This window comes from Danio rerio, chromosome 18 (assembly GCF_049306965.1).
Source record: "Danio rerio strain Tuebingen ecotype United States chromosome 18, GRCz12tu, whole genome shotgun sequence".
NCBI classification, from domain to species: Eukaryota; Metazoa; Chordata; class Actinopteri; order Cypriniformes; family Danionidae; genus Danio; species Danio rerio.
This window is the reverse complement of record NC_133193.1, coordinates 49,139,683-49,283,861: the sequence shown is the minus strand read 5'-3', so window position 1 is coordinate 49,283,861 and position 144,179 is coordinate 49,139,683. Positions and strand designations below refer to the sequence as shown.

The window sequence follows — 144,179 nt, the reverse complement described above, 5'->3', positions numbered from 1 at the left end:
GAATGAACCACCAACTTATCCAGCATATGTTTTATGCAGCGGATGGCCTTCCAGCTGCAACCCAGTATTGGGAAACACACATACACGCATGTCTTTGGACAGTGTGGAAAAAACCCATGCCAACCTGGGGAGAACATGCAAACTCCACACAGAAACGGCAACTGAAAAAAAAAAACATTGACTGCATCACTCAGCGATGCAATGTCAGACACAATGCACTCAAATGGAGCTAGTGACGTCACTGTGACGGGTAGGGTTAGGTGAGCCCATTAAAAAGCATTGGATGCAGCAGATTGCACTGCACCAGGTCTGCAGCCAGACCCCTCTCTGTTTTTCTGGTATGACCATTCGGCTTAGTGGATTGATTTAATTTTTATGGTCCAAAAATCAGGCGACGCAGTGGCGCAGTAGGTAGTCGCCTCACTGCAAGAAGGTCGCTGGTTCGAGTCTCGGCTGGGTCAGTTGGTGTTTCTGTGTGGAGTTTGCATCTTCTCTTGCGTTTGCGTGGGTTTCCTCCGGGTGCTCCGGTTTCCCCCACAGTCCACAGACATGCGGTACAGGTGAATTGGGCAGGCTAGATTGTCCGTAGTGAATGAGTGTGTATGGATGTTTCCCAGAGATGGGTTGCAGCTGGAAGGGCATCCGCTGCGTAAAAACATCTGCTGGATAAGTTCATTCCGCTGTGGCGACTCCAGATTAATAAAGGGACTAAGCCGAAAAGAAAATGAATGAATGAATGAAAATCAGGCGACACTGTGGCTCAGTGGTTAGCACTTTTACCTCACAGCAAGAAGGTCACTTGTTCGAACTGGGTCAGTTGTCATTTCTGTGTGGAGTTTGGAAGGACTAAGCCGATGGAAAATGAATGAATGAATGGTCTAAAATTAACGTTTTGTGCAAGAAATTTACCTTTAAAAAACGAGTATTTTCAAAACTTTTTAGCTTCTTACATAAACTTTACATGAACAATTATATGTGATAATTCAACTTATCTTTACAAAAACTAAAAAATAAATAGTACTATAATTTATATTAGGTCTAACGTTAGTTAACATTGAAATGAAATAGCCGAATAGCCTAAATAAAAAGTTATATAACATAATTAGCTCCTAATTGTAAAATTAGTTAGCTATTCTAGTTTTAGTAGCCTGTTACTGTTAGTAGACCTAGCCTATTTTAAAAATGTATATATTTAGCAGCGTAGTTTAGCTTAAGCAGTGCTGCTAATGTCATATTATGTGCTTCGAACTTAAATGTACTGAATCAGAAGGTAATATTAATCAAAAAAGCTGCTAATAATACGAGAATTATACATATTCAGCAACGTAAACAAACCGTGATCACACTGAAGTGAATTCCTACCACCTACGTCACGGTCATGGAGTTCCCTCATAGGTTAGTTGAAACGCGGTCACGTGATCTTACAGTCGGTCGGTGCACTCGCTAGTAACTGAAGTAGGACAGTAGTTTACTCTGCAAACAGTGAAGTACTCAGTGTTTACGAACATACACCTCGTTGTTTTCAACAGAGAGTCCTTGTTCTCGTGTGTAAATAGAGCTCATTGACAGCAGAGATACCGCAGTGCCTCAGACGGGATGGTTTGCTTTGTTACATATTAGAAGCGGATTGATCACAGGTAACGTTAACGTTGTTGTTGCTTTTCTACACATTTGCCTTCTTTACGTTTGTGTTATGTTGACAAAAGAGTTGTGCTTGGACATTCAGTATGTGTCAAGTATGAACGTGTGTTTTGTTAGATGTACAGTACACTAACGATAACAAAAATAGACTGGGGTTGCGTGTCAAACTCTAACGAGCATTACCTAACGTTACATAGGCGCGTCCCAAAGACGCTAACGTTATTTTATCTGGGTTACCAGCTCACAGGGTTAAATATTCAGTTTATCAGTCAATTTACATACGATACTACAGTGTGACAGGGTTTAAGAAGTGCGTTTGTAATGTTTGAGTACAAATGTTAAAGAATTAAACCGAAACACGTCAGGTTCAGATCAGAACTATTCATTCAATAAAGTTGCAATGATATTCTGGTTATTGCATATTCACTTTTATCCAAAGACTCATGTTAACAATTTATTTAACAAGTTTCAAACTTCTTTGTCCTTATTAACCCTTATATTATTGCATAAAGGGTTATAAAACATTTCTTTTAAAACGTGAAAGCTTATTTAGACAGATTAATTTTAAAAAGATTTATTTGTTTAAAATCATATTTAATATATAATTTATGACTTGTTTTGTATAGGCTGATTCAGAAACCGTCTGTAGCTTGCAATTATTTATATGTTCCCCAAAAGGAGAGTTTTCGAGGTAAATAATACACACAATACAATAATAAATAATACAAAGACTTGATCGTGTTTTATATGAAAACAAGGAACAATGTTTTAAGGAATAGGCATGTCAATAAAGGCTTTTAAATATTTTTTCCACATTTTTTGAGTGCCTTGGACTTATTTTTGTTGTTTATTCTGATGAATTCCTTACCCAAAGAGCACTGACACATTAATTAAGCTACCCCTGACCACTTTTTGTTTGATTTTGTATTTTTATCCTACTTTCTCTTTTCTACTTCAAAATTTCATGCAAATCACAAATTTTATGACTTTAACAGACCTGAATATATCTACACTACAGATTCCATTAGTATGTCTTAAATTAATTTTAAAAATCTGAACTGCGATGCAATAAAATGAATATTATTTTTGCTACAAAAAGTAAACACCAGTTGCTTCATATTATTAAATATTAAAATATGAAACTTAATTCTTACATTTACAAAAGATTTCACTAATTTAATTCGAACTAAGTTACTCTTTCCATGTTACAATGATATTTTTGTGATAGCATCTTCAATTATATTAAAAGCCACAAGTTTTTAACTTTTTAAAAGAATTTCAAATGCATTTGTCCTTAAAAAATTGTCAGTTTAAAAATGTTTTTTAAACCTGTCCTGAAAGCTTATTTGGACAAAATAATTTAAAAAGTCATTTTTTAGAATCATCTTTGATATATAATTTTTGAATTATATAATATAGAATGGTGCAGAAAGACACTCACATTATTTATACGTTGACTGAAAATTTATTTGATTGAGGTTTCGAGGTAAATATTACACAGGATCGTATGATATATGAAAATGCTACTTTTACCTTTCTACTCATTTCTACTCTGACATTTCATGCAAATCATAGACCATTTTGAGGCATTTAATCAATAACAATGGCCCTAATGTATTTCCTGTTTTACTTTTTTAATTTCCATAGCTTCAGAAATTTAAAAAAAGATCTGCATATTGATAAATGATGTTAGGATAGCTGTTTTAATGTTAGGTTATCGTTAAATTGTCTCTTATTACAGGTATGAAATAGTTTGATACCAAGCAGGAAATGTTCATGGGCCAATGGCACCACCACATTAAAAGGGTCTAGATTTATGACTGTAGCAGACCTGCATACACCTATAGATTCCAGTAATATAGTAAATATTGTAATAAAATAATATAGTAATATAATATAATATAAAAATTTTTTTATCAAAACTCAATGCAATAAAGTAAAGATATTTATTTTTATTACAAAAAGTAAACACAAGTTGCTTCATACTAGTAAATCATGAAATATTAGTAATATGAACTCAATTCTTATGTTTCCTTGATTAAAAAACAGTAAAAGTAATTATTCACATTAGAAAAAACCTATTTGTGATTTGTGAAAGAATATTTAGATGATAAAATATAGTGTGTATTTTTGATCAATGGATTATTATTTAGTATTATTAACTAATTAATTATATATATATATATATATTGAATTGTTTTATCATTATTGTTATCATATTTTCTTTCCGTATTTGTTTGTGTACTTGATGTTAAGCTGTTTATTTTTATTAAGTGTGTCATTCTTGTTATACGTGATGCACCACCGTGTCAGATTGAATTGCCCCAAGGGGATTATTAAAACTTTAAACTCAAATGACATAAGCGAACATTTTTATTCAGGAAATATTTTAAAGGAACTGTTTAAAAAGGATGGATTTCTGTTATATATTGTATACTTGATATAGGTTTTGCTATGAAGATAGCCAGTGCTGCTGATATGGCATTAAAACATAAATAAATACATTTCACATCAGAAAAACACACAACTAAACTGTCAGTCAGACGACCGAAGGAATGCAGTAGATTGTGTGCATGCAACAGGTTTGTTCAGTAAAGATTTGATCATGTTGATATGCATGCCGTGTCTTGTTTTTCCATCATGTTTCCTTTAAAATTCATGCATTAAATATGAATGATACAGTAGCGTAACCCATCCTAAAATGGGTTGAACACAGCGCAGCCATTCACACATGATAAATGAAAGTTCAATTTCTTGCATTTCCTCCAGAAAGCACCATCACGTTACTGTCAGGAAGCCTGTCATGTGACTCTCTCAACCTGCTCAGCATCTGCATTTCTTCATTCTCCTTCCATCTTCAAAAGCACTTCCACTTTTAAGTCAGATGACTTGCCAGAATGCATGTGAGAGATTTGCCAAGCTCATCAAGACCCGCGGCTCAGTCACCAGGTTGTTAGCCACTAATGCTGACGTCTGGCTCTTTTTGGATAATGAGCTGGCAAAAAGGGCCTGTGTCTATACAAATGCTGGACACATGAGGGAACAATGAGCGGCGGCATACATGAATGTGCACAAATGTTCACCACACAGTCTACATGCTACATGAACACAGCTAAACGGACTCTTCTTGTGTTTTTTTAGGATTGCCTTTTTTATTTCTTCCGAATGTGCTGCTGACTTTTGACAGAATGAAGTCTGATATACCATACGAAAAGGTAGGTTATACACTATTAGTCAAAAGTTTGGATTTATTATGATTTATTTATGCTTTAAAAAGCAATTCTGCTCACCAAGGCTGCATTTATTTGATTAAAAATACAGAAAAATGCTGTCAAATTGTGAAATATTATTGTGAATTTAAAAAGCTGTTTTGTTGTTGAATGTAGTTTCAAGTTTAATTTATTCCTGTGATTCAAAGCTGAATTTGCTTCATCATTACTTCAGTCTTCAGTGTCACATGATCCTCCAGAAATCAGTGTAGTGTGAGGATTTGCTGTTCTGTTATGATCCATTATTATTGGTATAATAGCAATAATTATGATTTGTAAATTGATCAGTGCTGAAAATGTTTTATGTCTTGCTTCATACTATCCTGGAAACTGGGATCTGTTGTACTTTTTTATTTTATTTTTTACTTTTTTACCAAATGTATTTATAAAAAATTTGTGTAGATATCATATACATAAAAAGATAAGTAACATACTGATCTGCTTTTTCACAACCAAGAAATAATGACTGATAAAAACTATGTAATTAAATAAGACAGTAAATGTAAAAAATAAATAAATGATAATATTGGCATTATTCTTTTTATGCTTTAAGATCAATAGTGTTGATGTAGTTCAACAAAGTTTTCCATCTGTTGTAAAGTGATTTTAAAGACCTTCCTAATGAAAACCTAATTTTTCCAGTTTTAAACACTAATTTTTTATTTTATTTTATCCATCTGTGATATCAGGGGTGTCCAAACTCGGTCCTGGGGGGCCGGTGTCCTGGAGAGTTTAGCTCCAGCCCTATTCAAACACACCTGAACCACCTAATCAAGCTTGTTCTAGGTATACTACAAACCTCCTGGCAGGTGTGTTGAAGCAAGTTGGAGCTAAACTCAGCAGGACAACGGCCCTCCAGGACAGAGTTTGGACACCACTGTGTTATTTGAAGGTGGAGATGTTTGTTTCCACTTAAGGAGAATAAGCCTCCTAGTCAATAATGTGGTGAAAGGATTACTTTTTTTAGGATTCTTTGATAAAAAGGAAGTTTAAAACATTTTTGTGATGCCATAAATGTATTTACTTTGACGCTTTAACAATATATTGTGATGAATAAAAGTAAATACATTTTTACTATTATTTACTATTACTATTTTTACTATTTACTATTTTTACTATTATTTTAGTACTGAGAATGATATTTGAATGATAATGTATTGATAATGTAATATAATGTAATGATAATAAATGATATTGTATAATTTTCCTAAACTGACAACAACAATATTAATAATAACATAGTTACTGGAGCAGATCATGATACTACCATATTTGAAGGATTATGTGACACTGAAGACCAATTATGCTTAAAATACAGTCTTAAACCATAAGAATTAATAATACAGTTTTAAGCTACATTCAAGAAAATAATAATAAAAAGTTATTTAATATTGCAATAAATAAATTAAGAAAAAAATGCAGCCATTGTGAGCAATATATATATATATATATATATATATATATATTTTTTTTTTTTTTTTTTATTTAATCTTAGGAATCACATCATTCAGTTCAGTGACCTCTAACGGACATTTCATGAGTTATCAGATCTTATCAGATACATTTGGCCAAGACAAGCCGGATTTTTACAGATACTTGAAAGTTAGAGATTTTTTAATAAATAACAAAAAAATGATAATAAATTTAAGGATGATTTTTAATTTGATCACAGTTTTTTTGGACGCACACATAAAAGAAGAAAACAAAAAACTGGTCTCTAAATGATATGAATGCATACAAAACAATAAGACTCATTCATCAAATTCCATAAAACAAAAATGGTAGAGAGTCAAACCAACAAATAACAGAGGAAGACTGGACAGATATGTGTGTCGCACATGCAAAAAACACAAACTCGAGAGCTTGGAGAGAGTTTGGATGGAAAAATCTGATGAGGTTCTTCTTAACTCTTAAACTGTCTTCATTGCGTACAGGTGTTGAAAGTTTGGGCCCTTGTTGGAGACAATGTGGAACCTTAATGGCTAAACATTTTCACATTTATTTGGTTCAAAAATACATGTCTGGTATGAAATAATGACTGAAATAAAAAGATAACTGGAGAAGAATTAAACTATTAATTTATTACATTATACCTTGGGAAAATACCAGAAATTATTCCAACTGTTAACAAATACTTAATTCAAATCCTTTTGGTAAGTAGCAGAAAAGCCATAACTCAAAAATGGCTTCAGGCTGATCCTCCAACAAGGGCTCATTGGATAGGAATTGTAAAGGAAATACACTATATGGAGAGACTGACTTTCAACCTAAGATTTGATTAAAAAAGTGCAACAAGTACTGGCAAAAATGGACTGATTATGTCATTATAAACAATTTGTGATAATGTACTTCAAATGTATTAGCAGGGCTCAACAATAAGGACTGCCCGATGGCCCGGGGCCAGTATGTAAGATGCTCGGGACAGTAGACAGAATTGCTACTGGCCCGATTGGGCCACTGATGCCCTGTCGCTAAAGTTTAATTTGCCTGTGACTACTTGTCCATGTTTTGTACAGTTTGACGTCAGTTTGGCAGTCAAGCCATCTTTGGTTTGCAATAAAATGCCTGCACATTTTGCTGCTTTTGTTTGCAAAACACTTTGAATCTTGCTCATTGTACATTTATTAACATTTTTTAAAATTTTAAATTCTATATTTACAAACATTTTGACACATTTTTCTGTTTTTAAATTTGTGGCTAAGAAATAGCTATTAACATTTTTTTGGTAGGGACAGTGGAAATATTGGCTGGGCAAGTAAAAGTCTTAACCACTGGTCCGATCGGGCCAGTAGAAAAAATCCTTAGCGTTGAACCCTGATTAGGACTTGATTTTGTAACTCATATGACAACCGCTCAGTTCTTTCCCCCCCTTCTGTCATTATTTTCTCTTCTAAATAAAAAAAAGGGGTAAATATCTTGCTGAATTCAATTTTTTTGACTGATATGTATCTTCAACAAGTATTTATTTCTTCATTTAAATGAGTTGTGATTCTTTCTGTGATATATTTATGTTTGCAGTTTTGTATTTAAAACAATGGGGACTCCGTAGTACGAATGTATGTTGAGATGGTTCTGGCAGTTTTGACGAAAGCAGAAAAGTAAAGCTTTTGCTTAATACGAATGCTCCGACTCAAGTGTATCTTTTCCAGTCAGACATACTACACTGTCATGCTGTTTAAATGTATGCATTGTTTGAGAATCGCATACGCAGTAATTCACAAATGTAAATATATCTGTTTGATTATCCATGATTGTTTTTTCTTGGACATTTTGCTTAAGATGGTTGATGTGGAGCTGAGCAGAGGAGAAGGACATCACGGCTCACAGAAGGTATTGAAGGGCACCTATTTTACCCATTTTACCAGATGTAAGATAAGCCTTTACTGTCTCCAGAATGTGTCTGTAAAGTTTCAGCTTTCAGCAAAATACCTCCTGTATCTCCTCTGTGTTTAGTATTACAGGTGTCTGATCGTCCTCACCTGTATAACCACAGTCTTGTTGATCCTCCTGTCACTCCAAACGCTGCTTGTTCCAATGGCCAAATCCTCCTCCACCAAATCATCTGTACAGCAGGAGCGCGTGCTAATCAGAGAAACCTGCACGGACCCCTGCAGGTACAGTACAGTTGCCCACCTGACCATTAATTACACTAGCCTGTGTCATATTTACTCAAATCCAGCACTTGTTTTTTTACAAACCATGGATTTCTGAGTCTAATAATAGTGGTCTGTAGGATTGTCTTAGTGGAGAGCATCCCCGAGGGTATGGTGTTTAACTCCTCTGTCCATCAGTCCATTTACGATGCCTGGCTGAACCTCATTTCTGCTACCCAGTCCAGTCTGGACATCGCCTCCTTCTACTGGACTCTCACCAACTCTGACACACACACACAAGAGCCCACCGCTAATCAGGTCTGATGGGAAGTTCTCTGAATTATTATTGAATAATGCATGGCATTAGTGACTTACCCAAGTGATGCGTTCGTCCAATAGGGGCAGCAGATTCTGAAGAAATTAGGGCAGCTCTCAAGCAAAGCGTATGTTCGAATTGCTGTCGATAAACCAGCAGATAAAAAACCTATGGAGGACATCAACTTCCTCAGCTCCTACGGTAAGCTGCGTTCCAAATGCACACTATACACTATGCACTCATGCACTATGTACTTATGCACTTAAACAGTCAACAGGATAGTGTATGTATGTAGTGTCGTCCCAAATGGCACACTAATGTTTTTTTACTAAGCGGAAATTCAAACCGTTTCCCTAATGACGTTTGACGGTTGCCAAATCAGTGAAATAAACGACCGAATTATCAAATAATACCTGCCGTGAGTATAACCGCATTCACCATCGGGAGGCGCTATAATCACTCTCGCAGGAGAATTTTGCTTTCACCATCCAAAATAAATAGTTATCCAACTTGTGTGTCAGATAGCTCCGCCCCTTCCGCTACGTAAGCAAACCTGCGGTCGTTGAGTGCGTGAAGTGTCCATCATTACACACTTCATTTTATCGCCTGAATGAGTGCATCACCCGAGTAATTAAAGTGCACTTATTATTTTTAGAGTTTTCAGTGTGAACACACTACTTACACTATTTATACTACAAAATGGCGTAGAATAGTGCATAAGTATGCGATTTGGAACGCAGCTTATGTATGAAGTTGTGGTATTTAATGTCACGTTAAAATAACGTTCACACTTTTAAATAAGGTTTCGTTAGGTAATGTTTACTAACATCAACTAATTATGAACAATGCATGTACAGGATTTATTATTCATAGCTCAACGTTTGCTAATGCATTAGTAACATCCGAATTCACGTTAGTGCACTGAGTTAACATAACCTAACAATAAATAATTGTATTTTCATTAACTTGCATAAACAAATACTGTAATAAATGTATTTTTCATTGGTTGTTAATGCTTGTAAATGTATTAAATAATAATAACTAATACAACGTTATTGTAAAGTGCTACCAAAATAATAGTACATTGCTATAAATGATAGTACTTAACATTAACATTGCATTAATTAATGTATTAACTAACATGAACAAACAATGAAGAATTATTTTTGTTTGTATTTCATATTATTTAAATTAATATAAATTCATATTATTAATAGGTTTATTACAGTATTGGTTCATCTTTGGTAATATTAATGGTTATATATTTTATTTTAAGGTACACTTTTTTTCTTTTAACAAATGTTTAACTAAGACTTTTTGCTTATTTAAATCCTAATTTGCTGCTTGTTAATAGTTATTAAGGTAGTAGTTGGGGTTTGGGTATTGTGTGGGATTAGTGATGTAGAATAAGATCATACTTTATAAGTACTTTTTTATAATTTTTTATTAATAAACAGGTAATAACAAGGCCCACGTGGAATCTGCATGTGCCAAAATCTGCAGATGTTTATGTTCATTGAGTTTATTTATTTAGTTGTGTGTAAATGTGTGTAAATTTACATTTATTTAGTTTATAAATAAATTTCAGTAATATTACTGACTAAATGTTTCCCAGAGATGGGTTGCAGCTGGAAGGGCATCCGCTGCATAAAAATGTGCTGGAAAAGTTGGTGGTTCATTCCGCTGTGGCGACCCCGGATTTATAAAGGGACTAAGCCGACAAGAAAATGAATGAATGAATTACTGACTAAATGTTCATATGACTTACAATACAGTTTGTGAAGTAATAATGTCTGTCTTTTTAGTAGATATTTGGTAGATATATTATATGAGAGCCTTGCTTTGTTTACTTAATGGATCTATAGGATTTGCATTGTTGTTTTTAATTTTATTTAACATATTAAGTTTTTAGTTATGATCCACCCAAAATCATTCCACATAAATTCACAGATTTTTTACAATATTCTGCGCAGAAATAGCAAAAAATGTCTGCAGATTCTCTCTGGTCCTTGTAATAACCCAGTAGTTAATAGTGGGTACTGTTACTTAAAGTAGAGAGTTACACAATAAACCATTAACTATGACTTTTGCCTCAAACTACGCCACCTATTTTGATGCTTATTCATAATAATACATTTATTAAGTAATAATAAACCGCCAATATTTTAATAATAGGGAGGTAAAAAACCACTGGTTAATAGTGAGAATTAACACTTAAACCAAAGTGTTACAAATAGTTCATGTTAATTCACAGTGCATTAACTAAAGTTAACAAGCACAACTATAGTTTTTAATAATGCATTAAATTACATGCATAAATGTTGAACTATGATTAATAAATACTGTACAACAAGTATTGTTCATGTTAGTATTGTTCATGTTCATGTAAATACATGAATTGAACATTAATGTAAAGTGTCACTGTGTACTTATGCATATACACACTCAACAGCCTAGTATATGTATACCTTTGAGTGCACAAAGTGTCCAACATTACACACTTATTTTTAACCATTGAATAGGTGCGTCATTTTAACATTTGAAGTGCAATTATTCTTTTATAATAAAAATAATATTTCAGTATAAATGCACTTCTTATGCACTATTCTATGCCATTTTGTAGTATAATTAATACAAGTATGCGATTTGGGATGCACCTTATCATTTAAAAAAAAAACACTTTCAGAATGGCATATGGATGATGTTTTGCTTCCTGCAGGAGCTGATGTGCGGATGGTGAACATGCGAGAGTTGACAACAGGTGTGCTGCATACCAAGTTCTGGATCGTGGATAAGAAGCACATTTACATCGGAAGCGCAAATATGGACTGGAGGTCACTAACACAGGTCAGTCATGTAACCTTTAAATGCCGCATGGTTAGGTAGATGTTAGTGTTGTATTTAATCAATACCTTTAAATACAATTAGCTTCTTTTTCCTTTAAAATAAAGAAAAAACAACCTTGTCATCAGAATAATTGTTAAATATATTAAAACAAAAGCAATTATGTGAAATTGTAAAAGTTTCACTGTATTACTGTATCTGCAATCAAAGACACTTGAGTGTACTTTAGCACTGTAGTAAACATTCTCCACGTTATAGTGCTGTTGTGTCCGTTTCATGTGCACAGGTGAAGGAGTTGGGCGCAGTTGTGTATGACTGCAGCTGTCTTGCTGAGGATCTTGGGAAGATCTTTGAGGCTTACTGGTACCTGAATCAGACCAAGACCGTTCCTGCACACTGGCCTAACAAATACTCCACCCTGTATAATAAGGACACACCAATGCAGCTGTCGCTCAACGGGACCAGTGCTAGCGTCTATCTATCAGTAAGACCATCCAGCCTATTAGGATTTACTGTAACACTGTCTGTATTCCTGTCAGTGCCTTTGGAGTTTTTTGTGGTTTATGTTGTTCCTTAATGCGGTGTCGTTTACACTAGCAGTTGCAGTTTTCTTTGGTGTTTTGGGGAAGTTAACCCTTGTGTGCAGTCGGGGATGTTTTCATCCACTCCGGGTGATTTTCAGTCTATATTTGGCCACAATTTTCTCTGTGTTTCAGAAAATGAAATGATTTTTGGTGATAAATCTTATTTTGACATATTTTGGGGAAAAAAAGCTTTGATAATTTTTAAAAACTGAACAATAATGATGTTTTTTGTTTGCAAAGCCAGTTTTGCCTGTTGGGAAGAGGTCAAATTTGTAATTTTTAACATCAGTTGCAATGCAAAATAGTGTAGTTTCTGGCTTTTATATGGAGTATAGAAAGTGTGTGTGTGTGTGTGTGTGTGTGTGTGTGTGTGTGTGTGTGTGTGTGTGTGTGTGTGTGTGTGTGTGTGTGTGTGTGTGTGTGTGTGTGTGTGTGTGTGTGTGTGTGTGTGTGTGTGTGTGTGTGTGTGTGTGTGTGTGCGTGTGTGTGTGTGTGTGTGTCCTATCCAAAAGATTAATGGTGCCAATTAATGATCAACGTAGAGCTGCACGATTCTAGCTAAAATGAGAATCGCGAATTTTTATTTATTTTTTTGCTTAAAATAAAGTTTACGATCTTTATTTTACATCTCACAATTCTGTATATGTAAAATAAAGCATTATATGAGATTATTGTTTTTTTTTTCAAACATATGGTAAAACAACGATATTAATATTATGTGTAGGTCTCCTGGTTTCTATAAATAATTCTATTCTACTTATAATTATTCTGATGTTGAGTTATGTTTGAGATATATGCTGGCAATCTTTCATTGATCACATTATTAGACCATTTGTTTCACTGGTAAAATCAACATTATATAGGCTAGAGTAGTTAAACTGACACTGTAAACATTTATTTTCGTGCACAACTATGTGTTCGCTATGAAAGAAAAAACATATCAAATGCTTGTCGCAATCATAACTGTAAAATTCGATATGATTATTTAAATGACGTGCACGCTTTCGGTTTCATTTTCACTGCTAAGTGCTGTTCTTACTTCGCGCGCGGCTCTTAAACGATCACTCTGTGCCACAAACTGAATATTATTTACAACTTTATTACCTGTTACTTACAGCATATGCAGGTTCTGTTCACTAAAGTAGATGCGCCCGCAGTCAGCAGCTCACGTCACGTGTGATTTCCCGGCTGTGAATACAGCATTATATGAAGTCAAAAAAGAGATTTTAAGGTGAATTATACCTTATAAGTACAGTATGTGACTCTTTTAACATCATTTGGAGGTGTCCATGTCACTGGGCAATGTATGTGAAACAATGAAAAGACTCGTGCAGCCGCCTTTGCTTCTCTCCTGAACTTGAAAATATGATTGGCAGAATGGTAGAAATGCTGGATTAAGATCGTCTAGGGGGTGGAATCGAGAACGCAATCTTTTTTATGATTAATTGTGCAGCTCTTATCAACGGTGAAGATTACTAATTTTAACTCTTCCCAACCAGGAAAACCACCGACATTAGTTATGTTTCCATCCAAAAATGCAAATTTAAATTTATGCGCAAAACTGGAATATTGCATGTAACTGAACGTTAACACCGAAAGCAGTGAGAGCATCAAAGTAGCCAGAAGTCATTCATTTTTAATAGGAGCCGGTGACGAGGAGGAGCGGGGTGCGATTTTTGCCAGTGTGAGCGTCAAGGAGAGTTGAAATCAAGTTAACTTTAAGGTAATGAGCTTTGATGCAGTTCGGCGGCAACCAATCGGAATGTAGAAGAACTTTGGTTCCGACCACAGTTGTTCCCAAGGGTTTAATTATTGTGGCCGGATTTCCAATTATTTGCAATATTTTCTTATAGGAACTTACCTTAAATAAAAATTACTGGCGAGTTACTGATGTGCTTTAATGTCATACATATTTATCTTTAAAGAAGCGAGAATCTCATGCGACAGTACAAAACAGTATTGCTGCTTCAGGATATTTCAGACATATGTACACATTGGATAAGTGGAGCAAAGCCAGACAGCATGCAACTTGATTATCCATATTAAAAGAATTGTTAAAAGTGAGTGATATTTTCATGCAGAAAGCATGTTTTATTTGGGAATGTAACTGATATGATATGATATGCTGCAACGGCCCCTTTAAATATCAATGTATCAATTTAGAGATCAATGTAGCGAATTTTGATGCTCTCGTTGCCGCAGCTGAAGGCAGACAGCATTGTCGTCAGGGCAGCCAGAGCGACCTTTGATGCTCTCGCCGCCTTCAGTGTGAACACACAGTAAGACGTGCGAATAAAGCAGCGTTGCCATCCAACGAGTCAAAGAGAACAAAATCGTCACTTCCTGATAAACTGGTCAAAAGTAAATCAAATCAAAAGTAAAACGTAATTCGCTGTGGTCGGAGAAGCTGCATGAATCTTTTCTTTATTTAATAAATGACTTGCGCCTCACAAGACAAATGCACACATGCAATGACCTGGTGGTGTTTGAAGGTGTGGGACGCAGAGTACAGATGCTCTCGACAGTTCTGCAGGTCATTAACAGTATAATAACAGTAACACTGAAACAGTTGAGGCGTTTTAGAATGGCCGAAACAACATTTCAGATGATTTACAGTGTCCTATCATCACATGATCTCTTATCACAAAATCACATGACCTTTTTTTTAATGCGCATACTGGAATTTGCTTAGTAAAAGTGTTTCCATCGTAGTTTATGCGAATCTTTTCTTATCGATTAAGAAGTTAATCCTACTCAGGTGTGCGCATATGTTTTTTCAGCATTTTTTCAAAATTGATGCGCATCTTGGCATTTCCTTCAACCGGTTTTTGATGCGCATATCCAAAATGCACATAAAAATTAGTGGATGAAAACAAAGCGACTGAAGAATGCATGATTATATGGTGTTAAGGCTTTGGCATCAAAATATGTGTTATAATGGAAGTCAATGGGGCAGAAACAGACACTAACATAAGGAAAGTGTAGTTGATTTGAGCAACACACAAGGGTTAAAGAGCTGTGTGTTTCTCCTTCACAGAGCTCTCCTCCTTCACTCTGTGCTGAAGGCCGGACTCCAGATCTTCAGTCTATCCTCGATGTGATCGCTAATGCTCAGCAGTTTGTCTACATCGCTGTGATGAACTATCTGCCCACTATGGAGTTCTCCAGAAGCAAGAGGTCTGTGATTCAGCATTAAAGCACATATCTGAGCACAGTTGAAGTCAGAATCATTAGCCCTCTTGCTCATTTTAAATTCTTTTACATTTTTTTCTCCCAAGTTCTGTTTAATGGGGAGAATTTTTGGGGAGTTTAATGGAGGAAACTTTTATCTTTGCCATTATCACAGTACATAATCTCTTACTAGATGTTTTTCAAGATACTAGTATTCAGCTTAAAGTGACATTTAAAGGCTTAACTAGATTAATTAGGCAAGTTAGGATAATTAGGCAAGTCATGGACCCTTTTCACAAGCCTGTTACGACGCATATAATGGTAGTCAGCATCTTAAATCCTTGAAGGTTTTTTAATATTTAGATTAGCTTTTTTAATGTATGAACATTTATATGTATTTATGTGTTTATTATATAATCTTTGCTTCAAATCACAAAAAAAAAACGAATTACAGCTTGTGCTAGGTGTTTCTAATGCAGTGTCTATAAGGGGCAGGACATTATTTGACATTATTCTCTCCTTTGGCTGCCGTTTTCAGACTTTCTCCAGGAAAAAAAATATTATAGGAAATAATGTGAAAAATTGCTTGCTCATCATTGCATAATAAATTATAAACATAATTTTAAAATATTAACATAATTTATAATATTCATTCATGTTCATGTCGGCTTAGTCCCTTTATTAATCTGGGGTCGCCACAGCGGAATGAACCGCCAACTTATCCAGCGGATGCCTTTCCAGCCACAACCCATCTCTGGGAAACATCCACAAACACTCACACACACACACACTCATACATAATGGACAATTTAGCCTACCCAGTTCACCTGTACCGCATGTCTTTGGACTGTGTGGGAAACTAGAGCACCCGGAGGACACCCACACAAAGGCATGAGAACATGCAAACTCCACACAGAAACGCCAATTGAGCCGAGGATCGAACCAGCGACCTTCTTGCTGTGAGGCAACAGCACTACCTACTGCACCCAGGTCACATGACTAAAGCGATTCAAAGGATCGGAGTATTTCCCAAGCCCTGGCAAATCTGTGTTTGATTCACTGTGTTTGGAAATGAAATCTCAAGCACTCATAACCTAGTGGACAGTGCGCCAACATATAGTGCAACTGTGCTGCAGGTGACCCAAGTTTAAGGATTTGAGTACATTATTATTTTTGGCTGGACTAACCCTGCTTCGCTCTTATTTCCATCAGGTACTGGATGGATATTGACACTGAGCTGCGGCGTGTGGCTTATGAGCGCAGGATTCGTGTGCGTCTGCTGATCAGCTGCTGGAACAGCACCAAACCAATCATGTTCCCTTTCCTGCGCTCCCTTGCTTCCTTACAGGACACAAACCAGCTGGACATTCAAGTGGTGAGTGCAGTCACATTTGTAGTAATGTGTGAAAGGTGTCATGATAGATGCCATACACACCACCATACAGATATTTAGGGTTGATAAGTTTATCTTATGTGTTATGTGGCCTGATGGAACTAAGATTGAACTGTTTGGTCATAATGACTTGTGTTACATTTGGAAGACAAAGGGGAAAGCTTATGTAACCTCACCGGTCCTACGCCACCCAACCCGCTCCGAGCTGGTATCGAACCGGCGACCTTCCGCATGGGAGTCGGTTGCTCTAACAAGGAGGCTAAAGACCATTGCCTTTAGCGACTGTCGCTAGAGCACCTTTAGAGGTCAGAGGAGTGAGGTTTACCTGCACAGCAGCTACTAGCTGGCCTCCGTTACACTCACCCCCTAAACCTCACTCCCATCCGGGTCACGGCACCAATGTACCTGCACAGCACCTACTAGCTGGCCTCCGTTACACTTACAAGCCTATACACCATCCCAACTGTAAAGTATGGGGGCAGCAGCATCCTGTTGTGGGGCTGTTTTGCTGCAGGAGGGACTGGTCCACTTCACAGCATAAAGAAAGAACGTTATGTAGAAATATTGAAGCAACATCTAAAGACATCAGCAAGGAAATTAAAACTTGGCCACAAATGGGTCTACCAAACAGACCATGACCCTCAGCATACTGCCAAATTAGTTAAAATGTGCTTAAAGGTCAACACAGTGAATGTTTTGGAGTGGCATCACAAAGCCCTGATCTCAATCCTATAGAAAATTTGTGGGCAGAGTTGTAAAAGCTTGCCCTAGCAAGACAGCCTACAAATCTGACACAGTTACACCAATTCTTTCAGGAGGAATGGGCCAAAATTCCTGCAAACTGTGAGAAGCTTGTGGAAGGATCTTCAAAATATTTGACCAAAGTTATACAGTTTAATAGCAAAGCTAAAATAACACCAAGGAAATGTGTGTAACTTTTGACTTTCTAGAAATTAATAAAAAATTCTCAAAAAAAACAAAATTCTCTTATTTTTCTGGCATTTAGCAATTGTAAATAATTTAGGTAATCCTAACGGACCTAAAATAGTCATCTTTTTGTATGATTCACCATCAGACATTTTTTAAAAAATGGTTTATGTTCCTTTTTTTTTTGGAGTGTATGTAAACTTCTGGTTTCAACTGTATATGGCTATTGCACAACTATAATACACTGTGATATAGCCTAGTTTGTTGGATCGTTTTGCTTTCTCACTACAATCGATCCGCTCCAGAGTTTGTTTCAATTGAGCCGAGGCCACCTCATTTAGACCTATTGATTTGGCGCGGATCCGAATTCAGTTGCAGGATTCACATATGCCAAACGAACCGCACTAACTGGGAAAACGAGACCGGTTCTGAAACAAACGTCTAGGCGTGGAAGCATTTGCACTCAATTGACACACAGTCACAGACAAATTAAACAAGTGACAAGGCAGCACTGACCTGGTCCTCATTGTCGAGTCCTGTTATTCAGTTATAACAGTTGTCATTTTTCTGAAACAGTTCTACATTTTTTCAATGATTTGTAACAGAATTATTTTGGTTAAGTTAATAAATGCTCTTCCTCTCACTTTTGATTATTTCATGAATCTCCTTTTCCCCACACAGAGAATTTTCACAGTGCCTTCAGACGCTCAGCAGAAAAAAATCCCCTTCGCCAGAGTGAACCATAACAAGTACATGGTCACAGATCAAGTTGCTTACATAGGTATACCTCATTCTTACTATGACTTTCTGTCTTCAAATTGTAATCTTTTTAATTGCACTTAAAGAAACACCGTTGGTATTGTGGTACTCACATGCCTATCCATTCTTTGCAGGCACCTCTAACTGGTCCGGGGACTACTTTGTGAACACGGCCGGCTCTGCATTAGTGGTGAACCAGACTTCAGCTTCAGCAAGTTCGACAGTGCAGGAGCAGCTACAGGCCGTGTTTGAGAGAGACTGGGAGTCTGCATACAGCACAGACATCAACCACAGATCCAACCGTAAAGACATCTGCTAGACCAGACGCAGCCTGCAGGAGGAGCTGGAGGCACTGACACAGAGACTGTAAACCTTCTGCTCCATTTTTAGGACACTAAAATACTTCATATGTTGCCATGAACTACTTTTACACTCCAAAAAAAGGAGTTTTATTTGCATTAAGCATGAGGTGAGAGTTAAAAGGGATCGTTCACACACAAAAAATGTAAATTACTTCACCATTTACTCGTTTTAAAACCTGAACACAAAAAAAAAAGAAATTTTGAAAAATGATGAAAACTGGTAACCATTGACTTCCATAATAGGTAAGACAAATACTATGGAAGTCAATGGTTACAGGTTTTCAACATTCTTCAAATTATCTTCTTTTGTGTTCAAGGGTGTGTTAATAGTCAGTAAATGTTCATTTTGTATCCCTCTGCAGAACTTTTTCCCCCGATAATAGTCTCTCGCCTCAAAGCAGAAATACTTTTGCATACATTTTGCACAGAACGTCTTTATAGCTGACCTGCAATACCTCTGCCTTCCTGTTGATTCTTTTTAACATCTGTTGAACTTAAAGTCTCAGGATGAATCATTTTATTATTGATTCACAGCAGTGGTCTCAAACTCAATTCCTGGCTCTGCTCAGTTTAGCTCCAACCACCTCCAACTCACACCTGCTTAATAGTCTCTAGTAGTCTTGAACACCTTGACTGGTTGGATCAGCTGTGTTTGATCAGGCATGGAGCAGAACTGTGCAGAGCTGCGGCCCTCCAGAAATCCAGTTTGAGACCTGTGATCTACAATATTGTTCACAACTTTCTACAGTGATTTATTAATTACCTTCATGTTCAGTTGAAGGCAAAATCATTAGCTCTTCTGTGAAAACAACGATGCCAAGGACATTAGTATTGTACTATGACTATTTCTTCTAAAGAACATTCGATTACGTTTCGATTTCGTAAGCTGTTTATATTTCTTTCAATTCATTTAAGGTCAATATTATTCGCCCCCTTAAGAGAAAGTTTTATTTTTAGATAGAGGAGTGTTTCTCAACCACGTTCCTGGAGGACCACCAGCTCTGCATAGCCAAACACACCTGATTCAGATCATCAGCTCATTAGCAGAGACTGAGGCTGCGTCCGAAACCGCATACTTCCATACTATATAGTACGCCAAAATCAGTATGCGAGCCGAGTAGTATGTCCGGATTCATAGAATTCGAAAATCAGTATCCGAGAAGTACCCGGATGACTTACTACTTCCGGCGAGATTCCGGAGTGCGCATCCCATTCATGTTGTATCCCATGATGCCCCGCGAGAGAATTCATGAATGGAAGTAAAGCGACGCAACTGACGCAGGTAGGTCACGTGACCATGACAAAATGGCGGATGTAGTACGTCCGAATTCCATTCAAACTTTTCACATTCATACTGTATAGAACGTCGTTTTCTAACGGCCGAGTAGTACGTTTAAATTCAAATGCAGTACCTACTGAGTAGTAGGCGGTTTCGGACGCAGCCTGAAAGACCTGTAATAGATGTGTGGGGGAGATCTTCTCATCCATCTTGAAGATGTGATGGCAGCCATTTTGCGCCAGATCGCACACCAGCTGATTTAACCACAATGCCAGAGTTAAACTCCTACTCTTTTTTTTTTTTTTTTTTTTTTTTTTTTTTTTCTCGAAGGACATCCTGGGATTTTTAACGACCACAGAGAACCAGGACCTCAGTTTAACATCCCATCTGAAGGACCACACTCACTAAGCAATATAGAGTCCCCATCAAAATACTGGGGCATTAGGACTCTAACAGACTGCAGGTTGAGCGCCCCCTGCTGGTCTCACTAACACCACTGCCGGCAGCAACCTAGCTTTTCCATGTGGACAAAAGAGACATCCAAACCATGCAGTGCTGGTGGTCCTCCAGGAATAAGGTTGAGAAACAAGAACTGAGTTAGAGAATAAAATCACCATTGCCCAATGGCCTGCTTAATTAGTCTAACTTCCTTAGTTAACAGTAATCTAGTTAAGTCTTTAAACTGCACTTAAAGCTGAATATTAATATCTTGCAAAATAATGCACTGTCAATGCGAAGACCAGGAAATTCATTCATTTTCTTGTCGGCTTAGTCCCTTTATTAATCCGGGGTCGCCACAACGGAATGAACCACCAACTTATCCAGCAAGTTTTTAGTCAGCTGATGCCCTTCCAGCCGCAACCCATCTCTGGGAAACATCCACAGACACATTCACACACACACTCATACACTACGGACAATTTAGCCTACCCAATTTACCTGTACCGCATGTCTTTGGACTGTGGGGGAAACCGGAGCACCCGGAGGAAACCCACGCGAAGGCAGGGAGAACATGCAAACTACACACAGAAACGCCAACTGAGCCGAGGTTCGAACCAGCGACCTTCTTGCTGTGAGGCGACATCACTACCTACTGCGCCACTGCATCGCCTAACCAGGAAATTAGTTTTGTTAAACCTAGAATGTGATGTTAGACCTAGAAAAGTATCATGTTACAAAATCTTGAGGGGAAAAAAATCTTCGTTTAACAGTACTTATAAATATTTGACAAATAATAAAAATGATTTTGTCTTCAGCTGTACATTTGCCTATATTTTAAAAATCGTAACAGTATTTGATTGTAAATCAAATCAATCGCTTACTTTCTGCCTCAGCGGAATGAACCGTCAATTGTAAATCATTCATTCATTCATTTTCTTTTCTGTTTAGTTCCTTTATTAATCAGGGGTCACCACAGTGGAATGAACCACCAACTTATCAAGCATATGTTTTACGCAACGGATGCCCTTCCAGCCACAACCCAACACTGGGAAACACCCACACACTCTTGCATACACTAGGGCCAATTTAGTTCATCCAATTAACCTGTACCGCATGTCTTTGGATTGTGGGGGAAACCGGAGCACCCGGAGGAAACCCACGCCAGCACAGGGAGAACATGCAAACTCCACTCAGAAATGCCAACTGAGCTTGAACCAGCGACCTTCTTGCGGTGACGATCATGCTACGCACTGAGCCACTGTGACTACCCTGATTGTAAATCATTCATTTAATTCACTTTCTTGTCGGCTTAGTCCCTTTGTTAATCCGAGGTCGCCACAGCAGAATGAACTGCCAACTTATCCAGCAAGTTTTTACGCAGTGGATTCCCTTCCAGCTGCAACCCATCTCTGGGAAACATCCACACACACTCATTCACACATACATGCATACACTACAGACAATTTAGTCTACTCAATTCACCTGTACCGCATGTCTTTGGACTGTGGGGGAAATCGGAGCACTCCGTGGAAACCCACGCGAACGCAGGGAGAACATGCAAACTCCACACAGAAATGCCAACAGAGCCGAGACTCAAACCAGCGACCTTCTTGCTGTGAGGCGACAGCACTACCTACTGCGCCACTACGTCGCCCCTGATTGTAAATCAAACGTGCATTATTAGATTAACCACAGATGCCACTAAAGACATCCTAATGTTGATCACTGAATCACTATTTTTATTGCACACGTCAGTTTTTACTTTTATTTTCAGGACCTACAGGGTGAGAAACTGAAGTATGTGCTTTTATTATGTCTGTAAAACTGGAAGTGAAACTGACACATCGTTCATGTAGAGTCATTATCAGATAAGTTCACCATTATAAAGAGGAACAGTGAGTGGATGTGCGAGCTTTTATAAGCATAGTTTGGAAAATACGCTCAATTGGATCTGAATTCTACATTTGATCTTTGGAGGGGTCATTTTAGGTTGTAAAATTGGGTATCGGTTAATAAAAATTACTCTTGAAATCAAAGATAAATGTACTTTTAGAGCTGTTATCTAGTTTCATGTGTATTTTATGCTTAATTTTCTTACTTGAATTTGGTTATTTTGTGTATATTGTAGTAAATGCATTGCTTCAGAAATATGTAAGGGATTATTTTGTCTAATGTTGAAAGTAATTATGGAGGCTCCTAGAGACAGAGATTTGAGAAGTGGACTATCTGAACAATTAATCAATAAAAATGCAGGTTATTTAAACTTCTTTTTTTAATTAAACACATTCATGCCATGAAAATGTAGTCATATCATCAAAACACAAGTAGAGAACCAAACCTAATTAATGTCAATTTGCTAAATACATTTTCAATAGTAATTCTAATAAAATTCATCATAAATATGTGGTAACACTTTACAAAAAAGTTCATTAGTTAATGCATTTACTAACATGAACTAATCATGAATAACACTTGTACAGCATTTATTAATCCTAATTGAACATTTACTAATGCATTATTAACATCCATCCAAGTCCATGCTTGTTAACATTAGTTAATGCACCATGAGTTAACATGAACTAACACTTAACTACTGTATTTTATTAACTAACGTTAACTAACATGAACAAATACAGTAGTAAATGTATTGTTCATTGTTTGTTCCCGTTAGTAAATGCATTAATTAACATTAACTAAGGAACCTTATTGTAAAGTGTGACCAAATATTATACTCTATTAGCTACTGGAAAACTCATCATTATCCACTCGATTCAATTAGGCTATGTTTTAAAATTATGCTTCAATCTATATTTGTTCTTAAATCTAATTATCAAAGTATGTAATTATCATATCTATTTTCAAACCTGGCTGCATTCCCATAAATGGGCATTTCTCATGAACACTGTCCGTGTTCTCCGCGTTATTTTTACACCAGGCCACACCTCCTTGTGAACAATTGGCTGGTATGAGTAATGTGTAGTCTGTGATTGGAGAGTTAAAATGTCGTTCACGTTGTTTAACCAATAACTTGAAAGAGTAGTGAATGAAGGGCGTGGCTTGTGGGAACACTGTTGGAAGAATTGGATTCCTGGCGCAACAAGGAGCTGAAGATGGCGGTGAGTGAGGCTTTTCTCCTTTTACAATTACAGATTTCACCAGAAAACGTTTTTTTCTGAATTTAATATGGACGCCTATAAAGTTCATCACACAAAATATGTCCACTTGGTCGAACACAGCCGATAAACGAGAAACTTTGGATTTTTCCAAAGAAAAAACGTTACAAATTTAAAACATTGTAAATCACAAGATGGCTCATAACTTATATTTCTTTTCGAATAAACTGAGTTTATAGCTCATCTCCTTTAATCTAAAAGCAATGGACGAGTATTGGTCAGGATTTGTACAATCTACAATGAAATATGAAAATACATCGTCGCTTTTTCATTTTAAATATTTCAAGTGAATCAAGTGTTCGAGTCTAATAAATGAATACATTAAATTAATACAATGAGAAAGAGAGAGAGAGAAATGGTAACGTTACACTGTCACGGAAATGTTAACGTTAACCTCCTGGATTTTAGCCATTAGACACTTGTTGGTTTTCACTGAACTTGAACGATAAATAACGCGTAATTCATTTTAAGCAGTCCATTTTTAATGTCAGAATAAAATTAGTAAGTTAAGTGATTTGTTTTCTACAGGTATTTCTAATGTTTCGGAGGGAAACGGTTTATTCATGACCATTGTTCTTTTGTCCGACGTATAGGCCTATACATTTACAGCAGGGGGCAGTATGTAAACCTCAAATCTGACCTTCAGACCTGCTTCATAAAGTTAAAAGTAACGCATTGACATTTTTGTTAGGATGTAACCTTTGAATGTACACTTGGTTAAATGTGCCTTCATCAACACTTCGTATCAATGTCACATTAGTGCAGTTTACACCAATTTAGGCCAAATCGGTCCATTTATTATCAGACTACATTTTATTAATACGTTGTTGCGCCTTAACGTACACTTATTTTTGAGCAGACTGATGAACCATTTCATAAAATATTTAGTTAATATATTTTGAGTGGATTATTAAACATTTAAATGCATTTGTTATCATTATATCAATTTATTACCAATATATTAATAAACAAGGATTATTAAACTTATGAATACATTTTCATGTTTGGTCAAAGTCTACTTTATATCTAAATTGTCTAAACGTCTAAATTGTACTTTGATACTTTTACAGTATATACAGTTGAAGTCGGAATTATTAGCCTCCCTTTTATTTGTTTTCCGCTTTTTTTTAAGATATTTCCTAAATGATGTTTAACAGAGCAAGGAAATGTTCACAGTATGTCTGATAATATTTTTTCTCCTGGAGAAAGTCATTTGTTTTATTTCGGCTTCAATAAAAGCATTTTTAATTTTTTTACACAATTTAAACACCATTTTAAGGTCAAATTAAATATATATATATATATATATATATATATATATATATATATATATATATATGAAATTTTCACAGCATGTCTGATTCTTATTCTCTTATTTGTTTTATTTCGGCTAGAATAAAAAAAATGTAAAAAAAAGCTAAATTTTTTAAGCTTTTTTTTTTCCGATAGTCTACAAAACAAACCATCGTTATATAATAACTTGCCTAATTACCCTAACCTGCCCAGTTAACCTAATTAACCTAGTTAAGCCTTTAAATGTCACTTTAAGCTGTACAGAAGTGTCTTGTAAAATATCTAGTCAAATATTATTTACTGTCATCATGGCAAAGATAAAATAAATCTTATAAATGTTATACAACGATGGTTTGTTCTGTAGATTATCGAAAAAATATATAGCTTAAAGGGGCTAATAATTTTGACCTTAAAATGATGTTAAAAAATTAATAACTGCTTTTATTCTAGCCGAAATAAAACAAATAAGACTTTCTCCAGAAGAAAAAATATTATCAGACATACTGTGAAAATTTCCTTGCTCTGTTAAACATAATTTGGGAAATATTTAAAAAATCAATCAATCAATCAAACGGGGCTAATAATTCTGACTTCAACTGTGTGTGTGTGTGTATATATATAATTAGCTCGGCTGTGACAAGAATTTACCTTTGGTAATAATATATAGAGAGATTAATAGATTTGAGATTAATATATACACACACACAAACACACAAATTACACAACCAGCAATTCCGAAATGATGTATAAAAGTGTTTACACGTTAAAGATAAAACATCCCCTTTTGATGTCCACATTAAATTAAATTACTGTAAATTTAATTACACCCTTTTTTCCCCTTTGCTCCACGTGATACTCAATATTATCACTGCAGTTAATCTGCAGTTAACTTACTTAAATAGTCATTTCAAATCCCAGCTTGTACGGCATTAATTATATGCGAGCATAAGGCGTAATGTACATTGAAGGTTTGTGTTTGTGCTGATGTACGTGGTCAGTCGGGGTGTGTCTTTGACGGGGCACCGCTGCGAACGCTTGGGGTCACTGGCAGGATGTCCTGTGTTTAGACACATTACCCTGCTCTCTAATTGGCCTGTATGATCTCAGCTGTGGGTCTGTGAGGGTCTGCACTGCACGGCATCGTTCATACCTCTGGACTTCCACAGCCTCAAAACAGAAGCACCAAGCTTCAGTTCCTTCAATAAAGCAACAAGCCACTTGTAAAAGACTCGGGAATAGATTCTCACTCCAGGTTCAAGACCTTTGTGAATCTGGGTAGAGTCGGCATCAAATATCAGAGCTATAATGAACAGAAAAACAGGCTGCCGTTGTGCTTTAAAATGGTTTTAGCTTGGAAATCATTTTAAACACTTAAAATCACAATTATTCCAAGCTAAATGACTTTCTAGGGGTTATTAAACTTTTGGTCTTCAATCATATCACACCTTCAGTATGTGTGTTGTATGTGTGTACGTGCACTTTAATTACCAGCCGGTCGTGTCTGTGGCCTGGTCTGGTGACGAGGGTGCAAACAGTAATTGGGATCAGCTCCTGGACTCAGCAGAGCTCTTAATCAGCCCTGCTTTTGCGACGGGGCGTCCCGACAGAACACGCCTGCCTGTTGTTGTGTTTTCTGGAGAGACTGGGTGTGTGTGCCCCCAATGGGATGATGGGTGGAGGTGTGATCTGGTTGAACACCCTCAAAATAATGCCACAGGGGATTCCAGTCTAAACTGGCAACACAACTGATGTGACGACTTCTGATAAATTGACTACCGCTCTAGAGTTTGGGAGTAATTATGACTTTCAAAGGCCTTTGAGTTAATCCTGAGAAATACTGTAGAAATAGTCAAATATAACACTTTAAATTGAAGTTTTAGCATCATTACTCCACTCTTCTGAGTTACATGAGCCTTCAGAAATCATTTTAATATGAAAACTTGGTGTAAACTTGCAATAATAAACACTTATTATAAAAAACACACACACACACACACACACATATATATATATATATATATATATATATATATATATATATATATATATATATATATATGGAAACGGCAAAGCTTTGTGTATATGTTTTGCAATACTAAACACTAATTAAATTAAAAAGTATATATATATAAATATATATGGAAACGGCAAAGCTTTATTTATGTTTTGCAATATAAAACACGTATTACATTAAAAATATGTTTATAATTTATTAATAACATGGAGACGGCAAAGCTTTGTTTATATGTTTTGCAATAAAAACACTTTTAATAATTAAAATATATCTATGATTTATTAATAACATTAACCATTATATTCCAATTAACCAAAACAACCAGCTAAATATAACATAACAATCCCATGCAATAATGTTTTATTTAAATATAACTGTAACAGACTAATGAACATTTTTTAATTAACAAATAAAAGATGCTTGAGACCAAATGTTGCCATTATTTACCCAAAATTATAACAATTTAATTTGGTGCCAACAACTATAGACACACACACACACACAGTTTTTAATGTGCTTGTGATTTTGTGCAAAACTTATAAAATGTTCCTGAAAACTGGAATAATGATGCTGAATATGCGGCTTTTTGTTACAGATTATGATTATAATAAAGTAAATCACATTTGTATGAAGTGTCAATCTTATTTAATGTTGTTATATGGTACCATTGGTAAGCACAAGAGACTTATTTGATCAGAATCATTGCAAAGTGATTTAATTATATTTGACTTGTTTAGCATTCATAATTAATAATTAATTTGCTAATAATTTAACCATTTCTTCTGCCTTAATTATAATCCTTTTCTGTTTCAGGTCATCCACTGAGAATGGACAGGAAGACTGGAATTATGAGGACATGGAGATGTTTATATAAAGATCTGTTTGAAAACAATATTTTATCATAACTTAAAAGAATGGGTTATAATATATACAGTATACAAACTATCAGACTTATTCTGATTTTTTAAAAGTAAAAACATACTGCAAGAACATGATATATAAGAACAATCTCATATGATAGCAACTATTGTGCATATATAGAGTTTGGTAAATAAAATTGTACTTGTTGTAATCACTTCTTGCTATTTTAAATAAATTATTGTGCTAAATAAATGATTCGCAAATCCTTCACTTCGCAAAACGTTATTTACATAAAAACAATGAAAGGTGGATGAATGACTTGCTTTTATCGAGGTGGAGCAGTGCTATGAATGACCTTTTGGGTTCAGGTTGACTTCACAAATATCTAAAGTTTCACACTTGCTAATTAGAGCCAATGGATTAAGTTTTTAGGTTTCATTAGTATTTATTTGTTTGTGTTAATTATGCTAACCTATTTGTAAAATGGATTACTTTTACTCCAAATATGTATTTGTGTTATTTGGATGAGTTGATCATACATTTTAAAGGCAATATTACTCTGACTGAACATGAATTATGAATGTTTACAGAGACTCTGTCAAAAGAAATGCCACAAGCCTCAATTCTGCGATTCTCATGTGTGAAAATGAAGATTATTCAAGGCTTTAAGCAGGAGGCTGTTGCTTCATAATCTGCCATGTTTTCGACTGTTACAAAATGGCTTTAGTTTTGCTTTAGATGAGGAAGCCACTATATGTCGTTATATTTTTTGTTTAGAAAACATATTATTAGTTATAACTGGGCACTAAAATACACGGTTGTGCCTAATTAAAATGTCTAGGCAATTTACTGAGGTAAAGTTGTTCTACATTCTGACTTACTCCTTAAAATAATTCCTGAAAAGTATTGTTTGCAAATTCTAAATAGAAGAATCATATTAGCAGCCAATGACTATCAAAAGCACAACATTGTTCACAGTCAATTAAACAGTGCTAATGTTGTTTTCAAGTCATGCATGCCATTTCAGGCCGAATATTCAAAGTAGGCTAAACAATATAGACCGTGTCACAGCGAATATGCGAATATAAACCAACTTTAATTATATGCTACAAGTAGAATATTGAGGTAATCTTAAGTTTAGCCTATTATAGTAAAGTATTGCATATAACTATGAAATATTAGTGACATAAGTGCACTTGAAGGGAGTGAAATTTTCATGACTTGTGTCAAGATATTATTTTTATTTGATGGTCTTCGTTCACTTGCTAACACTAAATTCTGTCATGAAAACTATGACTATATCATTAGCCTAGATTGCCATAATACTCTGTAATTCCGTTCAAAGTGTAAGGAATGGTCGTTTGCACCCACTAAGTGAAAATCCCGAGAGAACACGAACTAATCAGCGCGACGAGAATCGTAAACATTCATAATGACTCGTTCAAAGGAACCGAGATGGGTGAACGGATCCTGAATTCTGACTCACTTAAAAAACAATCCGCCTTGGCTGCGGGAAGAAAAGAAAACTTAAGCAGCCGAGTATATCACAGCTGAATGTTAATGTGTTAACATTTTATAGGGCAGTGTGAATTTAATAACCCTGCTGAAAAAATCCAGCTTAGGCTGGTTTTATTAGTGTTTTGGCCATTTCCATGCTGGTTTCCAGACATTTCCAGGCTGACCAGCTACAACCAGCTTGACCTGGTTTAAGCTGGACATAGCTGGTTTTGGCTGGGCTCCCAGCTTAGCTAGGCTGGTCGAGCTGGTTTTAGCTGGTCATCTCCCAGCCTGACCAGCTAAGACCAGGCTGGAAATGGCCTAAACCAGGCTGGTCAACCAGCTAAAACCAGCCTAGGCTGGTTTAAGCATTTTGTTTCAGTAGGGAAAGTCATTCTAAATGTGTATTTACAAATTTTTAATTAACAACAACGTGTTTTTACTTATATATTTATATTAAAAAGTAGTTAATAACTCACAATTAAGAATTGAAAATGTACTCTTTCACCCTTAAACAGAAACAAAATTTACTTATTTAGTCTTAATCTTAAAGAATTAAACCTACATTTTGAAGAATGTTGGTAACTTGTACCCATTTACATCCATAGTAAGAAAAAGGAACTATGAAAGTGTCTACTGGTGAATGAAGTGATGGCCTGTCCCTTTAAGTAGATTTGTACTTGTTCTAATAATATTTTCACACATAATGCAGAACAACTGTTCTGACACAATTACTAAACGTGTATTAAGTGTCAAACGTCCAGATTTAGTCTCTGACATCTAAATATATGTTGGTGTTTGGTGTCAAAGCTGTTACTATATCGCATGTTTGGAATGTTATTTTGACCCATCAGTATTCAGGACTGGAACTGCACATGGGTAAGATGACAAATAGGACAATTATTTGCACTATTTTTTTACTGAACTGTGAAAATGTCAAATGGTTTGAGATAGCAAAAATAAAGAGAAAATAATATACAAATAGCACGAGAGTGCTTGATCTTCATTTTTGGACACATCTTCATACACTACCAGACAAAAGTCTTGTCGCCTATCTGAGTTTTAGGAACAACAAGTAATAACTTGACTTCCTGTTGATAATTTGGTATAAATGGCTTATATGAAAGGCAAAGGCCTCTAGAATATGCTTATTTTAGCAAAATAAATAATGATCATGGCTTGATTTTTAATCATTCCATTAGGACAGTGAGGTCTGACTTTGCTTAAAAACGGAAGAGAAATAATGTCCAGTATAGAATATAAAGTCATGCTGCAGTGGAGAAAGAGTTAATATTGTGTCTGACTCCATCATGAGCTTGGAGGACTGCATCCATACATCTCTGCAATGACTCAAATCACTGATTAATAAAGTCATCTGGAATGGCAAAGAAAGCGTTCTTGCAGGACTCCCAGAGTTCATCAGGATTCTTTGGAATCATCTTCAATGCCTCCTCCTTCATTTTACCCGGACATGCTCAATAATGTTCATGTCTGGTGACTGGGCTGGCCAATCCTGAAGAACCTTCACTTTCTCTGCTTTCAGGAGCTTTGATGTGGAGGCTGAAGTATGAGAAGGAGCGCTATCCTGCTGGAGAATTTGCCCTCTCCTGTGGTTTGTAATGTAACGGGCAGCACAAATGTCTTGATGCCTCAGGCTGTTGATGTTGCCATCCACTCTGCAGATCTCTCGCACACCCCCATACTGAATATAACCCCAAACCATGATTTTTCTTTCACCAAACTTGGGTCTTCTGCAGTATTTGTGATGATTGGGATGCAGCTCAACAGATGATTCATCAGAAAAATCACCTTCTGCCACTTTTCCAAATGATCAACTAGAAGTCATGTTATTCATTGTTGCTCTTTCAACTGAGATTGACGACTTTTGTCAGGTAGTGTATAGCTATTTATTTGAAATTATGAATACTATTTTTTTTTTCTCCATGTCTTGTTGGACTTGTTAGACATTTTCAATAAACAGGGGTGTTTTGGGCTTGACTGTAAAACAACATCCATAAATCAGCAGTTTTCTGTTTATTGTGATTTTAGCTTCTCTTTCCCTGTGTTTATTTATGCCTTTGAATTGTATTATGTGATCTTGATCTTTCTTCCAACATTTTTTAACCTTGGAAAGTTGGCAAAAGTGACTTTTAAGAACATTTTTAACAGTTTAGAGTGATATATTGTCTGGGTTGGTGTTGTATATTACACTACAAAAAGCTTGTAATAAAGTCCCAGTACATTTTATTTTATTTTACAGACGCATTTCTCTCTAAATTATACATTATATTATTTCAATGTCAATAAAAGTCACTGTGTTAAACTGTAAAGTTGAATTTTCAATATCAAAAGTGGACAGAGATTAACCATCATCTCATTTAGCCGCAGACCTTAGTGCCCCACCAGTGCCAATGTACAGCCATATTGCACTGCTACGAGTGTGATATTGCGTTTAAACAACAGTTCAATGACACAATTGTGTATATAAAAAGAAAATCAAATACCAAGAGCCTAAAAATCCTTTAGTACGAGGACCTACTTTCTTCCACCGCTTAATTCACATCTGCAGCTGACGTCAGAACAGCAGAGGCTGTTGCAACTTCACCAACGTCACTTTACAGCTAGTGTTTGAATGATTCTCTAGCGTAATGTCTAAAGTGATGATAAAACAGCTGATTTTGCTCACATTTTAAGATTATAAGGCTGAACGGCATGAAATATCACAGGGAGATCTCAATAATTAACCCTAAAAAAACCAAAACAAAGCAAACACAACCAGATTACTATGCTGTAAATACAGCACTACAACATACAAAAGAGAGAGATCGAATAAGAAAGTCACTCACCGGTTTTATAATGATTTGATAAGCTGTAGCTTAAAAATACGCTGAGTTTTTCTCTTCTAAGGGCTCATCTTGTGTTTTCTGTCGCCATCTTGTGGGGAAACGTCAACCGTCTTTGCTCTGCTCAGTATGACTGCTCAATGAGTTGAATTCATGAAATTATAAATATAATAGGCACTATCCTTATAAATAAACTGCATAGTTGCAATCTAGGCAACTACATACTCACCTAAAAAGCTTCAAAAGTACATGATGTTGTCCAACAGCTGCAAGATTAGTCAAACTGTAGTGAGTCTATTGATCTGCTGTCACTCTATGTGGGCGGAGTAATACAGAAGGGTGAAGTGGCTGTACGAGTGCTGTTACTATAGGAATATCTTACAGCTATCAGCCAATCAGATTCGAGAACCAGACAGAACTGTTGTAGAAAGATATATTAAAGTCTGGTGTTGTATAATGTCAGTACGTTGTACTTTGACTTATTTCTCAATATATTATTTAAAACTGCTGTACTAAAATGTCAATAAAAGTCACTTTGTTCAACTGTAGAGTTGAATTTACAACATCAAAAGTGGACAAAGCGGAGATCAACATCCCATAATGCAATTCACAACCGCAAATAAACAACGAACTGTTAATTAGCGGATATTTTTCACAGTGTGTCCTACATCATCCCGTACGGCTCCTGTTGGCCCTTTAGCTGCGTCTGTTTGTGACTGAGGGAATGTGTTTTTCTTTTAATTATATTGTGGGATGGGTTGAGCTCTGTCTGACAGAAGGCCTGATCGCTGCTTCTCACTAAGCCCAATAACAAGGCTACGTCGGGTCCCAACTAAAGCCGGCGCGCTGACGAACAAAAGCCAGGAGCTTTAGTCCGGGGGCCGCAAACTGCTGACTCTCACCGCCAGCTAATGCAGCATTCAGTGCTGTCTCCCTGCTGTCGGCCATCCCTCGCTCTCTCTCATCGCCCTCCACACCAGGATGCCCCCCAACAAAGACCGCTGAATTCAGGCAGTGTGTGTCCCCGGAGCCCCTCCTGTCGGCGTTTGGCCCCTGGTCAGTGAGCGTCTGTGCTTCAGGATCTCTCTGTGTGTGTAAGCGCCCGGCTCTGTGATGCTCCAGTGTGTGTGAACGCTGTGATCTGCTCTTCTTCTGCCATGTGTGAGTGTCTGCGAGGGATCTTCCGGGTCAGCTGGACACCCTCTTCAGATGCAGGTGCGTCCGCTCACAGTATACAGACATGTAACAAACACTGTTAGCTGTTTATGTAAATTACACAGCATTCAGCTCAGGGTTCATACACATTTTACTACCTTCTCCAGGACAAACTTTTCATGACCTAATGTTTCATGTGATGTCTACATGTATGTAGTAAATAATAAGAAAAACAATGCATGTTCAACACTGTACAAAAGGCAGTGTTCCACACAATTCCTTCATGTTGTTTCAACACAAATCGATTAATTTAAATGAATTGTTTTTAAAAATGTGGGTTGATTTAAGTTGAACATAAAACAATCCAGTTATCCCACAAAAACCTCAAGAACACTGAAGAAAGTGTTGCATGCTGATCTGTTGCAAACTATTTTTTTGTGTTGAATTTAAACAAACAAATTAAGTTTAATAATGTTCAACTTAATTTGTTTGTTTAAATTCAACACAAATAAATTGTTAACAACCACTTAACGTAAAAAAAAGAGTAAATCCAAGGAATAATCTCTGAATAATTTGTTTCAGTGAATTGTGGTTGACTCAGCTCATAATAAATAAGTAGTTTGAACAAGCATCAAAAAATGCCGGGTTCCACACAATCTATTTGTGTTGGGACAACATGAAGGAATTAAGTTAACTTATTAGTTTTTACAAATGTAAGTGGACTGAACATAAAACAATTTGTCCAAAGTAAAACTCAATAATTGTGTTGCTTCAGCTCATTTTAAATAAGTAGCTTAAACAAATAGCAAACATAATGTTTTAAGTGAAGGAATTACGTTATTTCAGCGTTATGGATGTGACATTTGCAGTGAAATATCCAAACATAAATTCACAGAGAAGGTATATGTTAACATTATATTGAAACATTTATATTTTCCAAAACCACTCACCACAGAGTTATGGGATCAGAAAAATCTCAATCTGTAAACTTTTTTTAGATTTTAAATGAGGAAAATAAATGAATGTGGCGTTATGGATGTGACCAAACTATTCTTTTTAAGAGTTTACAGTAAATTCTTTGGATTAAACTGCACAACCCCAAAAATAATGCTAATCAAAATGATAAGAGTCGGCTCACTATAAAACAAAAATAAATGATTATGTTTTATTTAACATTGTTTGCATTTATGAGGAAAAATATTTGTTATGGATGTGACATTGGCACTTGTGTAACTTTAGTAAATCAAGTATAATTATTTGAAAACATTGACAGACTTATTTTTGAGAATTTTTGCAGTGCTGTAAAATATTTGCTTATTCAAAAAACTTAGAAACAGTAATACTGTAAACATTGCCAGTAATACTGTAAAAATTTACAATAATACTATGAAATTGCTAGTAATACTATAAAAAATTTAATAATACTATAAAAATTGCCAGAAATACTATACAATTGCCAATAGTAGTTTTTAGTTTTTAAAAAATGTAGGTTGATTGAAGTTGAACATAAAACAATCCCGTTATCCCACAAAAACCTCAAGAACTGTGGTGACTCAGCTCATAATAAATAAGTAGTTTAAACAAGCAGCAAAAAATGCCAGGTTCCACACAATCTATTTGTGTTGGCACAACATGAAGGAATTAAGTTAACTTATTAGTTTATACAAATGTAAGTGGACTGAACATAAAACAATTTGTCCAAAGTAAAACTCAATAATTGTGTTGCTTCAGCTCATTTTAAATAAGTAGCTTGAACAAACAGCAAACATAATGTTTTAAGTAAAGGAATTACGTTATTTCAGCGTTATGGATGTGACATTTGCAGTGAAATATCCAAACATAAATTCACAGAGAAGGTATATGTTAACATTATATTGAAACATTTATATTTTCCAAAACCACAAACCACAGAGTTATGGGATCAGAAAAATAGCAATCTGTAAACATTTTTTCGATTTTAAATGAGGAAAATAAATGGATGTGGCGTTATGGATGTGACCAAACTATTCTTTTTAAGAGTTTACAGTAAATTCTGTGGATTAAACTGCACAACCCCCAAAAATAATGCTAATCAAAATGATAAGAGTCGGCTCACTATAAAACAAAAATAAATGATTATATTTTATTTAACATTGTTTGCATTTATGAGGAAAATATTCGTTATGGATGTGACACCTCTGTTATGGATGTGACATTGGCACTTGTGTAACTTTAGTAAATCAAGTATAATTGTTTGAAAACATTGACAGACACATTTTTGGGAATTTTTGCAGTGCTGTAAAATATTTGCTTACACAAAAAGCTTAGAAACAGTTTATCTATATTGCTGAAAACCTCATTTTTGTCATGGCAAGGTTGACATTTGCATGGAATTGCTAAAAGACAACTAACTGATATTCAAGTATGCAGATATCTGTTAAACTAACTTTCATAACTTTTCCAAAACCTTGTGGGTCCTGTTTTTCAAAAATTTTCCAAACCTGGAAATTGCATGTCAAAATTCCATGACTTTTCCTTTTTTTCCATGAGCGTATAAACCCTGTTAATTGTAATATGAACTGTACTTTACTGTAGGGCAGTTATGCAGTGTGTTACTGTATTTTAAAGTTGCACTGTGAAAATGACTGCATATTTTACAGTAAAGATATACAGTACTGTAAATACATATACAGCACATTAACTGGTATTGAAAATGCAGGATGTTTGCTGTAAATGATTTACAGGTAATTGGAAACCGCTGCCACTTACTTAATTAACCTGATTAAACCTTTAAATTGCACTTTAAGCTGAATATTAGTGTCCTGCAAAATAACTAGAATAGTACTGTCATCATGGAATTAAAGAATTAATATTTCATCGAAGAGCTAATAATTTGGTTCGGTGTATGTCACAAGTGCATTTTGTAAATTTAAGAAATTTTAGGAAGCTTTTCATTCAGAAATTACTTTTTTTAAATGTTCTTCAGACTGAAAAAAAAAACATTTTAAAACATTTGAAAGTTTAAAAGCTTACGTCAAATCCAATAAACATAAAATGAGCACTAAACAAAATATATTTAAAATAAACTGTAAAAATTACCTGTAAAATTTACAGTTTTACTGTCAATTTTGGTTGTGAATTTGGCCAATAATACTATAAAAAGTGCCAGTAATACTATAAAATTGCCAGTAATACTATATAATTGCCAGTGGTACTATAAAAATTGTTAATAATACTGTAAAAATTACCAGTAATACTATAAAAATTGCCAATAATACTGTAAAAATTACCAGTAATACTATATAATTGCCAGTAATACTATAAAAATTGCCAATAATACTGTAAAAATTGCCAGTAATACTATATAATTGCCAGTAGTAATATAAAAATTGTTAATAATACTGTAAAAATTGATAGTATAAAAATTGCCAATAATACTGTAAAAATTGCCAGTAATACTATATAATTGCCAGTAGTAATATAAAAATTGTTAATAATACTGTAAAAATTGCCAGTAATAGTATAAAAATTGCCAATAATACTGTAAAAATTACCAGTAATACTATAAAAATTGCCAATAATACTGTAAAAATTGCCAGTAATACTATATAATTGCCAGTAGTAATATAAAAATTGTTAATACTGTAAAAATTGCCAGTAATAGTATAAAAATTGCCAATAATACTGTAAAAATTAACAGTAATACTATAAAAATTGCCAATAATACTGTAAAAATTGCCAGTAATACTATATAATTGCCAGTAATACTATAAAAATTGTTAATAATACTGTAAAAATTACCAGTAATACTGTAAAAATTTCCAATAATACTATAAAATTGCCAGTAATACTACACAATTGCCAGTAGTACTATAAAAATTGTTAATAATACTTTAAAAATTGCCAGTAATACTGTAAACATTGCCAGTAATACTGTACAATTTGCCAATAATACTATGAAATTGCCAGTAATACTATAAAAATGGCCAGTAATACGATAAACATTGCAAATAATACTGTAAAAATTGCCAATAATACTACAAACATTGCAAGTAATACTACACAATTGCCAGTAATACTATAGAAATTGCAGCGAAGCAGTGGCGCAGTAGGTAGTGCTGTCGCCTCATAGCAAGAAGATCGCTGGGTCACAGGTTCGAGCCTCGGCTCAGTTGGCGTTTCTGTGTGGAGTTTGCATGTTCTCCCTGCATTTGATTGGGTTTCCTCCGGGTGCTCCGGTTTCCACCACAGTCCAAAGACATGCGGTACAGGTGAATTGGGTAGGCTAAATTGTCCATTGTGTATGTGTGGATGTTTCCCAGAGATGGGTTGCGGCTAAAAGGGCATCCACTGCGTAAAAACGTGCTGAATAAGTTGGTGGTTCATTCCACTGTGGCGACCCTGGATTAATAAAGGGACTAAGTATGTTTTACTAGTCTAAAAATGCTTCTTGGTTCATTATTGTTATTATTTTTAGGGATATTTGTACTAGAAACAAGTCAAAACCTCTTCTTAAATAAGTTGTAATTAAGGAATTTTGAAGTTATTATCTTGAGCAGGATTTCAGTGGTAAATATAGACAAGATACAACACTGTGACAGTACACACAAACACGCATTACTCTGCTTTGTCATGTGATCACATTAGTCACATGACACTGAGGGCAGCTGTTTGCTTCAGATTGTTGGCAGTGTGTTCTGCTGATTGGTGAATTCGCCAGTAAACTGGACACCTCACCTTGTGCAGCAGCTCCAGCGCATTCAAACACACATCGAGCCACTAATCCTACTGTTTTGTATTGAAACAATGGCAGCATTAGGAACCGAAGCCCTCTGAATGCTGCCCGGCTACAGGATTCAGTGCTATTCTGACCCCGCGGATCCACCTGCATGTCACGCTGTAGGGATAATGAATTTTGGCAGCGTCTTGTGACCTGTTTGAGCTGTTTAGGCATCACCCGGATCACTTTGCACATGGGCACAAGGCCCAAACAACAAGCAGACACACCTCAGTGTTGGACAGAAATCAGCCGTGCTCGAGACAACAGACACAGACAACAGCTGCCAGACCACAAAAAGACAAACTGCAGTTTTTCCTAAAAATTAAAATTAAACATGTCGTCTCTTTGGCTTTAGAGGTCATCTAAAGTGCTATTAATTTATACTTTTCATTTTAAAAATATCAGAAAGATACCACTTGTGATTAAAAAGAACTCTACTTAAGCTTTACAAAATAGCCTGTATTTATAGATAAGGTTGTTTTCTTGTTTAAAACCAACACAAGCTTTCTTTTGGATCATCATGTTAAGGACTTGGCATTTTAAAATGTATTTATTTAATTTTAGAATAAAGGAACCAAGTTTAAAAGTCATTCATTCATTCATTTTCTTGTCAGCTTAGTCCCTTTATTAATCCGGGGTCGCCACAGCGGAATGAACTGCCAACTTATCCAGCAAGTTTTTACGCAGCGGATGCCCTTCAAGCCGCAACCCATTTCTGGGAAACATCCACACACACATTCATACACTACGGACAATTTAGCCTACTCAATTCACCTGTACCGCATGTCTTTGGACTGTGGGGGAAACCGGAGCACCCGGAGGAAACCCACGCGAACGCAGGGAGAACATGCAAACTCCACACAAAAACGCCAACTGAGCCAAGGCTCGAACCAGCGACTTTCTTGCTGTGAGGCGACAGCACTACCTACTGCGCCACTGCTTTACCCTTTAAAAGGATTTTTTTTTTATTACTGTATTTTAAGGTCATATACAGTTGAAGTCAGAATTATTAGCCCCCCTGAATTATTTTTTCTCCAATTTCTGTTTAATGGAGAGAAGATTTTTTTAGCACATTTCTAAACATAATAGTTTTAATAACTCATCTCTAATAACTGATTTATTTTATCTTTGCCATGATGACAGTAAATAATATTTTAATAGATATTTTTCAAGACACTTCTACACAGCTTAAAGAGACATTTAAAGGCTTAATTAGGTTAATTAGTTAATTAATAATATATATATATATATATATATATATATATATATATATATATATATATATATATATATATATATATATATATATATATATATATTTATATATAATTATTGTACATTGTAAAAATGTATATCATCATAAAGTCATGACATCATTCTTTAAAGTTAATCATATTGAATTACTTTAATCAGGTTTCTAATAAAATTTTCAAAGATTACTATAACAAGCTGTTTTAAAGAGTTGACCCAAAAAATAGATTTTTTTGTAATCATTTACTCCCTCTTTACTCGTTTTAAACCTTTATGACTTTTTCTTCTGTTAACAAAAAAGAAGACATTTTAAAATTTGCTAAAAAAAAACTTCCATTTTTGTTTTTCCTACTGTGGAAGTCAATGGTTACTTTTCAGCATTCTTCAAAATATCTTCTTTTGTGTTTAATAGAAGAAAGAAATAATTAAGGTTTGAAACCGATTGAAGGTGAGTAAATAGTGAGTAAATTAAAAATTTTGGGTGAACTATCCTTTAAATACTTAACTTATAACTTTAAATCTGTTGAATGTCATTAAAGTTAATGACTTGGAAGTTTAATTTGAATACTTAAAATTGCTATGCAACCATGTTTGTCTAAGTAGCAGAAACAACGTAAAAACAACAGTTTCACTTCTTGAAATGACAAAATGCACAACAAAACAAACATTTAAAGGAAAGCATAAATAAGCTAATATAAGGCTGAAAAACTGATACTAAAACTCGTCCTCGTCGCAACTTTTGTCTCATCCAGATGTTCAGATAACATTTGAGTAGTTTTTTTCCCACAATAAATCTCATTCCGAAGTTATTCAATCTGTAGTAAACAGTTGCGTCTGTATGAATCTGGTAATACAGCCACTCCTCGGCTGCCCTGTCACCTCCCGTTCCCTCCCTCTGTATATGGAGCATCCCACTGGCCTCATCCCATTGGCCTGCTGACCGCCTCCCCTAACACAGCCCAGAATAATACTGCAAATGTCCCGCTCAGAGCGCCTCAGTCAGAGAGCAGGGGGGAGAAACTGACTTCATCACTGAGGGAATAACTGATTCTGCATGAGGAAACACTCAATAACGGTAGGTGACGGATGGGTTATGTTGAGTGATATTGCAATGACAGCATGAGTTTAGAACAGATACATACATGTAGGACTGATTCAGCTCTTAAAAACAGAAAGGTTCTATACTGGCGTCAATGATTACATGAAGAATCTTTAACATTCGAGGAATCTCTCCATTTCACAAAGGTTCTTTATTGTGGAAATAAAGTTGTTTTGATTCTTAGACTGTTCTTTACACTTAGACGAAATGGATCTTTTAAGAACTGAAAGGTTCTTGGGGAACTAAAATGGTTCCTGTAATATGAACCATCATTTTTAACATTAGAAATGAAGCATTTGCAGATATTACTTGCTAGTTTTGTTAATATTTCATACAATTAGCATGCTCATTTTTTAATTATTATTATTGGTGAAGTTTTAGCTGAGCGTCTAAGTGCTCCTGCTTGTACTGAAAAACTGAGTCGCACTGAGCTGTGTGTGTGGGTGTGTACCTTGTATGCATTACATTGAGGAACAAATGTCCCCAAAAGTATAGCAATACCAGTACATTTTAACATTAGTGTGGTCACCTTAAGGCAAATGGCTCATTAATCAAATTGAGTTGGGACAACATTGTTGAATTAAGTTAATTTAATAGATTTTAGATATATAAGTGGATTTAACATAAAACAATTAAGTTGTCCAAAAAACACTCAAGAATCGTTTTGATTAAGCTGATTTTAAATAAATAGTTTGAACAAACATTTGAACCTTTATTTGTAACATTTGTGTATATTACTTGCCACTTCTGTTAACCTTTTGTTTGCGATTAGCATGCTCATATTTGATTATTGGTGAAGTTTTTGCTGTGTCTTCGTGCTCCTGCTTGTACTGACATATTGAGTCGCACTGAGCTGTGTGTGTGGGTGTACCTTGTATTCATTACACTGTGAGGACCAAATGTTTACAAAAGTATAGCAATACCAGTAAAATTAACATTATTTTGGTCCCCGTGAGGAAAATGGCTCATTAATCAAATTGAGTTGGGACAACATGATTGAATTAGGTTAACTTATTAGATTTTACAAATATAAGTGCATAGAACATAAAACAATTAAGTTTTCAAAAAACAAACTCAAAAATTGAGTTGATTCAGTTCATTTTAAATAAATAGTTTGAACAAACACATGGACCTTTATTTGTAACATATGTGATTATTACTGGCATCTTTTAACCTTTTGTACGATCAGCGTGCTCATATTTTACTGTTGAAGTTTTAGCGTCTTCGTTCTCCTGTTTGTTCTGAAATATTGAGTAACACTGAGCTGTGTGTATACCTTGTATTCATTACATTGTGAGGACCAAATTTCCCCAAAGTATAGCAATACCAGTAAAATTGACATTGGACATTATTTTGGTCCCCATAAGGAAAATGGCTCATTAGTCACTCAGATTTATTCCTATGAAGCATGTGTTTATGGGTGGAGGGATAGAATATATGGTTTGTAGAGTATGAAATAATTATGGGAAGTCCCCGAGTGTACAGGTTTATGTGGTTTACAGGGACACAAATTTTTATAATGGGTTTCACACAATCAATTTGAGTAGGGACAACATGAAGGAATAAAGTTAACTTATTACTTTTTTTGGACAAATATAAGCGTATTGAACATAAAACAATTAAGTTGTCCCAAAAAACACTCAAGAATTGTGCTGTTTCAGCTCATTTTAAAGAAGCAGCTTGAACTAACACATGAATCTTTATTTTTTAACATTTGTGATTATTATTTGCTACTTTCAACATTTTGTTCAGTCAGCATGTTCATATTTGTTTTACTGCTGGTGAAGTTTTAGCGTCTTCGTGCTCCTGCTTGTACTTAAATATTGAGTCACACTGAGCTGAATGTGTGTCTAACTTGCATTCATTACACTGTGAGGACCAAATGTCCCAAAAAGTATAGCAATACCAGTACATTTTGACGTTGGACATTATTTTGGTCCACCAAAGGAAAATGTCTTATTAATCAAAGTGAATGAAGTATTTTGAAAATGTAAAAATTCAGATGGTTTGCTGTTTAGGTTGAGTTTATGGGTAGAGGAATAGAATATATGGTTTGTAAAGTATATAAATCCTTGCATTTATGGAAAGTCCCATAAAAATAGCTGTACTTTACTTTATTTAGGTTTTAATGCCATATCAGCAGCATAGGCTATTGACCTTATTCTAAAAAGCGGGAAGTGCGCCTGTTTTCGTGATTGTCTTAGAACTTCCGATTCAGTCGCCTATGGAATGGACTAGGAATAATAAATGGCAGAAAACAGTCAAACTACTTGCTCAACAAAAAAATGTTTGCATGACTATACAGACCAAGTAGAATAATATACTAAGAAAATATCAAATTGCAACATCAAGCAGCGTAACGAGCAGTTTTCAACGTCAAAAAATGAATGGAAGTGAATGAGACCGGAAGTCTCATGCCAAAAAGATTTAAATGGCAGCGCCCGCTCGTCAGCGGAGAATAAGGTGTATATTCATGGCAAAAACATATACCAAATATACAATATATAATCATACAATCATATCAGTTTCCTAACAAACATACATTGTAAAAGAAACAACAAAAAACATACAAGTAGCAACAACACTGAAAACAGTCATATACAATCTAAAAATAGCTGTATGAGTGTGTGTGTGTACAGGTTTATATGGTTTACAGGGACACAACATGTTATAATGACACGGTTTTGACTTAGTTGTACTCTACACTATAAAAAATGCTGGGTTCCACACAATCGATTTGAGTTGGGACAACATGAAGGAATTAACTTAACTTGTTGTTTTTTACAAATATAAGTGGATTGAACATGAAACAATTAAGTTGTCACAAAAACAGTCAAGAATTGTGCTGCTTCATCTCATATTAAATAAGTAGCTTGAACAAACATATTTTTAACATTAGTAATTATTATCTTGCTACTTTTACCTTTTGTATGATCAGCATGCTCATATTTTTTAACTGCTGGTGAAGTTTTAGCGTCTTCGTTCTCCTGCTTGTACTGAAATATTGAGTCGCACTGAGCTGTGTGTGTGTGTGTAGCTTGTATCCATGACGTTGTGAGGACCAAATGTCTCCAAAAGTATAGCAATATTTAATTTTGACATTGGAAATTTTTTTGGTCCCCATGAGGAAAATGTCTCATTAATCAAAGTAAACAAAGTATTCTGAAAATGTAAAAATTCCGATTGTTTCCTGTGAAGCGTGCGTTTACGGGTAGTGGAAGAGAATATGCGGTTTGTAGAGGATAAAAATTATTACGTGTATGGGATGCCTACATAAAAATAACTGTATGAGTGTGTGTGTGCAGGTTTATGTGGTTTACAGGGACACAAATTTGTATAATGACATGGGTATGACATAGTTGTACTCTACACCAGGGGTTCCCAAACTTTTCAGCCAATGACCCCCAAAATAACAATGCCTGTGACTCGCGACCCCCAATATCCCCTGAGGTGGTTATAAATACAGGAAACTTGCATGCAAATGCGCACACACACCAATAGACCAAGTCTATTCTTCATTTATTTATGTATGTAAGTGCTGTAAATATGCCGGAACGTTTAACCTGGTATTATAAAATCAATCTGCTGCATCTGACGCTATTGCTAAGTCTTTAATATAATGATTACCCCAGGGGTCGCAATCCAATAGAACTAGTAACTATGAGATACTATAGTAACTATATAGTAACTATAAACAACTATTTTTTTTTTCTTTTCAGTAGGTTATGGATAAAATATGGTAATTCTTATGGTTTAATAAAAATAAATAGATATTTGGAAATCACCAGGCGACCCCCCTTCATTGTCCCGCGACCCATTGGGGGGTCCCGACCCCCACTTTGAGAACCACTGCTCTACACTGTAGAAAATGCTAGGTTCCACACAATCAATTTGTAAAGAAATTAAGTTAACTTATTAGTTTTTTTGGTTCCACTTTATATTAAGTGTCCTTAACTACTATGTACTTACATCAAAAAATAAATACAATGTACTTACTGTGTTTATAATGTATTTGAGAACACTTGTGGTGCTTTTGAGTTGGGATAGGGGTTGGGTTATGGACAGGTTTGGTGGTATGGGTAGGTTTAAGGGTGGGTTAAGGTGTAAGGGGTGGTCAACAGTGTATTTACAAATGTAATTACAAAAGTTAATTACAGATGTAATTACATACATGTATTTAATCAAGCATAAGTACACAGTAAATACATGTATTTACACAATAAGTACATTGTAACAAATTATTAATTCCTGTGTAAGTACATATTAGTTAAGGCCACTTAATATAAAGTGGGACCGTTTTTTTTATATAAATTTAAGTGGATTGAACATAAGGCTAACCCCAAAACATCATTATAAAAGTAGTTTGAACAAACAGCAAATGAAATGTATTTTAGTGTATTAGGGTGCTTTACAGGGACACAAAATTATACTTAGATTTTTTGACATTAAGATTTGCCATAGGTTTCCTGTGAGGGTTGGATTTAGGGGTAGGGGTGAAGTAAGGCCATATACTAACCGTTTTGTACTGTATAAAATACATTGAGCCTATGGAGAGTCCCTGTAAACCATGTATACAGGTATGTGTGGGTGTGTGTGAGAGCCTCCTGTATTAGTCTTACACAGTCGCAACAGCTGCGTCTGGTCATAAGATCAGTCTCACGGTACTGTGTGGAGTTCATGGCTCAACATGCCATAGTTAAGATAGCAGCATGAGATGAAATACGGGACGAGAGCCTTCATTAAAACCCAAAACTGTGCATGCAGCCAGTTCAATTTATGCTTTATTGTTTGTCTCTAAACATGTCAGAAAGATACCTCTAGTGAATAAAAAGTACTGTTGAGCATATATTTAAAGAGAGGAGTTATTATGCATATCCTTTAGTAGGATTTGAATGCATTTATTTGTAATTTATTTTTGTCTGTGCGTATTTTCAGCCTTTTTAAAAATTATATTTCCCATAACTTTGTCTATTTTACCTATTTATTACTGTTAAACTATAAACTAACCAGCTACAAGGTGAATCACAACATTACAAACAAATAAGCTTATAAAATAGCTACACTTACTGGCCACTTTATTAGGTACTAGCACCGGATTGGACCCCCTCTTGCCTTCAGAACTGCCTTAATCCTTTGTGGCGTAGATTCAACAAAATACTGGAAATATTCCTCAGAGATTTTGGTCCATATTGACATGATAGCGTCACGCAGTTGCTGCAGATTTGTCGGCTGCACATCGATTATGTGAATCTCCCATTCCACCATATCCCAAAGGTGCTCTATTGGATTGAGCTCTGGTGACTGTGGAGGCCATTTGAGTACAGTGAACTCATTGTCATGTTCAAGAAACCAGTCTGAGATCATTCACACTTTGTTATCCTGCTGGAAGTAGGCATCAGAAGACGAGTACACTGTGGTCAGAAAGGGATGGACATGATCAGCAACAATACTCAGGTAGGCTGTGGCACTGACACGATGCTCAATTGGTACTAATGGACCCAAAGTTTGCCAAGAAAATATCCCCACACCATTACACCACCACCAGCAGCCTGAATTGTTCCAATCTTCTATTGTCCAACTTTTGGTGAGTCTGTGTGAATTGTTGTCTTAGTTTCCTGTTCTCATTCTCCTCTGACATCAACAAGGCATTTGCGCCCACAGAACTGCCGCTCACTGGATATTTTCTCTTTTTCAGACCATTCTCTGTAAACTCTAGAGATGGTTGTGCGTGAAAATCCCAGTGGATCAGCAGTTTCTGAAATACTCAGACCAGCCTGTCTAGCATCAACAGCCATGCCACGCTCATAGCCACCTAAATCCTCTTTCTTTCCCATTCTGATGCTCAGTTTGAACTGCAGTAGATCATCTTGATCATGTCTACATGACTAAATGCATTGAGTTGCTGCCATGTGATTGGCTGATTAGAAATTTGCATTAACGAGCAATTGGACAGGTGTACCTAATAAAATGGCCGGTGAGTGTAGGAACTTAATGGGTTTAATGACTGAAAGAGCTACAATTGAAGCAACTGCATGAAAATTCACAGCAAAATCTAAACCGATTAAAGTTGTTGTTTGTATAAATAAAAACAATGCGATTGTATATTAAAATGAATATTTGAAAAACTTGGGGAGACTTTTTTGTCATGCCTAATGTAATGTACTTTACATACACTACTAAAAGTTAAAATAGTAATAATAAGTGGAAATAGCACAAACAGAGGGCAGCACGGGGGCGCAGTGGGTAGCACAATTGCCTCACAGCAAGATGGTCGCTGGTTCGAGCCCCAGCTGATACAGTTGGCATTTCTGTGTGGAGTTTGTAGGTTCTCCCCGTGTTCGCGTGCATGGGTTTGCTCTGGTTTTACCCACCAAAAACTTGCTATAGGTGAATTGAAAAAGCTAAATTGTCCGTGGTGTATGTGTGTGAATGAGTGGATGTTTCCCAGTGATGGGTCCCATCCGCTGCGTAAAACATAAACTGGATAAGTTGGCGGTTCATTCCGCTGTGGCGACCCCAGATTAATAAAGGGACTAAACCAAAAAGAAAACGAATAAATGAATGAACACAAACAGATGAGTTTTGCAAGGAATCTATCAACAACCTGGTCTGTCTTCCTCAAAGAAGAAAAGGTTTTTACCTTCAAAACACAAATGTTCCTCCTAGATGTCTTAGAAACAAATGTACTGACAAGCATTTATAGAAAACTAAACACAGCTCTATTCCACATGGGGATTTATGCTTTAACGCAGCGCTGGATGTTTTGCAGGCCCCGTCAGCAATGTTTGATATGTTTTGAAACTTCATGTGCTCTTCCTTTGGCCAGATCCTCCCAGCATGAGTATGGGAATAATGTGTGTGTGTGTGTGTGTGTGTGAGAGAGAGAGAGAGAGAGAGAGAGAGAGAGATACTGGTGTCATTCCTGACACAGTTCAGAAGTCAGATGAGTTAATGCGACACTGGTGCGCTGAGGAGCCGGTTGGGGTATGGAGGTTTTGAATCTAGACTTGTGGAAGTCACTAAAGGTAGTGTGTAATGCTGCTGAAATATGCAATGATTTACACGCCAGTCAGATGACCTGTACTCAGACTGATGCTGCTCTTGTGCTGGGGATTACAATAGTATCTAACTAACTAATAGATTTTAGTTTGCTGCAGGCCAAGCACGTTATTGCATTAAAATGGAAAGAGACTCAAAGGCCTTCTTGTAATCAATAGATCAAGGAAATGTCCTGCCTCAAAGTTGGACGTGTTGTGCGTTCAGAGATGCTCTTCTGCAGACCTCGGTTGTAGTGAGTGCTTATTTGAGTTACTGTTGTCTTTCTATCAGCTGGAACCAGTCTGGCCATTCTCCTCTGACCTCTGGCATCAACAAGGCATTTGCGCCCACAGAACTGCCACGCACTGGATATTTTCTCTTTTTCAGACCATTCTCTTTAAACCCTAGAGATGGTTGTGCGTGAAAATCCCAGTAGATCAGCAGTTTCTGAAATACTCAGACCAGCCAATCTGGCATCAACAACCATGCCACGATCAAAGTCTCTTAAATCACCTTTCTTTCCCATTCTGATGCTCGGTTTGAACTGCAGCAGATCGTCTTGACCATGTCCACATGAATTGAGTTGCTGCCACATGAATGGCTCATTAGAAATTTGTGTTAACGAGCAGTTGGACAGGTGTACCTAATAAAGCTGGTCATTTCCTTGAGTAGGATTTTTCAGTACTCTTTCCACCTCTGGTGTTAATACAAACAATACACTGAAATACAATAACAAAAAAAGTGCAAATATTGCATCACTGCAGGTCTCAGTTAACCTAAATCATGCTACACTAACAGTAGCTGTTGTCAGAAAATCATTACAAATGTAAAGACTTTCCAGAGAGGACTTCAGATCTGGGTGTGTTGAAGGTTTACCAACTAATCTACAAAGTGAAATGCTCAACAAAAGAATAATACACCACCCTGATGTCAAACATTGCAAAATAATTGAGGTACTCTGAGATTACACATACTGATGACTGATACACAGTGTAAAGAGTGGGAAATTGTTATTTTTATTATCATTTGGCCGGATATTGAAGCCCAAAGGAAATGGGTAATCATGCATTCCTGTAATAGTGCTGACGCAAGCGACATCGCTCTGGTTCACTGGACAGACTAACTATTAAATAACTTGTTTTCAATCTCAGATTTGGTGTTGGGTGCTATTTTATCTGAAGAAATATCCTAGTTTCCTGTTTAAAGGGAGGCATTTCCTCCTTGGCTTTGCACACCCTCAGGAGAGGCCGATCCATCATGTGTTTCTCCCCTGAGGACAGACGTACGTGCGGAGTAAAAATACTCTCAATTCTGACAAACTGAAAATGCCATTTGTTTCATTTAGAAGCTACTTTTACCTACAAAGGACTGCTGTATTTTACAAGTGTTTCTGTACCAAGATGGTCTACTTCTAATGAAATTCACAGTGCAGGTGTAACCATATCCATTATACTTTACACTCGCCGCCACTAGACAGGGATGAGGATGCTCAATGCTTATTTTATGGTTCAGACATGTACATACACACAAGTACAAGTAAAACAATACACTTAAGAGTTTTAAAACACACAAGGAAGTCTAACAATCCATTCAAATATAATTTGCAGATGTGTTCAATTCATATCAGATGTACACAGTGAAAGTAACTATAAAGTTGAAGCTATACTTTAAGAAAAATGGCATGGAAAAATTAAATGATGCTTAAAACTTCTGTTTGAGATTATATCTCATCAAGATATTTTTTCTTAACCTATAGATAAACAATTTTGCTTGCTTTAAACAATCAATCACTTAATTTTGAGTTTTTTTTTTTTAGAAAACAAAACATTTTCTAATGCTATTTCATATGTCTAGTATGGATTTTAAAATGTTTAAATATTTGGATTGAAAACAATACAAAACTACTTTGTTTATTATTATTATTATTATTGTTATATTTATTATTATTATAACAGATGAGCTTTTTTGAATAAATGATTGGAAATAATGTTTATCTTGTTTTTCATTATCCTTTTCATCGATTAATCAAAAAGTATCGACAGATTAATCGATTATTAAAATAATCGTTAGTTGCAGCCATACAATTATGTTCACCTAGCATGTTTCTTAAATATCTGCAAACATATTTAGAAGAGTCCAAAACTTACATACAGCACCTTTAAACCAACACTGGGATTTGTCCATATTCGGTCCAACGTTGGGTTAAAAAGTGTAATTTAAAATTAATTAAAAATGGCCAAATCTTGTCTAACATGCATGGGAATGTTGCATATAGCTTTTAGCATAGTTAGCACAATATTGGCATGAATGAAAATGTGTGCGATTTAGGATGCAACTGTATCACACTTGTTTTAGACCGGCCTTTCTGTTTGCAAGAGACAGGCTTTTAGTCAAAGTAAGCATGTATCAAATGATCAGATAAAACACTTCACTTCAATGTCCTCTTCTAAACAAAAATGCCAGCAATCATTCGTGTCATTCACTGAACATCTGGCTATAACGTGATTTTCTGAGACAATGCAATTTAGAAAATTAAGGAAACTTTGGTAAGCCTTTACAGACTTTGATTGTCTAATGACGCACACAAATTTGTGTATCTTTAAATTAATAAATCTTTAAATTTAAATTGAGGATGAATACCCATGTGGGGAAGTGTTAGGCTTATGGCACTGGCCCATTTGCAGCTCATGTCATTATCAAGTGCCTATTCTCATACAAAAAGATCTTGTGACTGTATTGAATCAGCAGCAATAGAATTACGGCTCTATCCTCGGCTGTCCTTGTAAGTGGTTGGCTTATGTCTTCAATAGGACACAATTAAACAGTGGAGTTCAACTCAGTTTGAATTTATTACATCTACATCAATTTAGCATTTAAGTAAAGTGTGTAAGATTTGATAATATACAATATCAGTTCAAATTTTGGACACACTTCATTATTATAGTAGACTATTCTACATTTCTAAACACAAACCAAAAAGTCTCTTCCACAGTTCTTAGGGTTTCTTAGCCATAACTTTGCCATCAATAAGCCTTGGATCAGAACTTTTGTCAGGCCTTTTTATTATTTAAATGTTTTCTCAGTTTCAAAAAAATGCTTTGCACATTTTACTGTGTTCCTGAGTGAAAAATGTGCATTCAGAGATACTCTTCTGCAGACCTCGGTTGTAACTAGCGGTTATTTGAGTTACTGTTGTCTTCTGGCATCAACAAGGCATTTGCGCCCACAGAACTGCCGCTCACTGGATATTTTCTCTTTTTCAGACCATTCTCTGTAAACCCTAGAGAGAGTTGTGCGTGAAAATCCCAGTAGATCAGCAGTTTCTGAAATGCTTTGACCGGCAAGTCTGGCAACAACAATTATGCCATGCTCAAAGTCACTTAAATCCCCTTTCTTCCCCATTCTGATGCTCAGTTTGCTGCAGCAGATCGTCTTGACCATGTCTTCATGCCTAAATGCATTGAGTTGCTGCCATGTGATTGGCTGATTAGAAATTTGCAGTAACAAGCAGTTGGACAGGTGTACCTAATAAAGTGATACCGCTGAGTGTATATAGACTAGCGGACATTTTAAGTGGAGCAAAGGTTTTTCAAAATTATCCTAAGACAAGAATGGGTGTTGTTTAATAGTTTGATACTTTAATACTTTGATGAAAGATTTTGATCCACTTCAAATGTTGACTACTATATATACATATATATTAGTGCTGTCAAAATAAGTGCTTTAACGCATGCGATTAATTTGAAATAATTAACGCATTAAAAAAATTGAACGCAGTTGCAGGGTTTTTTATTTCCTGTTGTGGTGGACGTGTGTTTAACATGCAAGAAATATGGATAAGACAAAGGAAGCACTTTTTGAAGGCAAGTTTCAGTATAAAACAATTAATGTCGCATCACCAGGCTCTCCAGAGTTTCATGCAATTTCAGGTGTTTTATTTTTAACTTTCGACTTCTGTTTTAATGGAATTTGATACCGCATGGCGAACAGAAAGAAAATCCTCTGCATTTCGTGACTCTGTGGTCCTTTAAGACAGGGGTTTCCCAACTTTTCAGCTCGCGACCCCCAAAATAACAATGCCAGTAACTTGCGACCCCCAATATCCTCTGAGGTGGTTATAAATACAGAAACCTTGCATGCAATGGGGCGCACACACACCAATAAACCCAAGTCTATTCTTCGTTATATTTTTTTTATGTATGTCAGTGCTGTAAATGTGCCAGACAGTTTAACCTGGTATTATAAAATCAATCTGCTGCATCTGACGCTATTGCTGAGTCTTTAATATAATGTAATTACCTGAGGGGGTCGCAATCCAATAGAACTAGTAACTATAAGCTACTAACTATATACAGTAGTGTATATAGTAACTGTAAACGACAATTTTTTTAGTAGGTTATGGATTAAAATGGTAATTATTATGGTTTAATAAAAATAAATAGATTTTTGGAAATCACCAGGCGACCCCCCCCTTCATTGTCCCGCGACCCCTCGGGGGGTCCCGACCCCCACTTTGAGAACCACTGCTTTAAGATAATCAAATCACTGCTTAGGCTACACGGTAGACTTTTAATAAGAGTATTATCTTAATCATATTAAAATCAGAGAATTGGTGTCTTATGTAAATGTTCTCAGAAATTTTCTGTTGAAGTCGCGAGCTGTCAAAGACAGTCCATTACTCTGCCTTTCAGCATGAGCCCTCCAAGTTTAGCGTGTTTCCTCATTAAACGCAATGAAAGTGTATGCTTTTATATATATATATATATATATATATATATATATATATATATATATATATATATATATATATATATATATATATATATATATATATATATAATAGTCTCCTGCATCTGACGCTATTGCTGAGTCTTTAATATAATGTAATTACCTGAGGGGTCGCAATCCAATAGAACTAGTAACTATAAGCTACTATAGTACCTATATACAGTAGTGTATATAGTAACTGTAATTGACAATTTTTTTAGTAGGTTATGGATTAAAATGGTAATTCTTATGGTTTAATAAAAATAAATAGATTTTTGGAAATCACCAAAATATTAAAACACACACACACACACATATATATATATATATATATATATATATATATATATATATATATATATATATATATATATATATATATATATATATATATTAAAACAATGCAAAAATGATAAGAAGTTACCAAATGATTAGAAACAAATTCAATTTGATGTGCTCTGAATTGGAAAATAGAATTTTCATATTCTATGCTATGCATTTGTGCAAATATTGGTGCTGTTAACCTCCTGATCTTTAGTTCAAAGTATAAACAAGCTTTTTAAACTCAAGCCAAACCTTTCAGTTTTTCGACTATTTCCTCCATGGGGTGTGAATTATAATATAGGAGCATTCAGAGGCAGAACATAAGTGTTGTTAAGATGCATGCCCAGCTTGCCTATTAACTTGTATGGCAGCATTTGCACAAGCTCTAGCGTTAACAGCTCTGTCATTACAGAGGCACATGCAGGTCAGGGCAGCTCGCGTTTATATAAAGATCAGATATATGCAGCACCATTCCAGTCTTCTGGACACATAGCATAACTAGAGAACAGCTGCGTCTTTCACTCACAAACAGAAATGCGCACACAAATACACACACAGAGATCCATCTATATTTTCCAAATTGCATGCATGTATATGAGATGGACGCATGGCCAGGCACACAAACATGCACAAATATGATTTTATATGTTTTTTCTAGGTTTTGGGACTGTAATTGCTTAATATTGTTGTTTTTTTAATATATGCATGAGTTCATTGTCTTAATTGCAGAGGTTTAACAAACACAGCCCACAAAGCTGGCACAGCACAACAGCAGAACACCTGCGAGATATATGTGCCCGTCTTGTGTAACAGGTTATTCAGTGTGGGTGTCTGCGCCCATTGGAAATTACTCACTTGCTAGTCTACAGATCTCTGAATGTTGGTTATGCGCTCTTACGACAGTGACAGATACCAGACACCGCTGCCAAATGAGGAATGAGAACCATGCAGATTGAGAGAGGACACCGTTTGCAGGCCTACAGCACTAACCTGATGGCAACTTGATCTATGTTGAGACATGGCTATTTTTTAGTCTCGTATAGATACTAACAGCGCTGTTCATATAGTGATGTGGGCTTTATGATTGCCAAATCACTGGAAAGCACTAAGTTATATCACAAAATAAGTTTGATCATGTGAAGCACATTTGAGACATGTTCCTGCTTATCACAGCCATGCAGCAATGCAAGTGATGTATTCGGTAACACTTTATAATAACTACACACTGTAAATCATTTATTAAGCATTAGCAAATAGTGAATTCCTTATCTATTAAGCATTAACTCTACATTAATAAGCGTTAGTAAGCAGTTTATAACTTCAGCTACATATGCTCTATTCTTGACTTATTTATACATTATATTTATAATGTGCTTAATAATTGTACTTTCATACTTTGCTAATGATTTATTTTTCTTGACTAAATTAAGTATCGCATTATTTACAAACCATTTGTATGTAAGAGTTGAGGGTTTTTAGAATAATTCAGAACGAGTTAGTAAATGATTAATAAACTATTAAAATCAACGTTTATATATCTTATTATTCAGGCATATATTAATGGTTACTATGTATGTTAATAAATGCTATATTAACTCAACTTCATCTAGTTTTGTGACCTAATCTAAAGTGAGGACTATTCATGCTTTATAAATCCCTTATAAATGACAAATAAAGGCTCAGTTAAATTCTAAACAGGAAAAATGACATTATTCATTCATATTCATTTAAAGATATACAAATAAAACTGTACTTCAAATCAAAAATAAATCTTTGCAACCCTATCTAAAATAACATCACTATAGAGTTTAAACATTGCATCTTATTATATTGTTAAATTATTATATTGTTGTTGTTTTATCCAGTTTTATGTCGTATTTTGACACTCCTGTTATTTTGCAATGTTTAAACTTTACAGTAATTTTACTTTTTAGAAAGATTATAGTTCATTTGATTCTGAGCCTTTCATTGTCATTTATAAAGGATTTATAAAGCATGAATAGTCCTCACTTTAGATTAGGTCACAAAACTGCATGAAGTTGAGTTAATAAAGCATTTATTAACAAATTAGCTAACTATTAGTATATGCCTGAAAAATAAGATATATAAACGTTGATTTCAATAGTTTATTAATCATTTACTAATTCAATCTGAATTATTCTAAAAACCCTCAACTACTCTCAAGTACAACTAGTTTGTAAATAATGCAATACTTAATTTAGTAATGAAAAATAAATTAACTAAGTATGAAAATACAATTATTAAGCACATTATATAGGTGCTTATAAGTCAAGAATAGAGCATTTGTAGCTGCAGTTATAAACTGCTTACTAACGCTTATTAATGTCGAGTTATTGCTTAACAGATAATGAATTCACTAGATGCTAATGCTTAATAAATGAATCATATTGTGGAGTTATTATAAAGTGTTACCATGTATTCAGTTGTGAAATTAGAAATCATTTCCTTTCAAATTCAAGCATGCAGATATACGAGCAGGTGTAATCTGCAATGTGCGACACCACATCAACTGTGATTGTATCTCACGAAACGCTTGTAGTCTTTCAGAAATATTAATGACATTTCTAGCAACCAGTAAGAAAACTGTAACTCGAATGCAGCTACAACTCGAACCCCCTTCAAAATCTGAATGGTTGGATATTGTATCTGAGTGTGGATACCATAGACTGTAAGATATATGGAAGCAGAATCCGTGACGTCACCCATAGGTTTCTGAAGAGCGCAAAACAAGCCACAAGTGCCCTTTAAAGGTTAAAGAAGTGCACTTTAAAATACTTCAAAAAATTTACCCTTGCAAAGCAACTTTATCTAAATTCATGGATATTGAGAATACTTGCACATTTTGTAATATACATGAGGAAGACTTATCTCATCTTTTCTATAACTGTGATGTCTCTCTTAAATTTTGGAATGATCTTAGTGACATGTTATTTGGGCAAAGAAATGTTAATTACAAACTATCTTTAAAAGATGTCATTTGCACTTTTTCGCACACAAAAAGAACATTCGAGTATGTTGTTAACTTCTACAGTTAACTTTTTTAGATGTACAAATACCAACCCAAATGTCTTATTTTAGATGATTAGCTTTAACGGATGGCTGCTGACATTAAAAACCTGCTCCAATTTCAGACTCTGACAGAGAGGACAGTCATGGGAATCCAGAAGCCAGAGTTTCACCTGTAGGTAGCCACTTGACAAACATTGATGTCTCCACAGCTAATAAGTGTTGGCTTTTATTTGACTAAATGTATCTCTGTTTTGTTTGCAACTTCACACATAGATAAACAACAAAAGACGGTCTCCCCCCTCAGACAAGCCTCCCTTTGGTCCTCATCCAAGTACACACCACAGCATTTCCACTGACGAACAGGACAGCCCAGAACGGATTGTAAGTACTATGAAGTCGAAGCTCAGTGTGAGATGTGGACACATCTCTTCATCTTAATTCCACATTTGCTTCCCAGGTTCAGAAGGAAAAACTCCATGCAGAACTAAAACAAGTTTTGAGTCAGAAGAGAAACCAGCTTAGAGACACCCAATCCACTTCCACAGACATGGATGAACCATCCAGGACAGACAGTAAAAACGAGGTAAGAATTAAAACATCACAACCTGAACTGCTCTTGAAATGACAACACAGAGCTAAGACACTGAGTCCATGTAAAATATGAAGGGATACCACTCAGAGCATAAGGCCACAACATACTCATGGGATGTGGTGTCATTCCTCTCTTAAGGCAAACATTTCAAAAGTTGTCCCTTGAGGCCCACTGTCCAGCAGAATGTAGATCCAATCCTAATTAAACACACTGGTTAACCTGCGGTTGTCTATTGAACTAAAGAGAAGAAATGGACTGGATATGTTTTTCACAACAAAAATGTTGTGCATAGAGATGGTCAACCTCTGTCCTAAAGGACCGCTGTCCTACAGAGTTTAGCTCCAATCCCAATCAAACAAACCTCCCTGTAGGTATCTAGTGATCTTCAAAGTTTGGAAGACTATGATTAGCTTGTTCAGGTGTGTTTGATTAAGGTTAGAGCAAAACTCTGGAGTTAGGTAAAAATGAAGTTAAGAGCCAGCTCCAAATGGGTAGAACTAAGACGGTACTCACACTATGTACAGTTGCCTCAAACCGAGCCAAAGCACACTTGTCCCCCCTCCCGTCTCCGTTTCGCCGAACAGATCCGCCACTTTTGGCGCTTATAAACAATCATAAAGCCCTCGTGCTGCAGGAATGAGGAGGATTGCTGAAGGTGCGGAGATGTCGTGCAGTGAGGGATTTGCATCTTTAATAAACTACAGCAGTTTGCATTCACTGAACAGTAAGATTGATTAATAATCCATATAAAACAGCCCCTTAAAAGTCACGTCTCTCTTTTAGTTTTGGGCTTTGGTGCGTTTTGCACTCACACACAAGCGTACCGCTACCGCGCCAAAGCCCAAGTGAACCACGCTCAAGCCCACCTCTTCCAACCGGGCCAGGGCCGGCCAAGTGAACCGTGCCTGAGCCCGAATCAGCGCACTCACACTTCTCAAACGATCCGGGAAACGGGCCTGGGCACGGTACGGATAGCATAGTGCGAGTAAGCCCTAAAGCTCCAAGTGGTCTGTACAAACCTCCTAGTGCATTTGATTTATTAAATTAATGTCTTTTAAGTGACAAGACTTACTGTGTTTTATAAAAGTCTACACCTACCCAAAGCCTAAACCTACTCCTTACAGCAATGAAAAACTGTAATTATTATAGAAAAGTGTCACAAAATTAACGTTGTAATTAATGTTGTAATAATAATATGTATTTATGTGCAGTGATTTATACTTCAAACTCTGCAGGGCAATGGTCCTACAGGACAGAAGTGGCCTGTCCCTTCCTTCCTTAGAGCCACACCTACCCATTATATAATCATGGAACAATGGTAGTTCAAAGCAGCTTTTCACCTAGAGAAACCTTTTCCAAACTTGTTTCAAACAAAACCGGGTTTGGGGGGGGGGGGGGGGTTGTTTTTGTTTAGTTTTGATGGTTTTAAAAAGAAGTCACACCAGTTACTTTAAACTGAATTACATTAGGGCCTTTAGTGTTATGCAAAATTACTTGGAACTTAGAAATCTTTAGGATATAGCCCAAATCTGGTTAGCACCTGGATTGGAGGCCACCTAGGAAAACAAAGTTGCTGTTGGTAGTGGTGTTGGTGAGGCAAGAAAGGGTGCTCACTCAGGGGTCTTCATGGATCAAAATGTCACAGTATATGAGATGTTAAACCAAGTCCTGACTCTCTGTGGACAATAAAAAATCCCATGGTTCATCCAGTAGGGATGTGATCCAGTGACCTGGCCAAAATTTCTCCATCGGCCCTTACCCATCCAGTGATTTGCTATAGTTGGGGTGTACTGAGCGCACTGGGGTGGATGCTGCACACTAGTGAAAATCTGTTTTTGTAAATGAAATATCTTAACTCTAAACCTTTACTAATCTACTTCAGGCAGAGAAGGATATGCAGTTGTCCGAGCTTGTGGAAGTGGTTGTTGAAACCGAGGCTGAAGTTGGAGCCAGTGGTTACAGTGTGGTTGGTGGAGGGGAGCGAGGCATCTTCATCAAAGATGTCTTAAAAGACTCCCCAGCAGCGAAGCACCTCAGCCTACAGAAAGGTACCAAGGGACTGTATTTTACATTACAAAGAGCAATGTCAAATACACTTTAAAGACTTGAGCCACTGTCCTTGAAAAGACAAGTAGGAGTAACCCCTTTGACCTCAGAATTCTCAAATGAACATCATCTTCATGTAAATACAGGTGTACTGAATGTGTTGCGTGATGTAGTAAGAATGCTAAGACAAATCATGTAAATTCTGAATAATTTTTGGTGATGTGTTATTGCAGGAGATCAACTTCTAAGTGCCAGGGTGTATTTTGATAACGTGAAATATGAGGACGCATTAAAAATTCTTCAGTGTGCAGAACCCTACAAAGTGTCCTTCTTTTTGAAGAGGACTGTGCCAGAAAGTGAAGTCAGCATACGTCCAGGTGCACAAACTCTTGATCTCAGAGGACCTAAGGCCAAGATGCAAAGAATGGTACATGCTGAAATATTGATATACAATAGAAAGACCTTTTAACCATCATCAGTATTGCATTTATTTAATGATTAAACAGTAGAAACTAGAAGGAATGATAACCTTTTTCTTGCAGAGCGTCAAAAGTGTGAAACCATTCAAAACCAAGAAAAGGAGAGGAGGAAGATTTGGATTGAAAAGACTGAAAGAGAATAAAAAAGCAAGAGAACGGGCAGAGCTGGACATTGAGGGCTTACATGGTAGATCAGACCTCAGTCCTGTTGATGTTGAGTTTGTTTTCCCAAAGTTCAAATTGAGGAAAGGTGGGAAATCCACTGCAGGTGAATCCGGACATCTGGAAGGCATGATCACTGGTGGCAAGAAGAAGAGGAAGATCCGATTTCCAAAATTGAAAGGCACAGATGCTGCTGTCAGTGAAGGGAATGTTAATGTAGATGTTTCAACACATGAGAAAGAGGGCTCTGGGGCAAAGCTGAAGGGCAGGGCAAAGGGTGCAAAATTTGGAATGAATTTCCCCAGATTGAAAAAATCTAAATTAGATGTAAAATCTTCAAATGATAATGTTGAGGTGAAAGAACAAGAGGCCAAATTAAAACCTCCCTCAGTAGACTGTGATTTCAACATAACTCAGGGCAAAGCTGAAGCTAATGCTCCTAATCTTGAGGTTGGTGGGAAAGGAAAAGGAGAGGGTCCTGAGATAAAGATGACAAAGATTAATCTGGATGTCTCAGATCCAAAGATGACAATCCCAACATTCAAACTGCCAAAGGTAAGACTTTCTTGTCATTCAGATGAAATTGATGGAGAGGCAAGTAAACAAATTGGCACAACTGAAAGTAAACCTAAAATGACAAATATTGACATCAAAACACCAACAGTAGATATGGACGTGAATATCCCAAAGTTTAAAATGGAAGATGTTGAAGGAACAAAAATCAACACACACAAATTTGACCCATCATTACCAAAGCTAAACCTTGATGCAAAGCAAATATTTGGAGATGAGATTGATGGATCCATGGTCAAAAAGCATGAGATTTCTCTTCCCAAACTTGACATTGAAGTCCCCGAGATAAACACATCAGATGTGGACATAGTTCTTCCTAGATTAGACGTGAGTGCAAAGAGCATTGATTCTGGGGGGCGTGTAAGTACAGGGGCAAGTTTTAAAATGACAAAATTAGACATCTCTCTTCCAAAAGTAAAATCTCCTGAGGGTGAGGTCACACTTGAAGGCCCTGGAGCAAAAGGTGGAAAATTTCACAAGCCAAATATCAGTATTTCATTACCAAAAGAGAGAACAGCAGAAGCAAATATAGGTCATTCTGAGAAAAAAGCAAATGTAAAAATGCCCCAAATAGATATTTCCCACCCCGAAATTTATTTACCACAAGGGCAAATTGATATTGAAGGGCCTAAAGGTGAAGCAAAGGTTGATATTTCGAATGAAATGACAGAGAGGGGTGCAGATATTAAGGGTCACTTTGATAAAGGGGGAAAGTTTAAAATGCCCGCAATAGATGTGTCCCTACCTAATGTGAAATTACCTGAGCATACCATTGCTGAGGGGCCAGCAATAAAAGAAGGAAAATTTAATATGCCATCATATGACACAGAAGGAAATGTTGAGGTTGGAGATCTGTCTGCAAAAGGGGGCAAATTCAAGATGCCACATCTAGATGTTTCACTTCCAAAGATGAATTTATCGACAGGTGAAATAAAAATTGAGGATTCGGGGGTCAAAGGTGAGAAAAAATCTTTACCAAAAGGAAAAGTAGAGGCTGGTGTTGAGGTTCAAGGTTATTCTGGAAAAGCAGAGATGCCTCAAATTGATGTTAAAGTGTCACTGCCAGAGGGTAAGGATATTAATGTTAAAACCTCTGGTAAACGTGAAAAGGCTGAAATGCCAAAGGTTGATATATCTCTCCCTGCGGTGAATTCTCCTGGTGTTGAGATTTTCTTGCCAAAAATGTCACCAGAAAGTGACATCAGTATTGAAGTGCCCGATAGTCATATCAAAAAAGGAGGAAAGTTTCAAATGCCCAAAATAGACCTTGCATTCCCAAAGATTAAATCAAGACCCGTGGAAGTAAATTTGGAAGGACCTGAGGTAAAAGGAGGTAAAGTTTACAAACCTTCCATAGACATTTCTTTGCCTAAAGATAAAACCAAGACACACTTTGAAACAGAAGGAAATTCTAAAAGTGGTATGAAACTTAAAATGCCAAAAATGGATAATTCACTACCAAGAGCAAAAGCTCCTGAAGGTGAAATGAAAGTTGAAGCAAAAGAAGAAACAATTGATATTAAGAGTGGAAAGTTTCACATGCCCTCTACATACATCACTCTGCCAGAAGCAGGAACTGGAGGTCATCTAGATGTTGAAGGACATGGAAAAAAAGGTGGGAAATTTGAAATTCCTAAAAATGATGTTTCCTTGCCTAAATTAAAACCATCAGAGGCTGAAGTCATAGTTGAATGTCCCGATATTCAGGGTGGAAAGGTTCACATGCCTTCTATAGACATCACTCTACCAGTTGGAGGAGTAGGAAGTGATCTAGATGTCAAAGGAAACAAAAGTAAAGGAAGAAGGTTTGAAATGCCCAAATTTGATGTTTCCTTGCCTAAACTAAAAACATTAGGGGCTGAAATCCATGTTGAAGGTCCTGATCTCAAAGGTGGAAAGTTTCACATGCCCTCTGTGGATATCTCTCCATCAAAAGGAGGGGCAGGAGCTGATGTAGATGTTAAAGGACGTGGAGGAAAAGGAGGACAATTTGAAATGCCCAAATTTGATGTTTCATTGCCCAAATTAAAACCATCTGAGGCTGAAGTTAACATTGAAGGTCCCGATATCAAAAGTGGAAAGTTTCACATGCCCTCTCTAGATATCTCTCCACAAAGAGAGGGAGCAGAAGGTGATGTAGATGTTAAAGCTCATGGAAGAAAAGGAGGAAAATTGGAAATGCCAAAATTGGACGTTTCCCTGCCTAAATTTAAAGCTTTTGGAGCAGAAATCAACACTGAAGATCCCAATATCAAAGGTGAAAAGCTTCACATGCCCTCTTTAGATATCTCTCTACCAGGAGGTGATGTAGATGTTGAAGAGTATGGAGGAAAAGGAGGAAATTTTGAAATGCCAAAGTTGGATGTTTCCTTGCCTAAGTTTAAACCATCTGGGGCTAAAATTAATGTTGAAGGTCCCGATATCAAAGGTGGAAAGTTTAACATGCCCTCTGTAGATATCTCTCTACCAGGAGGTAAAGCTGGAGGTAATGTAGATGTCAAAGCTCATGGAGGACAAGGAGAAAAATTTGAAATGCCAAAATTGGATGTCTCCTTGCCCAAATTAAAAACATCAGGAGGTGAAATCAACATTGAAGGTCCCGATATCAAAGGTGAAAAGTTTCACATGCCCTCTGTAGATATCTCTCTACCAGGGGGTAGAGCAGAAGGTGATGTAGTTGTCGAAACTCATGGAGGACAAGGAGGAAAATTTGAAATGCCAAAATTGGATATTTCCTTGCCCAAATTTAAACCATCTGGAGCTAAAGTCAATGTTGAAGGTCCCGATTTCAAAGGTGGCAAGTTTCACATGCCCTCTCTAGATATCTCTTTACCAAGAGGTGGAGCAGAAAGTGATGTAGATGTTGCTGGACATGGAGGAAAAGGAGGAAAATTTGAAATTCCAAAATTGGATGTCTCCTTGCCCAAATTAAAACCATCAGGAGGTGAAATCAACATTGAAGGTCCCGATATCAAAGGTGGAAAGTTTCACATGCCCTCTGTAGATATCTCTCTACCAAGAGGTGGAGCAGAAGGTGATGTAGATGTTGAAGGACATGGTGGAAAATTTGAAATGCCCAAATTTGATATTTCCATGCCTAAATTTAAACCATCTGGGGCTGACGTCAATGTTGAAGGTCCCGATATCAAAGGTGGCAAGTTTCACATGCCCTCTTTAGATATCTCTCTACCTGGAGGTAAAGCTGAAGAAGGTGTAGATGTCAAAGCTCATGGAGGAAAAGGAGGAAAATTTGAAATGCCAAATTTGGACGTTTCCTTGCCCAAATTTAAACCATCTGGAGCTAAAGTCAATGTTGAAGGTCCCGATATCAAAGGTGGAAAGTTTCACATGCCCTCTGTAGATATCTCTTTACCAAGAGGTGGAGCAGAAGGTGATGTAGATGTTGAAGGACATGGAGGAAAAGGAGGAAAATTTGAAATGCCCAAACTTGATGTTTCCATGCCTAAATTTAAACCATCTGGGGCTGACGTCAATGTTAAAGGTCCCGATATCAAAGGTGGAAAGTTTCACATGCCCTCTGTAGATATCTCTCTACCAGGAGGTAGAGCTGAAGGTGATGTAGATGTCAAAGGACATGGAGGAAAAGGAGGAAAATTTGAAATGCCCAAATTGGATGTCTCCTTGCCCAAATTAAAACCATCAGGAGGTGAAATTAACATTGAAGGTCCCGATATCGAAGGTAGAAAGTTTCACATGCCCTCTGTAGATATCTCTCTACCAAAAGGTGGAGCAGGAGGTGATGTAGATGTTGAAGGACATGGTGGAAAATTTAAAATGCCCAAATTTGATGTTTCCATGCCCAAATTTAAACGATCTGGTGCTGACGTCAATGTTGAAGGTCCAGATATCGAAGGTGGAAAGTTTCACATGCCCTCTGTAGATATCTCTCTACCAGGAGGTGGAGCTGAAGGAAATGTAGATGTCAAAGGATATGGAGTAAAAGGAGGACAATTTGAAATGCCAAAATTGGATGTCTCCTTGCCCAAATTAAAACCAGCAGGAGGTGAAATTAACATTGAAGGTCCCGATATTGAAAGTGGAAAGTTTCACATGCCCTCTGTAGATATCTCTCTACCAAAAGGTGGAGCAGGAGGTGATGTAGGTGTCAAAGCTCATGGAGGAAAAGGAGGAAAATTTGAAATGCCCAAATTGGATGTTTCCTTGCCCAAATTTAAACCATCTGGAGCTAAAGTCAATGTTGAAGGTCCCGACATCGAAGGTGGTAAGTTTCACATGCCCTCTATAGATATCTCTTTACCAAAAGGTGGAGCAGAAGGTGATGTAGATGTTGAAGGATATGGAGGAAAATTTGAAATGCCCAAATTTGATATTTCCATGCCTAAATTTAAACCATCTGGGGCTGACGTCAATGTTGAAGGTCCCGATATCAAAGGTGGAAAGTTTCACATGCCCTCTTTAGATATCTCTCTACCTGGAGGTAAAGCTGAAGGAGGTGTAGATGTCAAAGCTCATGGAGGAAAAGGAGGAAAATTTGAAATGCCCAAATTGGACGTTTCCTTGCCCAAATTAAAAACATCTGGAGGTGAAATCAACATTGAAGGTCCCGATATCAAAGGTGAAAAGTTTCACATGCCCTCTGTAGATATCTCTCTACCAGGGGGTAGAGCAGAAGGAGATGTAGTTGTCGAAACTCATGGAGGACAAGGAGGAAAATTTGAAATGCCAAAATTGGATGTCTCCTTGCCTAAATTAAAACCATCAGGAGGTGAAATCAACATGAAAGGTCCAGACATCGAAAGTGGAAAGTTTCACATGCCCTCTGTAGATATCTCTCTACCAGGGGGTAGAGCAGAAGGTGATGTAGGTGTCAAAGCTCATGGAGGAAAAGGAGGAAAATTTGAAATGCCAAAATTGGATATTTCCTTGCCCAAATTTAAACCATCTGGAGCTAAAGTCAATGTTGAAGGTCCCGATTTCAAAGGTGGCAAGTTTCACATGCCCTCTCTAGATATCTCTCTACCAGGAGGTGGAGCAGAAAGTGATGTAGATGTTGCTGGACATGGAGGAAAAGGAGGAAAATTTGAAATTCCAAAATTGGATGTCTCCTTGCCCAAATTAAAACCATCAGGAGGTGAAATCAACATTGAAGGTCCCGATATCAAAGGTGGAAAGTTTCACATGCCCTCTGTAGATATCTCTCTACCAAGAGGTGGAGCAGAAGGTGATGTAGATGTTGAAGGACATGGTGGAAAATTTGAAATGCCCAAATTTGATATTTCCATGCCTAAATTTAAACCATCTGGGGCTGACGTCAATCTTGAAGGTCCCGATATCAAAGGTGGAAAGTTTCACATGCCCTCTTTAGATATCTCTCTACCTGGAGGTAAAGCTGAAGGAGGTGTAGATGTCAAAGCTCATGGAGGAAAAGGAGGAAAATTTGAAATGCCAAAATTGGACGTTTCCTTGCCCAAATTTAAACCATCTGGAGCTAAAGTCAATGTTGAAGGTCCGGATATAAAAGGTGGAAAGTTTCACATGCCCTCTCTAGATATCTCTTTACCAAGAGGTGGAGCAGAAGGTGATGTAGATGTTGAAGGACATGGAGGAAAAGGAGGAAAATTTGAAATGCCCAAATTTGATGTTTCCATGCCTAAATTTAAACCGTCTGGGGCTGATGTCAATGTTGAAGGTCCCGATATCAAAGGTGGAAAGTTTCACATGCCCTCTTTAGATATCTCTCTACCTGGAGGTAAAGCTGAAGGAGGTGTAGATGTCAAAGCTCATGGAGGAAAAGGAGGAAAATTTGAAATGCCCAAATTGGACGTTTCCTTGCCCAAATTAAAAACATCTGGAGGTGAAATCAACATTGAAGGTCCCGATATCAAAGGTGAAAAGTTTCACATGCCCTCTGTAGATATCTCTCTACCAGGGGGTAGAGCAGAAGGAGATGTAGTTGTCGAAACTCATGGAGGACAAGGAGGAAAATTTGAAATGCCAAAATTGGATGTCTCCTTGCCTAAATTAAAACCATCAGGAGGTGAAATCAACATGAAAGGTCCAGACATCGAAAGTGGAAAGTTTCACATGCCCTCTGTAGATATCTCTTTACCAAAAGGAGGCGCAGAAGGTGATGTAGGTGTCAAAGCTCATGGAGGAAAAGGAGGAAAATTTGAAATGCCAAAATTGGATATTTCCTTGCCCAAATTTAAACCATCTGGAGCTAAAGTCAATGTTGAAGGTCCCGATTTCAAAGGTGGCAAGTTTCACATGCCCTCTCTAGATATCTCTCTACCAGGAGGTGGAGCAGAAAGTGATGTAGATGTTGCTGGACATGGAGGAAAAGGAGGAAAATTTGAAATTCCAAAATTGGATGTCTCCTTGCCCAAATTAAAACCATCAGGAGGTGAAATCAACATTGAAGGTCCCGATATCAAAGGTGGAAAGTTTCACATGCCCTCTGTAGATATCTCTCTACCAAGAGGTGGAGCAGAAGGTGATGTAGATGTTGAAGGACATGGTGGAAAATTTGAAATGCCCAAATTTGATATTTCCATGCCTAAATTTAAACCATCTGGGGCTGACGTCAATCTTGAAGGTCCCGATATCAAAGGTGGAAAGTTTCACATGCCCTCTTTAGATATCTCTCTACCTGGAGGTAAAGCTGAAGGAGGTGTAGATGTCAAAGCTCATGGAGGAAAAGGAGGAAAATTTGAAATGCCAAAATTGGACGTTTCCTTGCCCAAATTTAAACCATCTGGAGCTAAAGTCAATGTTGAAGGTCCGGATATAAAAGGTGGAAAGTTTCACATGCCCTCTCTAGATATCTCTTTACCAAGAGGTGGAGCAGAAGGTGATGTAGATGTTGAAGGACATGGAGGAAAAGGAGGAAAATTTGAAATGCCCAAATTTGATGTTTCCATGCCTAAATTTAAACCGTCTGGGGCTGATGTCAATGTTGAAGGTCCCGATATCAAAGGTGGAAAGTTTCACATGCCCTCTGTAGATATCTCTCTACCAGGAGGTAGAGCTGAAGGTGATGTAGATGTCAAAGGCCATGGAGGAAAAGGAGGAAAATTTGAAATGCCAAAATTGGATGTCTCCTTGCCCAAATTAAAACCATCAGGAGGTGAAATCAACATTGAAGGTCCCGATATCGAAAGTGGAAAGTTTAACATGCCCTCTATAGATATCTCTCTACCAAGAGGTGGAGCAGGAGGTGATGTAGATGTTGAAGGACATGGTGGAAAATTTAAAATGCCCAAATTTGATGTTTCCTTGCCCAAATTTAAACGATCTGGGGCTGACGTCAATGTTGAAGGTCCAGATATCGAAGGTGGAAAGTTTCACATGCCCTCTGTAGATATCTCTCTACCAGGAGGTAAAGCTGAAGGAGGTGTAGATGTCAAAGGACATAAAGTAAAAGGAGGAAAATTTGAAATGCCCAAATTAGATGTTTCCTTGCCCAAATTAAAAACATCTGGAGGTGAAATAAACATTGAAGGTCCTGATATCGAAGGTGGAAAGTTTCACATGCCCTCTGTAGATATCTCTTTACCAAAAGGTGGAGCAGGAGGTGATGTAGGTGTCAAAGCTCGTGGAGAAAAAGGAGGAAAATTTGAAATGCCCAAATTTGATGTTTCCTTGCCCAAATTTAAACGATCTGGAGCTGACGTCAATGTTGAAGGTCCAGATATCGAAGGTGGAAAGTTTCACATGCCCTCTGTAGATATCTCTCAACCAGGAGGTGGAGCTAAAGGAAATGTAGATGTCAAAGGGCATGGAGTAAAAGGAGGACAATTTGAAATGCCAAAATTGGATGTTTCCTTGCCCAAATTAAAACCATCAGGAGGTGAAATCAACATTGAAGGTCCCGATATCGAAAGTGGAAAGTTTAACATTCCCTCTGTAGACATATCTTTACCAAAAGGAGGAGCAGAAGGTGATGTAGATGTCAAAGCTCATGGAGGAAAAGGAGGAAAATTTGAAATGCCCAAATTGGACGTTTCCTTGCCCAAATTTAAACCATCTGGAGCTAAAGTCAATGTTGAAGGTCCCAACATCGAAGGTGGAAAGTTTCACATGCCCTCTATAGATATCTCTCTACCAGGAGGTAGAGCTGAAGGAGGTGTAGATGTCAAAGGGCTAGGAGGAAAAGGGGGAAAATTGCCAAAATTGGATGTTTCCTTGCCTAAATTTAAACAATCACGGGCTGAAGTCAATGTTGAAGGTGCTAATATTGAAGGTGGATGTTTTCAAATGCCTTTAATAGATATTTCTCTTCCAAGAGAAGGAGCAGAAGGTGATGTAGATGCCAAAGGACATCCAGGAAAAGGAGGAAAATTTAAAATGCCTAAATTGGACGTTTCTTTGCCTAAATTTAAATCACCAGGGGCTGAAATCAATGTTGAAAGTCCTGATATCAAGGGCGAAAATTCTCACATGCCCACTATTGATATCTCTCTCCCAAAAATTAAATTAGAATGTGAAACCGATGTTGGGCTAGAGAAAGAAGACATCTCAGTACCTAAAATAATCCATGGTGCCAGAATGAGTGATATAAATGTCCCTGAGGTAACTTTAGGTGGCAACATTAAACTACCCACTGTGAAATTACCAACTGTTGACATATCTGCTCCTAAGGTTGATCTGGACTTTTCTCTTCCAAAGGCAAAGAGCACTGACAGAGAAAATGTTGAACTTCTAAAGGCAGAGGATGGAAGGCCGTCATCTGGATCAAGTTTTGATGTTCCAGAGGTCTCTTTAAAATTGCCCAAGATTTCCCTCCCAAAATTTGGCAGAAAATTAAAAAGTGGAGACAAATTGGAATTAGAAAGTCCAGGTTTATCTATAGATTTGGACACGCAACTAACATCGCCCTCAATAGAAGCCGATGGCAAAATGAAGGAGGACAAAATCAAAATGCCATCAAGTGGAACGGCTAAAAAGGATATTGAAATAATTGGTCCTAATGCTGAAATCATGATACAGGGAAGTACTGGGGAAATTACAAAACCAGAAATAAAAATGGAGAGTCCTGATGACAAGGCCAAATACAAGCTCAAGTTCCCCAAATTTAAGACAACCATTCCAAAACCAAAGCTCAAAGATGTAGAAATGGACATGCCTGCAGTGGATGGCAAAGGAAAGGTCAAAATACCAGCAGTTGAGATATCACTGCCAACAGCAAATATCCCAGATTGTGAGGTATTGCTTCCAAAAACTGAAGTTGATGTGTCTGAAGCAGATATCAGAGGTTATGAGGGCAGTTTAAAAATCCCTAAGATGCCAACTATTGACATATCAGTTCCAAAAGTGGATGTTTCCTTACCTAGAATAAAACTGCATGAACCAATGGACTCAAGCTCGTCTGACCTAAACATTGAATGTAGTAAGGGTACATCACATTTTCCACATGTAACAATCCCAAAAGTAGACCTTTCACTTCCTCATGGAAAAACAGGCGATGCAGATAACCATGAGGTGGAAATAAGAAAGAGGGGTAAATTAAGAATGCCAGAAGTAGAAATATCATTACCTCATGGAAAACATAACACATCTAACAATGACATGGAAATTAAAGGTGAAAAACTACAAATTTCAGTGCCCACTGTTGATCCCGATTTAGACATTTCAGTTAAAGAGAGCAGATTGAAAATGCCTACGATAGATTCATCGCTACCTCATGGAATCAAAAGAGAAAGTCAAGTGCCATATTCAGAACAAGAAGGTGCAAAAATAAAAATGCCAATAGTTGATATATCGCTTCCTAATGTTAAACATAAAGATGGAATAAAACTACCAACAGTAGAGATCTCATTACCTCAAGGCCAAGTAGAAGATACTGATATTCCTGAACCTAGAGAGTGTGGAAAAGAAGGGAAATTCAAAATACCTAATATCGATAAACCAAAAGTTGATATATCATTACAAGGACAACAAGAGGCAACAGAAAAAACTGAGGTCAGAAGACAAAGTGGACACATTCAATTACCAAAAATAACAATGCCTAAAGTGGATATATCATTACCGCATCATTACCCCAAAACAGTTGACCCTGAGGCTTCAGGATCTGTGGGAGTAGACACTGATAAAATCCCCAAAGTACATATAGGAATGTCTAAAGATGCAGAGTTGTCTGATGAGGATAAAACGTTGACAATGCAAACTACAGATATAGAGATCCCTGGTGCAGACCTAGGGCTGGATCTTGACTTGTCGAAAAAAGGAAAAAGGAACAAAAAGAATAAAAAGAAGAATGAACCGCAAGATCCAAAGGGGCCAAAAGTTAAAGGGTCTAAATTTAATATCGGAATGCCAAAAGTAAAGGTATCTGCATCAGGAACTGACATAAACAAGACTGAGAAAGGAGCTGATGCGAACTTAAAAGCTGATTTACAAGCACCAAAAATTCCTGAAATTGATTTTGACATTGGCACAGCCCAAGTTGAAACTAACTTTTCTGAAGGAGACAAAAAGCAGAAAATCAAAATTCCAAAGTTTGGGATACCTCTCCCTTCTTTAACGTCACCTGAAGCCAACATCACGCCACTTCAGATAAAAGGTCACTCAATACCTGTAGACTCTGAAGTAGAATACGAGGGCCCACGTTTGCCAAAGGTAACGAAAGCAGTCTTTGTCATGGTGAATCCACAAACGGAGAGCTCTGCAAGTGCAGCTGGTGAAACAAGTGCCGAAATCGAAAAAGAAAAGCTCAAGCAGACAAAGATCACAATGAAGCAGAGTTTTGGCAAGTCAACAGAAAAGGGGAAAGCAATACATTACGGAGAGGAGGTTGAATTTGAAGGAAAGTCAAAAACTGGAAAGCTTAAGTTGCCCAAAGTCACATTTTCATCAGGCCAAAAAGGATCGTTTGATGTAACACCAAGTGGGTCTGATGATGGAGCAAGTCCAAGTCTAAATGGCGGCGACAAAGATGAAAGAGCAAAGTTTGGGAAGCTTAAATTGCCCAAGTTGGAGTTTTTCTCACCATATTCAAAAGACACAGAAGAGGAACTGGAAATAAGCATGAGGAAAGAGACCTCATGGGAACTCAAAGAGACCAAGGAGACAAAGACGACATCAAGCACAATGTCTTTCCCAGGTCTTAAGAAGAAACCAGGGAAGGATGAGGAGGTACAGGAGATTGGCACTTTAGTGTCCTCAAAAGCACGGACTGAAATGTTGGCAGAACGGGAGGGATCAGAGTCGCCAGCACACATTGAATCAGCTGGATTTGTCTCTTTAAAGAAAAGTGAAGAAAGAGAGGAGACGACATGGTTCAAAGTACCCAAAGTAACCCTCAGTCCCCATTCTACCGGCATCCTTCACATCACTCCAGAAAGCTCTCCGAAAGCAAGCAAGTCCTCTATTCCTGGCTCTAGTGAGCAAGCCTCTGGAGGTTTCTATGTGAAGATGCCAAGCGTTGAATATTTGACCCAGGAAATGTCCTCGGAGCATACGACAAGCAAAACAGAGGGAACTCGTACTGTAGTGACTAAGATGACAAAGTATACAGAAACAAAAACTAGCAGCTCCAAACAATAAGCATCTCAGTTACTGAATAGGTAGGGAAATATATTGGCTCAAATATATTTTTGCAAAAATGATTTGTTCTATTAGGCCAGGGGTGTCCAAACTTGGTCCTGGGGGGCCGGTGTCCTGCAAAGTTTAGTTTCAACCTCAATTAGACACCTGAATCAGCTAATCAAGCTCTTAGTAGGTATACTAGAAACTCCCAGGCAGGTGTGTTGAAGCAAGTTGGAACTAAACTATGCAGGACACCCGCCCTCCAGGACCCTGATTTAGGCAAACACAGCAAATATGTAGTTACAAACAGTATTATTTATTTATTGTAGACCTTATTTTCATGTTTTGCCACTCTGTATGACACTTCGAACTGATATATTTGTAAAGATCTGTCTCAGATCACACATGTACACATGCATTACACATGCCCAGACCCAAAGATATTTAAAGACATTGAATTTATTTTGGTTTTTGCGTTTCTTGTGCAATCCTGGCACCGTATGCCATTTATATTGAAGAGTTTTAAAGCATTTTGAAAATATTATATTGCTTTTTTTTGATGCCTGGTTTGTTTCTGTGGTTTTTGGGTGTTGTTATGGAATTGTGTTTATTTTAGATATTATTACAAATATATGTACTATTTTTACATATTTATATGCACGATCTGTACAGAAAAGACACACAAAAAAGCTTGTGATGTTGAGTACTTTTGTGATGCACATTTTTGTGACTTTTAAATACATTAAAAAAAATACAACGATTTCTCCCTTTACATTTCTTGTGAAAAGCTGTACCAGACAGCATTTCTATTCACAGGGAAGGCTCTGAATTGAAAACTTTGAGTGTGATTTTTTTTTCTTGTATTTTATTTTTTAAACTTAAACCTATTTGTTGTTTTGGTTGTAGAAGTAGCCTAAACGTCAGCTGTTTTATATGTATATTTAAGGTTTCAGTACTGAACTGCATGTTTGTAATGTGTTGCTTTTCTGAAACCGTCATTTTGAGGATGCTTATCTCTATCTAATGCAAAAATAGAACACTTAAATAAAACGTTAACATTATAATCAGTTGTAGCTTATTTTTCCTGATCCTTTTCCTTATTCATTTGCACATAATTCCACTAGTGTGGCATCGCTAACGATAAACAGTCCATTCCAGGGATACAGCAGGCATAACAATGAACACTACTCAACATTGCAACATACAGTAATACTGAACACACACAAAATGTTTTGTGACTAATAAAAATAACATCCAGATGAAAAAACAGTGGAAATTCTGACTTCAAAAATAGTGCAGCTTAGTGCGGCTTAGTCCCTTTACTCATCAGGGGTCGCCATAGCGGGATGAACCACCAACTTATCCAGCATTTGTTTTACACAGCGGACGCCCTTCCAGTTGCCCTGTCCACTCATTGACACCCATACACCACTGCCAGTTTGGTACATTTAATTCATCTATAGCACATCTCTTTGGATTGTGGGGGAAACGAGAGCACCTGTTTTCATTATTATACCTTTAAAAATAAAACTCTTGTTGTAGCAACACAATGTACTGTGATATAGGTGACATATCAAAGATTATCATTTGTAGTGATAATTTGGGTGACACAGTGGTTAACACTGTCGCCTCACAGCAACAACATCACTGGTTCAAGCCCCGGCTTGGCCATGTGGTGTTTCTGTGTGGAGTTTGCATGTTCTCACGTTTTGACGTGGGTTTTCTTCGGGTGCTCCAGTTTCCCCCACAAATCCAAAGTTATAACTGACACATGAACAAATAGTCATAATATTTAGACTTTTTTGGAACTGAAATGTTTATTATCCTTCTATCAAGATCCATTTTCATGCCATATAGATGTTTTTATGAATGTATTATGTGTTATATTGATATATCAGGCCTTTTGGTAACTTTTATTTGCTCAAATTAGTTTTAGTTACAAAAAAAAATGTTTTACCCATAACGTTTTGATAAAATAGAACATTTTAGGATGATTGTCTTGGTTTATTTTTTACCCTAAAGATTTTAAAATCTTTTTTATTTCAGATTGAGAGGTGTAATAGCAGTTTCAGACAATTGTTAATGCAAAGACAGACCTTACACCTCGCATATGAGAAGTGATTGCATTTTTATTTTCTTTTGCGCTTTAGGACTTCCATATCTATCTATCAAATGTACAAAAAATACAAAAGCAAGGGACGTCAAGGTGCTATAATCATTTAGTGAGGAAATTAAAATTGAGAAGAAATTTGGGTTGGGATGAGATGTAATTCTTTGTGATTTAACAGGCTTAGTGTAATTATACTTTTACTACTTCATATTATTTCAGTTGTGTTCAGAATTGTGAATGTATTTGTCTGAATCATGTTGACGAGGAAAAAATATCTTTAATATATTGATGCAAAATTTTAGCACTATCACTTTGTTGTTATAACATAGCCTAGTTGGATTGGCGGTGGTGGTGGTGGTGGAACCTGCATACCCCTCAGTAAATGTGTAGTTGTGCTCCTGGGTGTTTCCCAATGTTGAGTTGCGGCTGGAAGGGCATCCACTGCGTAAAACATATGCTGGATTAGTTGGCAGTTCATTCCGCTGTGGTGACCCCTGATTAATAAAGGGACTGAGCTGAAATGAAAATGAATGAATGGATAAATGAATGAAAATAAACATGTTCACCTAAATTTTGACATTTTCCTCTCAAAAAGTGACTTAAAACCTCACCACAAAGTCTGTCAATTGGAAGCAGACAACAAAACGGGACGTCTCGTTTCAAAACTTTCATTTTAAGTTGCCATTACGCGCGTAAAAGAAAGAAGTCTACCAAAAGAGACGGTGCACAAGGGATTCAAAAGGGTGAAGACACAAGGTGACCTACTGTACCCACCAGAACTGACTGAAGATGTAAATGAAGATGCTATAATGAGGTAATGTTGGCGCGTGTGCGTGTCGTGCTCGTGCGTAAACGTGGACGCACCGGCAGCGTGCGCGCTATTGGTCAGCTGAGCGCACGCGCGGGATTGCGGAGGATCTGCGTTGCATCGCCAGTAAAAGCAGCCTGCGCTATGGGGAGACACGGAGGTGTAGCGTGACGTTCAGCACACAGGATGAACATGGGATTTAATAGGCTTCACTAAAATTCGTAGGTCTGTATTCGGATATGCTGCCTTAAACGTAGCGGTGTAATGGATATCTTAATTTCCGCGCAGTCTAAAATCCTCATGAAGGTTAAAGGCAAAATCCTTCAGCCCAGAAGCATCTTCACAACGTACGACAGCTGGAATTGTGTGATTCGTGACATCGCTTTCGGCACGAGGAAAATGACTGGCACACTGTAAAGGTAAGCGGGCACAAAGAAAGACAGACCCCGGGTATTTGTTATTTAAAATGTAGGGGTATAATCTGGTATTAAAACGCGAAAAGGAGCGATGCGGATAATTCCCCCTCCTCGAGGATGCTTCATGTAAGGATTCATCTGTGTGGGCAAGTGTTAGTTAATGATAGACTCCCCCGATTTGGTGCAAGTGATGCGATCACGTATTGTGTGTGTGTAGACTACGTAATACAGCATCCTCTGTATGATCATCATGACATAGTTTGTGACAGGCGAACAAAATCTGAGGGAAATATAGATTATATCGTATACAATGTATGATTGCTTAAAGTAATAATTGTTCTAATATTGAATATAATCCATTTTAAACAAAGAATTTGTGTAGATGTGTACTAAACATTTTAAATTAAACTGTTACAAAATAAAATATAAAAATTATTTTATTAAATTAAATGGATATTTTATGACATGACAATATCATTTAATTATAGCTGCAATAACTAAAAATAAAATATACTATATATATATATATATATATATATATATATACACACACACACACAGAGTTGAAGTTAGGATTATTAGCCCCCCTGAAAAAATATTATCAGACATACTGTGAAAATGTCCTTGCTCTGTTAAACATCATTTGGGAAATATTAGAAAGACAAAAAAATCAAAGGGGCTAATAATTCTGACTTCAACTGTATATACAGTTGAATTATAGCCCTCCTTTATTTTTATTTAAATTATTTCAAGTATTTCCTAAATGATGTTTAACAAAGCTAGGACATTTTCAAAGTATGTCTAATAAGATTTTTTCTTCTGGAGAAAGTCTAATTTGTTTTTTTTCGGCTTGAATAAAATCAGTTTTTGATTTTTTTTTGATCTATTTTAGGGACAAAATTATTAGCCCCTTTAAGCTTTTTTTTTTTTTTTTTGACCATCATTATACAATAACTTGCCTAATTACCCTATCCTGCCTAGTTAACCTAATTAACCGAGTTGAGCCTTTAAATGTCACTTTAAGCTGTATAGAAGTGTCTTGAAAAATATCTAGTAGTCATTAGAGATGAGTTATTAAAACTATTATTTTTAGAAATGTGCTGAAAAAATCTCTCCGTTAAACAGAAATTGGGGAAAAAATAAACGTGTGTGTGTGTGTGTGTGTGTGTGTGTGTGTGTGTGTAATAAAAAAAAATATACATCAATAGTTTAGGATCAGTTTTTCTTTCTTCATGGTTTTTATTTTAAGAAAACTTATCTGTTCATCAAGGCGGCATTTATTAAATGTAAAAAAAATGTAACTGTTAAATATTTAATAAAATTTTAAATAACTGCTTTCTTATTGTTTGTAGTTTTAAATGAAATTAGTACTCCATTATTTTCTTATTACTATCATTAATAATAATAATAATAATAATTAATATTAGAGTGATTTCTGAAGGATCATGTGACTGACAGTACCTGGTAGTGTATGTGTACATACCATACCATTAGTTAATTTATTAATCCACTATTTACCATAGATGCATAATGAGCTATATATTTTACAGCATTAATTATTAACTAATTAATTAATTAATTAATCATTACAAGTTAATAAAAAATCATTTTAGTAAAAGCAACTTTTGCTCTTTAATAATGCATTAATAGCAATTGATATTAAGTAAGATTGATGCATCTAGTCGAAATTATTTGCTATAACCATAACCAATACTGTCAAATTGAAGCAATACAGAAACAGTTTGTTACATATTTCATATATATATATATATATATATATATATATAATATATACAGTTGAAGTCAGAATTATTAGCCCCCTTTAGATTTTTATTTTCTTTTTTAAATATTTCCCAAACAATTTTTTAACAGAGCAATGAAATTTTCACAGTATGTCTGATAATATGTTTTCTTCTGGAGAAAGTCTTATTTGTTTTATTTCGGCTTGAATAAAAGCAGTTATTAATTTTTTTAAAAACATTTTTGGGACAAAATTATTAGCCCTTTAAGCAAATTTTTTTTTTAGATAATCTACAGAACAAACCATCATTATACAATAACTTGACTAATTAACCTAACTTGCCTAGTTCACCTAATTAACCCAGTTAAGCCTTTAAATGTCACTTTAATCTGTGTAGAAGTGTCTTGAAAAATATCTAATAAAACATTATTTACTGTCATCATGGAAAAGATAAAATAAATGAGTTATTAGAAATAAGTTTTTAAAACTATTATGCTTAGAAATGTGCTGAAAAAAATCTGCTCTCCATTAAACAGAAATTGGGGGAAAAAATTAACAGGGGAGCTAATAATTTAGGGGGGCTAATAATTCTGACTTCAACTGTATTTCAATACAGTATATCATGTCCTCTTGCCATTCCAAACAGTTCATCTTTGGAACGCAAATGAACATAATTTTAATCCTGTCTCTTCACTTCTATAGTCTTTGGAACAATTGGAAATATCAGAGTTTTGAACACACACTTGTCCCTTGTGTAGTTTTAAATGAGGAAAAGTGTAACGATCAATATGGCGAATGAAGCCCCGTCTTCTGCTACAGGAGCCAATAAGTGATCATTGTAGACTGATGATTCTCCGGGGAAGAGTTTGGAATAGATAGGACACTATACTGTCAGTGAGCACCATCTTTCGGATAAGTAATTTATTAACCGATTTTCGGTTAAATCGAGGTCCTGAATCTCTGTGGTCATTAAAAATCCTGTGGCACTTCCCAAAACAGAAAAGAAATTGGGGGAAAAAATAAGCAGGGGCGCTAATAATTCAGGGGGGCTAATAATTCTGACTTCAACTGTGTGTGTGTGTGTGTGTGTGCGTGTGTGTGTGTGTGTGTGTGTGTGTATGTATGTATATATATATATATATATATATATATATATATATATATATATATATATATATATATATATATATATATATTTATTTATTTATTTATTTATTTATAGTGTAATTTAAAAATGTTTTGCTTCTCTTGATTTTTCCTAGTTTTTAAATTTCTATTTAACTTTTTCCTATAACATATAAATGTGGTCGTACTAGTTTTTAGACCGTTATCGTAAGTTATTTTGTTAGATAAGCTCCAGATTTGGCTTCAGGACTGTCTAATCTAATGTATATGCACACATATATAGTTATAATATATCCTATTAAAAATATGAATTTAAAAGATAGATTTGTGAGGCGTGTACCCGTACGCTGCGCACTGTATGTTCTCGATTGGCGTTGATGACTTCGCATGTGCAATGAAATCCTATGAATTCCAAACGTTTCTCAATTCTTCCTTATTCATTTAATGACGATTTAACTTGAACTGTAATGTTTAATCGGACACTTAATCTCTACTTATCTTTAATCACCAGACATTACACCTATTTTATACAAATTCTGTCTGCATTCTGTGGCTGAATGATAAAGCTGTGCTGTAACAGATCCCGAATGCTGTTTTTACCCATCACAGCCTCCGATATTAATCCCCCGAGAAGAATGCTGCAGCAGAACAACAACAATAACTGCTTGGACATGACCCACAGGGATCTACTGAATGAGTGCCGAAGAACCAATGTTTCATTCACCAGTGCCCTTGAGTTTGGAGCCATTCCCCTGATTAAAGGCCTGAGAGCATGGGCTGTGAGTGGCGGCTACTCTAAAGCCAGGAGAAAGGCTAATATTGGACCACGGGCACAGGGCACATGCCAACAGCCCCATGAAAACAGGGTGGGGCAGAGAAGCTGGTCGGCTCCGGTCAGCAGTGGTTATGGGCACGCATTGGAAAGCACAAGTAATGCAACGAGAGCTCCAGGGGTACGGCAAGGCGGACTTGGTGCACTTGTGACTGTGGCCACTTTGAAAGGCACAGAAGCGGGAGGCAGACAGACTCAGACTCGCTGCCTTTTTCTCAAAGCCCAGGGACGAGGCAGCTATATCTGTGCTGTAGGAAACCGAGGGGCAGGGACGAGACTTGTCAGTCCAAGGACTCACACTGTCATCCTCGAAGGGCCGAAGGAGGAGCTTAGACGTTCCTCTAGGGGACCGAGAGCGAGCCAGGATGGGACGGATGAAGGCGGGATGTTCAAGGCCAAGCCGAGGGCTATAAGAAAATGGAGGAAGTGCAGTAAAGCAACAGGCTCAGTGGAGAAAAGAACAGCAGCTCACGGCAGTGGGGAGATTAGTAATCAGTGCATTGAGCTGGAACATGGTGATCAAAAAAGTGCAGAGATTTCAGACACACCAGATAACACCATCACACAATGTCAAGAAGCAACCAGTGCAAATCAGAAAGACCTCAATGATGCAGTTAAAGCTGAAGAGGGTCGACCTGTTGCACCTGAAAACTCTTCTGCAGAAGCATGTGCCAAACTAGATGAGCAGGTTGAACCTGGGATGAGTGATTATCAATTTAATAATGAATTCAAAACAGACTCAAATCGTGCCAATGGTGATGCGCAGGAGATTAGTCCCGATGATCGCCATAACATTAACAACTCACTTGATGACGTGCCAAACCTAGGATCATCTGTAGCACTTGAGAGTACTTCACATACAAAACTCTCCACAACAAACACTGAGCCCAGCGTAGATCATCCTCCCTCTGAAATCGCTGTTCAGAAGGATCAAGAATCCAGGCCAGATGAGCGCCTGCTAGAGCGTGAGAATCTACATTCGGTGGAGACGACCGAGCTCACAGCACTGAGCGATGACACTCCAGACACAAAGGCTACAGCCGTGCCCGAGGGCCGCTGCACAGCGGTGGGTGTTGAATGTAGCACTACAGAGAAGAAGAGGAGGCCGTCAGTGTGCTCGCCTCAGCAATTAATCACGGAGCAACTTGAAGTTCAGCAGTCTGACAAATCCTCTTCACGAGGTTTTACCGCACCAGCGGCTAATGTAACTGTAACCACCATTCACTCCCAGCCTAATCCTGCCCCAACCACCACTGCAGCCATAGCAACAGCCGTCCCAGCATTAGGCACAGGCGAGGAGGGGGCTGGAGGTGGAGACGTGCTGCTTGTGCTGAACTCAGAGTTGCTAACAGAGCCGGTGAGAGTTGACCACGGGGACACGGTGGCCGCTGACGAGGGATCTCTGGATGTGGGCGAGGAGGATGAGTTCGGGGCGTTCATGCAGGCGGGTGCGGAGCAACTGTGGACGGACGAGTCCAAGCAGGTCCAACAGTTGGCTCCAGGAGAAGATGACAACTGTGGTAAGTACACAACAGTCTTGAAAGTACATCACATTGCCACATTAGAAGTAGGCATATGGTCACCTTAGAATTATCAGGTTCTCTGACATTTTTGTCAAAATTGAGTTTTCACATATTCTTATTAAATGACAACTTATTTATGTTATGTGATGTTTTTGTATAAGTTGTTTACATTTGAACACTTTTATATAAAAACAAAAAAAAGGTTTCATCTGCAAAGTTGAGCTCTATAAGGTTCTTTCTGTGAACCAATCAGCATTTTTATGGCACGCATGATGAGAACTGTATTTAGAAATAGTTTTAAAACAAATCTTTGTGCTTAACAAACGAAATTAAATATGTAGGCTAATAAATGCCTTCAATGGAGTGCGTACAACACCGTTTCCTTATCCACGAAAGTAAAGAGGCTGAATGGAGGAGGCTCATTCTTTATCCTCTTGCTGCAGATGCTCTGTTTAACTGTTAAAAGCTAGTGAAGCGTTCAGTTTTTCCACTTACAGAGTCCACCATGTAAATAGCCAATGTGCCATGGTGCGACACAACTGACTTCTAAAGGGAGTGGAAGATGAGAAATTGCCGTTTTACTTTTAATTCAGTATCGTGACAAGCCTAATATAGTGAAAGAATCAGTTTATTAACTCGAGTTTGATGAATGGCATCTAAAACGTGTGTTTGGGAAAGAAAATGTTAGCTAACTAGTGCCATTTCCCTTAACTTAGCTGAAAATGAGCTCTAATGTCCCTTTTTACATTCACCATTCATTAAGAACGGACCTCCGGGTCACCCGGAAGGCGGAGAAATGATAAATTTGTGCCACTTTCTCTTCGCTGATAAGATATAGCCAGCTACACAACATTCCTATGTAACTCCCAATGATACTTCCGGCTTTCTTCCCACCGCAGCCTCGACTTCGCTTTTGAAAATGGCGGCCGCGTGAAGTCAGTCTATGTAATGGCAACTACAAAAGCATTTATTAATCTCAAGTGACGTGAATTCATTAGTTAATATCTATTAACACCTTAAAATCAAAAGTCATAATTCTTTTAATAAATTGAGTTATAACTCATAAAATTCTGTTGTATTTTACTTTATTAACTTTAATATAAGTATAATGTTTCTCAATGTTCATTTTAATGATGAGACTTTTTGTTAAAGTGTTACGCCCGGGGCGTCAGCGTCAACGCTTCCCATTCACTTTGAATGGGTGATGTCAGGCGTTGCCGAACTGCATTGTGGATCCTTTCAACACCGCTTCAGAGGCGTTGCTCGCTGCAGAAGTTGGGACTAGCTCAACTTTTCAAGCGCCGACGGAAGCGTCAGCCAATTAGATCGCTGTATGCAAATACACCAGCTCAGATAGTGGTCTAATGCTGACTGTATTTCATTGGCCGACGCTTCCATGACGATCACTTCAGCCCCAACTTCAGACACGCCTTCAGTCAAGCGTTGTCGCTGAAGCCCCCTGTGAATGGGGTGTTACCTATTGTGCTTAATCATCCTTTCCTTTCAATGTCATTTGTTCAAAACTTTTATTTACTCTGAACATCTATACAAAACAAAGCAGCATACTGAGTATTCGTTGGTTATTAAACCTGTTAAACTAACCTTTTTTTGCAGTTTAGGTGAGTATCTTGATAATAATCACAACAGGAAAATGTGATATATAGAAGCCCAATTAAAGGAAGGCACAGTAAGTTCTCTTTGGGAGCAGGATCCTGTCTTTGTTTGGGTGTCAGTGGCCAGATACACATGCCGTCCCAGTACTAAATAGTCTGTTTAGATTGACCTGGATTCCTGCAGACCCCCTCGCTTTCCCGACCTCATGTGAAGATATTAATTATTTAAAGCACTACTTGGAATTCCTATCCCCCCAACCTCTCACTCCCCCTGTTGCTGTGTACCAGCCTAAGGCAGGAGGCAGCATTAAAAAGACATGCAAACACAAGGCCACTGGGAGCAGAGGGGAGGCCAACCAGCGTGTCTAAAAGCAATGGCTTGATCACAAAATAAGGACAAACTCTGCATTATTTATTCATCCGCTGTATTCTGCTGATAATTTTCAATCAAAAGCAAAGGCTTTCCCCTTTAATAATATCATTACATTTCTGGCAGTCACTGTGTGATCTCAATCCACAGGATTAATCCTGTTCTGTAAAAAGGTGAAAAGCAGGTAGTCTGCGTAAACAAGGTTTGACCTACTTTCTGTAGTTTTTAGTTCCGAAATAAGGTCACCCAAGTGAATCTTATAAACGACAAATAAGTTATTTCTGGAATCAATTTAACATGCCTTTCCATTCCAGGCTTATTGGGAAAAACATGGCCAAGGCAATATTTCTGCTAAATTATATTCTGTTGCTTCTGACACATTCAAAGTGAAATGTGCAGTGTGTGATTGTTTGTTGTGTTGCAGCATGTGGAAATTATATTTTGGGGAATGGGTACAAAATCATAAGTTCCCTTTTAACTTACTACCCTAAAGTAAACAACAACTTAAACTTGACCAGGGGTCTCTGTTCTTCGTATCTTGCTTAAATGATCTAAGATGATTTGACAGATCCTGGATTTTTTTTAATCTTGTTAACTGATCTCTGACTAATTTGGTTCTTCAAACAAGTTTGCGAATCAGATTAAACTGATCTGAGATCGCTGCGTGTGTTGAGAGGGACTGATCTATCGATTCTCGAAACAATGATCAGCAATGCAATGACTGGCTGACGTCACAACAGCATAATGACATTAATGTTCAATTATCCATTTGAGCAAAACGACATCAAATTTGTAGTAAATGTTTTGTTAGATGCGATACGCAATCACTTTCCACATTTATTTCCTCTTTCAGAGCGGATTTTCTTTAGTAGGTGTAACAGAGTTACAATTGCACTCTGTTAAAATTATAACATTTTTCAAATTATTTTGTGAGTTTTTATTTATTTAAATATTTTATTTCATATTTTATCATTTTAAGAATGATTTTGGAGTCATTTTCATTTATTTACCGTGGCAGTGTTTAACCTGCACACCGCCCCTTTTTGTACCTCTTGTGTTGCCGTAGTTGTTTTTTTTCCCCTCCCACCCTCACAATGCTGCTGTGTATTGATGAGGGGGTCGGATGTGCAGTGCAGGCAGAAGACAACATAATTGTGTTTAATTGTCTTCTCCAGGACTATATAAAGTGAAGGAATGCAGCTCTTGGTGTCGTCTCAATGTCATTGAGTGAAAGTAGATCCGTTACATAGGCTTATTCAAGTTTCTTAATAACTGGCGGTTCAAACTAATTTTGCATCAAAAAAGCATTTTGATATCAGTAAAGGTATATCTGCGACTTTTGTGAAGCGTCAAATCATCGTCATATTAGCTGTCAAATCGTGTGCATGACTACATAAATTCTTTAAAAAAAGAAAACAAACGAGAATATTGTTGGCACTTCTTGTAAAGAGTAGTGGTGTTACCTTGGTGTCCTGGCCAAACTCCCTTCATCAGCCCTTACCCAGACATCCCAAGTTGAGAATAGTCATTCCCGGACTAGATGTTGCGGTAATGTGTATTTTTGTGGGAGTTCTGTTACGTGAAACATTTGAGGGGGTGCTAGATGAATGTGAAGAGTGTCTGAGAGCGAGGAGGGATCCGGTGAGGGGTGAGAAAGGTGCACGACTTATTTGAGGGCCGGGCGGGAGACGCACAATGTTCGGGAGATTATCACTCGTTTGCGGGCATTCCGGTCTCCCGGAACTTCCAGATGACTTGGGATGTCTGCTTACCCATCATGGCCTCCCATTCATCCTCATAAACCGAATTAACTCTAACACTGTCTCTCCACTAAACCTATAGCTGGTGTGTGTGAAGAGCGCACTGGCGCTGTTATCCCATGGCTGCTGTCGCATCATCCAAGTGGATGCAGCACACTGGTGGTGGTGTGGAGAGACACACCCATCCACCCCCCCCCCCCAACCCCCCCCCGCTCCTCATGCTTTGGGTCTATGGCCATACATGATAAATGCACTATATACATAACATAACATTACTTACTTATTTATTTACTTACTTCAATCCAGCTGGAAACTGCAGAGATTAGTATGTACAGATGTGCTTTTGGGGTAGCAAAAAATACGTATGTGGATGTTTTACAAAGAGCCCATGTTATTCATTTCTACAAATGTCTATAAAACTCAATAGACATTTAGTTTACAGAGTATACAAAATCAGACAACTGAAGTATGGTTCAACACTTGTCGGTTATTGCACTTAGCATTTGGTACTACAGTTTGTGAAACCTTTTGACCACAGAAAGCAGAACATCTTCCAACTTTTAAAGAGATTTAGATATTTTAGACTTACATGAGTCTTTATCTTCTCCTAGAACAACACACCAGTTCTGCTGAAGCAAATGAACCTGCATCCTGGGCATCTGATTGGACGGTGGTTCAGTCATGCCAGCAGTCAGAGAGCACATGGGTGGCCTTCAGCCAGGAGACTGCTGAGCAGAAGATAGTGCCTGGTGAACAGTGGTGGCCTTCTACCGAAAACCCAAAACTTTCCCTCTCTCCTCTTCATAATGTGGTAAAGTGGTTATAATAACTATTCTTATAGATTAATGACAAGAATTTCAAAGAGAAGGTTCGCCCAAAAATGAAATATTTTACCCAACCATTTCTGCTGTTGAGCACAAGTAAGATATTTTAAAAAAAGCTGGTTTCTGGCAACCATTAAGCTCCATAGTACTCTTTTTCCTACTATAGAGGTTGGTGGGTGCCAGCATTCTTCAAAATATCTTCTTTTGTGTTCAACAGAAGAAAAACAACTAAATGTTTAAAACCACACAAGAGAGAATAAACAATGAGGTGATTTTCATTTTAGGGTAAACTATACGTGAAGATACTGTATTTAAATCCTAGCTGAGATATGATATGAAAATTGGTAACACAGTTAAAGGGATAGTTCACAAAATGAAACTGTACTCAGTATTTTCTCAGCCCTCAAGTGGTTTCAACCCATTATGAGTTTCTTCATTCTGTTAAACAAACAGTTGAAAATGTTACAAACCTGTAACCATTGACTTCCATAGAAAAAACAATACTATGGAAGTCGATGGTTTCAGCATTCTTCAAAATGTCTTCTTTTGTGTTTAACAGAAGAAAAAATGTAAATGTTTAAAAGCATGTGAGGGTGAATAAACAATGAGGGGATTTTCATTTTAGGGTGAACTATACTTGAAGATACTGTATTTAAATCCAAGATGAGATGTAAAGATATGATATGAGAAGGAAATTGGTCACCCAGTTAATGGGATAGTTCACTCAAAAATGAAAACCATGCCATCATTCACTCACAAAATTTTGGAAAATGCTTGCACCCATTGATTTCCATATGATTTTTTTCCTGCTATGGAATTTGATGGATGCCAACATTCTTCAAAATATCTTCTTTTGTGTTCAACTGAAAAAACTCAGGAAAGTTTAAAACAACATAAGGTTATTTCCATTTGAGGTTTTTCTAGGTCTTTACAGACACAGAAAATAATACATTAAAAACCCTATCTGAAAAGTAAACATATGTCATGAGAAGGAAATCAGTTGCACATTTAAAGGGATAGTTCACCGAAAAATGAAAATTTTCACTCAACCATCACTATTTCTGCTGTTAGACAAAAAAAGATACTTTGAAAAATGCTGGTATCTGGCACCCATTAACTTCTATAGACATTTTTTCCTCACTCAAGAAGTTGATGGGTCCCAGCATTCTTTAAAATATCTTCTTTTGTGTTCAACAGAAGAAATTAACTTGTAAAGGTTAAAAAAAAAACACATATGGGAAAATAAACAATAATGTCATTTTCATTTAAGGTTGAAATATCCTCGAAGATACTGTATTTAAATCCCTAGCTGAGATACGATATGAGATGGAAATTGGTAACACAATTAAAGGTATAGTTCACCCCAAAATAAAACTGTATTCAGTATTTACCCATTATACGTTTCTTTATCCTGTTAAACAAACAGTTGAAAATGTGACAAACCTGTAACCATTGACTTCAATAGTAAGAAAAACAAATACTATGGAAGTAAATGGTTTTAGCAGTTTTCGACAGGTTTATTATGACAAGTGACTGAATCTAAATTTTCAGTTTTGGGTATCCTATCCCGTTAAGCAGTCCTTATTAGACTAAAAAGTTGACCTAAATAAAGCCATGTGATAGTTATTGACCCACTCACTGCCCTCATCACTGTCAATTCCCTAATGACTTTTATTTGCTTGCATGTGCGTTTGTGTGTGTGTGTAGTCAAATGTGTTTCTAGAGGCCTTTCCCTCAGAAGAATCCCCCTGTGAAGATCCTGGATACATTCCCACACTAAAGCAACTTCTGCAAGGACCAGCTGAAAACAGCAATACAGGAGAGCGCAGGTATGTTGCATTATTCACAGCTAATCTTGTATGTCCAATATGACATCTGGTAAAAATCTGACAAGCGTGAAAAATGAAAAAAATGTTCAGTTTAGGGTGATATATCCTTTCAATTTTTACACCACGATTACAACATTTTTTATGAACATAAAAATTACCCAATAGTTCCCCCTAAACTGAAAACTGGGTCATCGTTTACTCAACTTTTACAAGCCTGTTTGAGATTCTTATTTCTGTTGAACACAAAATGTATTATTTTGTTTATGTTGGAAACCTGTAACCATTGACTTCCACAGTGTTTGTTTTTCATTCTATGGAAGTCAATGGTTACAGGTTTCCAACATTCTTCAAAACATCTTAATTTGTGTTTAACAACAAAAATAAACTCTTTAAAAGTTGAAAACAAGTAAATGATGACAGAATTTTAATTTTAATTCTTAAAGGCATAGTTCACCCTAAAATTTAATTCTGTCATCATTTATTTGTTTGGAATCTTTAAAAGATTATTTTTTGTTAAGCACAAAACAAGATATTTTGAAAAATGTTGAAGACCTGTAACTATTGACTTACATAGTATTTGTTTTTCCTACTTTAGAAGTCAATAGTTACAGGTTTCCAACATTCTTCAAAATATCTTCTTTTAGTGTTTAACAGAAAAAAAGAAAGAAAAATACAATTAAAAACAGCAAACAAATAAAAACATTAATTAAATAAAACATTTAGTGTTAATACATGGGCCATAATGTAAGAGCAATTGTGCAGTACGAACCCTGAGTGGGGTCTTCACCTTTAAGCAAAAAAAAAAACATGGGTTTTCAGTTTTGGGTCAACCAAAATTGAAAACTGGGTCATCATTTACTCAACTTTCACAAACCTGTTTGAGTTTCTTATTTCTGTTGAACACAGAAATTAATTATTATGTTTATGTTGGAATGAAACCTGTAACCATTGACTTCCACAGTATTTGTTTTTCCTACTATGGAAGTCAATAGTTACAGATTTCCGACATTCTTCAAAACATCTTCGTGTTTAACAGAAAAAGGAAATTCATAAAGATTTAGAACCATTTGAGGCAAAGTTAATACACTGAAATAAATGATGCTCTGTATTTACTGACAATTATTAAGGCAAATGGTTGCAAACAATTTTATGGGCTGAATTTAAAGTTGAACATTACTAAATTTAATGTTTGTTTAAATTCAACCCTCAAAACATTTTAGTAAATCAAATGAATCAGTTTTGTGAGTAAATTTACATTTTTGAGTGGTCTATCCCTTTAAAAGGGACAAAAACTGAATGTTCAGTACTGTGGAGGCTACAGGAAATGTTGACAAATCCCTGACATAAATTACGTTTCTACTGCCACCTTGTGGCAACACAAGATACATCCGCATTTCATCACAACACAAAGACCTTATTGTTTTGCATGAAATTCCGGTTTTTATCCTCTTGAATTGACCAAAAGTGTAAAACCAATGTTTCTCTGGTGATTTCACATTCAATAAAAGTATCTGTTTTTCTTGTTACATGCTATTAAGTTCCAAGTTAATCATTTTGCTTTGGCTCAAAGGGAACAGAGCTTACTTGATGGCCTGCAGGATCTGGACCGGATGATTGGTGTGAAATATAAGAGGGCGGAGTCTCTGTCTTGTAAGCTTCTCCTTCAGTCACTGCATTTGGAACAATCCAGTTCTGTAAGTATAATGAAACGTGAAACCGCTGCATTAAACTATTCTGAAGAATTTCCTTGGTATCAAAACAGCATCAAATATTATGTTTGCACACAGATTGTTTTATTTTAATACAGCTAAGTGTATGTTTTCAACATTTAAACCACACCATCCTCCTTTTCTGCTTCAGGAATGCGTGACGGTTCGACTGAAGTCCACCGCCAGGTTTTCTCCCAATCTCCCATCATCCAACCAACAGTTAGCTGCAAATGCTAAGAGAAGACTGTCATATGACTTTAACAGAAACATCATGACCTAGTCTCACGTTTGACCTATGCTTCCTTGAAACCAGGAGATTCAGGGAAGAGGAATAATGCATCCAGAATAACCGATTCACCCCTGGATTGACTTCTGTTCACCATTTGCTTCAAGTGTATTCCTTCTTTTAATGTCTGTTCTCACTCTGTGTCTGGTAGATTCTGTTTTTCATTCAGCTGTATATCAGCAAATATACACTACTTGACAAAAGTCTTGTCGACTATTCAAGTTTTAGGAACAACAAGTACTTCTAGTTGATCATTTGGTATCAGAAGTGGCTTATATGAAAGGTAAAGGCCACTGATTACGCTTATTTTACCAAAATAAAATATGATCATGCCTTGATTTTTCATTATTTAATTAGGACAGTAAGGTCTGACTTTGCTTAGACAAAAGTGTTTTCAATTAACAGAAATAATGTGCAGTATAGAATATAAAGTCATGAATGAATATCGTGTATGACTCCCATAATCTTGGAGGACTGCATCCATACATCTCTGCAATGACTTAAATCACTGATTATTAAAGTCATCTGGAATGGCAAAGAAAGCGTTCCTGCAGGACTCCCAGAGTTCATCAGGATTCTTTGGATTCATCTTCAATGCCTCCACCTTCATCTTACCCCAGACATGCTCAATAATGTTTATATCTGCTGACTGGGCTGGCCAATCCTGATGCACCTTGACCTTAATAGCTTTCAGGAGCTTTGATGTGGAGGCTGGAGTATGAGGAGGAGCGCAATCCTGCTGAAGAATTTCCCCTCTCCTGTGGTTTGTAATGTAATGGGCAGCACAAATGTCTTGATACCAGGCACGTGCACACATAGGGCTCAACCTGTGCCGTGCACATGCCCTTTTTAGTCTTGGATAGAAAGTGCCCTTCTAAAATGATCAAAAGTGCCCCCGCGACACCCCCCCTCCCCCTACCGCCCTTCAGTAAGCGCGCGACAACACCGCTTTTGAGTATGCCCCCATCCCCCCCACTGCTTTACATTACGCGTGTGACAACACCGCTGATCAGAACGCGCGCAACAACAACAACAACATCCCACCCCCTTTTCAGTACGCGCGCAACAGTCGTCCCCCCCCCCCCCCCCCCCCCCCCCCCCTTGGACAGTCTCTGAACGAGCCTGCTTGATACCTCAGGCTGTTGATGTTGCCTGTGGTATCTGCAGATCTCTCACACGCCCACATACTTACATTTACATTACATTTAGTCATTTAGCAGACGCTTTTATCCAAAGCGACTTACAAATGAGGACAAGGAAGCAATTTACACAACTATTAGAGCAACAATGAATAAGTGCTGTAGACAAGATTCAGGTCTGTAAAGTCTAAGAAGGAAAATATTAGTATTTTTTTTTTTTGAGTGCAGTTAGTGGTATACATACTAAATGTAACCCCAAACCATGATTTTTCCTTCACCAAACTTGACTGATTTCTAAGAATCTTGGGTTCATGCTGGTTTCAGTAGGTCTTCTGCAGTATTTGTGATGATTGGGATGCAGCTCAACAGATGATTAACCAGAAAATCAACCTTCTGCCACTTTTCCAAACGATCAACTAGAAGTCAAGTTATTATTTGTTCCTCTTACAACTACGATCGACGACGAGACTTTTGTCAGGTAGTGTTTGTTTATCCAGTATGTAACCCCAGAATAGCGGAGTTCAATTAGGACAAAGTAAAAGAAAAAAGGAATTGCCAAATTGTCTAATTATTGAACTCATTTTGATATAACTGATATTGTATTAATCAGATATATAAAAAAAAACAAATAGGTCACTATGGATTTGTGCATTGCTTTCAATCAATGCTTTGGATTATATTTGTTAGACTTTTTGTGGAAATTGTTTGTGCAAATTCTCACAGCGGTATAGATTCGATCTGGCCTGTCACGCTCCAACCCCACATCCCAACTTTCCTTTCTATTGACTTGATATGATAAACGCAAGAGATGTAAGATAACAAAAAAAATCTCTCCTTTACCTAAAAACTGTCAAAAGCAAGCAAATATCCACAAAATGTATTTTCATACACCACCATGTCCCCGTGTCTTTGATCCCTGTGCTTGGAGTACTAAATATGACACTAGTGTAACATTTTTAACTCCCGAAGAATAGAGACCATATTTTCAGAAGTGTTTTGAAGTGAATGTTAACATTTTAAATTGAACCTGTAAGCTTGTTTGTTGATTGATGTAATTAAAACCTCTTTAAAGGACCGAATGAAGCCGATAACTCTGAGGTTTCAGCCATTCAATGTATCTTAAGTGTCCCAACAAGGTTATTATAGTGACATTTTTCCATTCATTCATTCATTTAATTTGGCTTAGTCCTTTATATATCAGGGGGCACCACAGGGGAATGAACCGCCAACTATTCCAGCATATGTTTTACGCAATGGATGCCCTTCTAGCCACAACCCAGTACTGGGAAGCACCCATACACTCACATTCATACACTACAGAAAATTTACAAGCCTATTAATTTTATTCACCTATAGTGCATGTCTCTGGACTGTGGGGCAAATCGGAGCACCCAGAGGAAAACCACGCCAACCCAGGGAGAACATGCAAACTCCAGACAGATATGCCAACTGGTTCATTCAGGACTTGAACCAGCGACCTTCTTGCTGTGAGGCCACTAAAACTTCAGTTTAGTTTGCTTGATTAATGGTTTTGTTAGTTTAATTTTTTTGTCAACACATTTCTATTTAGCTTGTTATATATTTAGTTTTAGTGATTGTAGTTTATCAGCGGTAACAAAGCATCCAGTGTCGACCAGAGCAAAGTTTAGTGTTTGCACAAGTAACAATTAACTTTTGTGCTATTAAAATAATTGCTAGAACAAAAATACTGAATCAAAATGCAACTTAAATAAAACAAAAAATATATGAAGAGTTCAGATGCAAAAACCTCTAAATGCCATCTGAGATTTCCCTCAAAAACATTTATCACAGCCTTCTTTGTTTATGTTGAGATATTTCACTTTTAAAACCAGGAAAAGGACTTACTCTTCGCCATAAAAGTGATATTACTGAACATACACACAAGAGCCTGATGAAAATCCTAATTTTAGTGGAAAATTTTAGGTGACATTTAGAGGTTTTTGCATCTAAACTCTTCATATAGATATATACTTCAGTTTGATTCTGTCTTTCAGGGAAAATATTGCCAGCTACATAGTATTATAGCTACTATTAACTCTTTAACTTCTAATAATCAATTGATTTAACACAACAATCGTCATGTCACAAAATTCCACAGCGACAAAATAAAAGTTTTTAGCCTTGTATATCTTGAAGACATTTTGCAAGAAATAAATTACTATACAAAACCTTCAATAACATTAATAATAACTTAATACTAATTTATAATTATTTATTTATATTACTTATTTTAACCGTTAAATTATAAATAGATGAATGAACAAATGAAGCTGGAAAAAGGCAAGGCAAGGCAAGTTTATTTATGTAGCACATTTCATACACAATGGCAATTCAAAGTGCTTTACATAAACAAGAATAAAAGAAACAAGTAAAATAAAAATAAAAACAAATAATAAAAATGCATAAAAACAAAACAAAACATAAAAACAGGTAAAATGTGATATAAAAGAATGAAGAAGAAGAGAAAAACATGATAGTGCAATCTGTCGGACGCAGCACAGTGCTCATTCAGTAAAGGCACAGCTAAACAGATGTGTTTTCAGTCTTGATTTGAATGTGCCTAATGTTGGAGCACATCTGATCATTTCTGGAAGCTGATTCCAGCAGCGAGGGGCATAGTGGCTAAAAGCCGATTCACCCTGCTTTGACTGAACTCTTGGAACTTCTAGTTTATATGATCCTAAAGATCTGAGTGATCTGTTAGGTTTGTATTCAGTGAGCATATCTGTGATGTATTTAGGTCCTAGGCCATTTAGTGATTTATAGACCAGTAATAATACTTTAAAATCTATTCTGAATGTAACTGGCAGCCAGTGTAAAGACCTGAGGACAGGTGTGATGTGCTCTGATTTTCTGGTTCTGGTTAGAATTCTGGCTGCAGCGTTCTGGATGAGCTGCAACTGTCTGACTGTCTTTTTAGGAAGGCCAGTGAGGAGTCCATTACAGTAATCCACCCTGCTGCTGATAAAAGCATGAACAAGTTTTTCTAAATCTTCACTAGAAACAAAGCATCTGATTCTTGCTATGTTTTTGAGATGATAGTATGCTGATTTACTGACTGCTTTGACATGACTGTTGAAACTCAGATCTGACTCCAGAGTCACACCAAGATTCTTGACCTTATTTTTTGTCGTTTGACCTTTAGTGCCAAGGTACGCATTTACCTTGAGAACCTCATCTTTGTTTCCAAACACAATAATTTCAGTTTTCTCTTTGTTTAACTGAAGAAAGTTTTGGCACATCCAATTGCTCATTTCATCAATGCATTGGCAGAGGGTGTCAATGGGGCTGTAGTCATTAGGCTGTAAGGCTAGGTAGATCTGAGTGTCATCAGCATAGCTGTGGTAGGAGATTTGGTTCTTTCTCATTATTTGGCTTAGAGGGAGCATGTAAAGGTTGAACAGGAGAGGTGCCAGAATCGAGCCTTGTGGGACTCCACACGTCATGGGTGTCCACCTCGACCTATGGTCACCTATACTGACATGGTAACCTCTACCTTCTAGGTAAGATCTAAACCATTTGAGGACCGTGCCAGATAGCCCGACCCAGTTTTCCAGCCTATCCAGAAGTATGCTGTGATCGACAGTGTCAAATGCAGCACTGAGATCCAACAATACCAGCACTGTTATTTTACCTGAATCTGTATTTAGGCGTATATCATTGATTATCTTTATAAGAGCGCTCTCTGTACTGTGATGTGCTCTGAACCCCGATTGAAAATTGTCTAAACACCCCCTGAAGTTTAAGAACTTGTTGACCTGGTTAAAAACAACTTTTTCAATGATTTTGCCAATGAAAGGGAGATTTGAGATTGGCCTGTAATTGCTCAATAGGGTGTTATCCAGGTTGCTCTTCTTCAAGAGGGGTTTAACAACTGCAGTTTTAAGTGAGGTTGGAAAAATCCCTGAGAGAAGTGAAGCATTTACCACTTTTAGAAGATCCATTTCTAAACAGGTAAACACCGTTTTGAAGAATGATGTGGGGAGCGTGTCAAGACTGCAGGTTGATGTTTTCATAACTTGCACAGTCTCTTCTAAGATTTTGCTGTTAATTGCCATGAAATCAGACATAGTGTCTGATTTCTTAAGTTGTGGTTGAGCTTGTTTGATATCGACACAACTTGGCTGATTGGATGAGCTGATTGCCTTTCTGATATTATTAATCTTATCAGTGAAGAAATGAGCAAACTTATTACATTTGCTTTCAGAGAGGAGCTCACTGGGAATCTGACTGGGGGGGTTTGTGAGTCTCTCTATCGTTGCAAAGAGTGTACGAGCATTATTTAAGTTGCTGTTTATAAGGCTTGAAAAGAAAGTCTGTCTAGCAGTGTTTAGTTCCATATTAAAGGCATGAAGACTGTCTTTATAGATATTATAATGGACTACTAGTTTCGTTTTTCTCCACATACGCTCAGCTTTTCTGCACTGTCTTTTCATCATTTGTACTCTCGGTGACCTTGTCCAAGATCCCTTTTGCCTGCCAGTCATCTTCTTGACTTTAACAGGAGCGATGTCATTTATGACATTCTCAATTTTAGAATTGAACAAATCAAGGAGAGAATCAACAGAATCTGCAGATATACTTGATGCTAGTGATATGGCCTTCATAAACTGCTCACTAGTGTTCTCATTTATGCATCTCTTTCTGACAGAGACAGATCTGTCTTTAATAGCTGGAGTGATCAATATATCAAAAAAGATACAGAAATGATCAGATAGTGCCACATCCTTAACAACAGTTGATGAAATGTGTAAACCCTTAGTTATAAGTAGATCAAGAGTGTGTCCACGATTGTGTGTGGGTCCTTGAACATGCTGAGTCAGATCAAAAGTGTTAAAAACAGTCATCAGTTCTTTTACAGCATTGATTTCTGGATTATCAATGTGAATATTAAAATCCCCAGCAATACTAAAATAATCAAATTCAGAGGTTACTATTGATAACAGCTCTGTAAAATCCTCAATAAAAGCTGGAGAATATTTTGGAGGTCTGTAGATAATGATTAGTAAGATGCGTGGAGCACCTTTTAGTGCTATACTCAGATATTCAAAAGACAGATAGTCACCAAATGACACTTGTTTACACTCATACACATCTTTAAACAGGGCAGCGATGCCTCCACCTCTCCTATTAGCTCTGCAAACAAAAAAAATGACAAAGTAATCGGAAATTGAAAGAAATTTTATATATATATATATATATATATATATATATATATATATATATATATATATATATATATATATATATATACATATATATATATAAAGAATTCAGACAAACTTCTTTATATTAAAGATCATGTATACAGTGCTTAGCATATATGAGTTCACCTCTCACGAATCTCTTATTTAAATTAATATTTTCTATAGATAGGAAGCTTAACAATATTAGATTTGTGCATATACAGTAGTTTAATCAGTACTGAAGCTAAATCTGGTACTAATCTAACAAAATAACTTACAATAACGGTACAAATATTAGTAGTATGTTAGGGGAAAATATTAAATAAACTTTTTAAAAAAGCAAAAATTAAGTTTTTTTTTAAATACATAAAATTTTGTTGAATTTTTGTAGTTTGTATTGATTTTTTTCCAATATTTCGCATGAATTTAAATGTAGTCTTTCTATTTCTAATGATGTTTGGTGGCTTAAATACTATTTTAATAAATATATCTGTTTAATAAATCAGTTTTGTTCAAATGCACCGATATATATTACCTATATTCACTGAGAAATGGATAAAAATATTCATTTTCAAAATGGGGTGAACTCATGTATGCTGAGCGCTGTAGTTAAACATGCCTAGTTTAGATTTGTATTTTATTTTTTGCAAATTAAGAATTAGTTTCTTCTGTTTGGGTCTAAACGTGCAATTTACAAGTACTTCTCATAGCATCTAGATCAGATTTTCCACCACAAAATGAGTGCTTTTTTAATTCAGAAAAGTACTATTTTTTTACTAATTATAATTTTATCTCAGTTCGTTTAATTCAGTGACTGTTATTAATTTTAGCTTTTAATATATTGTGATTTTTCTAAATTTATTTCATTCATTCATTTATTCATTTTCCTTTGACTTAGGCCCTAAGGGGTCACCACAGAGGAATTAACCGCCAACTTATCCAGCATATGTTTTACGCAGTGGATGCCCTTCCAGCTGTAACCCAGTACTGGGAAACATCCATACACTCTCATTCACACACTTCGGACAATTTAGTTTATTCAATTCACCTATGGCACATGTCTTTGGACTGTGGGGGAAACCAGAACAACCAGAGGAAACCCACGCCAACATGGAGTCAACATGCAAACTCCACACAGAAATGCTAACTGACCCAGCTGGGGACTCGAACCAGCGACCTTCTTGCTGTGAGGTAATAAAGCTAACCACTGAGCCACCGTGTTGCCTACATTTTATTCATACATTCATTTTCTTTTCGGCTTAGTCCCTTTATTTATCTGGGGTCACCACAGCGGAATGAACCGCCAACTTATCCAGCATATGTTTTACACAGTGGATGGCCCTTTCAACTACAACCTATCACTGGGAAACATCCACACACTCACACACACACACTACGGACAATTAAACTTACCCAATTCACATGTACCACACTTCTTTGAACTGTGGGGGAAACCGGAGCACCCGGAGGTAACCCATGCCAACACGGAGAGAACATGCAAACTCCACACAGAAATGCTAACTGACCCAGCCGGGGCTCGAACCAGTGACCTTCTTGCTGTGAGGTTAACTTGCTACCCGCTGCGCCACCATGCAGCCCGTTGCCTAAATTTATTACACATAATCAAAAAAAAAAAAATGGACCAATAGTTTCATTTCACTCAGATAACCCTGCGTCCCAAGCAGATGTGCTAATAGCAATCGATTATCTGCTCTCATCTGGCAGGCTAGCTATTTATAGACACTATGACAAATGCACATTTCATGAGCTCCAATTTTAACATGAAACACTCAAGAACATCTCCTTCATGATGAGATGTAACGCATAAACGGTTTGACTTTGCCTAATCAGAGAGTACGTTGTGGCTTGTTTACCAAGATAGCAGTTCCCTGTGTGCAGCTGTTCTCACTGCTGTCCTCACACACCCTCGTCATGAGTGCATACGAGGTCTGTTTACTCCCATATGAACAGAAAAGCACTAAACTGTTTTGACAGAGACTGCAGCTATTTCTATCCTCTCGGCAACATGTGACTTTCTCCCTCTTCTTCTTCTTCATATCAGACTCCATCACGAGTTTGTTTTTCATTCCTACCGGACAAGAAAAGCACAAAGGCATATAATCAATGGACATATGGGACACAATCAAGACATAACGCTGACTAAAGTCTTTGTGCAATTGGGGGGTCATTTATTAATTCATTTATTTTCTTTTGCGCTTAGACTATTTATTTATAAGGGGTCGCCACAGTGGAATGAACTGCCAACTTATCCAGCATATGTTTTTACGCAGCAGAAATCCTTCAACCCAGTACTGGGAAACATCCATATACACTCATTCACACACATACACTACCAATTCACCTGTAGGGGTGTCATTTAATGATTTGAAATAAGTCATTGTGCAAAAATTCTTATTACTGTAAAACACTCCATGCAAATTAATATTCGCCATCGTCAGTGCATGCTGTACACATATGCATCATAAAAGTATCAGTACATTAGAAGAGTAAAATGCAAGCTTTAAAAGATTTGTTTTGAAGTGCTTTTTATGATACCTCTATGATCTCTGTGAAGTGGTGATGTCATCCAGATGCATATTACATGTTCATGCTACGCTCAACGGCCACTTTATTAGGTACACCAGTCCAACTGCTCATTAAAGCAAATTTCCAATCAGCCAATCACATTTCAACTCAATGCATTTACGCATGTAGACATGGTCAAGACGATCTACTGCAGTTCAAACCGAGCATCAGAATGGGGAAGAAAGGTTATTTAAGTGACTTTGAATGTGGCATAGTTGTTGGTGCCAGACAGGCTGGTCTAAGTGTTTCAGAAACTGCTGATCTACTGGGATTTTCACAATCATCTTTTTACAGAGAATGGTCTTAAAAAGATCAAATATCTAGTGAGCGGCAGTTCTGTGCGCACAAATGCCTTGATGCCAGAGGAGATTGGCCAGACTGGTTGGAGCTGATAGAAAGGCAACAGTATCTCAATTAAGCACTCGTTACAACCGAGGTCTGCAGACAAGCATCTCTGAACGCACAACATGTCCAACCTTGAGGCAGATGGGCTACAGCAGCAGAAAACCACACCGGGTGCCACTCCTGTCAGCTAAGAACAGGAAACTGAGGCTACAATTCACACAGGCCAAAACTGGACAACAGAAGATTGGAGAAACGTTGCCTGGTCTGATGAATCTCCATTTCTGCTGCAACATTCGGATGGTTGGTTCAGAATTTGGAATCAATAACATTAAAGCATGGATCCATCCTGCCTTTTATCAACGCTTCAGGCAGGTTATGGTGGTATAATGGTGTGGGGGATATTTTCTTGGCATAAATTGGGCTCATTAGTACAAGTCAAGCATCGTGTCAACACCACTGCCCACCTAAGTATTATTGCTGACCATGTCCATCCCTTTATGACCACAGTGAACCCATCTTCTGATGCCTACTTCCAACACGATAACGCACCATGTCAAAAAGCGTAAATCATCTCAGACTGGTTTCTTGAACATGACAAAGAGTTCACTGTACTCAAATGGCCTCCACAGACACCATATCTCAATCCAATAGAGCACCTTTGTAATGTGGGGCAACGGGAGATTCACATTATGGATGTGCAGCTGAAAAACTGCAGTAACAGAGTGATGCTATCATGTCAATATGGAGACAGTTCCGAAGGCAAAAGAGGGTCCAACCCGGTACTAGTAAGGTGTACCTAATAAAGTGGCCAGTGATTGTATATAATATATTGCGATATTGAGTTAAAAACCAGCCCATATTAATTTCACGCAAATGTATATTTAAAAGGAACTCAGTAAATTGTTGTTTTTTTGTTGATTTCAACATGATGCCAACCACAAAGGAGTGTAGAACAAAATAGCCTGTCTTTTTGGTAACCTGTAACCACTGATTTCCATACTAGCCTGGCCTATTTGTTTATTCGGCAGAGAAAGTCAATGGTTACAGGTTTCCAACATTCTTTAATAGATCTTAGTTTGTAATTAACAGAACAAAAAACTCAAATTAGTTTAAAAACAAATGAAGGGCGAGTAAATGATGACAATTTTCATTTTTGAGTGATCTGTCCCTTTTAGTAGTAGGCTATTCATTTCACCTGAGTGTTCCCAAAACACTATTTATTTTTCTTTAAGAGTAAAATAGTATAGAATTACCTCAGTACACGTTTAAGACTCTTTTGGCGCGGAGATGAGAGCTCTGGCTAGTGATCTCACTACAGGTATAATGCGTTTTCACGGTTAGGTGTAAATGAAAGCGCTCGTATGAGGAACTAAACTTATGTTGCACCTCACCGTTACAGACTCAATAAACTAACAGTTTCACCCATGTGACTTTTTAGGAGGCTACACGGGTTATTTCCTGGCCAACTTTTCTCAGAGAGGGTGGAGTTCAATCAGACGAGCACATCACTGCCACAAATTAACAATCCCTGTCATCGTGTTTCTCACTCACACACACGTATCTCACCATGTCAACGGCGTTCAGGTCCTGCTTTATGCTCATCGGCTTCATTTTGGCGTACTTCACATATCTGTTATTGGGAGCGCTTGTTTTCTCAGCCATCGAGCGGCCCATCGAGGAGTCTCTGAAAGCGGACCTGAGCTCTCTGAAAGCCGAGTTCCTCAACCTGAGCTGCGTTAACAGCACGGCTCTGGAAACCTTCTTAGAAAGAGTTTTAAAAGCTAATAAATATGGCGTGTCGGTGCTTGAAAATGCTTCTCTTCGTACAAACTGGGATTTGGCGTCTTCTCTGTTCTTTGCCAACACGATGGTGACGACAGTGGGTGAGTTTTCTTCCTCTGAAGTAAAGTTTTGCGGATGATGCGCGCTGTTTGTTTATTGCTGCTTAAAGTGAGTGCAGATTAATGAAGTTAGTTCCTCTTAAGAGAAACTTTAGAAATGGTTACAAAAGAAGTTTCAAAGTTCAGAACTGAACAAACTGTATGTTTATGCGAGTGTAAACAGCAGAGAGTCCATGTCATGCAGTGCTTTGAGTTGTTTACTTTTTTCTCTAAACTTAATCACTTAAACTTAAACTTAAATAGACTCTTAATCACTTTATGTACACAATGGCGAGATTTACAGGATGTTTAACAGGATGAAGATGTTCATAATAGTCCTTTTGTGTGGAAAGTCTTACAAAACAAACGCTTTTTTTCATCCAGCAGACCCTCTGGGATTTTGCTGGGTATTTTGAATATTTCTGTGGCCTAAATGACTGATTTTATGACGACTTTTCTCAAAATCTATAACATTATTTAACTTATTCCTTGTTTGGTGTAAAATAAACAATTTTGTAAAAGAAAAAAAAAATCTAGTTTTGATCTTACCATTGATTTGGACTTGTAAAATAGCCTACTGTATAGTATAGTATAGTTTTACTTGAAACTCATTAAAAAATGTGATTAACGCACGTCACAATAATCAAATCGATTCATTACTCAAAACCTAGTTGTAACCTCAGTCGTTTTTTTGTGATGCAATAAATGTAATCACCCATCATGTTTACAAAAGACTGATGTCATCATCATTTTCTCTAAAGCAGAAACATATAGGCTCTTGATCTCTTTATGTTCACAATGGTGAGATTTACATGATGTTTAACAGGATGGAGAGGTTCATAATATTCCTTTTGTGTGAAAAGTCTTGCAGAACAAATGCTTTTTTCATCAAACAGACCCTCTGGGAGTTTGCAGGGTATTTTGAACTATTTCAGTGGCCTAAATGACTACATTTCTCAAAACCTATAAAATTATCAGCTTCATTCTTTGTTTTGCTGTAAAAACAAACAATCTTCTTAGAAATATCTAATTTTAATCTTACCATTGATTGAACTTGTAAAATAGCCTACTGTATCTTACTTAAAACTCATTCAAAAAAGTGATTAACGCACGTCACAATAATCTAATCAATGCATCACTCAAATCCTGGATGTAACCTCAGTCGTTTGTGTGATGCAATTAATGTATATCATCCATCATGTTTACAAAAGACTGATGTCATCATCATTTTTTTCTAAAACAGAACTATATAGGCCCCTAATCTCTTTAAGTTCACAATGGCGAGATTTACATGATGTTTAACAGGATGGAGAGGTTCATAACACTTCTTTTGTGTGGAAAGTTTTAGAAACAAATGCTTTTTTTCATCAAGCAGATCCTCTGGGAGTTTGCAGGGTATTTAAAAATATTTTCATGGCCTGAATGACAGAATTTTGTGACTGCATTTCTCAAAATCTATAACATTATTTACTTAAATCCTTGTTTTTGCTGTAAAAATACACTATCTTGTAAAAACAAATATGAACTTTTGATCTTACCATGGATTGGACTTATAAATTAGCCTGTTGTATAGTCTAACTTGAAACTCATCTAAATAAAAATTTGATTTAGGCACATCACAATAATCAATACATCAACTCATCAGTCAAAACCTGGATGTAACCTCAGTCGTTTTGTGTGATGCAATGTATATCGCCTATCATGTTTACAAGAGACTAATATCATCAACTTTTTATCTAAATAGTCTTAATCTCTTTATGTTTACAATGACAATATTTACAGGATGTTTAATATTCATAATACTGTGTTTATAATGCTCCATTTGTGTGCAAGTCTTCAAAACAAACGCCGTTTTTCATTAAACAGTCCCTCAGGGGTTTTGCAGGGTATTTTTAAATATTTCTGCGGCCTAAATGACTGATAAATGACTCAAAATCTTTAACATTATCAACTTCAATCCTTGTTTTGCTGTAAAAAGAAACAATTCTGTAAAAAATATATCCATTTTTGATCTTACCATTGATTAAATTTGTAAAGTATTGTAGTCTTACTTTAAAGCCATCCAAATAAAAATGATTCACGCACGTCACAATAATCAATACACCAATTCATCACTCAGAACATGAATGTAACCTCAGTCGTTTAATGTGATGCACTTAATGTATATCACCCACCATGTTTACAAAAGACTGATCTCATCAACATTTTCTCTAAAGCAGAAACATATAGGCTCTTAATCGCTTTATGTACACACTGGCGAGATTTACAGGATGGAGATATTCATAAAACTCCTTTTGTGTGTAAAACAAATGCTTTTTTTTCATTAAACAGTCCCTCAGGGAATTTGCAGGGTATTTTTTTATATTTCTGTGGCCTAAATGACTAATAAGTGACTCAAAATCGATAACATTATCAGCTTCAATTCTTGCTTTGCTGTAAAAAATAAACAATTCTGTAAAAAAAACATCTACTTTTGATCACACCATTGATTGAATTTGTAAAATACTGCATAGTCTTACTTAAAACTCAGAACTAAAGCATTTCAGAATAATGAATACATCAATTTATCACTCAACACATGAATGTAACCTCAGTCGTTTTGTGTGATGCAATATATATCGCACATCATGTTCACAAAAGACTAATGTCATCATCATCATCATCATCATCATCATCATTTTAGCTGATTGCGCAGCCTCTGTCATGTAATCTAATCTTTTCTGATGGTGTCAGCGAGCTCAGTGGAGTCCAAACAATGCAAAGAACGAGGACACGGTGGTTTTTCACATTTTAGCTTCAAGACGGTTGTTTTGTTAAAAATGTTCAGTAAAGCTGCACTTCCAGAAAAGTGACACACATTTACAAATCATGTTAAATGAACATTTCATCACCACACATCATGATTTTGCTAAGTACGACGGGATCCTGGATTAACATCTATGTTGATCCTGGAACATAATTTTTGTTCCATACCTATTCCCTACCCCTAAGCCCAACCATAATTAAATTATTCACCAATCAGAGGTGAGTAATAGTTGCATAATAATCATGTGGAAGTGCATAAAGCTAACCGTAAGCCTAAACTTAGACTCTAAGGGCTCTATTTTGACGGACCATTCGCAAAGCGCAGGACGCAAACGCTTTCAGGGACAGAAAAATCCGCTTTGCGCCGTGGCGCATAGTCTAAAAGGGTTGAGTTTATTATCTTAATGCGTTATAGGTGTGTTTTGAGAATAAACCAATCAGAGTCTCATCTCCCATTCCCTTTAAGAGCCAGTTGCGTCGTGCCATAAGCGCATTTGCTATTTACATGATGTAAAGTAAGTGCAAGAGGTAAAACGGAGCATTTCACTAGCAAGAAAACAGCTAAACAGAGCATCTGCAGCGCGAGAATGAGAGATAAGGCATCTCATAATCTACTTTCACTTTCGCTCTCGTGGATAGGGAAACCTTGTACACACAGACATCAATTAGCCTATAAATAATTAATTTAGTTTAAGCGCAAATATTTGTTCAAAACTATTTCTAAATTCAGTTCTAATTTCCAGCAAACGAATAAATGAACAATAATAGCGAAGTGTGCTCAAACAACTGAGTTTTATCCTCATACACATGCTGTGCCCCATATGGTCTGAAACCTGACAGGTGGGCAAATCTAAGCTTGTTTTTTATAAAACAAATATAAATATGGATATAATAAAAAATACAGCTAATAATAATAACATTATACAAAAGCAAATCGAATGAACTGAAAAAGCCTCCCGAGATGAAGAAAGTATGAAGGCAGTGGGTTTTAAATTCATGTAGGCTAGAAAATAATATGTTTTGTAATATTTTAATCCTTTATATTTATATCCTACATACAGTTGAAGTCAGAATTATTAGCCCCCCCTGAATTATTAGGCCGCTTGTTTATTTTTTCCCCAATTTCTGTTTAACGGAGAAAATATTTTTTCAGCACATTTCTAAACATAATAGTTTTAATAACGAATTTCCAATAACTGATTTATTTTAGCTTTGCCATGATGGCAGTAAATAATATTTGACTGGATATTTTTCAAGACACTTCTATACAGCTTAAAGTGACATTTAAAGGCCTAACTAGGTTAATTAGGGTAACTAGGCAGGTTAGGGTAATTAGACAAGTTATTGTATAATGATGGTTTGTTCTGTAGATTATCGAGAAAAAAATTAGCTTAAAGGGCCTAAAAATTTTGTCCATAAAATGGTGTTTAAAAAATTGAAAACTGCCTTTATTCTAGCCGAAATAAAAAAACTAAGACTCTTTGCAGAAGAAAAAATATTATCAGACAAACTGTGAAAATTTGCCTTGCTCTGTTAAACATAGTTTGAAAAATATTTTAAAAAGAAGAAAAAAATTTGAAGGGGGCTAAAAATTCTGACTTCAACTGTACATACTTATTATATCCAATATATATATATATCCCTAATATTTTATATATTTTTTATATGTAAAGATATTTGCGTTTTGCTCTACATCTTGTGTGTATTAAGCAGTGTGTAAGCGAGGCACACTTTGCGCCAGACAATAGACCGGCTTTGTTCTGGTCTAAAGAACAGACTATTATAGTTTCTCAAAATAGCAATGCGCCAAAACATGCCTGCTTTTTTTAGACCAGAACGCCTGTGGGCGCACATATGAGCGCAAATGCATTTGCTTTAAACAGCTTGGCGCAAAATGTCAAAAAGACTCTTGCGTAGAGCTGGAACTAGCAAACAACAATTGCGTCGCACCTTGCGGCACATTGCGCCGGGTGTATGATAGGGCCCTATTTGTGTCCCTTAATTCTGACTGGCTGATTGGAGTGTTCTTCCAGGATCAACAGATGTTAATCCAGGAACATGTCCTACTTGCTGAAATCAGATTGGCATTACTTGCCTTTAATTGGTTCATCCTTAAACTCATAAACCTTTGAGTTTTTTTTTTTTTTTTTTTAAGCAAAATACTATGGAAGTCAATGGTTACAGGTTTCCAACATTTTTCAAAATATCTTCTTTTGTGTTTAACAGAAAAAAAGAAACTCATAAAGGTTTGAAACAAGTAAAAGGTGTGTATTCTCATTCATTTAGAGATGAATGCATGCTTTTCTTGATGAATGCATGCTTTTTTCTTTTCTTTTTAATCTGATCGAAAAATAATTGACAGATTAATCAATATAACGTTAGTTGCAGCCCTAGTTGTTATCTGAAAGTTACATGCCTTGGAATGTTGTGACTGGCCAATCAGAATCAAGCGCTTCAGAGAGTTATTTTCATGGATTTATTTTTCAAGACCCAGAAATCCCATTTTTTCCACTCTTTCGTGTTTAAGCATATATAGTGCAGGCTTTGTTTGCTTTAACTGGGTTTTAAGTCATGCAAACATGTGAAATCGCTCCTTTGACCTGTTTGTCTGTATAAAGCGCTCCTTTCATTGAGCAGGTTAGCCGGTGTAGTCGACCCCTGCTCTGAATTAGATTATGCTAAAAGCTTTATGAAGTCAGGAAATCACATGCTGTTTATAATTAGACAGATAAAGAGATAATTCTTCCACAAATGAAGATTATGACTTTTTAATCACTCATGCTGCATCTGAAGTTGTTTTGGACTAAACTGACGGTCATTCTGTTGACAAAAACAGTTCAAAATGAGTAAGCCACACATGTTTGTATTGACAGGAGTGAAAGAAAATGAGAAAATGTTCATTGTAGGTTAACTTCATATGCAAATCACGTAAAAAAGGCTAAATCTTTATCACACTGTATCTAAATAAAGACATTAGTAATGTATGTTTGCCGAACTTTAAATTCTTTAACTTTGTTCCTTAAATGGCCGCAAATTAAATTTGGAAAGTGTTAAAGCCACGTCAGAAAGTAAGCACAAGGATAATGACAGTGGGAAGAAAACCGCAGTAAAGAAATCCTCTGATCATACTAGTGATATGGAAATGTTTGCATAAGCTCTGCAAACCACCGTCGTCATGTCGACAGACGCATTATAATGACACTGTTTTAATGGCTTGATAATAAAGCAGATTTAGATTCTGTAGGTCTGCCTGCGTTAAACTATTGTTGCAATAAATCATCCAAACACAATTTTACACCACTTCTGTCAGCCCATGTTGATCCTTTTATTTCTGTTTTTATTATTGCTTATTTATAACTTGTATGTAACAATTGGCGATTACTATTAATATAATATATTATAATATATTATTTTGAATAGTTTAAGATACAAATTTGTTTACAATTACAATTCCAGTCATTTGTCCAACCTTATAGACCCTTTTCACAGGACTGTTATGGCACGTTTAACGGTCATCATAATCTTAAATCCCTGAATTATTGTTTTTTTTTTACGTAAAAACATATGCATTTATGAATTTGTTATATCATCGTTGCGTCAAATTACAAAAAACGATTGACCGCTTATGTGAGGTGTTTCTAATGCAGCGTCTATGGGGCAGCACAACAAATTTGACACGATTCTCTCTTCTTGCTGCCGTTATCAGTCTCACACAATTTCTTTCCTTTTTCTGAAAGACACCATTGTGGAGTTTTTCTTTAATATTTCTGCAAACTTCACTGCGCTCTAAGTTTACCCAGCTATGATGCTGGGTAAACTTAATCTGAATTTGAATGCTGGCCAAAATGACCTGTGAAGGATTGATTTGATATTATTAAATAACATTTAAAACTCATTGAGTCGTCTTTGTGTGTGGTATTCACTATGTTGAGAGAGCAAAATGTCCCCATAAGTATAGTAATACCAGTACCCGTAATTTTTGACCTATTTAGTCAAATATTGGAAACCTGTAACCATTGACTTCCATAGTGTTTGTTTTTCCTAGTTTAAAAGTCAATGGTTACAGGTTTCCAACATTCTTCAAATTATCTTTCTTTAGCGTTTAACAGAAGAAAGAAACTCATCAAGGTTTGAATCAAGTAAATGATGACAGAATAAAAATTTTGGGTGAACTCTCTATTAATTCTCTTTAAGAAATCAAATTAAAATTCTGCCGTCATTTACTTGTTTCAAATCTTTAAGAGTTTCTTTTTTGATTAAACTCCAACGAATATATGCTGGAAACCTGTAACCATTGACTTCCATAGTGTTTGTTTTTCCTAGTTTAAAAGTCAATGGTTACAGGTTTCCAACATTATTCAAAACATCTTCTTTTGTGTTTAACAGAAAAAAATAAATTCTTAAAGGGTTTAAAACAAGTAAATGGTGTCAGAATTTTAGTTCTTAAAGGGACAGTTCACCCAAAAATTTCAATTCTGTCATCATTTACTTGTTTCAACCATTTATTAGTTTCTTTTTTTGATGTTAAACACAAAAGAAGATATTTTGAATAATGTTAGAAACCTGTAACCATTGACTTCCATAGTATTTGTTTTTCCTGCTATAGAAGTCAATGGTTACAGGGTTTCCAACATTCTTCAAAACATCTTCTTTTAGTGTTGAATAGAAGAAAGTCAAGATTTGAAACAAGTAAATGGTGGCAGAATTTTAGTTCTTAAAGGGATAGTACACCCCAAAAAATGTATTCTGTCACCATTTACTTGTTTCTAACCTTTAAGAGTTATTTTCTTTTTTTGTAAACCTGTAACCATTGACTTTCAAAGTAGGAAAAACAAATACTATGAACGTCAGTTGTTACAGTTTTCCAACATTCTTCAAAATATCTTCGTGTTTAAAAAAAAAAGAAACTCAAAGATTTGAAACATGAAAATGATGACAGAATTTAAATTTAAATTCTTAAGATGATAGTAAAGCCAAAAATTAAAATTGTCATAATTTTTATGTTTCAAACTTTCATAAATTTCTTTTTTTTTAAACACAAAAGAAGATGTTTTGAATAATGTTGGAAACCTGTATTCATTTACTTCCATAGTAGGAAAAACAAATACATTAAAAGTCAATGGTTACAGGTTTCCAACATTCTACAAAATATCTTTTTTGTGTGTGTGTTTAACGAGAAAAAAAGAAACTCTTAAAGGTTTAAAACAAGTAAGTTATTTTTTTCTTTAAGCAGAGTGCCTCACAAATAAACTTTCACCTCCATCTTTATTTATTTCTCTCTGTTCTGTCTCTGTCCTGCAGGATATGGCCACACGACGCCACTCTCAGACGCCGGTAAAGCCTTCTCCATCGTGTACGCTCTGATCGGCGTCCCGTTCACCATGCTGGTGCTGACAGCGTGTGTGCAGCGCCTCATGCACCCGCTGACCTACAGGCCGATCTCCGCATGCCAGCGGCGGGCCGGTCTGCAGCAACGGTCAGCCAGCGTGGTGCACTTCATCGTCCTGCTGTTTCTGGTGGTGCTCTGCTTCTTCGTGGTGCCGTCGCTGGTGTTCAGCGCCATTGAAGAGACCTGGTCTTTCCTGGATGCCTTCTACTTCTGCTTCATCTCTCTCTGCACTATAGGACTCGGGGACTTTGTGCCTGCGGAAAAACCAGGACAGAGTCTCAGAGCTTTGTACAAGATATCAGTCATGGGTAAGAGACTTCAGTCTTGGGTTTTCAGTAAACCTGGTGTATTTTCAGAGATTTCTTTTTTCTTTTAGAGCAGGGCTGCCCAGACGTTTTCGTATAAAAGCCCAAAAACCAAATATCATTATGAACTTCTTGTTTTCTTACAGTCTACCTGTTTGTGGGATTGATGGTGATGTTCCTGGTCCTCCGCACATTTCACAAGCTTGCTGATGTTTACGGCTGGACGGCTTTCTTCCACCTGCCGAGCTGCGAGGAAGACGAGGAGGATAAAGAGCCAATAATAGAAGCAGGGCCTGAAGACGATTCGCCGGAGGCTGAGAAGGCCTCAATTAAGCCTCTGGATCCCAGCTCGCAAGTCTCCTACAACTCCATAAATAGATAAAACACCACATCCCTCCACAGTCACATAAGGACAGTGAATTGTAATTTGTGTGGACATGAAACATCAACACATTGCAGGTTAGCAGGGGCTTCAATGTGCAATAAGGCAAACCTTTACTTCACACACTCAGAAAGAAAGGTACAAGATCTGTCACTGGGGTGGTACCTTCTTAAAGGGGCATTTTTGTACCATACAAGTGGACATTAGTACCTTTAAGGTACACATTTGTCCCTTAAGGGTTCACTTTTATACCTCTAAGGTAGTCTTTCCCAACCCTGTTCCTGAAGGCACACAAACAGTACACATTTTAACCTCTTCCTATTTAAAAACACCTTAATCAACTCCTCAGAACATCAGAAGAGCCTTCAAACGGCTCAGATAACACATCCAAAACATGTACTGTTGGTGTGCCTCCAGGAACAGGGTTGCTATAAACCAGTGTTTCCCAACCCTGTTCCTGATTCAGGTGTGTTTGATTAGAGAGAGGTTGAAAATGTGTACTGTTGGTGTGCCTCCAGAAACAAGGTTGGAAAACATTGCTCTAAACCAGTGTTTCCCAACCATGTTCCTAAAGACACACCGACAGTACACATTTTTAACCTCTTCCTATTCAAACACACCTGAATCAACTCATCCGAACATTAAAAGAGACTCCCAAACCTGAAGTTAATGGGTCAGATAAGAAGACATCCAATTTCTGTAGTGTCGGTGTGCCTCCAGGAACAGGGTTGGGAAACACTGCTCTAGGGTACTTTGAGGTACTAGGGTTGTCACAATACTGGGATTCGGTGCCAATCAATACTGATTTTTAAAAGCATTAATTTCCTGCTAACATTTGAGCGCGTTCTTTAATGGCGATGATTGGCCATTGTGTTCACGTGCTCAACAGAAGTGACTCTGATTGGACAATGGATCATTTTAAAACCGCGATTCATCAGCGGACCGCTCGTATGTCGGCTTATAAACAAAGCAGCTGATCGACGTGACTTTAAAACACTCCAGTGTTCCTGTGTCTGTGGCTACAGCTATGAGTTCGGTGAACTGATGACCTTCACAACCAATCACAGTCATTTCTGTTGAGCATGTGAACACAATGGCCAATCAGCACTGTTTAAGAACGTGCTTAACATCGCTCACATTTTTGCGGCAAATGAATGGGCTTTTTTGAATATCGGTGCTGATTGGTGTTAAATTCCAGTACCGTGACAACCCTATGTGGTACACGTTTGTACTTTTCAAGTATTAATGTGTATCTTTTAAGGACCAGAAATGTAGTCTTTGAAAAGGTACTGCTAGGGTTGTCACGATACTGGAATTTGGTACCAATCGGTAATGAAATTTTAAAAACGTCAATTTCCCGCCAACATTTGAACGCTGTTAAGCACGTTCTTAAACAGCACTGATTGGCTATTGTGTTCACATGCTCAACAGAAATGACTGTGATTGGCCGCGAAGGTCATCAGTTCACCAGTTTGTCTATAACCTGACATAAGCTGACATATAAAACGCTCCAGTGTCCCCGTGTCTGTGGTTACACTCAGTAAACAGTGGTGAGTTCGGTGAACCGATGACCTTCACAACCAATCAGTCATTTCAAGTTTAGTGTGAACACAATGGCAAATCAGCGCTGTTTAAGAACGTGCTCAACAGCGCTGAAATCTTAGTGGGGAATGGACATGTTTAAAATTTCAGCATCGATTAGTACTGAATTCCAGTATCGTGACAACCCTATGAAGTACACGTTTCTACTGTTTAGGTGTTTATGTATCTTTAAAGACCAAAAATGTCACTTTTGGGAAGGTACTGCTTGGGTTGTCACGATACTGGAATTGGATACCAATCGATGCTGAAATTTTAAAAACGTTTCCTGCTAACATTTGAGCGCTGTTGAGGGCATTTTTAAACAGTGCTGATTGGCCGTTGTGTTCACATGCTCAACAGAAATGACAGTGATTGGGCGTGAAGGTCATCAATTCACCGAACTCACCGCTGTTTACTGATGATAACCACAGACACAGGGACACTGAAGTGTTTCAAAGTCTCGTCCATCATCTGATTTGTTTATAAGCTGACATAAGAGCGATCCGCCAATCAATCGCAGCTTCAAAACACTCCAGTGTCCCCGTGTCTGTCGTTACATTCAGTAAACAGCGGTGAGTTTGGTGAACTGATGACCTTCACAGCCATTCACAGTCCTTTCTGTTGAGCACCTGAACACAATGTCAAATCAGCGCTGTTTAAGAACACGATCATATGTTAGTGGGAAATGAACATTATTAAAATGTCAGTATCGATCAGTACTGAATTCCAGTATCAGGACAACACTATATGGTACACGTTTGTACTTTTAATGTGTTGATATGCATCTTTAAGGTCTGAAAATGTACTTATTCAAAAGTTACTGCTAGGGATGTCACGATATTGGAATTTGGTTACCGATATTTTAAAAATGTCCATTTCCCGCTAACATTTGAGCGCTGCTGAGCAAGTTCTTAAACAGCGCTGATTTGACATTGTTGTCATGCTCAACAGAAATGACTGTGATTGGCTGTGAAGGTCATCAGTTCACCGGTTTGTCTATAAGCTGACATACGAGCGATCCACTGATAAATCACAGCTTTAAAACACTCCAGTGTCCCTCTATCTGTGTTTACACTCAGTAAACAGCGGTGAGTTCGCTGAACTGATGACCTTCACGGCAAATCAGTCATTTCTGTTGAGCACGTGAACACAATAGCCAATCAACCGTTCAAGAACACGCTCAAATGTTAGCAGGAAATGGATGTTTTTTAAATTTCAGTACTGATCGGTAGCAAATTCCAGTATATTTGTACCTTTATTTCTGAGGGTGCAGATGTATTCTGTTTTTTAGAAAATCCTCTTTGTGGATGAAGTAGTTTCATGAACCAAATATTGTTCAGTTTGAAGTGAGCAATTGTGAACTTCAAGACTTGAAGGGATGTTATATTAAATGTTGTGCCTTTGCTTTAGGAAATGTTGCTCGTTAATTCTTAGCATGACAATTATTTAGGGTATGTAATTTGTAGGTTATTAAATGCATGGACCAACTGATCATTCTTGATAAATGTCTACAACTGTTATTTGTCAGTAAGATTGTCATTAAAGGGATAGTTCACCAAGAAAAATGTATTATTTACTCATCCTTCACTTGTTATGATCCAAGTTTTCTTATTGTGTTGAACACTAAGGAAAATATACTGGACGAAAGCTGATAATGAATTTCATAGTGTTTTATTGCTTTCCAACATTCTTCGAAATATCTTGTTTTGTGTTCAACAGACTAAAGAAATTCAGTTTACAACCACTTTAATTTTTGGTTGCACTATCCCTTTAAATCAGTGTTTCTCAACCATGTTCCTGGAGGACCACCGGCTCTGCTCATTTTCCATGTCTCCATAACCAAACACACTGTATTTAGATTACAGCTCATTAGCAGACACTGAAAGACCTGTAATGGGTGTGACAAAGGAGGCATCCGAAGCATGCCGTGCTGGTGGTCCTCCAGGAATGTGGTTGAGAGACACTGCTTTAATCGACTAGTAGTTTTTCATAGGTAGTGAATGTTGTATTTTGGTGTCCAGATATGTGGAGAGTGTATCATATGCACTTTATAATCTGACCTTTTACCTTGTGGAGTCAGTCATTGTGATTTTGGACGGACACTTTTTGCTTTTGTCTTTTATTGTAGTACTGTATGTTTATCAAATATAACTTTGTATTATTGCGACTGTATAGGAAGTGTTGGACAGCAGGGAACAAAATAATTGTCTGATATTGACTGTCAGAAGAACAAACTGTTTTTAAAGAAATGCATGCACAGAAAATCAAATAAAGCTGTACTTTGTGGATTGACATTTGTTTGGTTAAAAACAAGTGAGTATCTGTACTGTTTTCATTTTCATAAAAGAATAAACAAGTCCCATGTAGTACCTTTTGTAGTTTTTTTTTGTAATTATTTTTTTGTGCGTTAGAAATTTACAATTATAGGAAAAACAGGCATCATTTAAATAAAAAAAAAAAAAAACACAATGAAAGACATTTACAGATGCCAACTACAGCTTCATAATAACTCATGAAAGACCATAGTAAGAATAAATTTAGAAAAGACCTGAGATTTTGAAAGCCTGCATTCGTGAATGAAAGATTTACCGTTTAAAATGATCAAATTCTCAAAATTGTTAATATTTTTTGTCATTTTTTAAATAACGAATCATTCCTTTCCTTCGGCTTAGTCCCTTTATTCCTCAGGGGTCGCCACAGCGAAATGAACCGCAGCATATGTTTTACACAGCAGATGCCCTTCCCACTGCAACCCAGTACTGGGAAACATCCATCCATACACACACACACATCCATAAAGTCAGAATTACAAGTTAAGCCAGAGTTCTGAGTTATAAAGTCAGAATTGCGAGTTTAGTCCGAGTTCTAAAGTCAGAATTACCTGTTATTAAGTCAGAATTGCGATTTAAGCCAGAATTCTAAATTATAAAGTCAGAATTAAGTGCCAAAAAAAAAGTGTTAAAGATTTTGTTTTTCTTAAAACTTGGCTGACTTTTAAGAGCTGTTAAAAAAAGCTGTTATTTCTACACCTGCTTTTATTTCCATAAACTTCCTAACCCTTTCCTAAAAATATGTTTTTTTTTATGTATTTTAATAAAGCAGTTGAATCATTATTTGATTAATTTTTTGTTAATTTAACATTTTGTGTTTTTAGATTTTATGCAACAGTTTTATTTATCCAGTTCTATTTATAGTCTATTATTATTATTAATCATTCTTTCATTTTCTTGTCGGCTTAGTCCCTGTATTAAACCACAGCAGAATGAACCAACTTATCCAGCACGTTTTTACACAGCGGATGCCTTTCCAGCTGCAACCCATCTCTAGGAATATTATTATTATTATTATTATTATTATGAGATAAAACTTATGATTTGGAATAAAAGAAAAAAAGACACTTGGGAGTTTTTTGAAGTGCAAAAAAGTTATAAAAAAGTTTTTTTTGAATGAAAAACACTCTTTAATTTAAAACTGAGTTCCTAAAATGTACAATAAAAACATGAGAACAGTTAAAGGCATGAGTGCAGTTTGCTTCCAGTAATTATAATTTTTTTACTTCATTATTTTTATTTTACCTAGGAAATATTTTCATTCATTCATTTTCCTTCAGCTTAGCCCCTTTATTCATCAGGGGCCGCCACAGCGGAATGAACCGCCTACTTATTCAGCATACGTTTTACACAGCAGATGGCGATCCAGCTGCAACCCAGTAATGGGAAAGACACACACTGTGGCTAATTGAGTTTATTCAGTTTACCTTTTAGCACATGTTTGGGTTTTTTAGGAAACCGAAGCACCCGGAGGAAACCCACACCAACATGGGGAGAACATGCAAACTCCACACCAGCAGCCTTCTTGCTATGAGGCGACAGTGCTAACCACTGAGCCACCGTCACCCCAGTATCAGATTTCATTCATTCATTCACTTTCTTGTCGGCTTAGTCCTTTTATTAATCCGGGGTCGCCACAGCGGAATGAACCCCCAACTTATCCAGGAAGTTTTTACGCAGCGGATGCCCTTCCAGCCGCAACCCATCTCTGGGAAACATCCACACACACACTCATACACTACGGACAATTTAGCCTACCCAATTCACCTGTACCGCATGTCTTTGGACTGTGGGGGAAACCGGAGCACCCGGAGGAAACCCACGCGAAGGCAGGGAGAACATGCAAACTCCACACAGAAACGCCAACTGAGCCGAGGTTCGAACCAGCGACCTTCTTGCTGTGAGGCGACAGCACTACCTACTGCGCCACTGCCTCGCCAGTATTAGATTTTCCACTAGATAAAAAAAAGTTGCTATTTATTTCCACTTTTGTCATTTATAACAGCAAACAACACTTAATATGACCATTTTCTAGACCATTTTACCAAAGAAAACCTTTTTTTTTTTTCCCTTTTTATCAACTAAAAACACAGTAGCACTCCCTCATTTAGCCACTTGATGTCACCAAGTACCTCTTTATTTGAGTACACAAACATACAACAGATCACAACACATCATTATAATTTCATACTGACAATAGTAAATATGTTGCATAGGCATCGACACATCTGAAACAGCACCAGTATATTCATGTTATACATTAACCGGACATTATAATACCTTTACAGTTAAAAATAAACACACATATCTCATATGTTAATAACCTAATCCAGACGGGATACTCTTAAAGGCAACCTGCGAATGAAAGACTCAAGTATGCATTATAAAATGTAAGACTCTGAACGAATGGAAAGTGCATATCTTAGAGAATAATATAGTAAAACGGCACTTTTTTAAAGGACTCGCTTCACAACACTTGTGTACGGGACGCTTCCTGCTGAACTTTGTGTGGAATTCATCTTTAAATTAATGTTTAGACGTCTATTAGACTTATTTTAAAAACAAAAAATGCTTGCTGGGTGACCAGTTACTCCTCAACAAGCCCTTGTGCTTTTAAAAGTCTAATAGATGTCTAATAGACGTCTAAACGTAGATGGTTTGGCTAAAACGAGGCTAAATTTGAGCTGTCTGTGAACATCTAATAGACATCTTATTATAGACCAAAACTAGACCAGTCATCAAAGACAGATTAGACAGACTTCACATATGTAGTCATTATTTTTTTGTATTTGATGATTAGTCTAGATTTGGACTTTTTTTCGATGTCTATTAGATGTTCACTGACAGCCTTATGTTTTACCAAAGCCGTCTATGTTTAGACGTCTATTAGACTTTTTTTTTTTTTTAAACAAAAAATGCTTGCTGGGTGACCAGTTACTCCTCAACAAGCCCTTGTGCTTTTTAAAGAAGCCCTTTTGTTTTCAAAAGACATCTAATAGATGTTTAATAGATGTCTAAATGTAAAGGACTAGCCTAAAACAAAGTAGTCTGTGAACATCTAATAGACATCTAATTATAGACCAAAACTAGACCAGTCATCAAATAGACAGATTAGACAGACTTCACATATGTAGTAGACTAGTCAAGATTTGGGCTTTTCTTGGATGTCTATTAGATGTTCACTGACAGCTCAAATTTAACCTCGTTTTAACGAAACCTTCTGTTTAGACGTCTATTAGACTTCTTTTAAATACAAAAGATGCTTGCTGGGTGACCAATTACTCCTCAACAAGCCCTTGAGCTTTTAAAAGTCTAATAAATGTCTAATAGACAACTAGATGAAGATGGCTTGGCTAAAGCAAGGATAAATTTGAGCTGTCTGTGAACATCTAATAGACATCTAAGAACAGACCAAAACTAGACTAGTCATCAAATACAGATTAGACAGACTTCACATATGTAGTCGTTTATTTTTTTGTATTTGATGACTAGTCTAGATTTGGTCCTTTCTTGGATGTCTATTAGATGTTCACTGACAGCTTTATGTTTTACCAAAGCCGTCTATGTTTAGACGTCTATTAAACTTTTTTTTTTTTTTAAACAAAATTGCTTGCTAGGTGACCAGTTACTCCTCAACAAGCCCTTGTGCTTTTTAAAGAAGCCCTTTTGTTTTCAAAATACATCTAATAGATGTTTAATAGATGTCTAAATGTAAAGGGCTTGCCTAAAACAAGGCTAAATTTAAACCGTCTGTGAACATCTAATAGACATCTAATTATAGACCAAAACTAGACTAGTCATCAAATAGACAGATTAGACGGACTTCACATATGTAGTCTTTTATTTTTTTGTATTTGATGACTAGTCTTGATTTGGTCTTTTCTTGGATGTCTATTAGATGTTCACTGGCAGCTCAAATTTAGCCTTGCTTTAATGAAGCTGTCTATATTTAGACGTCTATTAGACTGTTTTTAAAAACAAAAGGGCTTCTTTTAAAAGCAGAAGGAATTGTTGAGGAGCAACTGGTCACCCAGCAAGCTTTTATAAATGTCTAATAGACAGCTTTGGTAAAACATAAGGCTGTCAGTGAACATCTAATAGACATCGAAGAAAAGCCCAAATCTAGACTAATCATCAAATACAAAAAATGAACGACTACATATGAGTTGTCTGTCTAAAGGCTGATTTATACTTCTGCGTCTAACGCCGGTGTATGCTACGGCGCTGACGCATAGCCCTTCGCCGTGGCCATCGCTGACGTGCACCTCTCAAAAAATGTAACTACACGTCGCAACGACGCGTAGCGTAAGCTCTGTGATTGGTCGGCTTAGTAGCGCTGACGAGTCTGGACGGGACGAGAGCCGCGCGAATGGCGCGACGCCGCGCGAGTGATTGTTTACAAGTGTGGAGTCCCGTGAAGGAGCTCCGGATGGAAAGTTTTGTTTTGTGTTTACCTTATAGTTAAAGTTATTGCACGTCCGCCGGTTCCTGCCTCAAAATGAGCGAGTTTGAGCCACTTGTACATCTCGGAAGTGTTCAGGAAATGCAAAAAAGTAGCGAAGAAACTTGACACAGAGGAACATTTACACCTCACTGCCAACTAGCGTTTCGGAAGTGTTAATGCAGACCAACAGAGACAGCGCGCAGAAGTATAAATGCCCAGCCACGCACGTTGCATGCGCCGTGGGTCACGCCGGTCACCTGACGCAGAAGTATAAATCAGGCTTAATGTGTATTTGATGACTAGTCTAGTTTTGGTCCTTTCTTGGATGTCTATTAGATGTTCACTGGCAGTCCAAATTTAGCATTGCTTTAGCCAAGCCATCTTCATTTACATGTCTAGATGTCCAAGACATCCGTAAAAACCATTTAAATAACTCAACCAATCATTAAAATCATCTTCACGGATACGTCCGCATCAGGAAGTCCATAACATGCTCGATCTCCTGGATTTCCCATGTGGCCTGACCTGGAGAAACCACAGATGGAGAAGCTGATGGGGATTTGGACAAGGATGGTAGATACTTCACTAAATCATCAGAAAAGCCTTGCAGGAGATTCACTTCAGGCTCAAAAACGGATGAATCGATGTCCATAAGTAGTTTATCCAAAGACACGTCTTGACCTGGACACGTGGCCTCTGTTCTGAAGTATGATTTTTCAGCCCTCAAACTTGAACACCCTGGTAGATTCTCTATGGATCCGAGTGGAGAACGTTGAGACGGTCCATCGATGATGGCGTCTAGATCTTTGAGAATGGCAGAGATGGCAGAAGATAATGAGAAATCCTCCTCTGATGTCCAGCCCGTGATATCTTCCTCCACGTTTTCAGCATTCAGCGAGAACAGAGATGCGTTACGGTCAACCGGAGAGAGTATTTGAGGAAAATCTTGAGGCTTGGGCTGTGATTGGTTTAGAGGGGAGAGTGAGTCTACCTGTGCACGGACCTCAGACTGAACCTGCCGCAGGGTGTTGTTGATCAGAACTGACCGTAATAAGCTGGGCTCCACCAGAGCCTGGTCCCGCTGGTATTTGTCCATGGAAATGTCCAGCACAGACTGCAGCTGACTTTCCCAAGCTGAACCTGCTCCCTCGTCGTCTCTGCAGAGCTTTCGTTTCTGACCTCTGGCCACCATTTCCACTCTGCAACACAACAGAGTTTACATCAATACAAGCAGAAAATGTTAAAAGAAATAAAGCAAAAGTTCTTGTTTCAGCTCAAAAAAATTTTCATAGTATTTCTGATAATAATTTTTCTTCCGATGAAAGTTATTTGTTTTATTTTGGCTAGAAGGGCAATATTATTAGCCCTCTTAAGCAATATTTGTTTTCTATTGTCTCCAGAACAAATTATCGTTATACAATGACTTGCATAATTACCCTAACTTGCCTAGTTAACCCAGTTAAAATGTCACTTTAAGCTGAATACTAGTATCTTGAAAAATATCAAGCCAAATATTATTTACTGTCATCATGGCAACAATAAAATAAATTATTAGAAAGTTATTAGACATTAGTTATTATTGTTTAGAAAAACAATTTCTGTTAAACAGAAATTGGGTTTTATATATATATATATATATATATATATATATATATATATATATATATATATATATATATATATATATATATATATATATATATATATACACACACACACACACACACACCAGGGAGGCTAATAATTCAGGAGGGCTAGTAATTCTAACTTCAACTGTACAAGTTCAGCATAGGCAAGAAATTGATGCGTCAGCAAATGTGTCATTAATGGAAATAAACAGAAATAATTAGCATAATAGAGATTTTTAAAGTAGAATTATTTAAAGAAGAAGCTGTTTTAAACCCACTGTTCGAAACTAAGGTAAAGAAGGTTTTATATTCACATGAAAATTTGTTTACTATGTGCTAATTTGAATATTTAGTCTAAAATCACATGACTTCCAAAAAAAAAACATTACCACAAATTTGCTTTAAACAATGCAAAAAAAAAAAAAAAAAAATATATATATATATATATATATATATATATATATATATATATATATATATATATATATATATATATATGTGTGTGTGTGTGTGTGTGTGTGTGTGTGTAACCCAATTTCTGTTCAACAGAAATTGTTTTTCTAAACAATAATAACTAATTTCTAATAACTTTCTAATAATTTCTTTTATCTTTGCCATGATGAAAGTAAATAATATTTGGCTAGATATTTTTCAAGATACTAGTATTCAGCTTAAAGTGACATTTAACGGCTTAACTGGGTTAACTAGGCAAGTTAGGGTAATTATGCAAGTCATTGTATAACGATGATAAATAAATAAATAAATAAATAAAAATAAATAAAATAAACAAAGGAGGCTGAATTTTTTTTTTTAATTTTCGATGGAAATTTCAGACGGCACTTAAGAAGTTTTTGCATCTGACTTCTTCAAATATATACATATACACACACACACACATACATATATATATATATATTAGATCTGTCATCATCTCAAATAATGTGTTTTATGGTTTCATGACACTTTAATTGACTCTGAGCAATGTTGTGCTTTGATAGTCATTGGCTGCTAGTGAATTATCAAAGAATACTTTTCTGAAATAAGATTATTAAGGAGAAAGTCTGAATATGCAAATATAAAACCAACTTTAATTAATCTAATTAATAAACTATTCTAATTTACATTGACAATTCAGTTAAATAACAAAAGACAAAAAAGGGTCCATTTACTATTTTACTTCTGTTAATTTATAATTACGATAGAAATTTGTACATTTTCCATAATGAAGATGGTCATGAAGACATTTCCTTATTGATTGCACAACCGTGAACTATTTCAGTCATTATCATTTAGGTTTTGATTTAACCGTACATCTAATTCATGAAATCACATCAAACATAACTATCATAAAACATAACATCTGTAATATATGTATATAAACGCAACAAATACACAAAAAATACTAAAGATATGGACATAGGTTTACAGACACAAAATACTCATCCAGTTTTAAAAGTGTACAATGTTTAGCGTTACATTCATATATAATTACAAAATAAAGTATATATGAGCATTGTTGAGGCGAGGTTTTGTCATCTTTTAGTCAGAAGGTGAAGAGGTTATGTTACATAATATTTGATATTTAAATTACCTACTGTAAGACAGTAACTTTTGATAGAAAAGACAGAATTTGACATTGTTTTGCGAACTCTAAATGTGTAGGACATCATTTAGTTTACGATTAATAACGTTTGTGAAGTTATATTTGGCTTGTATGTAACTCGATAATCATTTTAAAACAGAGTATCACATTTATGTTAGTGATCACAATTAAGTTTAGGCATTTTCAGCATATCTGTCTTCCAGACGAGCGATCAGCTGCAAAAGTCACACAACAAATTGACAAAAAAATCAAGTTTTTAGAAGGTAACGTTATGCTTAAGCAGAAGGCAGCACTGTAGCTTAGCATCTTGACAAAATGATCCAATCTTCCTGTAACGAAGACATTGCTTACTCACCTGCAAATCACGGGCACTAACTCCACAAAAGGTGCAACTCGTATAAACTTATTTTGTCATAATCATAAAACGCTGCTGAAGTGTCGGTCGACTGGAATCGTTTGCAGAAAATTTTCGTCCCGCCAGCGATTCAATCGGTTCTGACGTCACGCGCGAACAGGAATGCTGGGTATTGTAGTTGTGCTGCTTTCGAACGCTTTAAAGGGACAGCTCATCCAAAAATGACATCATCATCCAGCAACAACCTCCCGCTCTCCGTCGTGAAGCAAATACGGAAGTATAAGCTGCAAGTCATCGAAATTCCGCTAGTCCTGGCTCCATAATAGAGCAAATTTCTATTCAGCCCAGTGTTAAAATGGCCAACTTTACAGCAGAAAAAAAGATGTTTATAGCCTGATACAAAGAACGATTTTGGTTCATATAGCTTATATTACCCTTCATGACAACTGTGTGAGGGAGTGAATTTTTAAAACTCATCCGTTTCATTTATATTAAGTTATATTAAGTCTGCATAATTAAGGAAACTTGAGTGACAGCTGGGTCTCGCTGGTCGCTGCCACTTCACCTTAGCTGATTCCAGCTGATTAGCTGCTGAACTCATCAAATATATCGTATTTTTGTGCTGTTTTATGCCACCTTCCTGCAGATTTTAGCTGCTACCCATATCAAACACACCTGAACCAATTAATTAGGACCTGAACACGACATGATAATTACAGGCAGGTGTGTTTGATATGGGCTTTTTAGAATTATTTCTTACAATTATCAGATATGGCATGCTGTGCACTTTATTGTGCTCACAAACCATTCACATGGAGCCCATCTCCCAGGTGAGTGAAATTATATAATCATATACCATACCTATAACTGTATGTGTTTTGTTTAAGATCCTTTATAATGTTCTTTAGAGCTGTAATGCACTCCAGAATCTGACAGATTGATTAGCTGTAGGCTCTAGAGGAGTCATCTGAAACATTGCCATACAGTGTTATGACAATACAGCGTTCCTACTCTCACAGGACAAGATCTCGGATACAAGCAGCTGAAATGAGTTTCCTTCGCAAGGTGGCAGAGCGCACTTTTATAGATGGGGTGAGGAGCTCTGTCACCTAGGAGGAGCTCGGAGTAAAGCCGCTGCTCCACCACATTGAGAGAAGAGAGCTGGAGGGGCTCGGGCATCTGTTTTGAATGCCTGCCTAGGGATGTGTTCCAGGCCTGTCCCACCAGGAAGAAGCCTCAGGGAAGACCCAGGACACGCTAGAGCAGGGGTGTCCAGACTCAGTTCTGGAGGGCCGGTTTCCTGCTAAGTTAAATTCCAACCCCAAGCAAACACACCTGGGCTAGCTAATCAAGCTCTTACTAGGTTTTCTAGAAACATCCTTGCAGGTGTGTTGAGGCAAGTAGGAGATAAAATCTGCAGGACACCGGCCCTCCTGGATCAAGTTTGGGCACCCCTGCGCTAGAGGGACTATAGCTGCATCTCAAATGGCACACTATACACTATGCACTTATGCACTTAAACACTCAACAGGAAAGTATATGTATGTAGTGTCGTCCCAAATGGCACACTAATGTTATTTTACTAAGCGGAAATTCAAACCGTTTCCCTAATGATGTTTGACAGTTGCCAAATCGGTAAATTAAATGCTCAAACTATCAAATAATACCTGCCGTGAGTGTAACCGCATTCACCATCGGGAGGCGCTATAATCACTCTCGTAGAAGAATTTTGCTTTCACAATCCAAAATAAATAGTTATCCAACATAACCGTCCGATAACTCCGCCCCTTCCGCTATGCGAGCAAACCTGCGGTCGTTGAGTATGTGAAGTGTCCATCATTACACACCTCACTTATTATTTTTAGAGTTTTCAGTGTGAACGCAGTACTTACACTATTTATACTACAAAATGGCGTAGAATAGTGCATAAGTGTACGATTTGGGACGCAGCTTCTGTCTCTCGGCTGGCCTTGGAACACTTGGAATCCCTGCGGAAGAAGTGTCTAGAGTTCTCTCCTAAGACTGCTGCCCCAGCAACCCGGCCCCGGAAAAGCAGATGAAAAGGAAATGAAATGAGAAGAAACTCAAATAGATTTTGAACGAGTGGGTCACACTTTACAAATAGGTTCATTAGTTAATGTTAATTATTGCATTTACCAACATGAAAAAACAGTGAACAGTTTCATTTTTGGGTGAACTGTCTCTTTAAATACATTGTATACAACATTCTAACAAACATAAACAACAACAAAAAAGAGGAATTCTGTAAACTAACATATTTATTTAAAAAACAGAGGGTTAAAATCAGGCAAATGTCAGATTTTCATTGATTGTTTTTAAGGCAAAATCCATTTGATCTAACATCTTTTCTGCAAGTACAAAGTAACATTTAAATTAAGTTCTTAACATTGATCGAATAGGCACATTTATCACTAATTAGCATATGCATTTATGAAATTATAAACTAAAAGGTGCAATCAGTTTCTCTGTTATTCAATAGTTTCATTTCATTGTTTACTTTTAGAAATAATAATGACTGACTGGGAATATTGTATCTCTGCTATACCATCAGTACCAACCTGTTATTTTCGCATTTGTATTGTATGCAGTCATTTTGAGCAGTGCAGAAAAAAGGGCACCTTTATTGACAACATATTTCAAGAAAACCCTGAGTAACTTAACTATACTCTCCACAAATGCCAACTGTCTTTCCATCCCATTCAGAAGTGGACAGGCACTTGACAAAGAAATGGCCCAGATCATATTTGGAGATCACCCTTCCTTTTAGCATGTTCTCAGTCACAATGTATTTCTCCGTCAAAGGCTTGTCACCTGAAAAGACAACAGCAATGACCTTTTCTTGCTTATTGATGAACATAATTCAAGCTTGTGGTTGCAAGAAATATCCATTTTTCACTTTATTTAAGGTATACAGCGGGGAAAATTAGTATTGAACACGTCATGCTTTTACTGGGAATAATATTTCTAAAGGAGCTGTTGACATGAAATTAAGCAGATTTTGGTAAAAACTCAAACAATACAAACATAAAGATAAAACAAAAGAAAAAAATCCGAGAAATGAGTTGTGTGTAATAACACTGAAATGACACAAGGAGAAAGTGCTGAACTACTGAAATGTATTTAATACATTAAATAAAAGCTTAAAGATGCCTCTCATATGGAGAATGAAGTCACATGCATGGCTCAGGTGTGAGTTTCTCACAGAGTTTCTTCAACAGAGTGTAAAATCTTGATGGTTCTGTGGGTCTCGTCTGTCAAATCTGCTCTTCATTTTGTATTCTCTATTGGATTCGAGTCAGGTGATTGGCTGGGCCATTCTACAGCTTGATTTTCTTTCTCTGAAAGCATCTGAGAGTTTCCTTGGCTGTGTTTTGGATCATTGTCTTGCTGAAATGTCCACCCTGGTGGATCTTCATCCTCCTGCTAATGTAGATGTTGTACTAAAGCAACTCGTATTCATTTACACTGAGGAAGGGCAGAGGGTGGATGAAGAACTACTGAGAGATTTCAGCTGCTGTCTGGGCTTTCTCTGCCTTTCTACACCTCCCTATCATCATCATTTCATTTTATTGCGCATAACTTAGTTTGTAAACTAATCAGATTTGTTTTCTTTGCATATATGAATTTCTGTGGTTCTACCAACATCTTGTAAAAATTTCAACTCAACAGCACCTTTAGAAATATGTATTCTGAGAAAAACGGTGACGTGTTCAATACTTATTTCCCCCACTGTGATTCTTTAGCTCAATAAACTCTTAATTAGCTGTTTATTTATAGTTAATATATCTTAGTGAATAGCAAGGTAATTCAGGATTAAGAATAAGATTATGCAGAATATATACTGTACTAATATACAGCTTTTAATAATGGGCAGGTAATGAGTATGCCCACCCGGAATCTGCGCGTGCAGAATTCTGCACATTTTCCGCAGATTTCAGCAGATTTTTACCTCATCATTAATTCTGTTTATTTACTTGAGTAAATGTGTGTAAATCTATATTTATTCAGTTTTTTAATTAATTTCAGTAATATTATTGACTAATGTGAAAATGTTCATCTGATTTATGTACAATGCAGTTTGTACAGTATTATTTTCTCTCTTTTACTAGATATATTATATGACAAAATTTATTTATTTACCAGATAAACTGAATCTAATTGGATTTGCATTTTAAACAGTAAATAAAAGTTAAAAAAATATATTATTTTTCATTTCATATATTAAGGTTTTAGTTATGATACTCCCAAAATAATTACGCAGAAATCCGCAGACTTTTAGCAAAATTCTCAGCAGAAATAGCAAATAAACGTCTGCAGATTTCATCTGGCCCTAGTAATAAGCCACTAGTTAATAGTGAGAATAGATACTTAAAATAAAGTGTTACCAAAAATAACCAAATTAGAGTAAACATTAACAAATAAACTCCATATTGTAGGAATGTAGCTATTTCATGGTCATTACCAGCAATATGTGGAGGCATGGCTGCTATATAGTCCAATCCGGACTCCTTCAGGACGGTGTACATTCGGTCATGATCTTCAGTGACCGGCACCAAGCGAGGAGGAACTTTGGATCGATCCCACAAGAGGAATGCTGTGAAATGTAAGAGACAGACGTAGCAAGTTCTTTACATACAGGTGACGTTTGATGATGAGTTTTGTTTTCATTTCCAGATATTTCCCAAATGATGTTTAACAGAGCAAGGAATTTTTCACAGTAATTCCTATAATATTTTTTCTTCTGGAGAAGGTTGTATTTCGGCTAGAATAAAAGCAGTTTTTAATTTTTTTATATCATTTTAAGGCCAATATTATTTAAGCAATTTTTTTTTGATTGTCTACAGAACAAACCATCATTTTGAAAAATATCAGGTAAAATATTATGTACTCTCATGGCAAAGATAAAATAAATCAGTTGTTAGAAACAGGTTATTAAAATTATTAGGTTTAAAAATGTGTTAAAAAAATGTATTTCTGTTAAACTGAAATCGGGGGAAAAAATAACAGGGGAACTAATAATTCTGACTTCAGCTGAATCTATATGCACATGCTTTCTATTGAAACGGAAATAGTGCATGACTGTAAATACACACACCTGACATGCATCCAACAACTTTGCGGATTCCACGAGCTTTCATGACCTCCACGATGTTCCGCGTTCCCTCAGACATCATCGTTGTGGGACCAGCAAGCAAAAAAAAAAAATCAGAAGACAAATCAATTATGTGCACTGATAAAGAAACAACCTTTGGATGACATTATTAGGATCACTAACTCAAGTAGAGCTGTGGTGCAAAATGATACAATAAATCAATGCACTGATTCTGAGAGGATCAAAACCCATCACTATTCTCTCTTAACCCTTTGATGCACAACCTATAAAATAGATACAGAAAAAATAAGCTTAGAAGGTCACTTTAAGATCTATGTAGTGCATCAAAGGGTTAAACTGATTCTGAGCTTGGCTTTGAACAGCAGATGGCACCGTGTGCTTTATAAACAGCTGTATTCTGCTGCATCCCGATTCCTTTATCCTGCACTTGTGTTTTAGTGTCTTTCTCCTGTTGAACACAAAGGAAGATATCCTTTAGAAGATATTAAATTCCATAGTAATTTTTGTTACTATATGGATGTCTATCTCCAAAATTTTTCATAATTACTTTTATTTTTATTTTCATCTTGTTTTGTGTTCAACAGAAGAAAGAAATTCATAAACGTTTAGAAGCACTTGAGTGCAGAGTGAATGGTGAGAAATTCAAATGTCTGGATAAATTATCCCTTCGACATGGTGGCTCGGTGGTTAGCACAGTCGCCTCACAGCAAGAAGGTCGCTGGTTCGAGTCCCGGCTTGGTCAGTTGGCATTTCTGTGTGGAGTTTGCATGTTCTCCTCGTGTTGGTGTGGGTTTCCTCCGGGTGCTCCGAATTCCCCCACAGTCCAAACACATGTGCTATAGATGAATTGTATGAACCTAATTGTGTGAATGAGTGTGTATGGTTGTTTCCTAGTATTGGGTTGCAGCTGGAAGGGCATCGCTTTGTAAAACATATGCAGGATAAGTTGACGGTTCATTCCGTTGTGGCGACCCCTGAAGAATAAAGAGACTAAGCTGAAGTAAAATGAATGAATTGTCCCTTTAAACTCACACCACTGCATTAATAACACAAGTTTGTCCAATCATAATCCGCCTGGTCTACTGGCCAATCAGAGGACTCAGATCTTTTGAGAAGGAGGAGCCTTTCATGTAGACTGAAATGAGAGATGTGGCAATAATGTACCGTTTAAAAGAATATGCTGGTTTGAGTCCCGGCTGGGTCAATAGGCATTTCTGTGTGGAGTTGGCATGTTCTCCCTGTGTTGGCGTGCATTTCCTTTGGGTGCTCCGGTTTCCCCCACAGTCTTAATACATGCAGCACAGGTGAATGGAATAAACTAAAGTGTCCATAGTGTGTGTGTGTGTGTGTGTGTGAATGTGAGAGTGTATGGGTGTTTCCCAATACTGGGTCGCAGCTAGAAGGGCATCTGCTGCAAAATACATATGGTTGGTGGTTCATTCAGCTGTGCCGACCTCGAAAATAGAAACTAAGCCAAAGGGAAATGAATGAATGAATAGGATTGTAGAGATAGGATTTTTGGCGGTTCATTCCGCTGTGGTCACCCTGATAAATAAGGGACTAAGCTGAAGGAAAATAAATCAATGATAGGATTTTTTTGACCAATACTGATACCAGTTTTAACAAAAAACTATTGGCCAATTGCAATACTGAGACCAATATCTATCTGTTCTCCAGTATGTCTATCTGTCTGTCTGTCTGTCTGTCTGTCTGTCTGTCTGTCTATCTATCTATCTATCTATCTATCTATCTATCTATCTATCTATCTATCTATCTATCTATCTACAGTAAATTAACTTAACAAATGAAGTCAGTGCTGTTGCTTTATGTTAATTATAAATTGTGCTGCTCCAGAAAAATACTAACTAAAAAGCAGTTGGTGTCTTTTGTTGTTCATGACATTTTAAGCCAAGCTAACCAAAGGTTTTGTGCCAGCACTTGAGCATGAGGCACACCGTTGCCTTACCACACACACATCTGACATTTTGTACAGATTATATTTAGTTTTTTGCAAGTATTTAATGATTTTGTTCTGAGAAAGAGATTGGATTTTTTTCAAATTACACATATTACTATGCCAATAGCTCAAAAAATATATTGGCTGATACATGGGTGCATCCTTACTAATTACTGAAAGCACAATTATGATGCGAATGAGATCCTGCATTAACATCTATGTTGATCCTGGAACATCATTTTTGTTGGAAAATGTAATCCATACCCATGACCTACCCCTAAACCCAAACATGACTGTGAATTATTACCAACATAAGAGGGGAATAATAGTTGGATAACACTCATGAAGAAGTGCATAAACCTAACCATAAGCCTAAACTTAACATTAACTCTAAACGTATCCCTTTATTCTGATTGGCTGATTGGAATGCTGTTACAGGATCAACATAGATGCTAATCCAGGAACATGTCCTATTTAGTATTATTATTATTATTATTAATAATAATCTTCATTATCATCATCATCATCATGTTCTACTTGGTGAAATCAGGTTGGCGATACTGACCTATTAAAGTAGCATCATATAGCCTCTAAAAGTGAACTCACTGAGATCATTCCTTGTCCCTAGAATGATGATGACTGCATCCTGACCCTCCAGGGTCTTCTTTACATCGTTTTTGTTCAGAACGTCTCCCACAACCACTCTGGAGGCCTTATGATCTGGAGGAAGCCTTGCAGGGTCTCTCACCAGCACCGTCACATTGTAACCTGGGGCAGAAAAACACAAAGTTAAAAACAGGTAGCATATTCGTGTTAGCTTCTTATACGTTCACATTTCATTTTCATATAGGCAATACAGTTACAGTTACTTAACAAAAACAAATAGACAATCATTCAACTGCAAACCAAACAAGAGCTCTGCAGGTTATAGATTAAGAACAGGCAAGAATGTGTATGCTTATCTTCAGAAAGCACGCTCTAATGACTCAGCAGATTATCGTCACAACATGACTAAGATGTTTCTCAAACGTCTTGTGATCCGCACAAGACAGGAACAACATATTTTAAACATAAATCACAAACAAGAAAGTGCAAATTTAGCATCTGCTCCCATATGAAACAAATACTACAGTAATTTATAGGAATTATATATGTTTTGAACCATGATACTACTTGAATTAAGCTGTTGAGTTAATTCTATAGATGCTGTGGTAAGCACATTAACACATTTAAAGAGTTTAAAACATTATACACCAAGGTTTACTGTAGTAAAACTAAGGTATACAATGATATTTATTATAGTTTATTAGTTTAATATAGTTTAACACTACAGTAGTATGCTACATTCATCAACAAAGAGTTATAAATACAGTATGATACATTTCACCAAGGGTGAATTTAACCAATAAGCAAGGCAAGTGGCCGCTTATGACCACTAATAAATATCTAATGGTATAAATTATACCTATATAACATTGTTTTTTTATCATATTTTGTACGGTGAGAGTCAAACAAATGAAATTACATAACGTAATTAAACATTATTTAATATAAAATTAAACATAATATTATTATAATAATGTAATGTTATGTAATAATAAAATAAAATGCACAAATTTGTCCACCAACCCCACTCATAAAGCAGTCCAGAAGTCAAATTGATTAAATTCAACGTTATAATTTCATTTTAAGAAAATTAATCATTTAAAATGTAGAGACTGCATTAAGATTAAACTTAGAAAATAAGTTTGAGTGATATAAAACAACAGCTAAATAAATGTATATGAAATAAAAGTAGAAAGGGTGCATTTTAGGACTGTTGGGCCTTGCTAAGGGCAAACTAAACCTGCCCCTGCACTTCACTATAGCGTGGTTCAAAACACGCTAGTATATACTGCAAGTTACTTTAGTATTATTAAGCTGCTGATTAAGACTGATTGATTTTGAAATTGAGGTAAGGTTGATTCACATTCGGTCTTTCTCCTTAATAATATAGCCTAATTAAAAGTATTCTTTGCAAACTCTAAATAGGAAAATCATGTTAGCACCTTATAACTATCAAAGTACAAGATCATTAAAAGTCAAATAAATAGTGCAAACGTTCTTTTAAAGTCATATTTATATGCGATTTCAGACTGAATATTAAAAGTAGATTGATAAACAATATAGGGACCGTGTCACATGTTGTCAATAAACAAATGTGCAAATAAAACTTCAATAAACTTGAAAGATTTGATTCTCGTCACATTGCATTAACAGTTTAAGAAAAAAAAAAAAAACTCAGTCCATAAAGATATTGTGTAAGAGTTTACCTCAGACAAGAATATTTTTGTGAAATTATGTTATTAAGAAAAAGTCTGAATGTGTGAATATAAAACTTTATCTCAATATACTACAGTAGTACTGTATGCAACATTCATTACCAAAGGCTTGTAGATACTATACAGCAGTGGTTCCTTAAAGATTTTCTCCAAGTTCCACCATAATAAGCAGTATTGAAATACTGTAGCATAGTGGGCCCAGTGTAACAGCTACAGTTCTGTACAGTTTAAAAATGAGGCAATTAATATTTATTATCGAGAGTATTATTGTCAGCCACTTTAAACATTACAAATTGTTTGAACATTAACCCTGTACTGTGCTTATACGTAAAAAAAAAATGTCAACATTAAAATTAAAATGTGCTTTTAAAAGTTAATAATGACAGGTTACTGTTCTTAAAGTTTAAAAAAAACTCCTGTACTTAAATGTAAAGTATCAACACCTGGAAATATAGGCTACATTTCATCATACATAATCATTTTTAAATATATGTATGTACATACAGTATGACATTTTTGATTCCTCCGTACCACTAGTGGTACACGTACCACAGTTTGAGAACCATGAAACACTTCACTATAGTTCAAAACACGCCAGTTTATACTGTAAGATTCTTTAGTATTATTGAGAAATTGATTAAGACTATGTTAAATCTGGATTAATTATTTTTTTTAATTGAGGTAATTTACACATTAAACTTGATTCACATTCGGTTTTTCTCCTTAATAATATAACCTTATTTCAGAAAAGTATTTGCTCATTCTAAACAGGCAAATCATATTAGCATCGTCTATTATATATATATATATATATATATATATATATATATATATATATATATATATACTGTAAGTTACTTTAGTATTATTAGACTAAGCTACAAGCAGTCAAAAATCATATTGAAGCCAATGACTTTCAAAGTAACGTTACAACATTGTTTACAGTCAACTAAATAGTGCCAATGTTATCTGTAAGTCATATTTACATGCGATTTCATTCCGAATATTTAAGTAACGTTAGTTTGATAAACAATATAGGAATATGTGTGTTGTCAATGAACGAATGTGCAAATACAAAACCGATTTCAATGAATTTAAAACATTCAATTCTCGTCTATCAAAGCGAAACAGTGCATGAAGTTGCAGTAAGAACACGTTAAAAAACATCTCATTCCCCTAAGACATTGTGTAAGAGTTTACCTGAGGCCACTGCGATAGGTAAGGTCGCTAACCCCGTCATTCCCGTGCAGCCAAATATCGCCACATTTCTTACAGCATCGGACATATCGACCACTAGAAAAGCTCTCGGTCAGTTCTACGTTGAAACGGAGATTTGCAACAAGACCCAACGCTTAGGCTCAAGTTATGTATCCAGCTGATCTTGTTCGTTATGTCAGTGCTGTCATTTAAGAAACGCCTCTTTCAGGAAAACTAAAGTGGGCGTTTTTGTCGCATGCTAATTTATTTTCTCTGTTTGCTGTTGTTTCTACAACTACATGATTGACTTCTCAACTGTCCAATCACTGATTGCGGATAACCAGCTCTGACCAATCATAGCCCAGAACGAACAGATCAAGGGCGGAGCTTGTCTGTGCAGAACGTAACACGCCTATAACTGCAGAGCTCCTCCTAAAATTATTTTAAAGGTAAAACGACTCATAAATTGCTTGCTAGAATGGATAAAATGTACAAATGCATAATGTGCCAATGTACTGGAAACTTTGTGCTTTAAATATACTGTTTACTCCAATAAAAACGTAGGTGAAAAACAAAATAAAGTGCATTGCATGTAACAGTAAGTTTTAAAACTGGTGTAGTTAAGGCTAAATCCAGGTCTTACTGCAGTGAGTGACACCCAGGAGCAATAACAAATAACTATAATACAATAATAATTGCTGCTCCATTCCCCCCCCCCACTCCCCCCACCCCCCCAAACGTATTAAAGCAGGATTGATTCTGATTGTTTGGCAGTGTTTGTACTAATGTTCATCAGCTGGAGAAACGAATTATCATGTTATCATTATAGTTGTAGTATGGACTGATCTCCTTTACATTTTTAAAATTATTTTATTGTTATAACTATCATTCAATCATATCCTATATACATATATGCATTGAATAAGCTAAATTGGCCATAGTGTGAGTGTGTGTGTGTGTGTGTGTGTGTGTGTGTGAATGAGTGTGTATGGATGTTTCCCAGGACTGGGTTGTGGCTGGAAGGGCATCCGCTGTGTAAAACATGCTGGATTAGTTGGCATTTCATTCCACTGTGGAGACCCCTGATGAATAAAGGGACTAATCCGAAGGAAAATGAATGAATGAATGACTATAGATATAGTATAATACACTTTACAACAGTATATGGCTCAAAAACTCTGTTGTTTACTACAGACAAATTACCAGTTTAAAAACATTCAGGATACGCACGCAGCGAGGTTGCAGAAAAAAACCCGGGAGCACTAGCATTTACAGCAAAGGAATGACATCCGCTGTGGTACAGAGTTTGTTGTTGCATTAGAATTAAGTTATATTGATTACATATTATATATATTATTGACATAATGCTTTCAGTGTGTTATAACAGCTTGTCACTCAGTGATATAAGCACAGTGATTTGGCAAAATTAACATTAAAGTGAGCGGCGTTCGTCTGACAGGTCCAATTGCGTTAGCACCCTCCCAATGGATACTGGATATGAAATGGCCAAGCATCCAGCCCCAAATATACAACTATCTCATTGAAACTCATTGAAACTACAGGTGTTTTGACAAGAGAGAAGTTAAAAGCCTACAAGTTTTTGGATGCCTATATTATTGTTCTGTGTGGTGATGTGCAAGAAATAATGTTCCATGATTACCAGATTCAAAACTATGTAGTGCTAAAAACCGAGGTTCTGCCTAACCAAAGACAAGGAAAGAAGACGGAGCTGTACAAGGCCTGGGTAATCATCAACAAGCAAAACTACTCCATTCTGACAGCGAACTGGTGGTATGGCGGCGTATGTGAACTTACATTTTTACATTTCGTTCAGAGCATTCAGTGTGCGCAGTTTAATTAACCAAATGTAACTGTTTTTGCTGAAATCATTGCTGCAATCAAAAACGAGCAATGTGTATAATTCAGCACAGCAAGAACTTACCTAATAAGAACTGAGAACTGCAGAGCATTTTTAATTAGGTCTTCACTCCATTCAGCTCTTCTGATGGCTGTTAGCCAAAGACGTCTACGGTTGGCATTAAAAGCAGTGTGGTGTACGGTAAAATTTAAGTTTTCAATTTTTGGACTTTCGATTTTGGCATCCTACCGCACAAAACGACATGTTTGCTATTGCAACTGGTCTTTTTTTGCAACAGGTATGCACGTTTTAACCTGTGTGACGTCATGTATGACGTAGGCTGGTAATTCCCCAATGAATTACTATGCTATTTTTTTCATGTGGGATGTTGAGAAAAACAATAATTTCTAATAAAATATGTCCCAAAACATTTTTAAAAACTACTGGTTTTAATAGTTAACATTTTGTAGTGTTTTTAGGCTAATGGTATATGTAGTGAAAATCATTAGAATCTTCTGTAATGTTTTATTTTACACAACCCAAACAACAAAAAATACTAGGGATTTATAGTAAATACTATAGAGCTTTTGAACTGTACTATAGTAAAGTTTAAAATACTGTATATATTATATAAACTATAATACTTTGATAATGAATGTGACAGCATACTGTAGCATTAACCATAGAGTAAACTAATAAACTGTAATTAATACTGTAGTGTATTTTAGAGTTTTACTAAAGTAAACTGTGGTATATTGTCAGAAAATATACTCTATAGTTGTATAAAACTACACTATTTATTAACTTGCTTATATTACTATAGTTGTGTTTTCATAGCAATTACCACAGCAGATTAATTCAAGTACTTTACCATAGTATGGTTCGAATTATTATTATATTTTTCATGTGAGTGATTTTTCAGGTCAAAATCTACCTGCTAATTATTGAAGTGTGTAGAATAAACAATTTTTTAATGGGTTTGTATCTACATTATTAAAATATCCGCCAATTATTAATTTTTAAATAAAGGGTCTTTTATTGATATTTTAGTAGTTTGAAATAATATAATGTTGCCTATAAGAAATACTATATAGACTTTTATAATTTATATTATAATAATATATAATAATAATATAATATAATAATATATCAGTCTGTAAATCAACAGAAAATGTACTGCAGTTTATTACAAGGTTTTGTACTCTAATATACAACACCAACCCAGACAAATATATCACTTTAAACTATTAAACATGACAATAAAAGTCATTTCTTCCGAACCTTTTAGGGTAAAAGAAGTTGGATAAAAAGATCAAGGTGTCCTGATGCAATTCAAAAGCAGAAATAAAAGGGGAAAATAAAAAATAAAAACAAAAACATCACAAAACACGAAAAACTGCTAATTTACAGATATTTTTAGTGTAATTGAATTCAGGTTGGTTTAATGACAATTGAAAATATTGATGTTGGTCCGCACAAGCATGTGTTATAGAGTGCGTGTGTGTGCGTGAGTGTGCGTGTGTGTGTGTGTGGCTTCCCCATCACTGCTGTTGTATCCTCCGCGTTATTGAGAGCGCTGAGACACACACACACACACACACACACACACACACACACACAGAGAGAGAGAGAGAGAGAGAGAGAGTATCCGGTGCACGGGACATCCGAGCACACCGGCGATCTGACCGCGCAAGCAGATCTGGCCTCGGACACGTTTTTAATGTGACGCGCGTGAACGCACCCGTGGACAAACCGCGTACCGACCGGTGTCATCGAGTGTACCGAGCGTCGCTTTGCGCCACGAATCATCCTCCTTTTCTCCTCCTCCTCCTCTTCTTCTTCTCCTCCTCCTCGCATCCGCGCGCCGCGTACCTGACCGGAGGATGCCCGAGAAACGAGACCGCGCCGAATCCGTCCGGGATTATCCATACACCGCATGAGGAGCATCTTTCCCCGCATTGATCGGAGGCACAATCGTTCGTCTTTCGGAGCGGGTGTGCAGGTGAGCAGGCAGCGAAAACCGCATGCGTGCAATAGACTACAGTGATTCACACACATTGTTGTAATGATTCCTGTACGGGGAATGCAGAGACCGGCCTGTTCTGGCCACACACTGCAGTCATTTCTGGGCCGTGTGTCTGTGCTGGTGATGGGTGATTGCTTTAAATGTCAGCAGCGGCTGTATATGTTTTAGGAAGGCCTGGTGTTTGTATAGCTCTCCGCATTTTCCAACACACCGCTGCACACTGGGGAAAGTTGCTTGTGAGGTGGATAAGTGACAGGCCTGAATGGAGGACAATAATGAGGGGAAAAGGTGATCAGAATAAACATTCAGCTCTGCATGGGTGTAAACGCTGATGATATTGGTCAACAATGCGGTAAAGGCATTAAAGGGATAGTTCACACACACACAAATGACTATTTACTTACTATTTACTCACGTTTTACACAAGTTATTGAACACAAAACAAGATATTTTGGTGATAGCTGAAAACTATTGACCTCCATAGTCAAACATATACAGTGCTCAGCATATATGAGTACTCCCCATTTTGAAAATGAATATTTTTAGTCATTTCTCAGTGATTATGGGTAATATATTGGTGCATTTGAATAAAACAGATTTAGTAAACAGATATATTTATTAAAATCATAATTTAGTCACAGAACATCCTTGGAAATAGAACAAAAATTTTTAAATTCATGCTTAATATTAATAAATAAATTACAAACTACAACATTTCAACAAAATTGTATATTTGTTTTGTTTCTCTTGATTGTGAGAATGCTATTCAATATTTTCCCCTAACATATACATTTAAGGAACTAATATTTAGACCGGTATCGCAAGTTATTCTGTAAGATAAGCTCCAGATTTGGCTTCAGTACTGACTGATCTACACATATAATATTGTATAGCTTCCTATAGAAAATATTAATTTAACTGTGAGTTTTTTTTATCATATATGCTGAGCACTGTAGCTGTATAAGGTATGTCAGCGGTGATAGTGTTTCAACATTTTTCTAAATATCTTCTTTTGTGTTCAGCAGAAGAAAGACACCAATAAAGCTTTTGAAGCAAGTAAAGAGTGAGAAAATGATTTTTGGGTGAACTATCCCTTTAAGGAAATACATCATGCTGCACCTACAGCTTCACTCACAGCATATAGCTTACAGCATGTCAGAATTGTGAAAACATGAAACACTTGGCGAAATTTGTGGCTTATTATGTAGTTTAGAAGACTCGATATGATGTGAAGATTTACAGATTTGGGTTTCTGGAAAACAATAGGCAGGACATTTGAGTCATATTAAGGTTAAATGCGAGCTGTAGGTTAGATGTGTTGGTGTCTGCATTGCTGCTGGATGTTTTGGCTCCTGGAGTTAATTTGCAGCTTTACTGTATGTGGTGTTGAGACTGTAAATGCTGCATTGAAAGCACACTAAATATATTTGCTCTTTTGATTGTTATATTGGCTGCACATAATAGGTGGAATACATTTACACAGGGAATACACACTGCAAAAATGACTGTTTATCAGAAAATATTCATAATTGATTCAATCCATATTGGCTTGTGGTTAATTTAAGTTGATTATTAAATGTAATATTTTCTGCTTAATAACAATATTTTACTCTTAAAATATAAAGCTTTTAAAAGGTGCTGTGGGAAAACAGTTTCTGGTTCATCAAAGCACATTTTAGTGAAAACTTTTTTAAAGAATCAATATTTTTGTAGTTGAAAGTAGGGCTGCATGATATTGGAAAAATCCGACATTGCATTGTTTAGTTTTTCTGTGATATATATTGCGATATGAGCACAATTTTACCTAATGATTTATCTCTATTTGGGAAGAATTTATCATTCTATATTGATTAGTATGGTTCTGATGGAGCGCATCTGCATACAATATAATAAACTATATATATATATAGTAAGTCTGAATAATTAGCCCCCTTGAATTATTAGCCTGCCTGTTTATTTTTTTCCCCAATAGAAGATTTGTTTAGCACATTTCTAAACATAATATGTTTAATAATTAATTTCTAAGATGATTTATTTTATCTTTGCCATGATGACAGTAAATAATATTTGACTAGATATTTTTTAAGACACTTCTATACAGCTTAAAGTAACATTTAGAGGCTTAACTGGGTTAATTAGGTTAACTAGGCAGGTTAGGGGAATTAGGCAAGTTATTATATAATGATGGTTTGTTCTGTAGACTTGAAAAAAAGTTAGCTTAAAGGGGCTAATAATTTTGACCTTAAAATGGATAAAAAAACTAAACAAAACTGCTTTTATTGTAGCCGAAATAAAACAAATAAGACTATCTCCAGGAGAAAAGTTACTATCAGACATACTGTGAAAATTTCCTTGCTCAAACATTGTTTGGGAAATATTTGAAAACATATTCCACATATAAACGCAATAAAGAAAAAGTATGAATTAAATAAACAGCCTTGTGTTGTTATCAGAGTCGAACTGTATTCAGGTATACAGTAATTGAGTAATCAATAATCCTGCATAGTCTTCGTTTTACAAATAATAATAAAAAAAGTAAATTAAAGTAACAAATGGTACAATTTCTTAGACTTGAATGCTTTTAAATCCTAATTCAGTCACAGGCCTCATAACCCATACAAATTATACACTATAATGCAGAATCAACATTGCATATCCTGCGATTGGGGCTATTGCAAATGATATATTCATTCAATCATTTTCTTGTCGGCTTAGTCCCTTTATTAATCTGGGGTCGCCACAGCGGAATGAACCGCCAACTTATCCAGCATATGTTTTACACAGCGGATGCCCTTCCAGCTGCAACCCATCTCTCGGAAACATCTCATAATTCACACTCCTACACCACAGACAATTTAGCATACCCGATTCACCTGTACCGCATGTGTTTAGACTGTGGGGGAAACCAGAGCACCGGAAGGAAACCCACGCGAATGCAGGAAGAACTTGCAAACTCCACAGAGAAATGCCAACTGACCCTGCCGAGGCTCGAAACAGCAACCTTCTTGCTGTTAGGCGACAGCACTACCTACTGCGCCACTGCGTCACCCACTGATAAATATTCATTCATTTTCTTGTCGACTTAGTCCCTTTATTAATCCAGTGTCGTCACAGCGGAATGAACCGGCAACTTATCCAGCAAGTTTTTACACAGCGGATGCCCTTCCAGCCGCAACCCATTTCTGGGAAACATCCACACACACATTCACACACACTACGGACAATTTAGCCTACCCAATTCACCTGTACTGCATGTCTTTGGACTGTGGGAGAAACCGGAGAACCCGGAGGAAACCCACGCGGGGGAGAACATGCAAACTCCACACAGAAATGCCAACTGAGCCGAGGATCGAACCAACGACCCAGCGACCTTCTTGCTGTAAGGCGAACGTGCTACCCACTCCCACTGTGTTGCATATATATATATATATATATATATATATATATATATATATATATATATTTATATATATATATGTATATATATATATATATATATTTATATATATATATATATATATATATATATATTTATATATATGTATATATATGTATATATTTATTTATATATTTATATATTTATATATGTATATATTTATATATATATATATGTATATATATATATATGTATATATATATATATATATATATATATATATATATATATATATATATATATATATATATACATATATTTATATATATATATATATATATATATATATATATATATATATATATATATATATACATATATTTATATATATATATATATATATATATATATATACATATATTTATATATATATATATATATATATATATATATATATATATATATACATACATATATTTATATATATATATATATATATATATATATATATATATATATATATATATATATATATATATATATATATATATATAAAAAACTGAAACAAATAAGACTTTCTCCAGATAGAAAAAATATAATAGGAAATACTGTGAAAAATTTCTTGCTCTGTTAAACATCATTTGGGAAATATTGGAAAAAGAAAAAGGGTTAATAATTTTGACTTCAACTGTATATGTACACATAGCTTTATTAGTAGCAATGGACATCCTAACAAAGGTCTCTGAAGTGTGAAAAATCCTTGTGCTGTCTGTAATGCATTTTGTAGTCACTCGGATCTGCTTATAGGTGAATGTGGTCTGACTCTATTGACGTCATTGAGCCCCAAGCAGATTTTCAGAGGAATAAATTCTTCAAGATGTCTATATTTACTTAATTCAATCAAGAAATGAAGGAAGGTGGCAGTCAGCAGAGAGAGGGAGAGAGAGAGAGAGAGGAGTCGTTCGCCTAGGGACTGACGGCCTTCATGTTAATGCAGCGTGGCATGCTCTCCCTCAGGTCCTCCTCGGCTCTTTGAGGACTGGATCACTGTTTTATTCCCCTGAAAGCAACCTCGCAGTCTGGGAAGAAGCACCGGCTCCTGATCTATATCTCACCCGTTTGAGTTTAAATGCAGAATGTCCTTTTTAAAGGGCAAGTACGGAGGCAGATTCTTCTGTCAGATTGTCCTCGTCCAGCCTGTCTGTCTATCCGTCTTGAGATTATCACAATGATTCAAATTAGGCCTGGGAGATATGCTAAAAATCACAATATACTGTTCATCTCATATCCTGACAACTATATACATCACGAAACAGTAGCTGTTCTGTAAATATGAATTATTTAATAGTTTAGATATTTTGACCACATGGAAATAACTTTTTTTTTAATTACATTTTTAAGTATAGGCATATTTCCCAGAGATGTGTTGCGGCTGGAAGGGCATCCGCTGTGTAAAAACCTGCTGGATAAGTTGGCGGTTCATTCCGCTGTGGCGACCCGGGATTAATAAAGGGACTAAGCCGACAAGAAAATGTGAAGTGTGAAGTGTGTGTGTGTGTGAAGTGTGTGTGTGGGTGTGTCAGTAAGGATGGTGAAGTCTGGGCAGAGTTTGTGTTTGTCAGCTCTGCAAGAGACAGTGAGATTTATCGACTGGCCGCTACAGTGAGGAAAGTCCAGCGCTCTGCCAAAAGCGTATAATAATGAGCGAAACTCTGCTGCAGAATAAAGGCTTCAGCTCCGGGCCTAGTACACACACACACACACACACTCGCTAAAACACACACACGCTGTCAAGCAGAACCACTGATTCACCTTAAAGCTCACAAGATAAATGACCTGAAGGAGATGTGCTAAAGTCAACGCGCATGAGTGTGTGAGTAGAGTGTTTGGGTGTTCATATGAGTTTGTGTGTATTTTTGTATTGGATGTATGAGTATGTGGGTGTGGGTGTGTGTGTTTGCAATGTGCATATATGAATGCGACTTTGTGTGTTTATGGGAATATGTGTGCAAATGAATGAATGTGAATGCCAATGTGTGTATGGTAGTGTGTGTGTGTGTGTGTGTGTATGAGTGTAAGTGTGCATGCCTGTGCATATGAGAGTTTGTGTGTGTTTGTATCAGTGTATGTGTGTGTGTTTGTGCACTCTATGTATGAGTATTTGTGTGTGTGTGTGTATGGGAGTACTGTATGTGTATGTGTGTGAATGGTAGTATATGTGCGTATGAGTGTGTGTGTGTTCATTTAAGTGTATGTGTGTGTATTTGTGTACTGTGTGTGTGTGTATGTGAGTGTGTTCGTATGAGTGTATGTGTGTAAATGGTAGTATGTGTGCGTATGAGTGTGTGTGTGTGTTCATATAAGTGTATGTGTGTGTATCTCTATACTGTGTGTGTGTATATGTGAGTGTGTGCATATGAGTGTTTGTGTTCGTATGAGTGTATGTGTGTGAATGGTAGTATGAGTGCGTATGAGTGTGTATGTGTGTTCATATGAGCGTATGTGTGTGTATTTGTAAACTGTGTGTGTATATCTAAAAGTGTGTACATATGAGTGTTTTTGTTCGTATGAGTGTGTGTGTGTGTGTGTGTGTGTGTGTGTGTGTGTGCATATGAGTGTTTGTGTGTTCGTATGAGTGAATGTGTGTGTATTTGTGTACTGCATGTATGAGTGTGTGTATATGTGTGCATATGAGTGTTTATGTGTGCGTATGTGTATGTGTGTGTGTATTTGTGTATTGTATGTATGAGTGTGTGCATATGAGTGTTTATGTGTTCAAATGAGTGTGTGTGTGTGTGTGTGTGTGTGTGTGTGTGTATTTTTGTACTGTATGTATGTGTGTGTGCATATGAGTGATTGTGTGTTCGAATGAGTGTATGTGAGTGTATTTGTGTACTGTGTGTGTCTGACTGTGTATGTGTGCATATGTGAATGTGAGTTTATTTGTGTATGGGAGTACTTTATGTGTATGTGTGCATGAGTGTGTGTGTTAGGGAATATGTATATGTCTTTTTGTGTGTGTGTGTGTGTGTGTGTGTGTAAGTGTGTGTACGTGTGCTTATCAGTGTGTGGTATGTGTGTGCATGAATAGATCTGTGTGAGCACCTGGAATGCAAATGTCCCCTTAATTATAGCGATATCAATAACTGTTGACATTGTGGGGACATTTTGGTCCCTATGAGGGAAACGGCTCGTGAATTGCAGTCTATACAGAAAAAAACATCATTATGTCAATGGGATGTCCCCTTAAAACATGAAAACCCAACATTTTGTGTAGGTGTACATACCTTTGTTGTTTTGAGTGTATATTTGCGTGCGTGTGTGTCAAGCATGTGTGCGTGTGTCTCTGTCTGATTCTCCACTTAATGGTGCACATGTGAACGCCTGAAGTCTTCTTCTGCTCTCACAGCTGTGTTTGTTTGTCAGACAGAAACTCCTGTCAGTTTGATCCTGCGGTCGGAGGCCTGTCATGTCTCTGGACAGCAGGTGCCAAGCAGGAGTAAAGGCCCGATAGGCTCAGTTTAAGGACAGCAGAGCCTGACACCAGGTCAAACTCTTACTACTGCGGGATCAGAGAAATGAAACCCGACTGGGATTGTTATCTGATACAGAGGATGTGGAAGAGATACGTTGCAAATTACTTTTCTTTCTAGCTAGGTGTGAGTGTGTGTGTGAGTGCGCGTGTGGAGGGGCGTGGCTAAGCACATTTCACCCAAGCTGTCAATCTGTCATTATCAGAGAAGGACTGCCATTGCACAGCAGAAGCAAATGGTCAGATTTTGATTAAAGATTACCGTCGTGTGGCAACAGCCAGTGATTATAAGCAGCATCTAATGGTAAAAAATTATTAATTTAATTTTTTATAATCACACTTGATAAAAACAGTCTGCAGCAACACTTTGATTGACATTCTCCATTTGTACGTGTCATCAGAGGGGGAAAGCTCCGCCCACTAGTGACCATCTATCCCTCATTAGCATAGGAGGATAGTCTTTCTTTTAAATCTGCCACTATGCTGACTCATAGGCGTTTGTAGCTCCGCCCTCTTTTGAAAAGAGCACAATCTCATTTGAATTTAAAGCGACAGTCACCAAAAGTGCACAACTAAGATCAAAGCCTAAAAGAGTCCATTTCGAAGAGTAATAAAACATTATTTGTTGCTTATTTTGAGCTGAATCTTCACACACACACACACACACTCTCTTTCTCTCTTTAGGAACATCAGAGACTTATTTTACATCTTGTATAAAAGGGCATAATAGATGCTCTTTAATTTTAATTTCTGGAACTGTTTTTATTAAATATATACAAGTATCGGCTCTCCAATAGTGAGAACGCTGTGCTTGTTAAAACTGACCGTTTAATGTAAGAAACATCATTCAGCCATTCTTTGAAACTATTTTGGGTTTCATTCTGTCATTTCTTTTGAAATCACTTGAACCGTCTCTTGTGTGATATGCCTTTGTGTACAGCGTATTAGCGAATTTTTAGTTTTACACTTTGTTCTAAAGATGATTCTCTATTTTTGGCTATATTTGTGTTTTTGATGAGAGCAGGGTGGGTTTAATAGGGTTTTGACGTTTATTCTTTGATAAGCAGGAAAATGTCAGTCAGTGTGCTGAAATTTTATCAGAGATAAACACATGCTCCATACTGTACCTCCCTGTTAAATATCACCAACCTTATTTCACCAAGAAGGACGTGTTCCTGGATTAACATCTATGTTGATCCTGGAACAACATTCCAATCAGCCAATCAGAATTAAGGGATACGTTTAGAGTTCATGTTAAGTTTAGGCTTAAGGTTAGGTTTATGCACTTCTACATGATTGTAATCAAACTATTATTCCCTCTGATTTTGGAATAATTTACAGTTATGTTTGGGTTTAGGAGTAGGGAATAGGTATGGATTACATGTTCCAACAAAAATGATGTTCCAGGATCAACACAGATGTTAATGCAGGATCGCATCGTACACAGCAAAATCATGACGTGCATTAAATATGATCGTTGGTTTAAGAAAATGCCAAGCGGGTCCTCCAGATCCCATACATTGCAGGGTGGTGGTAAAGTACAGTACATCTGGAAAGTGTTCAAAGCGCTTCACTTTTTCCACATTTTTCTAAAATGGATTAAAGATTAATTTATTTCCTCAAAATTCTGCACACAATCCCCCATAATGACAATGTGAAAAAAAGAGCTTTTGAAATTGTTGCAAATTTAATAAAAATAAAAAACCTGAAAAGTTAATTTTTGGTCACATCAATTTAGTTTCTTATGGTCTGAGAGTCCTTCAGATGCCTTTTGGAAATTCCAGGCGGGGAGTGGCTACCGTCTGGCCGCTGCACCATACAGGCCTGATTGGTGGATTGCTGCACAGATGGTTGTCCTTCTGTAAGGTTCTCCTCTCTCCACAGAAGAACGCTGGAGCTCAGACAGAGTGACCATCGGGTCATTGACCATCTCCCTGACTAAGGCTTTTTTCCCCCGATCACTCAGCTTAGATGGCCGGCAGCTCTAGGAAGAGTCCTGGTGGTTCCAAACATCTTACACTTACGGATGATGGAGGTCACTGTGCTCACTGGAACTTTCAGAGAAGCAGAAATTTTTCTGTAACCTTCCTCAGCTTTGTGCCTAGAGACAATTCTGTCTTGGAGCTTTACAGACAATTCCTTTGTCTGCTTGGTTTGTGCTTTGACATGCACTGTCAACCCTGGGACCTTATATAGACAGGTGTTTGCCTTTTCAGATCATGTCCAATCAGCTGAATTGACCACAGTTGAACTCCAATGAAGCTGCTGAAACATCTCAAGAGTGATCAGTGGAAGCAGAATGTACCTGAGCTCAATTTAGAGCTTCTCGGCAAAGGCTGTGAATACTGATGTACATGTGATTTTTCAGCTTTTTTATTTTTTATAAATTTGCAACAATTTTAAAAACTCAGTTGGCATTTCTGTGTGGAGTTTGCATGTTCTCCCTGCCTTCGCGTGGGTTTCTTCCGGGTGCTACGGTTTCCCCCACAGTCCAAAGACATGCGGTGCAGGTGAATTGGGTAGGCTAAATTGTCCGTAGTGTATGATGTGTGTGTGGATGTTTCCCAGAGATGGGTTGCGGCTGGAAGGGCATCCGCTGCGTAAAAAACTTGCTGGATAAGTTGGCGGTTCATTCCGCTGTGGCGACCCCGGATTAATAAAGGGACTTAGCCGACAATAAAATGAATGAATGAAGCGCTATGAATACTTTCCGGATGCACTGAACACGTCATATGACAATTAATAAGAAGGTGTTGATTTTCTGTATATAATTTAAGTATATATGATTACACTCAAAGTAATATTTCTGC

The 144,179-nt window shown here is 36.6% G+C and overlaps 7 protein-coding genes and 1 long non-coding RNA gene across 27 annotated transcripts in view; 5 read left to right on the top strand and 3 right to left on the bottom strand.

The window, feature by feature from the left end:
* The first annotated feature begins 1,425 nt into the window (after positions 1-1,425).
* pld3 (phospholipase D family member 3) lies at positions 1,426-21,397 on the top strand. 6 transcript variants are annotated; one of them, XR_012393854.1, is made up of 15 exons: positions 1,426-1,637; positions 4,783-4,856; positions 8,190-8,240; positions 8,364-8,524; positions 8,644-8,821; positions 8,903-9,020; positions 11,539-11,666; positions 11,950-12,147; positions 15,285-15,424; positions 16,631-16,793; positions 18,420-18,519; positions 18,632-19,079; positions 19,124-19,839; positions 20,709-21,210; positions 21,257-21,397. XR_012393854.1 is itself a non-coding variant. In XM_003200490.7 (12 exons), the coding sequence occupies exons 2-12, from the start codon at positions 4,830-4,832 to the stop codon at positions 18,814-18,816; spliced, it is 1,449 nt and encodes a 482-aa protein (XP_003200538.1). In that variant the 5' UTR covers positions 1,426-1,637; positions 4,783-4,829; the 3' UTR covers positions 18,817-21,397. The 6 variants fall into 6 exon arrangements, 1 of the variants encoding a protein (XP_003200538.1); XR_012393852.1 differs by having other exon boundaries at positions 18,632-19,839; XR_012393851.1 differs by having other exon boundaries at positions 18,632-19,839; positions 20,709-21,397.
* An 11,816-nt stretch (positions 21,398-33,213) lies between these two features.
* Positions 33,214-72,110, top strand: prx (periaxin). 4 transcript variants are annotated; one of them, XM_068214972.2, is made up of 8 exons: positions 33,214-33,475; positions 55,806-55,855; positions 55,957-56,064; positions 56,141-56,266; positions 58,158-58,323; positions 58,555-58,748; positions 58,864-62,926; positions 63,650-72,110. In XM_068214972.2, exons 1-8 carry the CDS (start codon positions 33,418-33,420, stop codon positions 71,059-71,061), a joined length of 12,177 nt encoding a protein of 4,058 aa, XP_068071073.1. In that variant the 5' UTR covers positions 33,214-33,417; the 3' UTR covers positions 71,062-72,110. The 4 variants fall into 4 exon arrangements, with proteins under 4 accessions (XP_068071073.1, XP_068071071.1, XP_073785722.1 ...); XM_073929621.1 differs by lacking the exon at positions 33,214-33,475 and adding an exon at positions 40,415-40,500 and having other exon boundaries at positions 58,864-64,177; positions 64,358-72,110; XM_068214970.2 differs by having other exon boundaries at positions 58,864-72,110.
* A 1,976-nt stretch (positions 72,111-74,086) lies between these two features.
* si:ch211-14c7.2 lies at positions 74,087-90,203 on the top strand. 2 transcript variants are annotated; one of them, XR_012393848.1, is made up of 6 exons: positions 74,087-74,380; positions 77,853-79,595; positions 83,953-84,152; positions 85,873-86,043; positions 86,218-86,464; positions 86,657-86,808. XR_012393848.1 is itself a non-coding variant. In XM_001920354.7 (6 exons), the coding sequence occupies exons 2-6, from the start codon at positions 77,879-77,881 to the stop codon at positions 87,981-87,983; spliced, it is 2,292 nt and encodes a 763-aa protein (XP_001920389.1). In that variant the 5' UTR covers positions 74,087-74,380; positions 77,853-77,878; the 3' UTR covers positions 87,984-90,203. The 2 variants fall into 2 exon arrangements, 1 of the variants encoding a protein (XP_001920389.1); XM_001920354.7 differs by lacking the exons at positions 86,218-86,464; positions 86,657-86,808 and adding exons at positions 87,565-87,688; positions 87,855-90,203 and having other exon boundaries at positions 85,873-85,994.
* On the bottom strand, positions 82,832-86,808 carry LOC141378679 (uncharacterized). The gene is made up of 3 exons (XR_012393857.1): positions 86,647-86,808; positions 86,179-86,462; positions 82,832-86,019 (listed from the first exon to the last, which is right to left on the bottom strand). It is a non-coding gene; the product is annotated as an uncharacterized lncRNA (long non-coding RNA).
* Positions 90,204-98,740: 8,537 nt separating the features above from the next.
* Positions 98,741-111,977, top strand: kcnk6 (potassium channel, subfamily K, member 6). Of its 2 annotated transcripts, XR_012393666.1 has the most exons (4): positions 98,741-99,149; positions 107,253-107,648; positions 107,792-111,401; positions 111,554-111,975. XR_012393666.1 is itself a non-coding variant. In NM_001030074.2 (3 exons), the coding sequence occupies exons 1-3, from the start codon at positions 98,834-98,836 to the stop codon at positions 108,025-108,027; spliced, it is 948 nt and encodes a 315-aa protein (NP_001025245.2). In that variant the 5' UTR covers positions 98,809-98,833; the 3' UTR covers positions 108,028-111,977. The 2 variants fall into 2 exon arrangements, 1 of the variants encoding a protein (NP_001025245.2); NM_001030074.2 differs by having other exon boundaries at positions 98,809-99,149; positions 107,792-111,977.
* A 2,067-nt stretch (positions 111,978-114,044) lies between these two features.
* On the bottom strand, positions 114,045-122,079 carry sertad3 (SERTA domain containing 3). Of its 5 annotated transcripts, none has more exons than XM_073929077.1 (4): positions 121,861-122,079; positions 116,664-117,581; positions 115,288-116,108; positions 114,045-114,910 (listed from the first exon to the last, which is right to left on the bottom strand). In XM_073929077.1, the coding sequence occupies exon 2, from the start codon at positions 117,572-117,574 to the stop codon at positions 116,840-116,842; it is 735 nt and encodes a 244-aa protein (XP_073785178.1). In that variant the 5' UTR covers positions 117,575-117,581; positions 121,861-122,079; the 3' UTR covers positions 114,045-114,910; positions 115,288-116,108; positions 116,664-116,839. The 5 variants fall into 5 exon arrangements, with proteins under 5 accessions (XP_073785178.1, XP_073785177.1, XP_021323320.1 ...); XM_073929076.1 differs by lacking the exon at positions 121,861-122,079 and adding an exon at positions 119,969-120,116; XM_021467645.3 differs by having other exon boundaries at positions 114,045-116,108.
* Positions 122,080-122,229: 150 nt separating this feature from the next.
* On the bottom strand, positions 122,230-130,802 carry blvrb (biliverdin reductase B). The gene is made up of 5 exons (NM_001002686.2): positions 130,581-130,802; positions 127,666-127,827; positions 125,085-125,174; positions 124,452-124,583; positions 122,230-122,800 (listed from the first exon to the last, which is right to left on the bottom strand). The coding sequence occupies exons 1-5, from the start codon at positions 130,663-130,665 to the stop codon at positions 122,646-122,648; spliced, it is 624 nt and encodes a 207-aa protein (NP_001002686.2). The 5' UTR covers positions 130,666-130,802; the 3' UTR covers positions 122,230-122,645.
* Positions 130,803-134,075: 3,273 nt separating this feature from the next.
* Positions 134,076-144,179, top strand: part of sptbn4b (spectrin, beta, non-erythrocytic 4b) — a 125,044-nt gene continuing 114,940 nt past the window's right edge. For all 6 annotated transcript variants that reach the window (XR_012393846.1, XR_012393847.1, XM_073929625.1 and 3 more), the window contains exon 1: positions 134,076-134,437. The gene's annotated coding sequence lies outside the window, so the exon portion shown is untranslated. The remainder of the gene's footprint in view (positions 134,438-144,179) is intronic.

What these genes read in the sequence shown, in the direction of transcription:
- pld3 (XM_003200490.7), top strand. Translation starts at nt 4,830, where the DNA reads ATGAAGTCTGATATACCATACGAAAAG. An exon ending in CTGATATACCATACGAAAAG is followed by an intron (nt 4,857 to 8,189) that starts GTAGGTTATACA and finishes ATTTTGCTTAAG; the next exon opens with ATGGTTGATGTGGAGCTGAG. An exon ending in GAGTTCTCCAGAAGCAAGAG is followed by an intron (nt 15,425 to 16,630) that starts GTCTGTGATTCA and finishes TATTTCCATCAG; the next exon opens with GTACTGGATGGATATTGACA.
- prx (XM_068214970.2), top strand. Translation starts at nt 33,418, where the DNA reads ATGTGTGAGTGTCTGCGAGGGATCTTCCGGGTCAGCTGGACACCCTCT. An exon ending in GGACAGACAGTAAAAACGAG is followed by an intron (nt 56,267 to 58,157) that starts GTAAGAATTAAA and finishes AATCTACTTCAG; the next exon opens with GCAGAGAAGGATATGCAGTT. An exon ending in AGGCCAAGATGCAAAGAATG is followed by an intron (nt 58,749 to 58,863) that starts GTACATGCTGAA and finishes TTTTTCTTGCAG; the next exon opens with AGCGTCAAAAGTGTGAAACC.
- si:ch211-14c7.2 (XM_001920354.7), top strand. Translation starts at nt 77,879, where the DNA reads ATGCTGCAGCAGAACAACAACAATAACTGCTTGGACATGACCCACAGG. An exon ending in AGCAATACAGGAGAGCGCAG is followed by an intron (nt 85,995 to 87,564) that starts GTATGTTGCATT and finishes TTTGGCTCAAAG; the next exon opens with GGAACAGAGCTTACTTGATG. An exon ending in ATTTGGAACAATCCAGTTCT is followed by an intron (nt 87,689 to 87,854) that starts GTAAGTATAATG and finishes TTTCTGCTTCAG; the next exon opens with GAATGCGTGACGGTTCGACT.
- kcnk6 (NM_001030074.2), top strand. Translation starts at nt 98,834, where the DNA reads ATGTCAACGGCGTTCAGGTCCTGCTTTATGCTCATCGGCTTCATTTTG. An exon ending in CACGATGGTGACGACAGTGG is followed by an intron (nt 99,150 to 107,252) that starts GTGAGTTTTCTT and finishes TCTGTCCTGCAG; the next exon opens with GATATGGCCACACGACGCCA. An exon ending in GTACAAGATATCAGTCATGG is followed by an intron (nt 107,649 to 107,791) that starts GTAAGAGACTTC and finishes GTTTTCTTACAG; the next exon opens with TCTACCTGTTTGTGGGATTG.
- sertad3 (XM_021467645.3), bottom strand. Translation starts at nt 117,574, where the DNA reads ATGGTGGCCAGAGGTCAGAAACGAAAGCTCTGCAGAGACGACGAGGGA.
- blvrb (NM_001002686.2), bottom strand. Translation starts at nt 130,665, where the DNA reads ATGTCCGATGCTGTAAGAAATGTGGCGATATTTGGCTGCACGGGAATG. An exon ending in AGGGACAAGGAATGATCTCA is followed by an intron (nt 125,175 to 127,665) that starts GTGAGTTCACTT and finishes TTTTGCTTGCTG; the next exon opens with GTCCCACAACGATGATGTCT. An exon ending in AGTTGTTGGATGCATGTCAG is followed by an intron (nt 124,584 to 125,084) that starts GTGTGTGTATTT and finishes TACATTTCACAG; the next exon opens with CATTCCTCTTGTGGGATCGA.